Source organism: Lynx canadensis, chromosome E1, assembly GCF_007474595.2.
Source record: "Lynx canadensis isolate LIC74 chromosome E1, mLynCan4.pri.v2, whole genome shotgun sequence".
NCBI classification, from domain to species: Eukaryota; Metazoa; Chordata; class Mammalia; order Carnivora; family Felidae; genus Lynx; species Lynx canadensis.
Window position 1 is genome coordinate 2,464,323 of NC_044316.2, and position 106,419 is coordinate 2,570,741.

The 106,419-nt window shown below is 56.6% G+C and overlaps 1 protein-coding gene and 1 long non-coding RNA gene across 7 annotated transcripts; one reads left to right on the plus strand and one right to left on the minus strand.

The window, feature by feature from the left end:
- The first annotated feature begins 6,529 nt into the window (after positions 1-6,529).
- Positions 6,530-99,005, plus strand: DNAH2 (dynein axonemal heavy chain 2). Its single transcript, XM_032591092.1, is given in 98 exon segments — positions 6,530-6,599; positions 8,133-8,297; positions 13,515-13,573; positions 15,282-15,452; positions 23,354-23,582; positions 24,148-24,258; positions 24,427-24,665; positions 26,330-26,521; positions 26,982-27,139; positions 27,554-27,641; positions 27,977-28,182; positions 28,543-28,672; positions 28,934-29,116; positions 29,907-30,121; positions 40,491-40,637; positions 41,650-41,806; positions 42,094-42,333; positions 42,626-42,814; positions 43,022-43,169; positions 43,423-43,615; positions 44,558-44,758; positions 44,846-45,002; positions 45,362-45,536; positions 45,967-46,130; positions 46,506-46,667; positions 46,756-46,859; positions 48,582-48,738; positions 48,886-48,968; positions 49,099-49,279; positions 50,141-50,279; positions 52,585-52,802; positions 53,069-53,170; positions 53,496-53,621; positions 53,886-53,996; positions 54,235-54,423; positions 54,801-54,904; positions 55,004-55,193; positions 55,734-55,914; positions 56,593-56,720; positions 57,072-57,224; positions 57,518-57,643; positions 58,435-58,653; positions 58,886-59,003; positions 59,211-59,347; positions 59,832-59,969; positions 60,054-60,212; positions 63,128-63,280; positions 63,478-63,569; positions 63,852-64,050; positions 64,183-64,407; positions 65,379-65,483; positions 66,653-66,841; positions 66,950-67,035; positions 67,162-67,292; positions 67,427-67,576; positions 67,907-68,074; positions 68,276-68,436; positions 68,673-68,812; positions 70,386-70,518; positions 70,617-70,756; positions 72,536-72,746; positions 72,974-73,090; positions 73,259-73,400; positions 74,155-74,324; positions 74,437-74,553; positions 83,879-84,043; positions 84,593-84,718; positions 84,897-85,045; positions 85,117-85,183; positions 85,333-85,483; positions 85,714-85,862; positions 86,075-86,208; positions 86,327-86,414; positions 86,417-86,473; positions 86,889-87,088; positions 88,007-88,020; positions 88,023-88,150; positions 89,366-89,367; positions 89,705-89,847; positions 89,850-89,873; positions 89,969-90,117; positions 90,271-90,292; positions 90,295-90,330; positions 90,333-90,452; positions 90,666-90,792; positions 90,794-90,854; positions 95,914-96,105; positions 96,259-96,443; positions 96,715-96,827; positions 96,830-96,942; positions 97,030-97,184; positions 97,297-97,416; positions 97,885-97,976; positions 97,979-98,011; positions 98,014-98,066; positions 98,145-98,219; positions 98,375-98,516; positions 98,638-99,005. Coding segments are annotated over 97 exon segments (13,497 nt in total). The 5' UTR covers positions 6,530-6,599; positions 8,133-8,146; the 3' UTR covers positions 98,793-99,005.
- Positions 83,942-92,204, minus strand: LOC115500981. 6 transcript variants are annotated; one of them, XR_004342884.1, is made up of 5 exons: positions 86,895-86,974; positions 86,311-86,425; positions 85,369-86,188; positions 84,925-85,150; positions 83,942-84,024 (listed from the first exon to the last, which is right to left on the minus strand). It is a non-coding gene; the product is annotated as an uncharacterized LOC115500981 (long non-coding RNA). The 6 variants fall into 6 exon arrangements; XR_003964692.1 differs by lacking the exon at positions 83,942-84,024 and adding an exon at positions 91,632-92,204 and having other exon boundaries at positions 85,041-85,150; positions 86,895-87,771; XR_003964690.1 differs by lacking the exon at positions 83,942-84,024 and adding an exon at positions 91,011-91,406 and having other exon boundaries at positions 85,041-85,150; positions 86,895-87,771.
- Positions 99,006-106,419: the final 7,414 nt, after the last annotated feature.

Genomic DNA, 106,419 nt, shown 5'->3' on the forward strand with positions numbered 1-106,419 from the left:
GGGTGCTTGTTGGGAGGGGGTGGGGGGCAAGGGGGAGGCGGCTGGTTCTTACTCTGTGGGGGGGGGGGCGGGCAGGAAGAACTTCCTGTTTGAGGAGGAAGCTGGAACTCACGGACTGTGAGAAGGTAGGGTGGACTGAGAAGGATCTTGCTTCCCCGGATCTCCCTTCCCTGTTCTCTGCGCTGCTTTTGGGACAGCGAAAGCGACTGCCATCAGCTGTGGTGGGCCCAACTTGTCATGTTCTTCTTTCCTTTCCCTACCCCGGTATAATCTCTGTCCATCAACGGGACTGTCCCAAGAACCCACGTGTTGTCCCCAGTAACCCGGAGGGCTGTCTTGTTCAGCACACCCTCTTACTTTCTAGTCCTTTCCGACTCCACGCGGCTCCCTTCTTAGTGACCAAAATGGTGGCCTACTGACTGGTCTAGCTGACCGTGGTACCTAGCAACCGTTTCCGTAGTGACCAGCTTGTACCTCTTCCTGCCCTCTAGTGCACCATGGGCCTCAGTTTCCCCCCAGCTCAGTCTCATTAGACCAGAGCTGCCCCTGGGCACCAAGTCGGCCACCTTCATCACCAGCCAAGATGGTTACTTTGTCCACCAGAGGTCATGTCACCTCTCTGGTGCGGTAGTTCCCAGCTCCTTCCTGATTTTTCTGATCCGCTCCTTCCAGAGAACAGGAAGTTGATATTGCCATGGGGGAGGTGGCGGGGTATGGCCGTCACCTCAATAGTTTTACTGTAAAAGGGAAATTTGAACAACAAAAACCAAAAAAAGAAAAAAAAAGAATAAAAAAGAATAAAAAACTTCAAAAGTTGACAAGAAGGCTGGAGAGTGACTGGGGGTGAGTTGGAACAGAGAACTGGTAGCGGGCGGCGGCGGGGGGGGGGGCGCTTTCGAGCTGAGCTGGATCTCATGAAGCCAAGGGGAAGGGTAGGGAGACGGCTGGGTCGGAGGGGGGAGGTGGGCAGTACGTGGGGAAGGGGTAATGGGCTGGGTGAGAGGGCCGAGGCAGGGGAGGGAGAGATTGCCGATACATCCGATGGGATGCACGTGGACGCGCGTTCACGCGTGTCTGTTGCTAAACCAAAGCGCCGGAGACAAGGCAAGTGGCGGTCAGAGACAAAGTGCACCAAACACGTTCGCAGGTTCGGGTCTCCCCGCCTACCCTCCCTGCCCAAGGCACCTGTGACTTGGGGAGTTTTGCCGTTGGGGACCAGTGTGGGGAGAAGCGCCGTGTGAGTACCCGCAAGACGCAGGGACCCGGGCGTCACGCTGCCCGCCCCCCCCCCCCCGGCTCCCTGCGTACCCATCACCCGGGCTCTTCTCCCCCCAAAACCCCTGGTGCCCAGCCCCCTGGACTCAGCCCCATTCTCCGACCACAAAAGCAGCCTGTCAGGAGCATGGCTGGAGCCGGTCGGCAGGGGTCACAACCTCTGCCCCGCCCGCCCCTCCCCTGACTTTAGGTGCCCTCCCGCTGTCTCCCATCTGCCTGGAGGTCAAGGGGTCCTCCTGCCCGGCTCTGTCCAACGGGACCCCTGCCCCTCCTCCTGTTTGAGCAGGATGCCTGGGTCCCGAGAGGCGCAGGTGCTCTGGGAGGGGAGTCGAAAACTGAGGCCAGGTGCTGGACTGTCTGGAATTCACTCCTGTCTTCTGAGCCCCGCACTGGAGAAGCCCGAGGTGGGGAGGCTCGAGGGGGGTGGAAAGGCTGGTCCCTGCCCCTTAGTGGGGGTTGGTGGTCATGGCAACATCCCCTTCTCCACACAATGGGAAGCCCCCCTCAGCCTCCCGCGTGGATGGAGCCGACAGCCCCATCGCTGGCTATCAGCCTCAGGGACTTGGCAACCGTCACCATGGCAACCCAGAGCCCAGCAACAGGGCCCAGTGTGAAAGGGAGGGGTCCCAGACCGGGGCAGGGCTGTGTGTGTGAGGGGGGCAAGGGAGCCGAGGGAGGGCCCCCCCCGCACCACACACACACGCGCGCACGCACACACACACACACACACACACACACACACACACATCTAGAGACACAGGTGGAGGAAAGAGAAGTGGGGATAAATACTCTGTGACGAACACCTCGCCCAAGCAGCCAAGACATCATAACGTGCTGAGAGACAGGAAGACACCTGGGGACAGATGCACAGCTGGGGAGAGGAGCAGCACGTTCAGCACCACCCCCTGAAGTACACCCCCTCGCCACTCTGGCATCCGCGGACTCCCCCCTGCACGCACGCCCGTTAACAACACGAGACCTGCCGCCTGCCCCACGCGTGGCGGCTTGTGCATCTTCCGGGCGATTTGAAAGCACTGGTGACTTCCACACGGAACGACACATGCCGTCCTGTCCTCTTTCCGGGCACAAGTACGCAAACATGCTCCCCGGGCGATAACCACAATAAAGCCAGGAGAGGGGAGGGAAGACGTTCGTTTTCTGTTTCTTGGTTTTTTGTGGTTTTTTTTCATTCACTTATCCACTCAGCATCACGTAAAGTGTCTATTTGGTCCCAGGCACCGTCTCGGGCACTGAGACTATAGATTAAATAAAGTCCCTGCTTTCACAAAGTCCACATCCTGGTGGGAAACAACATAGTAACATCTCTGGGCAGTGACAAGCGGTGTAAACAGAACGGAGTAACAGCATGAAGAGGATAGAGATTCGCAGGGAAGATGCTTTAGGAGGTCAGGAAGGTCCCTCTGGAGAGGTGACCTTTGAGTCAGACCTTGAGTGAGGTGGGGGAAGGGCACGCCCCGGCGGAGGGAACAGCAAATGCAAAGGGTAGAGGTGAACTTGGGACATGTTTGGGAACATCCACAGCCTTGTGGATGTTCCAGATGTGTCCTGTCCTTCCCCAGCCTCAGCCTGGCGGGGAGCAAGTCACGTAGGGTCTAGAATCCACATGCGGGAAGCTGGTCTAATTCGGTATGCCCCCCCTTTTGTTTCTTGGGCGTGTGGTGTGTTTTCCTCCAGTAGAGTTTAAGCGCTGGGTGGGCAAGGACGATGCTCTGAGCTTTTGCGGGGGGCTGGGGAACCGCTGCTCGTAAAGGGTCTAGAGCAGGCAGGCAGGGAGGAACTAAAGGGACCGAGAGGCTGGAGACCATGGATTGTGAAGCTGCCCCCACCCCTGTCCCAAACAGCAGAGGCTGTCCTGGCTGGGGGCTCACACTCTGCAGTATGTAAATTAGGTTGAGGTGTGTGTGTGTGTGGTTTATGGTGGGGGTTTTCAGGAAAGAGCTGCGGTGGGAATTTCTGATGGGGAATGGTTGACATCGTAAGTGGGATTTCAGTTAGAAAGAAAAATGGAGTTTCCTAAGGGGCTATATGGGGAATCAGGAACATAGGGCGCACCACCCCCCCCGCCCCCCGGCCCCCGGGAAAGTTTCAAGATCGGGCTGGGAGAAATGTGGCGGGCTGGGATACGCTCAGAGAGTGGAGGGGGGGGAGTCTGAAGAGGAGCGAAAACCGGGCAGGAGGAGAGAGGTCAGAAAGGTGGCAGGGAAGGTGGGGTCCTGAAACGAGTTCTGAGGGCACCGGGTCTGAGGAACCCCCCGACTCCCGCGGTGGATTGAAGCATCTGGGGTCCTGGTTCCCCCTCTTCCCCCGGTTGCCCTCAGAGGCCCAGGCATCAGCTCCCTGCAGCCCCAGTGCTGGCGGTGAGACTGAGCAGCCTTGGGGGGCGGCAGCTGGTGAGTGGGGAGGAATCTGTGTGCTCAGCAAACAGCAACCTCCTTGGTGCCCTGGTGGCTGCCTCCTCCCTCATCAATCAGCCCCAGCCAAATGTCCTAGTATTCCCACCACCCCAAGGGGACTGGGGCTGGGCCAGGGTCCCCAGGGGAGTGAGATGGGGATGGGTGGGGGGAGGTGGGGGTGGCGCCTGGCTCCCCATCTCTTGGCCTCTGTTCTCTCCTCTTCTGGAAGCTCTCAGCCCTTCGTGTCCCGGAACGACTCTCTCCTGGCCCCTGCCATTGTGAGGGCATCAGCTACAAATCACCTGTGGGGGTCTGCTGGGGGACAAGGGGGGAAGAGGGATGAGTCAGGGCTGGAGAGAAATCTACTCTGGTTCTCACGGGACCGGCCCAGGGCACAGTCAGCAGGAGGCTGCTGGCACAGAGGCCCGGTCCCCCCACGCTGGCCTCTCCATCCCTGACACATGCTCCGGACAACAGGCCGGGACCCTGACTCCCTGAATGTCCTTGCTTCCCACCTTCTCCCAGCCCCCATTCCCTACTTCCCGCCAAGATCCAGAGGTCCGGCCCCCAGCTCACCCCAAATCTGCTGCTCCCCACTGGGGACTGAGGCCTCTAGACCTTAGCCTGTGGCTCTCTCCCCCTCCTCAGCCCTTGCTCCCCTCGGGGACCCAGGCGTCCTGCCCGCTCTTTTCACCATAACAACCATTCTTTTGGAGTTGCTTAAGACTTTAATATCATTTCATTAAGTCAGCTAGTTAGAGAAGGTTGGGGGCACAAAGAGACTGGGGTGGGCAAAGGACGGCCAAGGTAGGGGGGAAGCAAGGGAAGAGTCCCCCTCTCTCCGTGGAGATGGCTCTGAGACATCAAATATTGACAGTGAGAGAACAGAACTTATTAAATCTGGGACAGGGGTGTGTGTAGCTGTGGGAATGGCCGGATGCCTGGGTTCTGAGGGTAATGAAGGTCTGGGGGGAGGGGAAGGCCTGGCTGAGGCTGGGGGGTGCGGCAAGAGTAAGGGGCTTGTGGGCACAACCCTCCAGTCCCTCTCCTTTGGGAGGTATTGAGTCTCGGTACCCTGGCCGTGTGTCTCAGCTGTCCCCTTCATTCCCCCAGGGACAAGACCCCCCTCACAGCTGTGGTTGGCTCCCCTTCATCCCTCCCCCCCTACCTCCACCTCTGTTGATGAGCTTTTCGGCAGCGTTTAATCGGATTGAGCAGTAATTAGCAAAGCGAGATGTTTGATTACCTATTTAGCATAATGGAGGGGGCTGGGATCCCTAGGTACAGCCAAGGTTGGGGGGGGGGCAGGCAGAAAAGAAACGGGGTCTACACTGCATTCTTTTCCCCGGGGAGCCAGGAGCCCTGCCTAGAAGACTCCCCACCCAATGCCTCCCCTCAAATCTTCACTCCTTGGGGACTCTTCCCTGGGGGATCTGGCCAATCATGCCACCTCTCTCTGCCACCCGCTGCCTCTTTGGTTAGGGGATCTATCACCCACTTAGCCCCACTCGCTGCGCAGCTGGCTAGGGGTGTGGCAGGACCCCTCACTACTTCAATCCTGGCTTTCAGCCGGGACTCCGGCCCAGGCAGGGGGCCAGCAGAGCCCAGGAACCTACCTCCAGGATAGCAGGGGTGGGGAGTGCCCAGGCCAGGGGCTACCAATGCTGGAGATTAGGATAGGTGGGGTGCAGAGATTAGGATAGGTGTGGATTAACCCAAGGGCCCTTCAGGAGTCCCCGAGACGGCCTTGTAGCGGTGGACGGGCAGAACGAGATCTGTCAGGTGTGAACGGCAACCAGAAAAAGGGGGAACTGAGGTCCCAGCTTCTCCCCCCTCCGCATCCGGCAAAGAAAATGTCATCAATTTAGCTCCTCATGGAAATGTAATCAGTGGGCTCGCTGCTGGCTTTGTCTTAATTAGGCACTATTGATGGAAGCAGGGAGGGTGCCTACCCATTCCCCTGACTCAGCCTCCCCCCCTAGATCTCCGAGGCCTCCTTCCAGCTTCTGGCGCCGCAGGTACGGCCCGGGCTTGCAGGCGCCCCCTCCGCGGCCCCGGCCCGCAGCGCCCCCTAGCACCGGCTGAGGTCTGCCCCCCCATGGCAAACCCCTCTCCTCTGGCTTCCCCAGGACTCAGCCTTTGTTCTCACGGAAAGCCGAGCCCCTCCCCGGCCCGGTCACCTTCCCCAGGGAGTCCCCGCCTCCCGTTCCCCCCAAAACGGGCGACGCTTCCCAGAGCCGATCCTCAGGTTCCAAAGACTCCAGTTCCGTTCTTCCCTCCCCTCCCCCGCCCCGCGCCGCCAGGCGCTCCGAGACCCCAGTCCGAGCTCAGACGAGGGAAACCAGCGGGAGGGCAGGGGTGCTCCAGCCCCGGTTTTTCCCCCGGACCCAGCTGCAGCCGCGGCTGCCTCGAAATCCTGGAGCGCCTTCTAGAGCGTCCACGAGCCCCGCAGGCGGGACGCCGGGCGCCACCTGCTGGACGCGCTCGGGAGCGCGCCCGCAGACCGGGGCGCGGGGTCGGTGCGGGGGCTCCGCCGGCGCTTTCGCCGTCCCGCGGGAGGGGGGCTCGTGGCCTCAGCCTCGGCCCTTCCAGACTGTCCTCGGGCCGAACCCCGCCTCCTCCGGCCTGCCGGCCACGGTGGCTCTCGCCGGCTCGCCGGGCCCTCTGGCCCCCGCTCCCCGCGGGGCGCACGCGGGCCGGGGCGGGCTGCCGGGCGGCGGAGCGGAGCTGCCCTGCGCCTGCGCCGAGGACGCCGGGCTCGCGGGCACGCGCCCGGGCCGCTCACCCGTCCCTGCCCGTGGTTGCCTTGGCGACGCGTGCAGGCGCGGGCGGGAGCGGGCCTCTCGGGGCAACTTCCCAGACGGAGCGGCCGGTCCGTCGGCCTAGGGAGGACGGGGTCGGCGTAGTGAGGTGTGTGTCGGGGGCGAAGAGGAGGAGGGGAGACGGGGGAAGCTTCGGGGAGAAGGGGCAGCTGTGGGGGAGGGGAGGGCGGCCGTGTCCGGGGAGAAGGGGGCAGGGGAGGTGGAGAAAGGGCAGTTGTGGGGGAGGGGAGAAGAAGGGGCGGTTGGGGTTGAGACGGAGCAGCGTGGGGTGGGGGGGAGGCAGTTGTGACCGTGGGGTGAGGAAGCCCCTGCAAGGGCAGGTTTGTCGACGACAGGCAGCCACTTTGAGGACCTGGCCGCTGGTCCCCTGCGTCCTTCCTGAGTGACGGCGCGAGCCCTCAGGCTGCTGGAGCGGCCCCTCCTGGGGTCCGCCCTGGCGGATCTGGGGGTGAGCCCCTGGGGAGGGTGCTCCCGGCCTCGCCCGCGGACGCCCTCCCCTTCCCCCCCCCCCCCCCACCCCGGGAGACTCCAGCCGCAGGCCGCTTCTCTGGAGGCCCCTGGCTGGGCTGCGGTTGGTTTTATCGATGCGTTGGCCTAACAGAACGCTTCTCCTTGGAGCAAAGCACGCATCCTTCAAGTCTGGAACTCATAACCTGTGACAGGTGACTGTCGGGCTGGAGCCGGAAGGCCCGGCCAATCACACAGTGCCCCTGGGCCGCTGCAAGCCCGCCGCGGACGCCCCTGCTTCCGCCCCAGAGGCCTTCCTCCTGCCCCATTTTCTTCTCCCCCCCCCCCCCCACACAATTGGAAATTCCGTGTCGGGTGACTTTTCTCCTTCCTTCTGCCAGTCTGTTCTCGGCCTTAGGAGTCAAATGAGGTTGGGCTTCACTATGGCCTAGTTCAGGGTTCCTCAGTCAACTATGCGAAGAGATCTTTTCAGCACCCACAAAACGGAGTTCCTCCCCCCCCCCCCCAGCAATGAAAACCTAAAGAGATGTGTTGCAAATACTGTTTCTCTTTTTCTTTATATGTTTTGAGAGACAGCACGTGAGCAAGGGAGGGGCAGAGAGAGAGAGGGAGACGGAGAATCTCAAGCAGGCTCCTTGCTGTCAGCACGGAGCCCGACTCGGGGCTTGAACTCGCTCACGGGAGATCATGACCTGAGTTGGATGCTTAACCCACTGAACCACCCAGGCGACCCGCAAATACTGCGTTTCTTTGTTTAAGGGGGTGGCACATTTTAGCGTGGGTAGGAGGAGAATTTTCCACGTCCCCCCCCCCCCCCCCGCCTTGCTTGGGGTATCGCAGGAGGAAAGGAGGGTTGGAGGAGAATCATCTTGGTTTGCTTGGGTGACTTGATATCATGACAAGGGATGGGGGGACGGCCTTCCCCTCCCCGGGCCTTCTCTCCACCCATGGCCCTGAGGGGTAAAGTGGCTGAAGGTGTGTGTGACCACGCCCGGGTGGTTGATGGAGCAGGGTGAGGTATCCCCAGATATGAGTATGATATGGGGAGGGGGTTCTCAGTTTGTGAATTCAAAAGGGACCGCGTGTACGGAGGGGGGATGGGCTGGGAGGCGTGGATCCGGTTGCGGACCCCCAGCTGCCCGTGTGTCCGCAGGTGTTGCCCACGCCATGTCCAGCAAAGAGAAGCAGAGACTGAGTGGCCAGGGAAGCGCCAGCCGTGGTGCCCGCCAAAGAGCCTCCGAGGCCACCCTGGCCTCGAAGCCTGGGGACGCCGCCCTGCCTCCCCAGCCGGAGTCCGACTCCTTCAAGGAGGAGCTTGGTGGGTATACGCTGGGGAGGAGCTCGGAGGCAGAATGTGTGTCTTCAAAGAGGGTCTGAGGGTTGTGGGGGGGTTGAGTGGAGTGTCAGGCCTGATGCTGGGCTCCTGTCTCTGTGTTTTCCTCCTGGCCAGCCTTGTCCTGTTCTTTCCCTCCTCACAGTACCCCCCCCCCCACCCCCCAACCACCCAGTGACCCCGGAGCTCACTAGCCGGTCCTTTCTTTCTCCTAGCCTCTTCTTCCTCCTCACTTCCAGTGTTCCAGGTTGCTCCGACCACACCGACGAGGGTTTGATCTCTTCCTTTTTCCCATCTTCACCCTGGGTGGCAAAACAAATAATGTTTTTCTTCCATTAAGCCCATCACCATGGAGACTCAGCCTGCTTCGCCGCCCTTTGAATCCTCAGCCTGAGCGCTGCTTTCTCCCATCTGTTCAAGGCTCTTGCGTCTCTGCCTTCATTTTGGCGGAGCCTTGGTAGACTCAGGAGGGTCAGGTTCAGGGCCACACACACAAAAAGAAGCCCCATGTCTAGATTGAGGGAGCAGAGAGTTTAAAGAGGCTGCCTCCTGCGGCTTTGATCTCAGGGACGCCTCTCCTGTGGGTTGGAAGGTTTTTTTTGGTAGCAGTTGCTGTCGCTGGGCCGTGCCTTGGAGCTCTGGCCGGTGTAGATAGGACTGTGAACTAAGTATAGCCCCCACATTTTCCCGCTGCAAGCAGCCTCTCAAGAAGGACAGAAATAGAATCCTCTTTTCATATGAACGGTGGTTAAGCATGGGGGTGGGAGAGAGGTCCAGGGTCCACAGGATACCTAGGATCCAGAGGGTAGAGAGCAGCAAAGTGTTTTGCTCTGAGTTCTCCCAGAAGCATTAAAAATGGACCTAGCTCCTGGAGGCTGGGCGCCTGGACCAGGGATGCGGAGGGAGCGAGAGGCGCAGCGAGGTTCAACCTGGAGACTCCTCCAGTGTGAGAAGGGAAGGAGAGTCTCAGTGAAAGCCTTGACCATCCAATACAAAGAATCCATGACTCCCTTAGCTCCAAGCCTTTTTGTCGTTTGGTGGGGAGCTTCCCGGCTGACCCAGCAGAGGTTCAGAGGAGATGGGGACCTCCACAGCATCCCTGCCACCCATGGTGATCCCTGTACTCTTTGGAGCTGGGGAGGGGATTGAGGTCTGTCCCTGCTGGAGACAGAGGGGCCGGCCACGGTCTGAATGTTTTGTCCCCCTCCCTCCCCCAGTGCATACGTTGAAATCTTAACGCCCGATGTGATGATGTGATGTGATTAGCGGGTAGGGGCTTCGGGAGGTGCTCTGATCAGATCAGGAGGGTGGGACCATCATGGATGGGATAAGTGCCTCGGGAAGGTGGTTCCAGAGAGATCCCTCGCCTCAGTCCTCCATGTGAGGACACGGTGAGAAGTCTGTGACCCAGAGGAAGGGTCTCGGTGCCCATGGTGCATCCTGGTTTAGGACTTGCAGCCCTCAGAAATGGGAGAGAGAAGTTTCCGCTGTTTAGAAGCCACCCAGTCTGTGCTGTTTTTTTTTTTTTTTTTTAATGTTTATTTTTGACACAGAGACAGAGCATGAACGGGGGAGGGTCAGAGAGAGAGGGAGACACAGAATCTGAAACAGGCTCCAGGCTCTGAGCCGTCAGCACAGAGCTGGAGTGGGGCTCGAACTCACGGACCGCGAAATCATGACCTGAGCTGAAGTCGGATGCCTAACCGACTGAGCCACCCGAGCGCCCCCCGTGCTGTTTTGTTATGGCAGATGCAGGGATAAAGGGCCTAAAACACACATTGGTAAAGGTGGGTAAGTGGGCAAACACCTTTTGGAGGTCTCTGTTGACAACCTTTGCTTCCTTAGGCGTTCCTCAATTCCCATTAAGAAAAGGAGGACAGGTTTATAATCCCATATTTGTAGTTTTATTTGTTTGTTCATTTGTTTATTTTGAGAGAGCAGTTGTGCGTGTGTGTGCAACCAAGGAAGGGGCAGAGAGAGAGAGAGGGAGAGAGAATCCCAAGCAGGCTCCGAGCCGAGCAGGTACTCGACTGGGACTCCTCCGGACGCGGGACTCCATCCCGCGTCTGTGAGATCGAGATCCGAGCCGAAATCAAGAGTTGGGTGCTTAACCGACTGAGCCACCCAGCTGCCCCCATATTGTAATTTTAATTATGTATGTATGTGTGTGTTTAATTTTTTTACGTTAAGAAATTTTTTTAATGTTTCTTTTTATTTTTGAGAGAGACAGAGCATGAGCGGGGGAGTAGCGGAGAGATAGGGAGACACAGAATCCGACACAGAATCCGAAGCAGGCTCCAGGCTCTGAGCTGTCAGCACAGAGCCCGACGCGGGGCTCGAGCTCCCGGTCCGCAAGATCATGACCTGCATGGAAGTCAGCCACTTAACTGACCGAGCCACCCAGGCGCCCCCTCAAGCTTGCTAGTTACATTTTTACTGCACGTAGCCATGAACATCATATACCGGTATCATGTCTCATGACTTGGATTTTATATATATAAATTGTGTTGTAGGAGACAAAACCGATATACTCTTTAAGCAATGTTTTTTTTTTTCTTTTTTGAGTTTATTCCTCCACTTGGAGAGTGCATGCGTGCAATCATGAGCGGGTGAGGGGCAGAGAGAGAATCCCAAGCAGGCTCCCTGCTGTCAAAACAGAGCTCTATGTGGGGCTCAATCCTACAAACCCGCGAGATCACGACCTGAGCCGAAATCAAGAGCCAGATGCTTAACTGACTGAGCCACCAGGCGCCCCCCACCCCCCACTTACCCTTGAGGTTGCCTCAGTCTTCTTCCCCTTGGCCTTGGTTCCATCTGGCATCTTGAATGCCTTCAGTTTTCTCAAAGGGCATTAGATTTCTTGGTTACCCGTCTCACCACTGCCAAGCTCCTGGAACCGTCTGTCCCATCTTTTTCATGATTTTCTTTCTTGGCTTCTGTGCCTCAGTCTCCCCTCTTGGGATTCCTTTCTGAAGTCGGAGTGTCCTGTTCCCCAAAGTCTTTTGGCTCCGTCTCATTTGCTGCTTCTTCCTTTCGGCCCATGGCAGGTGGGAGACCCACCGGCTTTACCCGTCTCTTGTGTGAGCAGCAGATCAGGAGGTAGAAACACACCCTCCTGGGTATTCTCGGCGTCCAGAGTGGGTGCGGCAGAAACGAGTGTGCCGACTGAACGGGGCCGGTTTCCGTGGGCCCCAGCTTCTGCATGTGGGAAGAGCAATGGAAGGCCAGAAGCCGAAGGCCTAGAATAATCTTAGTACTGCTTGGCCTTCGTTCCCCTGCCTCCCTCCACTCCTCCACTCCTGCCCTTGTCAGCTTTTTCTTTATTAATTAAAAAAGATTTTTTTAACACTTATTTATTACTGAGAGACAGAGAGACACAGAGCATGAGCAAGGAGGGAAAGGGCAGAGAGAGAGGGAGACACAGAATTCAAAGCAGGCTCCAGGCTCCGAGCTGTCAGCACAGAGCCCGACGTGGGGCTCGAACTCACAAACTGCGAGATCGTGACCTGAGCCGAAGTCGGACGCTTAACCGACTGAGCCACCCAGGTGCCCCCTCGTCAGCTTTTTAAAAGAAAATTGGGACAGAATTCACTTACTATAAAATTCATCCCTTTAAATTTTTTTTCCTAAATGTTTATTTTTGAGAGAGAGAGAGAGACAGGGTGAGCGGGGGATGGGCGGGGAGAGAGGGAGAGAGAGAATCCCAAGCAGTCTCCGCAGTGTCAGTGTGGAACCCGATGCGGGGCTTGAACTCACAGACTGTGAGACCTGAGCCAAAACCAAGAGTCGGACACTTAACTACCTGTGCTACCCAGGCGCCCCCAGACCCTAGTCTTTTGGCAGCCGCTCCCCCTTCCCCTTGCCCCACGGATCCTGATAACCGCTAATCCACTTTCTGTCTGTATGGATTTGCCTGCTGTCCACATTTCACATAAATGGATCCATACAGTATATGGTCTTTTGTGACCGGCTTCTTACACCCAACATCATGTTTCTGAGCTTTGTCCCTGATGTAGCGTGGTACCTGACCTCCGTTCCCTTTCTTCTTTTAATGTTTATTTATTTATTTATTTATTTATTTTTTCAACGTTTATTTATTTTTGGGACAGAGAGAGACAGAGCATGAACGGGGGAGGGGCAGAGAGAGAGGGAGTCACAGAATCGGAAACAGGCTCCAGGCTCCGAGCCATCAGCCCAGAGCCTGACGCGGGGCTCGAACTCACGGACCGCGAGATCGTGACCTGGCTGAAGTCGGACGCTTAACCGACTGCGCCACCCAGGCGCCCCTGTTTATTTATTTTTGAGAGAGAGCGCGTGCGTGCACGCGTGTGCTCATGTGAGTGGGGGAAGGCAGAGAGGGAGAGAGAGAGAATCCCAAGCAGGCTCCATACTGTAAGTGCAGAGCCTGATGGGGGGCTCGATCTCATGAACCATGAGATCATGACCTGAGCCAAGAGCAAGAGTTGGACAGACGCTCAACAGACTGAGCTGCCCCGGCACCCCACCTCCAATTTTTAATGTTTGTTTATTTTTGAGAGAGAGAGAGAGACAGAGCGTGCATAGGGGAGGGGCAGAGAGAGAGGGAGACACAGAATCCGAAGCAGGTTCCGGGCTCTGAGCTGTCAGCGCAGAGCCCGACGCGGGGCTGGAACTCACGGACCATGAGATGGTGACCTGAGCTGAAGCCGGACGCTCAACCGACCGAGCCGCCCAGGCGCCCCACCTCCGATCCTTTTTTATGGCCGAACAATATTCCACCGCAATTTTGTTTATCTGGTCACTCGTTGATGGGCACTTGAGTTGTTTCCACCTTTTGGCTGTCGTGAGTAGTGTTGTTGTGACCGTGGGTGTGCAGGCATCTGTTCGAGTCCCCGCTTCGTTCTCTTGGGGATATACCCGGGGATGGAAGTGCTGGGCGGCGTGGTGACTGTGTTTAAGGAACGCCCTCATTTTTGAATTTTTTTTTTAACGTTTATTTTTGAGACAGAGAGAGACAGAGCACGAACGGGAGAGGGTCAGAGAGAGGGAGACACAGAATCCGAAACAGGCTCCAGGCTCTGAGCTGTCAGCCCAGAGCCTGACGCGGGGCTCGAACTCACGGACCGCGAGATCGTGACCTGAGCCGAAGTCGGCCGCTTAACCGACTGAGCCGCCCAGGCGCCCCATGGAACGCCCTCATTTTTGAATTTTTGTTCTTCCCAGAGCCAACATCGGAGGAGCCCGAGGCACAGAAAGAATTGCCGAAGCCTGAGGCGGATGTGGTAAGTTAGGGATTTCCCTGAGCCAACTCTTCCTCCCCGGGAGCCAGCCAGTCCGAGGGTTAGCTGTAAAATGGAGGACGAGGCGTTCTCTCCAGTCTGTCGCTGGCGTCTACTCCCTCTCCACTGGGAGCCTGCTTGCCACAGATCCAGCTCGCTGAGTCACGAGAAAGTTCTCCGTGCCCCGCACCCCTCCAGAGGGACGGGGCTTTGCGCGAGGGACAGGGCTCTTCACTTTCCCTTCCTTGTGTCCCCGCCTTTTTTTGTTTGTTGAGTTTTCAAATGTCTTTAATTTTTATTTTTCAGTGTTTGTTTATCAGAGAGAGAGGGACAGAGGGTGGGAGAGAGCGAGGGAGACACAGGTTCCGAAGCAGGCTTCAGGCTCCGAGCTGTCAGCACAGAGCCCGATGCGGGGCTTGAACTCGTGAACTATGAGATCGTGACCTGAGCTGACGTCAGATGCTCAACCGACTGAGCCACCCAGGCGCCCCGCCCCTTGTCTCCCCCGCCTTGAATCAAACCGGGACAGGCTCACCGCGTAAGGCCCAGCTGTGCTCGCTGTGGCTTCGTGCCAAGAACAAGAACTCTCCGGGCCCGGGTGTTAGCAGCCGAGCACTGTGTGCTATATCCGTGCTATTTTTATTTGTACTTCTTTGATTTCAAGTGACACTGAACGGTTTTTTCATATTTTCAGTTTCTCTTTTTGCGACACGACACGTCCGTTTGTGTCTGTTTATTTACTGGGGTGGTTGCGTTTTCCTCGTTGGTCCACCCTTGGCTCTACATGGGAGACATTTTAGAGCATGAAGTTTTCTCGACTTGGAAACTTCAGGTGAAGGAGATTCCTCCTCATCTTCCAGGAGCACTGGGAGAAGGACAGGGTGACTCCTTGCGTTTGTCCTCATGTCTTCCGGTTCCTTTATTTAGAGGAGTTCTCCAGACTTTTTTTTTTTTCTAGTCACCACTTACAATTTTTTTGCCGTCTAACTCGTGCGTTCTTCGGTGTTTCCCAGTCTTGTCTCTTCCCCTTCGTTCTCCCTCTCTGCTAATGCTAGTTTGCTTTTTTTTTTTTTTTAAGTTTATTTACTTTGAAAGAGAGAGAGACAGAGAATGCACTCACAGGAGGGGCAGAGAAAAAGGGAGAGACAGAGACAGGGTGGAGCCTGACTTGGGGCTCGAACCCACAAACCATAAGATGATGAACTGAGCCGAAATCAAGAGTCAGACACTTAACCGACTGAGCTGCCCAGGCGCCCCTGCCAGTTGGCTTTGCCTTGACGTCTCCCGTCCGGTGTCCCGGGCCGGCTGCACCCTTCTCCTTTTTCCAGCTCATCATCTTGGAGCCTGATTGCCTGCTTTAGGCTCATATCCTACAGGGTCCCTTGATTGAGTTTTACTCCGAGGTCGAGGATTGCTGGGCGAGGTGTCTTTGCAACCACAGGCATAAAGGAGATATCTTGGGAAGATCGTGTCCCCCATTTTCCTCTGTGGTCCGTTCTAGTTTCACTCGGCGAAGCGAGGGAATCTCACTGTCTGCTTTCTTCAGAAGCTTGAAACCTGTCATTCAGCTTATCTGCAACCTTCCCTTCACCATCCTGGACCCGTCAGGCTTCTCGCCTCATGTCCTATGTCGCCACGTGCGCTTGTGAATGGGGGAAAGGACGCCTCCTGACGGCTGTACCTGCTTCGACCCTCTGCTCCCCTCCCGTAGAATCCCCTTTTCCTGTCCCGAGCCGTGCTGACAGGACTGGCGGGTGCGGAATGGACAGCGGAGCACGATGCCGTCCTGGAACACTTTGCCCGGGACCCTTCGGAACCCATCCTCACCATCTTCATCGACCCCTGTGTGGGGCTGACGCTGGAGCTGGGCATGCCTGTACAGGTGGGTGCTCGGCTCTCCCGGACCCCGAGGTGGTCGGCCAGGGAGCTGAGGGTTTGCGTCCCTCCATCATCTGAGTCTTACCTCCTGTGCCCAAGGTGTGTTGAGCCTCGTGGTGGGTCCGCTTGACGGTGGAATACAGAGGCATGAGGCAGGGTTTTGCTTTCGGCGATCTCGTGGTCTGGTGGGGGAGACAGACGTATAGAAACTATTCACAATGTGTTAGGATGCACGGGCGGAGCTTAATAGGAACTTTATGGGGACAGTACGGCCAGTGGGATGCTGGCAAGGCCTGGCGACAGAGGTGACATTCGAGCTGGAAAAGAAAGGTAAGTCCGATTTCATCGCATCCGGGTGAGAGCTGTGTCGGCAGAGAACGCTTTATGGGCAAAGAAAAGAGCTGTGGGAGGCGATCCTGAAAAGGCGGGCTGGGGTCACTTCGCGGAGGGCCTTGTGTTTATGCTGGAGAATTTGGCCTCCCTCCCGGAGGGAACTAGCACAGCCTTTCGTGGATTAGAGAGAGAACGCTTTCAACCGTGTGGAAGACACACGGGCGAGGGGTAAGCCACGGGTAGGGAGACGGTTAAAAGACGGCTAGAGTAGAACGTTAGTGGTGGAATCTGGGCATTGCTGTAAACCTCTTGTAACTTTTCTATATGTTCGAAGCCTTTGAAATAAAGTGTTGGAAAAGAGAAAGGCCTTTGCTTTGCTTTTATTGGCAGCACGTACACAAAACGATAACGATAATGGAGGTGAACATGGCCGTGCGCCGTGACACAATTTGGGAAATGTTCCAGATCAAACAAAAGCAAAAATAGCTTGCGGCTTTTTCCTGTACGTTGGCGTCAGGCAGCTACAAAACATCATGGAAAAAAAAAAAAAAGATCTCATTCGTAAAAGGAAGAAGAGTTTGCCAAAAATGTGTAGGATTTATATGAAAGAAAGCAAGTTTGTTGCAGGCCATGAAACCATGAGAGAAGATTTGACTGGATAGCCATATCCTGTTTCTGGGTGGGAATCTTAATATTATAAAGATCCTTTATCTAAAAAGAAATGTACCATTTTAATGCAACTCCCATCACAGTGCCAAAGTCCCTAAACCCCTTACGTGAAGATTTAAAAATACATCCAGTCGGGACGCCTGGGTGGCTCAGTCGGTTGGGCATCCGACTTCAGCTCAGGTCATGCTCTCCTGGATCATGAGCTCGAGCCCCGCGTCGGGCTCTGTGCTGGCAGCTCGGAGCCTGGAGCCTGCTTGGGATTCTGTGTCTCCCTCTCTCTGCCCCTTCCCCCGCTCATGTTCTGTCTGTCTCTCAAAAATAAACATTAAAAAATATCTATCCAGAAATATGCATGAAGAAGGAAAGCAATGTAGGAGAGTTGCGAATACGAAAACCTCTTCTAATTAAACTGAGGTAATTACAACAGAGCTGTACTGGGACAGGAATATACGTTGATATGCAACATTAAAGACACCAAGTACAGACGCATATATGTAAGCATTTTCTCTAAAAATTGCATTTAAAATCTGTGGGGAAGAACAGATCCTTCGGTGAATAGAATTGGGAAATATAGAAAAGTTTTCCGTTAAAAATCTAATCAGCTGGGGAGAGCAGGGGGAAACAGGCAGATGTTGGTCAGAGGGCACAAGGAGATCAAAAGCAGAGGCCACAAAGCAAAAATACACACACGGGACTACATCAAATCCAAAAGCTTCTGCACAGCAAAGCTTCTTCCATCAACAAAATGAAAAGGCAAACCTAAGGATTGGGAGAAAATACGTGTAAATCGTCTATCTGATAAAAGGTTAATATCCAAAGTATATAAAGAACTCCTACAATCCAATAGCAAAAAGAACAGCCCGATCAAAAAATGAGCAGAGGGATCGAAGAGACATTTTTCCAAAGAAGACCTACAAATGGCCAACGGGTGTTTGAAAAGGTGCCTCCATATCATCAATGGGAGAAATGCAAGTGAAAATCGCAGCGAGGTATCAGATACCACCTGACACTTGTCAGAATGGCCATCGTCAAATAGACTCCCAGGAGACAACAAACGTTGGTGAAGATGTGCAGGAGAGGGAACCCTCGTGCCCTGTTAGTGGGAATGTAAGTTGGTGCAGTCGCTCTGGAGAATGGGATGGACGTTCCTCAGAAAATTAAAAACAGAACTGCCCGATGATCTGGCAATCCAGTTGTGGGTATCCATCCAAAGGAAATGAAATCGCTGTCTCAAAAAGATACCTGTACCCCACGTTCGTTGCAGCATTATTTATAATAGCCAAGCTATGGGAGCAGCCTAAGTGTCCACCGATGGATGGATGGATAAAGAAAGTTCCATGTACACACGATGGAACAGTATTCAGCAGTGAGAAAGAAAAGAAGCCCGGGGCGCCTGGGTGGCTCAGTTGGTTAAGCAGTGGGCTCTTGATTTAGGCTCAGGTCATGATCTTGTGGTTCATCAGGCTCCACACCGACAGTGCGTGGAGATGGTCTCTGATTCTCAGTTTTTTTCTCCTAAAAAAGTGAAAAACAGAAAGAAAGAAAAGAGAATCTTGCTACTTGCAATATCCTGGATGGAACTTGAGGGCATTATGCTGAAATAAGTCAGAGAAACATAAATACTGTATGATCTCACTCATGTGTGGAATCTAGGGGGGAAAAACCCCAAACTCACAGAAACAGAACAGATTGGCGGTTGCTAGAGTGAGGGGGTGGGCAGGTAGGGGAAATGGTTGAAGGTGGTCAAAAGATACAAACCTCCAGTTTTAAGAGAAATCAGTTCTGGTGATATAATGTACAACACGGTGACTATCGTTAGCAATAGCATGTATTTGAAAGTTGCTAAGGGAGTAGATCTTAAAAAGTTCTCAAGATGAGACGGAAAAAATTGTAAGTGCGTGAGGTGATGGATGTTAACTAAACTTACCGTGATCATCACTTTACATATATCAAATCACGTTGTACACATTAAACTAACAGTGTTATCGGTCAGTTATATCTCAATACAACTGGAGGGAAAGGGTACAGTTTCATTTATGCAAGGTGAATGGTTCTGGAGATCTATTAGCGTGGTAACCACAGTTACCATGTGTGTGCACCTGCAGTTTGCTAAGAGGGTACGTCTTCAGTGTTCTCACCGCACACACACATGCACACGAGAAGAAAAAGAAAAAAAACGGTACCTAATGAGATAGTGGATATATTCATTCGGTTGATTATGGTGATGATTTCACAGTGTATACATATATCAAAGCATCAGGTTGTATACCCTAAATCTATACATTTTTATTTGTCAATTATGCCTCAAGAAAGAGAAAATTTATTTGGTATGCTGAAATACATTCTAAACGAGATTACAGCCTTAGTTGTATGCTTCTGGGTCAAGATGGCCAATTGGACTTCCTTAAAGAATTATTACTCTTGGGGTGCCTGGGTGGCTCAGTTGCTTAAGCGTCCGACTTTGACTCAGGTCATGATCTCACAAGTGTGTGAGTTCAGGCCCCGCGTCGGGCTCTGTGCTGACAGCTCAGAGCCTGGAGCCTGGTTCAGATTCTGCGTCTCCCCCCTCTCATGCTCTGTCTCTCTCTTTCAAAAATAAATAAACATTAAAAAAATTTTTAAAAGAATTATTACTCTAGATAAAAGGAGCAAAAGGGAAAACCAGAAAAAAAATATAAACAACACCCAAGAGTAAAGAAGGAAAGAAGCATAATCCAATCTAAGAAACTTGATGAAGTGGGGACCAATGAAAGGTCTGTGCTCTGAGTGACAGAAATGTTCTTCCCAGGGGAATGGTGGACCCCCAGCAAGATGGGACCCTCAGGGCATGTAACAAAACCTGAAAAGGAAGAAAGCGCCCAGGTATTTCCTCAGAGATTTTACGTTCTTTTGAAATTAGCCTGAACCACCCGCCCATCCCCTCATGCTATCCTCTTAGGCTGGCGAAGAGGGACTAAAACATAAAATACGCGATCCTTCCACTTGGAGGGGGAAAAGAAACACGGTTCTCCCAGCAGGACATCAAGGAGTCACCCACAGTCTGTTAGAGCAGAAAAGACGGGGTCACAGAAACTGCTCACGCATGTGGAAGGTGGAGAGGAATTGCGTGGCAACCGCAGGCATGTCACATCCAGGGGACACAAATGGAACAAAGCAGACACAGGAGGAAAAGAGCCAAGCAGAAGGAAATTCCTCACAACAGAATTTGTGCTAGGAACAAACCTAACAAGAGCGTGAATTCAATTTTTAAAAAGCTGGGAGGTGAAATGATGCAACATGGGAAATACATAAAATGGAGATGGCAAATTTTAGGAAATGAACATAGCAGCATGTGACAAAACCCAGTAGGTTAGAAACAGCGAGGGACTGACGAGCGATCGCTGCAGACCCGAGTTGCCAGGGAAGAGAGGCTCGAGATCATCATAGTGCACGAGGAAGAGAAAGCCAATGACGACACGATTAAAGGAAAGTTAATAAGATAGGTGATCTAATATAGAGTGCCAACGAATGAGACAATAGAAATTTAAAGATAAAGCACAAAAGAATTTCCTTGCCCTGCAGAAGGAACTGAATCTGGGAATTGGCAGAGCATACTTTTCTTCCACAAAATTTGTTACACGATGTTTAATGTCAACACACATCTTAGGTAAGCTACTGAACTCCAAGGGAATTAATTCTTTGGGAACATCGCCTATGCGGTATTGCTGCCAAGAAGATTTAACCTACATCTAATACTGAGGAAACAATCAGATAAATCCAAGTTAAGGGACATTTTGGAAAACAACTGGCCTGGACTGTTAGAAAGATCAATGCCATGGAAGAAAGAAAAAGACAGGGGTGGTGGTGGGGGGGGGCTGGCGTCTGGGTGGCTCAGGTCGGCTCAGATCATGGTCTCACGGTTCGTGAGTTTGAGCCCCACGTTGGGCTCTGCGCTGGTGGCACTGAGCCTGCTTGGTATTCTCTCCCTCTCTCTCTCTCTCTGCCCCTTCCCCATCTGCACTCTCTCTCAAAATAAGTAAATAAACTAAAAAGAAAAAGAAAAAAAAGGAAAAGACTGGAGAACCATGTGGAATGCAAGGAAACTGAGGAGACACGGCTGTGTGTGATCCTGGATTGGATCCTGGGTGGCAAAGAACAGCCGTATGTGACGTTATTTGGACCACTGGGGAAAATTGAATATGGATTGTGTATTATATCAAGTATTGTATGAAGTTCAGTCTTCTGAGTGTGTGATAATTATGGTGTTGGATGTGTTGGGGAATATCCTTTTTTCAGAGCTATATGCCAAAGTATTTAAGGGCGCCCTATCACGATGTCTACTGCTAACTCTCAAATGGCTCAGCTGGGAGAGGGAGCGAGCAAGAGGGTTCCCTCAGGCACAGATGTTGACAATGATGAATCTAGATGGAGGGTGTGCTGTTCATTGGATTTTTCTTGCAATTTCTCTATGAGTTGGAATTATTTAAAACACAAAAATTTGGGAAAAAATGACTTAGCCCTCGCCAAAAAACAAATAGTCTGCCACAAGGAAACATTAGGCTGGTTGCCCACTTCTCTGATCACCAGGAAGAACACACTCAGAGTTCTCTCGGAAGGACAGTGTGCCCCAAGGGTATTATACCCAGCCGAGATGGTCAAATACAATGGCAACAAAGAAGTGGTCATTTTCAATCTTGAAAGAACCCTACTTAAAAAAATGTATATTTATCATCAGTGGAAATCTATTCCATTAAGAAATGAACCAAATAGGGGCTCCTGGCTGGCTCACTCAGTGGAGCGTGAGACTCTTGATCTGGGGTCATGAGTTTGAGCCCCACGTTGGGTGTAGAGATTACTCAAAAATAAAATCTTAAAAAAAAAAAGAAAAGAAATAAATGAACCAAATAAAGAACTCAGGAATAAAGAATCTAGGAACGTTCAATTCATTTAAATAAAAATTAATACTAGGGGTGCCTGGGTGGCTTAGTTGGTTAAGCATCCAACTCTTGACATTCAACTGACAGCCACCCAGGTGCCGAAAGATTTTATGTTTTTATTTATTTAATTTTTATTTATTTATTTTGGGGGGGGAGGGAGGGGCAGAGAGAGAGAGAGAGGGAGAGAGAGAGACTCCCAAGCAGGTTCAGCACTGTCAATGCAGAGCCCAACGCAGGGCTCGATCCCATGAACCTTGAGATCATCACCTGAACCAAAATCAAGAGCCAGACGCTTAACTGACCAAGCCACCCAGGTGCCTCAAAGATATTTTATTTTATTTTATTAAAAAAATTTTAATGTTTATTTGTGAGAGAGAGACAGTGTGAGCAGGGGAGGGGCAGAGAGAGAGAGAGAGACACAGAATCGGAAACAGGCTCCAGGCTCCAGGCTCCCAGCTGTCAGCACAGAGCCCGACGTGGGGCTCGAACTGACAAACTGCGAGATCATGACCCGAGCCGAAGTCGGACGCTCAACTGACTGAGCCACCCAGGCACCCCAAAGATATTTTTAAGTGATCTCTATGCCCCAGATGGAGCTCAAACTCACAACCCCAGGTCCAAGAGTCACATGCTCTATTGACTGAGCCAGCCAGGGGCTCCTCCCCCGCCTTTTAAAAAGTTTTTATTTTAATCGCTCTGTGCTCAGTATGGCAAGTGCTCTCCTTAATTCCTGTCACCTCTTACACCCATCTTCCCGCCCACCTCCCCTCTGGAAAGTATCAGTTTCTTCCCTATAGTTTAAAGTCTGTTTCTTTTCTCTCTCTTTTTTTTAAGTTTATTTATTTATTCTAGTACTCTCTACATCCAACGTGGGGCTCGAACTCACAACCCCAAGATCAAGAGTTGCATGCACTCTCACTCATACATACCACACTTACACCACACACACAGGCAAACCACACATATCCTAGAATCACGCCAATGCGCACCGCACACGTACTGCACAATATACCACACACACTCACTAATCTTAACACGTACACACCAGTAATACAGCACACAAAAGCCAGCTGAGCCAGCCAGTCACCCCGAGTCTGGTTCTTGGTTTGCTCCTGTTTCTCCTTTCCCCCTTTGCTCGTTTTATTTCTTGACTACTACACAGGAGGGAAATCATATGGTATTACATATATATATCATTTTAAGAAAAATAATAGTGTTAAGCTTTAAAAAAAAAAAAAAAGACCCAAAATGCCAAAATTTAATTCTGGGCAGTGGGAAGATGGATGGTTATTAATTTCTTCTTTGTGCTTCATTTTCAGTTTTTGGAATGAACTAAATTGTGAAGAGTAGTCAAATGCACGCCCACACGAAAGGCAGATCTGATCTTAGGGAGGAATGGCCTTTCTGAGCATGTAGAAAGTCAGGAACTTGAAAATTGTAAAGCTTTAACTACACGAAAGCTGTACATTTCTGGATGTGGGCAACGACAACAGCCACACAAACTCACCATTAACCAGGTTGAGGGGTAAATGGAAAATTGGGGGAGACGTTTATGCAACTGAAATGGAAACACCCAAGTCAATTGCCTGTTAATTCCATTCCTCTCCTTCCAGCTTTCCCTATACCTACAAGTGCTTCCCCCATTCTATCCCTTTCATTCTATCCATCTGTCCAACATTTATGGAGCATCTAATGTGTCCCAGTCAACTGTACTAGGTTCTGGGACCAAGTTGGACAGAATACACCGTCCCTCCCTCCCTTCAAGACATGCTCTCTGCATTTCCTCCCTGTGGTTCTGGGTGTGGACTCTGTTATGTCCCCTGAAAGACACAGGAAGCACACCGTGACACATTTGGAGACGAGCCAGGATACCCTAAGGGAACGTGGCCGAGACCTCAGCCAGGCCTTCGTGATCGGCGCCTCAGATCCTGTTGGGTACCATGCTGGGGTCTGGACGCTGATCTCTGACCTCCTGTCTTCCATGCAGACGCAGAACCAGATTGTCTACTTCATACGCCAAGTGCCGGTTCCCATCACTCCAGAGAACTTTGAGGCCACTGTGCAGTTTGGGACGGTGCGTGGTTCCTACATCCCGGCCCTGCTTCGGCTGCTCAGTGGCGTCTTTGCCCCTCAGATCTTTGCAAACGCAACCTGGCCCGAGAGTATTCGAAATCATTTTGCTTCTCATTTGCACAGATTCTTGGCCTGCCTGACAGGTGAGCAGAAAACCCCCCGTGCCTGGTTCCTGTCTGGTGCCCCACGGACGGGAGGGGCGAGTGAGGCGGGTGGGAGATTCCTCCCAAGTACCTGTGCGGCCCGGCGCGGAGTCGGTGCCTGTGTGTGTTTGCTGAACGCGTGGGTTGGGGTGCAGAATTTGCCTCCCGGTACAGGTACGGTTTTCTGCCGTCGACGGTTGACCAGATCCGCTCAAACGTAGAGTTGGGTATTTCATGAGTACACGTGGGGTCAGGGGAAACGCGGGCGGTATGGGGCTCCTGGGGGGAGCGCATGCATCGTAGAAGAGAATGTTGAAGACGCGGTCCAGATCTTTGACCTTATTTTATGATAATCTCTTATTTTACCTCAACGAGGTTTCCCTCTTGCCTTCTGTCATTTTCCCTCTTGAGGTCAAAAAATTAGGAGTCGTAGTTTCTTTTGCCCGTTCTCCTGAAATCCCCCATACTTCCTGGGCCCTGGAATACCAACCACTGTTGGAACTGGGGTAGCATAAACTCAGTCCCGTCTGTGAACTTCCACGGTCCTTTCCTTTCCTTTCCTTAGATACTCGCTACAAACTGGAGGGGCACACGGTTCTCTACATTCCCGCAGAGGCCATGAACATGCAGCCTGAGGTGGTAGTTAAGGACAAGGAGCTGGTGCAGCGGCTGGAGAGTGAGTGGCTGGCATTGCCAGTGTGTTGCGGGGCCGAGGGGACAGCGGAGGGGCAGCCCAGAGGCCGAGGAAGGAGCTGGGTTGGGAGGGCTGCGCGGGCGGCGGCGGGAAGGACACAAGGGGGAGCAGTTTAAAGACGCGCGAGAGGTTTTGTGCTCTCCCCCGCAGCCTCCATGATCCACTGGACCCGGCAGATAAAGGAGGTGCTCAGTGCCCAGGAGTCCGTGGAGATAGGAGAAAATTTAGGTCCTTTGGAGGAGGTTGAGTTCTGGCGCAATCGGTGCATGGACCTGTCTGGCATCAGTAAACAGCTGGTGAAGGAGGGAGTGAAGCACATCGAGTCCATCCTGCACCTTGCCAAGTCGTCCTACTTGGCACCCTTCATGAAACTGGCCCAGCAGATCCAGGTTGGTGAGCGGGCCAGGGGATGGAGGCTTAAGGGGCGCCCGGGGTGGGGGCTCAGTCGGTTGAGCGTCCGACTTCGGCTCCGGCCATGATCTCGCCATTCGTGAGTTCGAGCCCCGCGTCGGGCTCTGTGCTGACGGCTCGGAGCCCGGAGCCTGCTCCGGATTCTGTGTCTCCCTCTCTCTCCGCCCCGCCCCTGCTCACACTCTCGATCTCTCTCTCTCACTCTCTCAAAAATAAATATACGTTAAAAAAAAAAAAAAAAAGGATAGGGGCGCCTGGGTGGCGCAGTCGGTTAAGCGTCCGACTTCAGCCAGGTCACGATCTCGCGGTCCGTGAGTTCGAGCCCCGCGTCGGGCTCTGGGCTGATGGCTCAGAGCCTGGAGCCTGTTTCCGACTCTGTGTCTCCCTCTCTCTCTGCCCCTCCCCCGTTCATTCTCTGTCTCTCTCTGTCCCAAAAATAAATAAACGTTGAAAAAAAAAATTAAAAAAAAAAAAAAAAGGATAGAGGCTTAGCAGAAAGTGGACAGTGGATGGGACAGTATCAGGTGCTAAGGAGAAGGAGCCAGAGTAAGCACCAACAGCAAAGATAGATCCACCCAGTGTTTGGACTTGCACTTGGTGGGGGGGGAGTACACAAGGAGGAAAACACAAGGTCCCAAGGAGCTTATGGTTTAGTTAGGGAGACTGCAGTCAGTCAACAAATAAACACTGAGTACCTTCTATGAGCCCCACCCCTATAATCTGTCTCCATGAACCCCACCCCTACAGTCCAGCTCAGAAAATAAGGCTTCCACAAAACAGAATCACTAGATGGCATGGGGTCAAAGAGGAACCCATAGGGTTCAGCCAAGAGAATTGCAAGATAAACACTTAAAAAATAAATTTAAGGGGCGCCTGGGTGGCTCAGTCGGTTAAGCGTCCGACTTCAGCTCGGGTCACGATCTCGCGGTCCGTGAGTTCGAGCCCCGCGTCGGGCTCTGGGCTGATGGCTCGGAGCCTGGAGCCTGCTTCCGGTTCTGTGTCTCCCTCTCTCTCTGCCCCGTCCCCATTCATGCTCTGTCTGTCTCTGTCTCAAAAATAAATAAACGTTAAAAAAAATTAAAAAAAAATTTAATAAAGTATGACGAGATGATTCTGTTAGCTTTGGGGACACGCAGAAGGGCAGAGTGATCTGTGGAATACAGGCAGAGAAAGCGGAGGCCTTCTCTTCCCGGGCAGGATTTTGAGCTAGGTCTTAAGGGAACTGAGCCACAGCTACGTGGAAAAGTTTAGAACCCTGCTCGAGACCAGGGCGGTGAGGGATACTGGGCGAAACCGTGAGGGTGTTCGGTCAGTTGATCAACAGTTATTGAGTTGTGCGGGGTTCTGAATTCAGCCGGAGACGCTGGGGGAGTGGACACAAACCCTGAGCGTAGGGAATCCCAGGCTGGTGGGAGAGATGGGACTCCCCACGGGAAAAGACACCAAGGCCCCGCGGTGGGAAGTACGAACGAAAGCGGACAGGTATGAACTCCGCTCTTGAGGGCCCACGGAGACCTGAGGTGCCTGGCCGGGCTCTGAGAGGGGCAGGCCAGGGCGGGGTTCCAGATGGGCAAACGGTGCTGGCTCCGGGCCGCTTCTTCCCAACGGACGGGACTCACTCCTCGTTGGTCTTCCCTGCCAGGATGGCTTCCAGCAAGCCCAGTCAAACCTGACGTTTCTGTCGATCCTGAAGGAGCCCTACCAGGAGCTGGCCTACATGCAGCCTAAGGACATCCCCAGTAAGCTCCCCAAGTTGATCAGCCTCATCCGCATCATCTGGGTCAACTCTCCCCACTACAACACTCGGGAGAGGCTGACCTCCCTCTTCCGAAAGGTGCGTGTTCCGCAGGGGTGGGGCGGAGGGCTTTAGCAGAGGGGCCCGATTCGCTGAGGAAGGGGCATCCGCAGTTCCAGGCAGTGGGGAGCGGCCCGGGGGTGGGGGTGGGGGGTTCGGACAGAGACCCATGTCTTCTTTCAGCTCCCGCGGGCTCCGGGTGGGGGTGGGGGCCTGGGCTGGACAGCCTGCTTCCGTGGTGGGGGAGGCAGGCAGCGCAGACCCCCAGGCTGAGCTGGGCAGGAGGGGGAAGGCTTCTCATCTCCAAAGCCGGACACGGCAGTGGGCGAGAGGCAGGTTTGGGAAGGGACGCCGGCTTTTGAGGAGCGGGACCCACATGCCATCTGGGCTGACCGAGACAGGGCGCTGAGCCGGGAAGTGAGCTGGGCTGCAGCAGGGAGCAGCGGGGAAGGGGCGGGTGCCACTCGGGCCACCCATCCGCCCGTCCGCCCGTCCGCAGATGAGCAACGAGATCATCCGCCTGTGCTGTCACGCCATCTCCCTGGACCGTATCTTCGAGGGCTACGTCACTTCCAGCAAGGAGGACCTCCAGGGCTGCATCTCGTGCTGCCAGACCTGGAAAGACCACTACCTACAGGCCGTGCAGATGCATACCCAGTACGCCGTGCGTCCCCCACGGTCCCGTCTGTCACCCCTGCCACTCCCGCTGAGTGCAGATGTTTAAAGCCTACGGATTCCGGTTCCGAGACCCGGTCCCAGTTCTCTCCGGATGCAGATACTCTAGTGCCTAGCCCTGGCTCCTCCTCTCCCTCGTCCTGGGAAGCCTTCCTGGCTCACTCCTCCTTTCTTGGCTTTCTTGGCCCGAAAGTCTGAAGTTCTAAAACTTCTAGAACGGAGATGCTTTGCCTCCTCTCTGCTTCTCCTCATCTCGCGTCTCCTCCCTTCAGGGCTCAGGAAAACTGCCTCTTGGGGTCCCCTTTTCTAAGGCCCCCCAAACCCAGGACTCCCAGTTGGAGCTTCGCGCAGGCCGTTTCCTACATTTTCATCCGGTCCACCTTTCTCTGGATGTAGGTTCTCCAACCGGGGCTGGGTCCTGGACCAGACCAGCATATTCGCTCAGGTGGATGCCTTTGTGCAGCGCTGCAAGGACCTCATTGAGGTGGGCAGACTGTCAGGGAGGGAGGGGCGGGCACAGTGGACCCCAGACCCCGGCCAGGGGCCGAGGAGACAGGGCAGAGGCTGAGCCGGGAGCTTACTGCTTGGACTCTGCATAACTGTGTGCCCCACCTCTGTCCCGTCCTTTTAGAATCTTGCCTGTTATCACTGCCCGGGTGTCTTCTAGTTCATTCTGCAGCCCCAATTCATCCCAGTAGCTCCTTGTGTCTGGTGGGTCCTCCTTGGTGTTTAGACATCTTGAGCCAAACCGAAGAGCTCAGGGCCTACGAGGTCAGAAACAAGAGCAGGGAGGCCTGACGCTCGCTGACTTCGTTGTAGGTCTGTGACTGCCAGTATCATTTTGCCCGCTGGGAAGACGGCAAGCAGGGTCCCCTTCCCTGCTTCTTTGGGGCCCAGGGGCCCCAGATCACACGGAACTTGCTGGAGATCGAGGACATCTTTCATAAAAACCTCCATATGCTGCGGGCTGTCCGCGGGGGCATCCTGGACGTCAAGAACACGTCCTGGCACGAAGACTACAACAGGTGAGAGTGCCCCCCCCCCCCATCCCTCCCCTGCCCCGGGCTGGGGAGGAGGGGGGTGGGGCGGGGCATAGGGGGCGGGGCTGGAGGAGGGGCCGCAGTAGGTGATGCTAGGCACACCCCGTTAACCAGTGAGAGCCTGTTTCCTCCACTAAAACAGAGGGCCTAGTGGTAGAACCCAACCTCACTGTATCGCTTTGCGGAACGAACGGAGTCGGGCACGTGACGCCCTTTGCGCCTGGCACCGGGGAGGCCCTCGGTATCAGCCCGGGGGGAATCTCCCTCGGGGCGTGGCCTTGAGGCAGGTGAGGGCGCCTGCCAGTCACGGGTCATCACGCTCATCACGCTTCTCTAACGGCGCAGGTTTCGTTCTGGAGTCAAGGACCTGGAGGTGATGACTCAGAACCTGATCGCCTCCGCCTTCGAGTTAGTCCGAGATGTGGAGCAGGGAGTGTTACTGCTGGACACCTTCCACCGGCTGGCGTCGCGGGAGGTGCCGCCCCCCCTTCCCCGCCCCGCCCCGCCTGGCCTCTCCTCTGCCTCCTTCAGTTCTTCCTGATCCTTCCCGGCTCCGTGCCACCTCCAGTCGTGCCCTCCCACGTCCCCCCTGTCCTCCACCGCCAGAGCCTCTTCTTCCGTCTGCTCCCCGAGTTTCCAGATGGCCCCGGGAGAAGGTGTCCTCCAGCTTGAGTCCCTGGGGGGGACCCTGGATCCGCCGGGGCGCGGGTTCAGGCTGTCTCCCTTCTTCCCTTAGGCCATCAAGCGCACCTACGACAAGAAGGCGGTGGACCTGTACATGCTGTTCAATAGCGAGCTGGCCCTCGTGAACCGGGAGCTGAACAAGAAATGGCCGTACCTGGAGCCCTACGTGGCCCAGTTCTCTGGACAGGCGCACTGGATGCGGGTCCTGCGGCGGCGCATCGACAGAGTCATGAACGTGAGCGCCTGGCCTCTCCCCAGACTCGTTCTCGTGAGGCGGTGGAGGTTGGGGGCTGTGCCCCGTGCTGGCCGGGGACCCGACCCGGGAGTTTCCCCAGAGCGTCTCCACGGTGGGAGACTGGCAGGTGCGGGGCCTGGACAGGACGAGGCCGGAGCTTGGGATTCACAGCGACGGCGGGCGTGGTGGGTGGAACGTGAGTCCCGCTAGGATTTTCCTGTCAAGCTGGAGAGGAGGAGCCGGCCCAGCATCTGGGAAGCTGGGCCGTCAGAGGAGGAATACGACCTTGGGCAGCTGTGGCCCTTGAAGGGCCTGGTCTAGAACAGCAGGCATGAAGAACCAGAAAAAACCCAACAACCTCTAAAGGGCAGTTTTGGGCGCGTAGGTCTAACGCTCTTGAGGTATCTGCCATCATGTGATTGGTTCTGGTGAGAACCAGGCGGCCTGCGGACAGCAGAGGCCGCTTCACGGTCGCTGAGCTGGGACTTGGGGAGGAAGGGCCCGTACTGGTTTTCAACGTCGTACCTCTTCCGTCCTCACCTCCCGTGATTTACTTTTTTTGCCAACTTCTCCTGACCCGAGTTTCTGTGCTTCCCCTGCGCGCTGCTGACTCCCTGGCCGCCTCCTGTCACCTGTGCGCGTGGCCCCCCCCCCCCCCCCCCCCCCCGGGCGGTCGGGGCCGGCCTCCGCTGCAGGCCGCACCCCGTGTGGGCCCGCGGGCGGGGAGACGGTGCCTCGGAGGACGGTGGCCAGCGGGCTCCAGCCACCCGTTGTCCCCACCCCCCCTTAGTGTCTCTCCAGTGCCCACTTCCTACCCCACATCGGGACCGGAGAGGAGAGTGTGCACGCCTACCAGCAGATGGTCCAGGCCATCGATGAATTGGTTCGAAAGACTTTCCAAGACTGGACGTCAACGCTGGACAAGGACTGTATTCGGCGGCTGGACACACCGCTGTTACGGGTCAGCCAGGAGAAGGCGGGCATGCTGGATGTCAACTTTGACAAGTACGGGACCCAGTCCCACCCCTTTCCCTGTGCTCGGCCGTCTCCCGCGCCGCTCCCTGCGCCCCGCTCTCCCGAGGCCTTAAGGCCCTGCCCTGGGTTCCTCGCGCCATTCCCGCTTCGAAGTCTCTCTTATGCTGTGGTATGCGTGCTGTCACTTCCTAACTTCAGTTCTGCGCTTTATCTCCAAAGCGCAGCCCCCGGTAACCCCCTGGGCCGGCGATGTAGGCGTTCGGCCACTAGATGGCCACGACGGCTCAGTTAAGTCATCCGACCGCGAGCCGAGGTGCGGGCTTTCCTGGGAATCCGTCAGGCCCTCTCCTACGGCTTTTACAATGATGACGTTTTCGGGTTCCAGTGATTTAAAATGTAGTTAATTCATGTAATCGTCGCTCAGAAAGATACGCTCAGGGCCCTCTGTGTGCTGGGAGCCGAGTCAGGCACTGGGACCGTGTCAGATGGCGAAGCCCGTGCCCTCTGCCACTCTGGAAGGGAACTGGGGCCGTACTGCCTTCCGTTCCGTAGAAGATGCAGACGGGAAAAATAAAGAAGGAGCTATGCAAGACATCTGTCTGTAGAGATCGCAAGCCTTCTGGTGACAGTTTTTTCTTATTTGGAAGGAAATAACTTTCCACTTGATTGGTTTGGCTCCCTCTTGTCATCAGCCAGGCCCTGTGATAAGAGCTGCTTCCTGGGCTTCTAAGGCTGTTGCCACGGGCACTGGCTTTACCTCCCAGAATGTCCTTATTTGTTGGGCACGCGTGGCAGGGGCTCTGCTAGAGAAGACCTGCGTGGAGATGGAGTCCGGGGTGGGGGGTGGGGTCGGACGGAACTAACCAGGGGGAGAGGTCACGTCGTGGTCGAGGAAGGAAGGGGAGACCCAGGCAGTCGTTGAGAAGGGCAGAGACGCTCGAGGCCGGACATGAGTGTTGGGCTGGGGAGGGGCGTCAGACAACGGCTTTGCTCAGGCTCGTGAGGTTTGGAGGTGTAACCAAGCAGGATCCTAGAGAAATGGCTTCATACATCAACACCCCGCTTTGGACGAGACAGAGGGCGAGGCCGGGCTTACCCCGGCCGTGACATTTGCAGGCGCGTAACGGGGCTGGATCTGCAGGGCGCATTGTCCCGTCAGGCTGGGTGCTCCCGAAGGCGCCGTGTTGGGAGAGGCGCCCAGACGCACCTGGCCTTGCAATGACACGAATACTTAACCCGCACGGCCCGATGGTTGTCCTTTCCCCCGGAATTCAAGGCCTGCCTTCACGTGACGGAATGTTATAAAGTCCCAAGGATCCGTATGTACGTTTTGAGCGTGAGAGAGGCCGTAGGTAAGCATGGGCTGGTGGCTCTGCCTCCGCCCCATCCTCAGGGCCAGACACAGCAGGGTCTCACCGCGGGAGGCCACCGGTCTGCCGCGTGACCTCAGGCAGGCCGCCAAGCTCCTCTGGGCCTGCGGTTCCTTATCTACCCGAAAAATCCACTTGCGAGACTGTCATGAGGAGAGCTGGCTTGTGTAGCAGCCCTCCCAAAGAACAAGCAATAAACGTTGTTTTCCTTTCAGGAGAATTGCCCGTAAAACTCGGTGAACACAGTGTATTCGAAGCAAATTTAGCAAGGTGGTAGAATACGTAATTTTATTATTTTTTTAATAATAGTTTTGATTTTTAAAACAGTCAAACCATTTACAAGGGGTGATGTGAGGTACACGTTACAAAATCGACAAGTTGCACTAGGGTAGAGAATGGAGAATCTCGCTCCACAGCTGCCCCCCTCCCCCGGCTTGACTCAGTTTCTCTTTAAAGAGTCAGTGTTACCAGTTTCTTGTGTAACATTCCAGAGATAAGAGTCTATATGGACATAAATAGCTTTTTTAATGTAAATAGTAGCATGCTATCTACGCTGTTTTGTATATCCATAGTGTTTTCAAAATGATTTTTTTTTCCCATTATAAAATCATCAACAATTGTAGAAAGTTTGCAAAATGCAGGGAAGTAGAAGAGAGGAAAAACATTTCCCCAAAGACAACCCCTCTTAACAGTTCGGTATGTTTTTTTCCACTTTTTTTTTTTTTTAAACATTCATTTATTTTTTGAGAGACAGAGACAGAGTGTGAGCAGGGGAGGGGCAGAGAGAGAGACACACACAGAATCCGAAGCAGGCTCCAGGCTCTGAGCTGTCAGCACAGAGCCCGACGCAGGGCTCGAACCCACGAACTGAGAGATGGTGACCTGAGCCAAAGTCAGTCGCTCAACAGGCTGAGCCACCCACTCACCTTTTTCCACTCTTTTTTTTTTAACCCCCTACTTAATGTATTTGTGTGTGTGTGTGTGTGTGTGTGTGTTTTATTTTTAAAATCTTTAGTGGGTATTTTAGGGGCGCCTGGGTGGCGCAGTCGGTTGGGCGTCCAACTTCAGCCAGGTCACGATCTCGCGGTCCGTGAGTTCGAGCCCCGCGTCGGGCTCTGGGCTGATGGCTCAGAGCCTGGAGCCTGTTTCCGATTCTGTGTCTCCCTCTCTCTCTGCCCCTCCCTCGTTCATGCTCTGTCTCTCTCTGTCCCAAAAATAAATAAATGTTGAAAAAAAAAATTTTAAAAAATAAAATCTTTAGTGGGTATTTTAAAATTATAAAAATAGTGCATGCTCACTGTAAACAAAAAAAAACTTGACGTAGAGGTATATACAGGAAACTGAAAAATCCAGCCCCCAGCCCCCTGCTCCCTAGAAGTAATCCTGATTACCATGTAATTAAAAATAAACACCGCACACAAAATAGGATCACCCTGTAAACAGGATTTTTGTAACCTGCTGCTTTTTAAGGGTTAACAAGGTGCATGGGGGGTTTTCATTCTGTATGCGGAGAAGTATGTTTTTCCATGGTTTATAGCATCCCATAGTTTGGCTTATAAGTTGTTGTACAGCTTCTGTAAGGTTTGTGAATAGTTTGTACCAGAGGATTTCAAGCGGGCCTCCTGTACCTTATTGCCACCCCTCCACAGCGTGTGTTTGCCTGATGTCCGCGCATCCTGTCCGTCGGGGAGAAAACTTTCCTCTGTGCTGTGATCACCTCCCGTCAAGGAGCATGTTCGATACTCATCTAAACTGCCATTTGCATAATCTTTATAGCAGAGCTTCACAAGGCAGCTTCGGGCCAAATATTTATGGCCTAGGTTTAACTGAAACCCAAATAATGGCCAGACGCTTCTTCCAGAGAAAAGTGATTCCTCTGGAGTTGTTTTCCAGAGGGATCTGTTAGAAGCTGCTTTACATTTTTGTGGTTTTAAGATAAAACTGCCTCAGTAAATAACGTATGGGGCAAAAACAAAAACAAAAAGAACAAAAAAAAAAAAAAAAAACCCCAAAAACCAAACCCGTGATCGTAGAGAAGGACTTTGAAGAGTCTGGGCTCATCAAGCCAGCAGAGAAATCCAAGGTGGTTTCAGCTCTTCTGAAGCATTACTGCTCCCCGGACGGAGGTGCAGCTGACTGCGTATCAGGCTCACTCTGCTGTGCTCACGGTCTAGATAAGATCTCGAAATAAGCATGCTTCTCAGATGGCCTGACTGTTGCGCAGAATTTCCTGCCTCTGCCTTAGTTCTGGGAGCCTTCCAGTCCCTAATGGCACCTGTTTTATTTCACCGGGGGCTTTGTTACCCCACCTTATATCCCAAATATTTGAACTCCGGAGTCCGAATTGGCTTTGGCCGACGTTTTATGGCCGGACCAGCCTTGCAGACTGCACTTAACTCGAACATATCCCAGATGCCGCCTGTCCCCTGGCTGAAGAGAGCTGTGTTATCACAGTATACACAGCAGACGCCTCTGTGCAGCGCGGTGTCCCCAGAGCGGGACAGGGGCCACGGACGTCTGTCAGTGTTCCGGGTGTAGGGCTTTGACTTCCTCCCTTCCTCCCAGCCACGCGGGGCCTTCTCTCCGGGGTCAGTTCATTCTGGGCTGTCGGCACTAGCCTCGGCTGGCCTCACTTTCCTGCCTCTACTGTGTGACCGCTGCTCTGAGGATGAATTACGAAATATTTTACAGAAATAATTTCCCAGACTAGTTTTTTTTTTTTTTAAGAAATTTTCTTTGTCAGGGACTCCTGGGTGGTTCAGTTGGTTAAGCGTCTGACTCTTGATTTCAGTTCAGATTATGATCTCGTGGTGAGTGGCTTTGAGCCCCGAGTCGGGCTCTGTGCTGACAGCTCGGAGCCTGGAGCCTGTTTCAGATTCTGTGTCTCCCTCTCTCTCTGCCCACCCCCCTTTCTCTCTCTCAAAAATAAATACAGGTTAAAATTTTTTGAAAAAAATCTTGTCAAGATGAGGAAATGAAACATTTTGATGTGCTGGTGGGTGGTACGTGCTCAAGCGGGCTGGCTGTGATGTTTAGGGAGACAAATTCAGGGCCTCCAGCTTGAAAAACAGAGGAAGATATGCTTATGCAGCTCGAAATGTTCCCACATATGTTTGTAGCCCTCTATCCTAACCTCTAACCCATCTACAATTTTTTTAATGTTTATTCACTTTTGAGAGAGAGAGAGAGAGAAAGACAGAGACAGAGCGTGAGCAGGGGAGGGGCAGAGAGAGAGGGAGACACAGAGTCCGAAGCAGGCTCCAGGCTCCGAGCTGTCAGCACAGAGCTCGACACGGGGCTTGAGCCCACAAACCGCGAGATCATGATCTCGTCCTCCTGCTGTAGGACGACTCTTTGGTTTCGAAGGCCTGCTACGCAGGGGTCAGCCTGGAGCTTCCCCTCTCCCCCCCCCCCCCCCCACCCCCAGCCTCTTTTGTTGGATTTCCTATTTCCTTGTCTTCCTCTCTCTTGGTTTGTACCCTTGTTTTGGTGGAGCACACTCTTTAGTAGCTTTCTGAGAAATGGTGCGTGGGAAGCAAATGTTTTGAGTTCTTATGTGAGTGACCACCGTGGTTTCCTGCCCTCTACCTGTCGGGCGTTTGGCTGGACTTGGAGTGCCGGATTAAAAGTAATTTTCCTTTTGTTTTCACCTCCTTTACTTTGGAGGCTGTCCTTAGCTGCCTGGTAATCCACTGTTCATTCACATTTGAGACACTCTCCTTCGCTTGAAAATAATTTCCCTCGCCAGAAGTTTGCTCTCCCGTAGAGGTGAAAATATAATCCTTTGCAAAACTTCAAATGTGATATTATTTTCTTATACTGTCATTTCAGTGCTTGCCTGTAGAACAGACACAAAACATTCTGGAATTTTCACCTCAATATTCTTCCAAGTAACATTTCAGTAATATTCAGAACGTAGAGTTTTGTGAGAGCATCTTCAGATTGTGGGGCTTTTTGTTGTCTGTGATTAAAAAGTGCAATTTAGGGGCGCCTGGGTGGCTCAGTCGGTTAAGCGTCCGACTTCAGCTCAGGTCACGATCTCACGGTCCGTGAGTTCGAGCCCCGCGTCGGGCTCTGGGCTGATGATGGCCCAGAGCCTGGAGCCTGCTTCCGATTCTGTGTCTCCCTCTCTCTCTGACCCTCCCCCGTTCATGCTCTGCCTCTCTCTGTCTCAAAAATAAATAAACGTTAAAAAAAAAATTTAAAAAAAAAAGTGCAATTTAAAGGAGGGAAGGAAGGAAGGAAGGAAGGAAGGAAGGAAGGAAGGAGAAAGGAAGAAAGAGAGAAAAAGAAACCACACGGGTTTTAAAAATCAGGTCATTTTTATTCAAGGTTTTTTATTTTGAAAATATTCTATGTTTCCTTCTGGTATTTTGTCCTTTACACTTAGATGTTTGATCCATTTGAAATTTATTTTGATGGAGGCAGACAAGTTCAGGGGCAACTTGGGTGGTTGTTTTTTGTTCAGTCCCCAGGTGGCTGGCCAGGTGATCTGATCTCATTTACATCATAAAACAAATTCCCGAATAGAATTGTGTGTCTATTTTGGGATTCACCATTCTGTTCTGGTCTCTCTGTCTGTCTGTCTGTCCGTCCATAGGAAGGAACCAAACTGCTTACTTACTGACCTCATTGCTCTCCCTTTTCAGAATTTTCTGGGTTATTTTTAGTATTTATTTCCCGTAAGAACTTGAGAATCAATCTGTGTAATTCCACAAATAGTTCCGTGCCTATTTTTATAGGAACAAGGATTGGGTTGAATTTATAGGTTAATTTAAGAAGAATGAACATCTTTAAGATTTGAGTCTTTCTACCCAAGAATAGCATTTTTTCTTTCAATGTATTTGAATCCATATAAAATATCTATAAATCGTTTTTTTCCAAATAAATTAACCAGTTAACAAGAAACGTCATAATATATATAAAAATTTGTTTCCATACAAATGTTATATATAAATATTTCTTGTTAATTCGTTATTTTATTTATCTTATTTTATTTTATTTTATTTTATTTTTTTAACGTTTATTTTTGAGAGAGAGAGACACACACACACACACACACACACACACAGAGCGAGTGGGGGAGGGGCAGAGAGAGAGGGAGACACAGAATCCGAACCAGCCTCCAGGCTCTGAACTGTCAGCACAGAACCCTACGCAGGAGCTGGAACCCACAAGTGATGAGACCATGACCTGAGCCAAAGTCGGACGCTCAACCGACTGAGTCACCTGGGCGCCCTGTACTTTATTTTTCTTGCTTTAATTGTCCTGGGTCTCTTTTCCTCCACGATAATGTTCAACTGGTTACAGTTTTTCTATTGGAAGATTGCGATTTTAATAAGCTAATTTTGTACCCAGCCACTTTTACAAATAATCTCATGGTTTAAAATAGTTTTCCCCTCCAAATAGCATTTCTTGTTGTGAGGTGTATCATGCACACAGACAAGTACTTAAAGCTTATGCTACCACTTTAACAAACGGGCACGAAATAAATGCCCTGGCAGCGATGGCCCAGCTCACGGAGAGCACGTTGCTGGCAGTTCAGAAGCCTCCCATCTGTAATTATTTCTCAGTTGCATTAGTCGTCAGCGCTTAAAATGCAGGCGATTTGATATAAAAACTGGCTTTCTGGCCTCTCTTGAAGAGTCAGACCCTGCACTCAGGCTGGGCTGGGCCCCTCCTTCCCACCTGGCGGCCCGTGCCTGGAGCCTTGACTCTTTTAGATGACCTTGCGCTGTTGAACGCAACTTTAGGCCGATGTCAGCTGTCACCGAGCGTCGCACTTGGGGGACATGTGCCTTGGGGACAGCAGAAGTTCCGAACTTTGCTTTGACCGTAAAACCCGACCAAGTCGGTGGTTGGTTGGATGCTGGAAGGTGAGGCTCTGGTTCAGGCGGCAGGACGGCGCTGTTCCCCGAGACAGGGGCTCCCCCTCCCGACCCCAAGTGCAGAGCGCACAATGAGCTTGTTTCTGGACGTGTGCAAGGCACTTGGGGCAAGGTGGGGAGATATCTAGGAGGCCGTTGGGCGTACGAGCCTAGACTCACGTTAGCTCTATAGATCTGGGGGCCAGCAGCTTCTAGAAGGCAGCTGAAGCCTTGGGCGTGGACAGGATCATCCCAGGGAGAGCGCTGGATGTGCAGGACTTCCAGGAGCCTTCGCTCCTGAAGACAGTGTGGGGTGTCCAGTGCCTAGCTGAGTGGTATTTCCAGGGGACACTAGAAAGAGAAGGACACTTCTACAGCCAGGCGGGGCAGCCACAAGGACAGCTGTGGCCCAGGAGCGAGATAAGAGCGTGTCCAAGGACGGCAAGGCAGGGAGGAGTCCAGCATGAGGTTCAGGCCTGCAGAGAGAGGAGGCAGGGCCAGCCAGGCCTGAGGAGGCCGGCAGGGTTTGGTGACAAGACGTCTGGGGGAGACTTGATGCAGGCAGGTGTGGAGGTGAGGGGACCGAGGAGTTTGCGAGGACAGTTGTGTGTGGAAGGTGTGTGGTAAAGGGGCGGTAATGGGGTGCAGGGCGCGGTACCTGCGGGAGGAGGTGGAGTCCGGGCCAGGTGGGGAGAGGAGGGTGGGTGTGCGTGTGTTGGTTTTGTTTCAGTTTTTCCAAGATTGTAGGAACTTGGCCTTCCCTGACTGTTGATGGACGGAACTGGCAGGTCGAGGAAGCAGGAGGACCCCGGGTTAGGACGCGGAGCCCAGGAGGAGGGTCAGCCTTGGGTGGGAGGAAGGCTTCTTCTGTCAGAAACGGGAGGAACCCTGTGTGTGATGCGAGTACTCAGGCTCGTAGGTTTCGTAGCAGGAGGGACACCAAGTGCTCGCCTCATGGCTCCTGGATCTCTGTGCTGAAGGAGGTGAGGCTTTCCACAGAGACGGGGGCAGGGGGGTAGATCTGAGAGAGTGGGGAGGCTCTGGTGTGACAGCAGGAGGAAGGGCAGACCGGGGAGACCTCCAGGATGCAGGGTAGAGGGCCCTCGGTGCGCCCATCTGTGTGGTCCCGCCTCGCTCGGCCGCCGTCCGGGTGCGCAGCGGGGATGACAACAGATTTAGCCAGGGTGGGGGTTCCGCCAGGTGGCTTACACTGATGAGCCAGCCAAGCCGGTGAGGATGGCAGGAGGGCGGTGGAAGTGACAGATGGCAGGGTCTGTGGTGGAGGAGGCAGTGATGGGAGGGGACACATAGCTGGGAAGAGAGCCCAGAGTCAGTGGTCTGAAGGTGTCTGTGAGGTCAAAGAGCAGGTCCTTTGGGAGGGCTTGAGGGCGAGTCCCTGGACAGGCCTGTAGGGGGGGTGGGGCAGCTGGGCTCCGGCAGAGCCGAGTCTGAGTGGCTGATCCCTGAGGTGGAGGACACAGGACCTGGGAATGATGGCTGGCTGGAAGGGAAGGGGTTGAAGCTCACCGGGTAGGAGGGCCACAAATGCAGTTAAAATTTCTCTGGCATTTGGGGTTCCTGGGTGGCTCAGTCAGTTGAGCGGCGTCCAACTTCAGCTCAGGTCATAATTTCACGGTTTGTGGGATGGAGCCCCGCATCGGGCTCTGTGCCGACAGTTCGGAGCCTGGAGTCTGCTTCGGACTCTGTGTCTCCTCCTCTCTCTGCCCCTCCCATGCTCATGCTCTGTCTCTCTCTGTCTCTCAGTGACAAATAAACGTTAAAAAAAAATTGCTTTTTAGATTTCTCTGGCATTGCGTTTAACAAAGGAACAAGAAACAATTGAAATCAAAGTTTTAAAAAGTTTACTTGTTTATTTTGAGAGAGATAGAGCACAAGCTGGGGAGGGGCAGAGAGAGAGAGGGGAGAAAATCCTAACCTGGCTCCGCTCTGTTAGTGCAGAGCCTTTTGTGGGGCTCGAACTCACAAAACTGTGAGATCATGACCTGAGCCAAAACCAAGAGTTGGACACTTAACCAGCTGAGCCCCCCCAGGTGCCCCTGAAGTCAATTTTAATACTCAGGCCAATATTCCCCAAGTATTATCATTCCAGCGTGTAATATAAAACTTACTAATGGTGAGTTTTCTATGCTTTTTTTCCCCCCTTGCAAAGTCCTCTCTGTCTTCCATCTCTGTGTCTTTTTCTTTACTTTCCAAGAAATTTCTGTCAATTTTATTGTTAATGGGCTTGTTTTCGGCTATCATCTTTAACTTCCAAGAACCATTTAGGTGTTCCCTTCTAAAGCATCTTGGTTTTGTTTCACAGATATTCTTTTGTATCTTTTCTCTCTCTCAGGGTGTTAGCGACAGTTGCGTTTAGTTTTCTTACTTGGTGTGGACAGTCTTCTTTCTGTGGCCTCTGTCCCCTCTTGTTTCCTTCTCGTTGCCTTTTGTTTTTTCCTTCCTCTGTTTGTTTGTTTTGGTCCCTGCCTTTTGTGCCAGGAAGGACAGAGACTAATGTTTTGTGATCCTTGGTTGTCCATATTTAAGGACAGGGAGCTGGAAAGCAGATTGGATGCTCGGCTGAGCAGGTGAGCAGGTAGTGGGGCTAATCAACAGTGAGCCTCAGGTTTATCTGGTGGGCTGTTTTCAGGGGACTCCTGAGATCACTGTCCTTGGGACTTGCCCTCTCAGGCTGGCCAGAGGTCACAGAAAACAGTCTGAGTGGCTCAGTTGGTTGAGTGTCTGACTTTGGCTCAGGTCATGATCTCACTGTTTTGTGTGTTTGAGCCCCGCATCAGGCTCTGCATTGACAGCGTGGAGCCTGCTTTGTTCTCTCTGCCCCTCCCCCGCACATGTGCGAGTACCTGTTCTCTCTCTCTCTCAAAATAAATACATAAACATTAAAAAAAAACAAACAGGAAAAAAAAGAAAGAAAATAGTCTTTCAAACTTTGTTCTGGAAGGTGTGGATCCAGTGGCCTGAGAGCCGGTTGCTGGGTGGGGAAAAGAAAGCAGGGGGGGTCTTAACATTCATTGTGCATATGGGCCCTTAATGTCCCCTTCTGTCAGTATGTTACCCTCTCCTTCAGCTGGGCCTGGGGTCCCCAGTCTAGGTCAGGCACTTGAGCTGCTTCGCTTTACTTCCCCCCACCCTTGCCCCCAGGTCCCTGCTGATTCTCTTTGTGGAGATCGACTACTGGGAAAGGCTGCTCTTTGAGACCCCCCATTACGTGGTGAATGTCGCTGAGCGAGCAGAGGACCTGCGCATTCTTCGGGAAAACCTGCTCCTGGTGGCTCGAGACTACAATCGGTAAGGCGGCCTCCCGCATGCACTCTGTGCCCCCTCTGTGTCTTATCTGCCCCATGATGTCATCTAGTTCCTACACTATCTGCCCTTTACCTTTTACTGGCTCAAAAAAAAAGCAACAAGAAGCTTTCTCCTATTCTCTGGTATGGTCCCGTGATTGCTCCTGGCCCTTGCTTTTATCTTCTAGCTTCAGAGCAGAGGGCAACAACAACCGGGTCCCCTGCAACCCCACAGGGCACTTGGACCACGTATATCGCGGGCCTAGGTCACTTTTCCAGGAATGAAACTGGGGGCATTAGGATTATGAGCACAGTGTCATATCAGATGTGTTGAACCAAGGCCACGCTGGCACCCCTTTTCTTGATACCCTTGGTACTTGTCTCTGGAGTGAGGCTTCGTTCTGGGACGGGTACCTTTCTGGGCCCGGTTAAAGCCCAAGTGGGTGGAACCACAGTTCAAGTGTCTGTCTAGAACCGCGCTGTCCAGTATAGTGGCCACCAGTCGCACGTGGCTCTATTTTTTTTTTTAATAAAAATTTTTTTTTAATGTTTATTTATTTTTGGGAGAGAGAAAAAGACAGAGTGCAAGTAGGGGAGGGGCAGACACAGAATCGGAAGCAGGCTCCAGGCTCTGAGCCGATGGCACAGAGCCCGACGCGGGGCTCGAGCCCGCAAACCGTGAGATCATGACCTGAGCTGATGTTGGACGCTTAACCGACCGAGCCACCCAGGCGCCCCTCTTTCTATTTTAATTAATTAGTTGGAATCAAGTAAGAATTTTAAATTGAGCTCTTCACTCGCACAGGCCACATGTCAAGTGCCCCACCGCCACATGTTGTTAGTGGTGACCCTGCTGGACAGCACAAACTGTAGAAGGGTTTCCATTATCGCCAAGAGTTTTATTGGAAAACACAGCCCAGCTCGCGAACTTTCAGATTTCTCCACCGAGTGTCCTGGTGTGGGGGAGGGGTCTGCAGCGTGTGTCCGGCCGGCTGCCAGCCTTCCCTCGCACACAGGATCATCGCCGTGCTGTCCCCAGATGAGCAGGCCCTCTTCAAAGAACGTATCCGATTTCTGGATAAGAAGATCCGCCCTGGACTCAAGAAACTGCACTGGGCCTTGAAGGGGGCCAGCGCCTTCTTCATCACGGAGTGCCGTATCCACGCCAGCAAGGTGGGTCATGGTCCTGAGACTTGGAGGGTCTGTGAGGCTGACCCGGAGGCCGCTGCGTGAATCATCAGGGCCCGAGTCTCGGGTGGTGGCGGAGAGACAGAGAGAGGCGTGTGTGCTCAGAGGCAAAGCGTGCTTAGGGAGGGACTTGTCCTTTGTTCCTGTTTTTGTCTTTCAATTAAGCCACTCTAGCCAGAGGACAGGTGGGGGGGGGCTCGGGCTAAGCGGGGAGGGTCTCTCCCCACGCTGAAGCCGTGGGTCTCTCCCCCACGGGTGTGGCCTGCCCACAGCTGCAGACCATCGTGAATGACTTCAAGGCCTCCACTCTGACCATCGGCTGGCGAGCCCAAGAAATATCCGAGACGCTGCTGGTGCGCATCAGCGGCAAACGGGTGTACAGGGACCTGGAGTTCGAGGAGGACCAGAGGGAGCAGCGGGTGGCCGTGCAGCAGAAACTGATGGGCCTGTACCAGGACGTGGTGGCCATCATGACCAACTCCTACGAAGTCTTCAAGAACGACGGCCCTGAGGTGGGGGTCCTCTGGCCAGGGCTTTGTGGCTCAGCGAGCCCCCCCCCCCCCCGGGGCCACCGGACCTGTCTCGCGGTTTCTGCCTCCTACCCTTAGTGGGTGCTTCTCAGATGTCCCGTTCCAGTCTTGGTTCCGCCCAACCTTCCACCTTTCCAACCTTCTTCCTTCGGGACTCCGCAGCCTACGGGCTCGTTTCCTTCCCCACTGGCTGGTTCTCTCTCCCGGGACCTGCCCCGTGTGTCCTGAGGGTTTCCCTGTCCCCCCCCCGCCCCCACCCCACGCTCCCGGCCAGATCCAACAGCAGTGGATACTGTACACGATTCGCTTGGACCGCATGATGGAGGATGCCCTGCGCCTCAATGTGAAGTGGTCGCTGTTGGAACTGTCCAAGGCCATCAACGGGGATGGAAAGGCCATGCCGAACCCGCTCTTCCGAGTGCTGGTCATCCTCCAGAACGACCTACAAGGAGGTGTGGCGCAGGTGGGGACCGCTACCCCTACCGCTCCACAACTCCAAACTTTATTTTCCGTTTCCCTCAATCCTGAAACTTGGCCCTCGGCCTCGACTTTACCCTGAGGGCCTAGGGGGCCCGTGCTGAGGTGTTTTTCCACCTTGCCAGTCCTGGGGCTGGTCTCCTCCACGGCCTGTGCTGAGGCCGCCTCCGCTGTGCTCCCCCCCACCCTGCAGGTGGAATTCTCACCCTCTCTGCAGACCCTGGCGGGCGTGGTCAACGACATCGGCAGCCACCTCTTCTCCACCATCTCGGTCTTCCGCCACCTCCCTGAAATTCTCATCAGGCGCAAGTTTCAGCGCGACCCCATCCACGTCGTCGTGGGTGAGTGGGCGGTGGGGAGGGCGCCGGGCGCAGGGGCGTCAGGGGCTCGGAGGGCAGGGTTGCGCGGGGCCGGCAGGAGAGGCCAGGGCCGCTTCCGGACACGTGGGGCCGGGAAACCCCGGGTGGGGGTCAGACTGGGGAAGGTGGTGAGGGCGGAGGGCGGGCCACGGCAGGCGGAAGTTGGGGGACTAACGCCCGGGGGCTCCGGGACCGGGGCGGAGGTGAGTGCGGCGCGCTTTGCTGGCTCTTGAAGAGCGAGACGAGGACATCAGGAAGATCCAGGCCCAGATAAGCGGCGGCATGGCCAGCAACGCGAGCCTGCTGCAGACCTACCTCAAGACCTGGGACTTGTACCGGGAGATCTGGGAGATCAACAAGGACTCTTTCATCCGCCGCTACCAGCGCCTCAACCCCCCCGTGTCTTCCTTTGATGCCGACATCGCCCGGTGAGGAGCCGAGGTGTCCGGGAGGCGCAGAGCCCCGGGCACGGGGCTGGGCTGGGGAGTGCCGCCGAGGCGCGTGCCCTCCGCTCCGGGCGAAGACCGCCAACCGGCAGGCGGCCCGTGCCCCCTGGGCCCCCAGGGTCCTGGGAAGCAGGTGTGACCCTTTCCTACCTGCCAAGGTTGCGAGGTCATCGAGTATACGAGAAAGCGCCTCGCGGGCCCCGAAGCCCCGTGCGGAGGTGCTCATTACCCAGGCTTCAGGGGGTGAGGGCCGTGGCTCAGGCATACGGGGCGGCGCCGGGGCGGTGGGGTGGAAGGAGAGAGAGTCCAGCCGGGACGTCAGGAGAGGCTTCGCGAAGGGGGTGACGGGAGGCTGGGCTCGCCCGAGTGGGCAGGGTTTCCACAGGCAGACGTGGGCAGCGGGGAGGGCATTCCGGGCGGAGACAACGGCGCCCAAAAGGCATAAAGACGGGAACACGTGAGCGCGTTCAGCAGGGAGCGAGCCGTCTCGGACACAGGTACAGGAGCGGAGGTGTGCAGGGGGCTTTATACCGAGCAGACAGTGTCACCCTCCCAAGAGCAGTAGGGTTTCTGTTCACATCGCTGTGTGATCGACGGGAAATCGGGGATCAGGACAGTGTAAATAACCTGAGGTCACCGAGCCCGGGAGCAGCGGTGGGCACTCAACTCAGATTCGTGCGACTTTAAAGCCTTGAATGCCAGACTGAGGAGTCTGACTGGCGGCCCCTGGGGCAGCGGTTGGGAAAATGACGTGATCCCAGCCGTAAGGCTGGGCTGCACTGACGCGGGAGCAGGGGGATGCCTCAGAGCTGCCACACGGGTCTGGGGGGGCTGGTAAGAGACCGGAACCGGAACTGGCCGCGGGGCCGTGGGCTCGTCCGCCGCTGGCCCGGCCCGAACGAGCGGGAACGTGGGTCTTCGCAGCTACGCCGAGGTGGCTAACAACGTGCAGAAGGAGGAGACGGTCCTCAACATCCAGTTTGTGCTGCTGGACTGCTCACACCTCAAGTTCTCGCTGGTGCAGCACTGCAACGAGTGGCAGGGCAAGTTCACGGCCCTGCTCAAGGAGATGGCGGCCCGGCGCCTCCTGGAGCTTCACACCTACCTGAGGGAGAACACGGAGAAGTAGGCGCACAGGCCGGGGCGGCAGGGGTGCGGGGAGGGCGGGCTCGGCCCCTTCCACTCGCAGGCTCCCTCCCCGCCTGCCTCCAGAATCAGCCACCCTCCCCAGACGCTGGAGGAACTGGGGGTCAGTCTGCAACTCCTGGAGACCCTGCAGCACGACCTGCCCGGCATGGAGGCCCAGATCCCCCCCATCCACGAGCAGTTTGCCATCCTCGAGAAGTACGAGGTGCCCGTCCAGGACAGCGTGAGTTCCCGTGTGCGGTCCAGCCGGGGCGGGCCCGCACCAGCGGTGGGGCGTGCGGGACGTGGGCCCCCAGGGGCTGGGCCCCGTGCGGTCCCGGGGGACCGCTGAAGAGCCAGCCGGGCAGCAGGTGCGAGGTTCCAGGGCCCCTGAGAACCAAAGCCAACTCCTTGATAATCTGGGTCAGCTTCTGGATTTCTCTGAGGCCCGGCAGCTCGTGGCTTCATTTCTTTGGGCCTCGCGGCAAGTGGAACTTGGCCACAGACTCTGGTCCGGAGGATCAGAATGGAGGCCTTGAAAGCATTGGTGAGAGGGGCAGACCTCCTGCTCGTGGGCCATGGTCCCCTCGTCGACGTCCCCAGGTCCTGGAGATGCTGGACAGCCTCAACGGGGAGTGGGTCATCTTCCAACAAACGCTGCTGGACAGTGAGCAGATGCTAAAGAGACACAAGGAGAAGTTCAAAACGGGCCTCATCCACTCGGCTGATGATTTCAAGAAGAAAGCCCACAATCTTCTGGAAGACTTTGAATCCAAAGGTACCCCTTTCTCGACCCTTCTCCCCTTACCTCTGTTGTGACCCAGCCTTTCTAAGCCCAGGTCTCCAGGGAGGCAGGAACAAGGATGAGCAGAGGGAGGACGGTGCTGCGGAGGGGAAGGAGCCCTGGCACCTGCCTTTGGTGCCTCCCCTGCCGTGGGGGCCGCGCCTGCCATCGCCGACTGTTGGTTGGAGCGCACCCGAACTTCTGGTTTTCTCACGCCTTCCGTGGCCTGCCCGTTTCTGCTTCTCAAGCCACATCTGAGAGTTTTTGCTAAGATTGACCGTCTTGCTTTCCCTCTTGTTTTCCTTCCCCTCCTCGTGTGAGGAGAGGGAGATGTGCCCACAGAGAGGTAGGAGAGCCATGACGGGCCTTCCAGGGGACGACGGCCTCGAGCAGGGGATCTGAGCCTCATCCTGGTCTCCCACAGGCCCCTTCACCAGTAATGTGGGACACCAGTCCGCCCTAGAGCAGATTGCCCAAATGCGGGCCATGCTGAATGCCATGCGGGACGAAGAACAGAGTCTCCGCTCCAACCTGGGCATCTTCAAGATCGAACAGCCAGTCTCCAAGGACCTGCAGAACCTGGAGAAGGTGGTGTGCCGGGCCGGGCCCTTGTGGTAACCAAAGGATGGGTCAGGGGAAGGAGCTTGCGGCCTAAGGGCCGGACCAGTGCCCACCGGCAACGTAGTACGAGGCTTCCGTTTCTCCGCGGCCTCGCGGACACGTCGTCACCCCACGCCCTTTCTTGGGGCCAGCCGTCCTGCCGGGCCTGGACGTTGAGGATCTTTTCCCGGGCTTGTCACTTGACGAGCCCCTAAGGCAAGGCGGCGGAGAAAGGGATGTGACCCGATGAGGCAGCCCTATGACGCGGAGTGAACGAGGGGGGCAGAGGACCCGCGTGTCTGTCAGGGAGGAAGGGGGGGGGAGTCCTGCCACCTAATGCATCTTCTGCCCTTGGCCGTGAAGGAACTAGACGCCCTGCAGCAAGTCTGGGAGATCACGCGGGACTGGGAGGAGAACTGGAACCAGTGGAAGATGGGCCGGTTCCTGACCCTGAAGACAGAGGCCATGGAGACCATGGCCCACGGGCTGTTCCGCCGCCTCACCAGACTAGCCAAAGAGTACAAGGCGCGTGGAGGACGGAGTGAGGGCCGGGGGATGGGCCCGTGCGGGGAAGGCGGTCAGGGCTTCTGACGTCTTCCGTTGTTTCGCCCAGGACCGCAACTGGGAAGTGATCGAAACCACTCGCTGGAAAATAGAGCAGTTCAAGAGGACCATGCCGCTCATCTCGGACCTGCGAAACCCGGCCCTTAGAGAGAGGTGAGGCCGCTCCTTCGCTCCTGGGGGCCGCCCCTGGCCTGTGCCGTCACCTGGTCCTCTCAGTGTCCCCTCCCCGCGTGCGTGGCTCTCCCTGCCCCCGCACACAAGCACCCGTCTCGAAGCCTTTGCGAGAGCCTGCCGCGTCCTCTGTCTTTCCGCTATCGCTGTCCCTGCTCCTCTGGCCTTCCAGCTCCGTCTGTCTTTCCTTCCCGCTGTGTCTGCCCTCATTTCATGTTCTGTCACAGCTCAGTGACAGACACCTTGCTTGACACCTTCTGTCATGCAAACGGTTGTATTCTTTTTTTTTTAATTTTTAAAAAACGTTTATTTATTTTTGAGAGAGAGAGAGAGAGAGAGAGACAGAGCACGAGCAGGGGAGGGGCAGAGAGAGAGAGGGAGACAGACTCTGAAGCAGGCTCCAGGCTCTGAGCTGTCAGCACAGAGCCTGATGTGACCCTCAAACCCACGAACCGCGAGATCACGACCTGAGCTGAAGTCGGACGCTTAACTGACTGAGCCACCCAGGTGCCCCATTCTTTTTTTTTTTAAGTTTATTTATTTATTTTGAGAGAGAGAGAGCGGGCGGGCATGTGCAAGTGTGCACGCGAGCGGGGTAGGGGCAGAGAGAGAGAATCCCCAGCAGGCTCCACGCTGTCAGGGAGGCTGGAACTCACAAACGTCTAGATCACGACCTGAGCCGAAATCGACAGTCTGACGCTTAACCGACTGAGCCACCCAGGCGCCCCCAAAAGGTTTTATTCTGATGTAGTCCAAGGTATCACTTTCTTCCTTCATAGGTTTTGGGTTTGGACCTTGTTTAAGAAGACCTCCCTTTGGGGCGCTTGGGTGGCTCAGTCGGTTAAGTGTCAGACTCTTGGTTTCGGCTCAGGTCATGATCTCACAGTTTGTGAGTTTGAGCCCCGCATTGGGCTCTGTGCTGACAGCATGAAGCCTGCTTGAGATTCTCCCTCTCTCTCTGCCCCTCTCCAACTCGCACTCTCTGTGCCTCTCTCAAAATAAATAAATAAACTTAAAAAAAAAAAACAACACACCTCCCCTGCCTAGAGTTACACACGCATTTTCTCCATACTTTCTTCTAATACTTTATAATTTTATTTTGCAAGTTTTTACACTTTGTATGCATCCGGAACCCATTGCATGATATAGAAGAAGGCTTTGCAGCCGTTGAGGATGGAATAAATGGTTTTATAAGAGGCATTTTAACAATCATCTATTCCTCTAGAAGGAAGTAATCGTACTTCTTTTGCATTGTGTCCATTGCAGTGTTTCTGGGCCATGCTTCACTGTCCAGTATTCTGTGGTTAAGTACAACTTGACCGCTTCACTTGCTTAACGCCCCCTGGCCTCAGTTTCCTCACGTACAGATGGAAGAGCTAAAAGTCTGCGTGTATATGGGTCGAGAGCATTAAGTGAGCTGTTTCACGCAAAACGCCTAGCCCTGCCTGTTGTCGACGGTAAACCCGCCATTATCAGTCTCAACTGTCTCTCCAGAGAGTCACCAGCTCCGTCTCTGTATTTCCCCACCGTGCCTAAGATTGCGTTTAGGGCCCGTTTAGTAAATATCTGTTGAATCGCAAATCAATTCATGTACAGAATCGTACTGTCCCAGTGGGAGCAAGGAAGCCTGTGGGCTGATGCTGACGCTTTTCAGTAGGCCCTCGCGGCCGGCCTCATGGTCTGACCTCCTGTCCCTGGCTGCAGGCACTGGGACCAGGTCAGGGAAGAGGTCCAGAGGGAGTTCGATCAGGAATCTGAGAGCTTCACCCTGGAGCAGATTGTGGAGCTCGGGATGGACCAGCACGTGGAGAAAATTGGGGAGATCTCCGCCTCAGCGACCAAAGAGCTGGCTATAGAGTCGGTATGACAGAGCCCCCTCCCATACCCCCCTGCTCCCGGGACACCCTCCACCGTGCCAAGCTTTCCACGATCTAATGGCCCCTCCGCGTTCCTGTTCCCTTTGGGGACTGACTACCAGATCGCTCTGTCCCCCAATTTCTTTCCGCAGGCCTTAGAGAACATCGCCAAGACCTGGGATGGGATTCAGCTAGACATAGCTCCCTACAAGGACAAGGGTCATCACCGGCTCAGGTAGACAGGGCCTCGGCGCGCTGGGCGAGGGCAGGGCCGTGTGGCCTGGGCTGCAGACCGGGCCCGAGGGCTGGCAGGTGGGAGAGGACTACGATTTGGATGCCTCCCCGCTGCCCCCTCCGACCCACAGAGGCACGGAGGAGGTGTTCCAGGCACTGGAGGACAACCAGGTGGCCCTGTCCAGCATGAAGGCTTCCCGTTTCGTCAAGGCCTTTGAGAGGGAAGTGGACCACTGGGAGCGCTGCCTCTCCCTCATTTTGGAGGCCGTCGAGATGGTGCTCATGGTGCAGCGGCAGTGGATGTACCTGGAGGTCAGGACTCACTGCCCGAGCGACCCCCGCAAACCCTTTCCTCTTCTCTCTCTCTCTGCAGGTCTGATACATTTGCCCTGTTACCAGCCTCATTTCCTCACTCTGAAGTCATTCCTTTTTTTTTTTTTTTTAATTTATTTTGAGAGAGAGAAACAGCACACACAAGCAGGAGAGGGGCAGAGATAGAGAGAGAGAGAGAGAGAGAGGGAGAGAGAGAGAGGGAAAGAATTCCAAGAAGACTCTGTACTGTCAGCTCGATCCCACAAGCCCACAAGATCATGACTTGAGCCGAAATCAAGAGCTGGACACAGGGCGCCTGGGTGGCTCAGTCGGTTAAGTGTCCGACGTCAGCTCAGGTCGTGATCTCGCGGTTGGTGAGTGTGAGCCCCGCGTCGGGCTCTGTGCTGACGGCTCAGAGCCTGGAGCCTGCTTCCGATTCTGTGTCTCTCCCTCTGTCTGCCCCTCCCCTGCTTGTGCTCTGTCTCTCTGTTTCAAAAATAGACAAAACTATTTAAAAAATTTTTTAAAAAAAGAGTTGGACACTTACCCGACTTAGACACCCAGGTGCCATATCTTTTTTTAAAAGTTTATTTATTTATTCTAAAGTCATTCTTCCGTCTCGGCCCTGAGCATCTGACACTCGGTGATTGCCTTTTGCCTTCAGTTCCCTCCTTGAAAAGCCTTTGCTCTCTTTTCGTTTTTCTTCTTGGACCAAGTATCTGGCCTCCCAACCCCAACTTGCCTTCCACAACTTAGGGCATCTTGCCCTTTGGCTCCTTCTCTTCCTCCCACTGTCACTCCTGGTCTGGGAGCAGGGAGTGTGGGAGACACAGCCTCTCACCGCAGTCCTTGGCCCCTCAGAATATCTTCCTGGGAGAGGACATCCGTAAGCAGCTGCCCAGTGAATCAGCCCTGTTTGACCAGATCAACAGCACCTGGAAATCCGTCATGGACCGCATGAACAAGGACAGCAATGCTCTCCGGGCCACCCACCACCCAGGTCTGTCGAGCTCCACGGCCTCTGGTCTTGACCGAGCCCGGGCGGGGGCCCGCTGTGCGTGGAAGCCGGGGCCACATGCTTCAGCGGTCAGAGGACTGACAGTCGTACCTGGCCTCCGTCCCGTGACCATCGCCTCTTCCAAGCTTTAGAATAACAGTTCAGCAAAACAAACTAACTCATCTCATATTTGGGTGGAGTGTACTATATGCTTATAGAGAGCGGGATACAGAGTCAGAGTTGAGTTCAAAATCGGCGTCCTGCCTTCCAGCCAGTGTGGTTTCGGGGGGCTTCCTCCACGCCACGGTCTCCTCCCTGCAGCAGGGGCGGGGGCTCGCGGCAGCTCTTAGCCTTCCTGCGAGGCTCGTGGAGGCGTATGTAATACTCAGTACGGGGTCTGGCGTGTGCTCAGTTACTAGCACTGTGCCTCAGGAACCTTCGCTGAGCTGGTTCACTCAACGGGACGATGCAGGTAAATGAGGTAACGCAAATCGAGCGCTTACCACATCAGAGGCGCAGGGTAAGCCCTTGGTGACTATTAGCTGTTGTCATCGTTACCTTGACTTTAATTGGTTTATCAGGTTAACTGGTCTTGATTGTAGATCCTTTGGTAAGCGTGGGGATGGGGTGAGGGGGTGGGGGAGAGACGCACACACAGAAGGGCCTGGTTGATTGTGGTAGGCTGGGGTAAAGAATCAGCGAGTGAGGTTTGGCGATGGGCACCGAGAACGGGTATCCTGGGAAGAGTTGTGTCAGGGGCTGTGGAGAACTTCTTTATTTTGCTTTGGGCCAATTTCACAAAATTTTTAAAAAATGTTTATTCCTTTTTGGGATTCAGAGAGACAGAGCATGAGTGGGGCAGGGGCAGAGAGAGAGAGGGAGACAGAGTCCGAAGCAGGCTCCAGGCTCTGAGCCATCAGCACAGAGCCCGACGTGGGGCTCGAACCCACGAGCTCTGAAATCGTGAGCCAAAGTTGGATGCTTAACTGACTGAGCCACTCAGGTGCCCCAACAATTTTTCATTTTCCCAAGAACCTTGAGTGTACGTATTGAAAAAACCATAGTTTTAATTATTCTGGTAAAACACAAGTATTAGGCTGTGCAAAGTTGAACAACACCATGCATTCGTTAGAGATAGTATTCGAGGTCATTGGCAAAATTACATTTTGGAACAATTTGTAAACAAAGCCATAGAAACAAGTATCCCTGGGCTGAAGACGAAAACCACACTCCTCTCGGCCATGGCCACGGAGTCTCCTGTGGTCTCTGCGGGCCACTTGGACGCCCAGCAGCCCACAGACTCTATTCTTGGAGGTGTGAGGATCCCCTCAGGGTTCAGATTCCAGGGCACTCATACTTTCTTCAGAATGCTAGAAATTGGGCAAACAAGGAGACCTAAGGTTAGGAGGAAGCTAGGATTGCTGAGAACCTGCCAACGTGAATCCTTTTTTTTTAAGTTTATTTATTTTGAGGGCGGGGGGGAGAGAGAGAGAGAGAGAGAGATTGAGAATCCCAATAGGCTCCACACTGTCCGCGCAGAGCCCGACATGGGGCTCGGACTCATGAACCGTAAGATAATGACCTGAGCCGAAATCAAGAGTCTGACTCTCAACCCACCGAGCCACCCGGGTGCCCCCTTGAATCCATTTTCTTTAGTGCCTTGAATTGTTCTTTGAGGTGGGTGTTGTGAGTGTTTTATGGACAAAGAGGTGAAAGCTCAGTGAGGTGAACCGACAGGCTAATTAGTGGAAGAAAAGCCGTTTGAATGGCCACCGTCTGTCCCTCGGTCTAGCGCCCCTGTCGCTACGCCTCTAGGGACACTGGCATCCCGGTGGTCGCAGACCTCTGTCACTGCGTGCGTCTGATCTACCTTTACCTCTCACGATTTAACATGCTGGACTGTGTGCACGCAGAATAGTCTCTTATTTTCCGAAGCTTTTGGGGTGACCTCAGAGCCCCGAATTCCTTGCAGGAACCGGACCATTGTTCTAAGACCGTAGGGAGATGGGATGTCGTGATGTTCACAGAATCACGTACACCGTGTAACTAATGCTCGGCGTATGAACGCATCATAGTGTGTAATAAACACCGGTAATGAATTAACGAAGAGCACGGGATAAGTGTGATAGAGTGATTCGGAGACACTTCTCGGCTTCCAGAAACCGAAAGTCCCCCGACGTTCGAGGGCTATGTGGCAATATGTCCCCCAACGTTCGAGCGATGGCAAAGTGCATACGGGGGGACGCCCCAACTCTACTCCAGGCGATGGCGAAGGGCCAGCAAACGTCACTCACTGCTCTTCCCCCAGGCCTCCTGGACACGCTGATCAAAATGAACACGATTCTGGAAGACATTCAGAAGTCTCTGGATATGTATCTGGAGACCAAGCGCCATATTTTCCCCCGCTTCTACTTCCTGTCCAACGATGACCTCCTGGAGATTCTGGGCCAGTCCCGCAACCCGGAGGCCGTGCAGCCGCACCTCAAAAAATGCTTTGACAACGTCAAATTGCTGAGAATGCAGAAGGTCGGGGGAGCTGGCCGGGATGGGGCGGAGGGCAGGGGACAGATGCCGATGTCACCGTAGTCAAGGCCTTGGAGGGGACCGTGCCCTCCACACAGGAGGGGGATAGTCATGATTCTGGATCATCTGGGATGATCCAGTACTTGTCAGAACTGGTAATTTTGGGGGGTGGGGAGAGGAGCAGAGACCACCCCCAAAGGGCCCACGTACCTTCCAGGGGGATGTCAGGAGTGGGCAGGCCAGACCGTTAGCGCTTCCTGTTTTCGCAGGTTGGGGGCCCCAGCAGCAGATGGGAGGCTGTGGGGATGTTCTCGGGTGACGGCGAGTATGTGGACTTCCTGCACTCAGTACTCTTAGAAGGGCCCGTGGAGGTGAGTTGTGGTGAGGGTCGAAGCGTCAGGCCGATTCCTTTTCCCCTCGGAGAGTTCGCTCGGCTCCGTGAGGAGGGAACGTCCCTGGGAAGGGACATCAGTCACTCTCCGCCTCCTGAAAGCTCTAACCTCTGCCCTGAACCTGAAAAACACACAGGCCGCCCCCCTCGCCTCTGCTTCCCTCAGGGGCCCGGCCAGCGGCTGCCTGATCCTGCTTGCCCCCCGGGCCCAGAGTCCCAGAGTCCTGTTTCCCGAGCCCCTGCCCTCTGGGGACGCCTGTCCCCAGCCCCGAGGCGCAGCCACTCTGCCCTCTTGCCTCCCCCAGTCCTGGCTTGGCGACGTGGAGCGGACCGTGAGGGTGACCCTGCGGGACCTTCTCCGGAACTGCCGTGTGGCCCTCAAGAAGTTTCTCAACAAGAGGGACAAGTGGGTGAAGGAGTGGGCTGGCCAGGTGAGCTGGGCCAGGGCAGGTGGGGGGACGAGAAAGACGGAGCCGCATGGGAGCAGCAGATAGAAAAGGGCAGAACCTTGTGTCTCGTTCCCCCCACCCCGTTCTGGGCTCGGGCCTGGCTTCCCTGCGCGCCGGCCCCTTAGCTCCTGCCCTTGGACGCGTGCCCGTCCCTCGGGGCAGATATTGAGACAGGAGTAGCGCCGGGTCCTGGAAGGGGCCGGGGGCGGGGGGCAGAGGTGTGGACACCGCCTCTGCGCACCCCAGATGGTGATCACTGCCAGTCAGATCCAGTGGACGGCTGACGTCACCAAGTGCTTGCTGACGGCCAAGGAGCGGGGAGACAAGAAGATCCTCAAGGTCATGAAGAAGAAGCAGGTGGGGGGCCTACAAGTATGGGGTGGGCCTGCTGGGGGTTGGAGGGGTTAACGCCGGAGTCAGAGGTCAAGGTCAGAACGAGGGTGCTTGGTGGCGGAAGTCCAGCCAAGAAGGTCTGGCGGACGCTGGGGATCAGGCGTTCCGGGAGCTGAAAGTCGTATGAGGCTGGGATGAGGCGTGTTGGGGTTTGGTTGGGTTGCCCCCCCCCCCCCCACTCTGCCCCCTAACCCCCCGACAGGTGTCAGTGCTGAATAAGTATTCAGAGGCCATCCGGGGGAACTTGACCAAAATCACGCGGCTTAAGATCGTGGCCCTGGTGACGATAGAAATTCATGCCCGGGATGTGCTGGAGAAGCTTTATAAGAGCGGCCTCACGGACGTCAGCTCCTTCGACTGGCTCGGCCAGCTGCGCTTCTACTGGGAGAAGGTGCGGGGGGCCCGGTGCTTCCGCTCAGTCCACGGTCCCCGCCGCGCCGGCACCCCAACGCTCCGTCCCGCCTCAGTTCCCTCAGCCGGCTCAACTCTGTTGCCTCCCGAATCAGGACTGACCATCGCTACAGTCGGTGCTCAGTGGGGCCCTCGCTTGACCGGGATCCCGAGAGGCTGCGGCCGGCCGTTGCCGTGGGTCGGGGCGTTCGTGCGGCGTGAAGCCCCCACCCCTGTTTTCCACCTGGGCCGTAAACCCTTCCCTCCAAACTGTGAACCGAACCCCTAATCTCCTAACCGCCGCCTCCCCGCCTCCTCGGTCGTTGTCTCTGTCCGGCTCCAAGCCCACCTCTCTCTTCCTCTGCCCCGTTTCCCCAGGACCTCGACGACTGTGTGATCCGCCAGACCAACACGCAATTCCAGTATGGCTACGAGTACTTGGGGAACTCCGGCCGGCTTGTCATCACCCCCCTGACAGACAGGTCGGCTGTGCGCGGCGGCCACCAGGGGGCTGGGGCGGGGGCAGCACCTGCTGAGGGCGGGCTCCCGGGAGTCAGATAGGCCCTGTCCTCCATCCTCAGGTGTTACATGACGCTGACCACGGCACTGCACCTGCATCGGGGGGGCTCCCCCAAAGGTCCGGCGGGCACGGGGAAAACCGAGACTGTCAAGGATCTGGGCAAGGCCCTCGGCACATACGTCATTGTGGTCAACTGCTCCGAGGGCCTGGACTATAAGTCCATGGGCAGGATGTACTCGGGCCTGGCCCAGGTCAGTGCCCTGCCGCCCTGCCCCAGAGGCCCCGGGTTCTCGTTTAGCCCCGGAGAGTGAACTGAAAGCCGGTCTGGTTCACTACTTTGTGGCTGACGACACCGTATCGCCTCTCGCCTCGGGTGGCTCTTCCAGTCGGGGGATGTCCCTGCACCTCCCTCAGCTTCCCTCGGGGCTGAGTCTTGCTTATTTGAAAAATGGAAAGATCCTGTAAGTGTTAGGTGAGGTGATGTACGTCAACTGGGGCGTGGCTAGGCACTCGGTGCTCACAAGATCCCCTGCCCCAGTCCCTTTGCAACCCACACCTTTTCTGGCTCTCCCCGACACTGTCCCGTCTGCTGGAATGTTCTGGAATGTGGCCAGAAACCACAACAGGGCCACGCTGCCCCCAGCCCACCCCAATAGCACACACGTTTTGGAGGCCGCCCCACCTATCAGAGCGTTCCGGGCAGGGCGTGCTAGTTTCTAGCGTCTCCCCGTGTGCGGAGGGGGGGTACGTCTCTCGCTCCCAGCGACTCTGCCCCCACCCCCCGCCCACAGACCGGCGCCTGGGGCTGCTTTGATGAGTTTAACCGAATCAACGTGGAGGTGCTGTCGGTGGTGGCCCAGCAGATCCTGTCCATCCTGTCGGCCCTGGCCGCCAGCCTCCTCCGCTTCTACTTTGAAGGCTTTGAAATAAACCTGGTGTGGTCCTGTGGGATCTTCATCACCATGAATCCCGGTATGGGGTGTGGGCCACGGAGCCGCTGAGGCTCTGGGGGCGAGCACTGAGTGTCTGCCCCCACCCCCTCCCAGGCCGGTGTGTTTCGCCAAGGGAGATGTGGCTAAAGACAACACAGTGTGAGACAAGGGTAAACACACGACTTTCTGGGAGAATGGGAGGCAATGTTACGTCCTCCCTAAATGGGTTGACGGCCGCTTGCGTGTGTATGTATGTCCCTGGTCCTCTGAGATGCTTCTCTGTCTTCTCCCAGTGGGCGAGCTCCCCGAGTTCTGGCCTTCCTGCCATCCCTTTCCCAGAAATAGGGAATCTCTCCCCACATGCAGACCCTCGTTCCCTGGGAACAGCTCCGGGGGAAGGGTCCGCGGGGAAAACAGGGAAGGGTTTAGGTACCGAAAGAGTCTTGAGAAACAGCGGTGATTTTCCATCAGGACTGTCGTGAGTCACACACGGAGCTTGGACAGATGGGAAATTGTCAGCTCGTGATTGGAGTTTGAAACAGGGCCACGCGGAAAGGAGGGAAGGGGCCAGAGTTAGGAGAGCAGGGCCAGGGCCGAGGTGGGGGGCGGGGAGAGCATGTGGTCGGAGCTGGGGAGACTGTGGGGCATGCCAGGGTTGGGGAGGGTGGGGCTGAGTGGGGAGTAGTTTGGGCTCTTAAGAAATGGCGCTGTTTTCCAGGCTACGCCGGGCGCACAGAACTGCCTGATAACCTTAAATCCATGTTCCGCCCGATCGCCATGGTGGTGCCGGACTCTACTCTCATCGCGGAGATCATTCTCTTCGGGGAGGGCTTCGGCAACTGCAAGGTAGGCCGATGACGTCCTTTCGGAATTCTCTTACTTCCCTTCTCGGGCTATTATTCCCTGGACGGAGGAGCGCCCCAGCCTCCCAGTCAGCTTATCCTACGAGGAACGGAGGCCGTCGTCGGTAGGACGTGGGGGCGGGAGAGCTCGGAGGAGGGAGGTCTCCCCTCCGTGAAGCCCCTAACCCACGTTGGGACCGGTCCCGAGATCGTCCCGCTAGAATTGTCCACAGAGCGCATCCCGGCCGCCTCAGGTGCCAGAGCCGGGCTTCCTGTATCTGTAACCGTCCCGTGTGAAGGAGAAAGGTTTCTGGGGTGCTCGATGCTCCCCCCCCACCCCGTTTCGGCTCCCCAGATCCTGGCCAAGAAGGTATACACGCTGTACTCGCTGGCCGTGCAGCAGCTGTCCAGACAGGACCATTACGACTTCGGCCTGCGCGCGCTCACCTCCCTCCTGCGCTATGCCGGCAAGAAGCGCCGTCTGCAGCCCGACCTGTCTGATGAGGAGGTGGGTCAGGGACACGGCCCCTGGGACTCAAGCTCCGCCGTCACGGGGCCCGTGCGCCCTCACCGAAGCTTTCCAGGTCCTGTCCCCGGTTGGGATCCCCGCCCCCCGCCCCCCCCCCCCGACTTCTGCTGTCCCCCGTGTGACCTGTCGTACTGCTGAACATGCGTTGTTCCTGCCCCTGAGCTTCGCCCCTGCGCCTCGCCCCCTGCGCCTCGCCCCTTTGGAGAGGAAGGGCCCGGTGAGAACCCAGGCCCTGGCCGCTCAGGCCCGAGGCTCCGTCTTTTCCCGCCCAGGTTTTGCTGCTCTCCATGCGAGACATGAACATTGCCAAGCTGACCTCGGCCGACGCGCCGCTCTTCAACGCCATCGTGCAAGATCTGTTCCCCAGCACGGAGCTGCCCGTCATCGACTACGGCGAGGTATCTGTCCCCCGGTCCTCCCCCACCCTCCCGTGTGAAGCGAATGTCTTTGTTCTGCCCTCCACTGGCCGTGACCTCCTGTGGGACGGTTGACCTGTCCGGGCTTCCTCATCTCCGGGACCGGTCAGACACTCGGCTCTCTTGCTTCAGCCCCCCGCCCTCCTGACTCGCTTCACGGAGCCCTCTGAGCCTTTCTATTTGCTCTGTGCCCAGCAGCGCCCCCTGCCTCGACTTCTCTCCTCACGGGGAGGTGGGGGGGCAGGGTGCTGAGAGGCGGCCAGGAGCTGCTGATGCGTGGAGCCATAGAATGGAAGGGGTGGGCCGGAGGGTTCTAGAAAGTACAGAGATCTCCTTCTCCTGGAACGATAGTTTAGATCCCCTGAGTGCCCCTTTCTACTGCAACCACGACCATGCTGGATAGAAATACGTCTTTGTCGACGCATTGCTAAGCTGGCAAGAAAGACCATTTCCGGGACGAGCAGGGGGGTAAAAGTAGGGAGATAGTAAAACAACCTTACAAGGAAAGCGTCCTCGTTATTCCCGTTTAACAGGTGAGGAAACTGAGGCTCAGAGGGGCAACTTTCTCGGGTTCACGTAGCTGAAGCTGGGGCCCCAGGCAGGCTGGCCCGGAGCCCGGTCCCTCCACTCCACACTGGGTCCGTCCACGGCCGGAGTGCAGGGGGCCCCGGTGCCATATCTGCTGGGCTGAACGTGAGCCTCCAGGCACTGGGGACCCTGTGAGAGTCCCTTATAGGCCTCATCCTTTCTCCCTGCGTTTTGGCTTCCCTCAGCTGCGGGAGACCATCGAGCAGGAGACCCGCGATATGGGCCTGCAGGCCACGCCGTTCACGCTCACCAAGGTGATCCAGCTGTACGAGACCAAGAACTCCCGCCACTCGGCCATGATCGTGGGCGGCACGGGCAGCGGCAAGACGGCCTCGTGGCGGATCCTACAGTCCTCCCTGTCCTCCCTGTGCCGCGCCGGGGACCCCAACTTCAATATCGTTCGGGTGCGGAGTTGGGACAGCAAAGCCCCCGGTGGACGGCCAGGGAGGGTGGGGGCAGGAATGCACAGGGTCGGTCGGGGGGGGGCGGTGTGGACCAGGAGGGCAGGGCTGGGGGAGATGAGAGAGAGCAGGGCGGGCACAGAGCCCTGGATATAAAGGGGGCGGGTGGAAATAAGACGATGTCTTGGGGTGGTGCCTGCCGGCACCTCGATACCTCCTCCTGTGTCGGTTCCAGGAGTTCCCCCTGAACCCTAAGGCCTTGTCCTTGGGGGAGCTGTATGGGGAGTACGACCTCAACACTAATGAGTGGACAGACGGCATCTTGTCCAGTGTCATGCGGGCGGCGTGTGCAGGTGCCCAGAGGGTCACGGGGTGGGGACGGCAGGTGCCGGAGTCGCCCGAGGGGTTGGGCGGGGGGACCGGAAGGCTCACGTTTGGGAGACGACCGCGTGGGGCATGCTGAGTACAAGGGGGCTCGTGCCTGCCTCTCCGGGGACACGAGTGGGAAGGGAGATCTGGGGAGAAAGTCCTGGCTTCCTGACCGTCCTCCTCCTACCAAGACGAGAAGCCCGATGAGAAGTGGATCCTTTTCGACGGCCCCGTGGACACGCTGTGGATCGAGAGCATGAACTCTGTCATGGACGATAACAAAGTCCTGACCCTCATCAACGGGGAGCGTATCGCGATGCCCGAACAGGTGCCGGCCCTGCGGAGCTGGGGACCCGGGGCAGGAGGCAGGGCTCGGTGGGGGGGGAAGGGGCAGCTCTGAGGGACCAGGAAGGGGGAGGATGCCTGGGTTCAGGGAGACCCGTCTCCCACGGATGGTGGGAACAGCTGATGGGAAAGAAGTCCGTGTCGCCTTCGCCGACTGCCCGGGGTTATGTGTTCACCGGCTGTGAAGCCCACCCTTCTCCACCCACCCACCCACACAATGCAAGCGAGCCAGCGAGAGAGACAGAGACAGAGACAGAGACAGAGACAGAGAGGTTTTCCATAAGCTTAACCTTGAACAAGCTCTAAATTCTTTTAAAACGCAAGTCATTTGTAAGCCATAGGCCATCAATCACCCTGCCCCGCTCGGCGCTCGGACAGAGACACTTGGGGGCATCGAGTCCCGAGTGATTTCTCCTGATGGGAGTGGGGTGGCCGAAGGATGAAGCTCTGACCCAGCGTGTCCTCAGGTGTCGCTGCTGTTCGAGGTGGAGAACTTGGCCGTGGCCTCTCCCGCCACCGTGTCTCGCTGCGGGATGGTCTACACTGACTACGCTGACCTGGGCTGGAAGCCGTATGTTCAGTCCTGGCTGGAGAGGAGACCGAAGGTGTCCAGGGTGGGGTGAGGAGAGGGCGGGTGACCGGTGCGGCCTGCGGGACGTAGAGCGAGAGCCCTCTCTCGCGGACTCCAGGCTGAGGCCGAGCCCCTTCAGCGCATGTTCGAGAAGTTCATCGACAAGATGCTGACCTTCAAGAAGGATTATTGCAACGAGCTGGTGCCCCTCCCGGAATACAGTGGGATCATCTCCCTCTGTAAGCTGTACTCGGCCCTGGCCACGCCAGAGAATGGGGTGAGTGGGGGCGGCGGAGCGGGGCCCCGGCCGGGGGGCTCGTGACCTTGCGGGGCCGACCCCGGGGAACGGGGTGTCTGAGACGCGGTTTGTACACAGACCTGAGTGGAGCGGGGACCCCAGGGGGAGGCCTCGCTGACCTCGCGCACGTGCGTGGCTGTGTGTGCCTGTGCACACGTGGTCGAATGCCAGACTCAGGCCTCTGACGGCTGATGGTACACAGTGAGGCGTCACTAGAATTTCCTACCCGTATTGGGGAGCCGAGGAGAGTTCGTTTTGTTCCTCATTTCTCCGTCCTTTCAAAAAATAGATATTAAGTTTTGGTCTACGGGAGGCCCTGGGCTGCTGTTCCTGCGGGAAGGAGCTCCCAGCCTAATCTGATGAGGGGGCTTTGGAAATTTTCACATTAATTGACGTTTAAGAGCAACGTCGTCCAGTTCAGAATTCTGGAGTAAGGACCAAAGTGGGATATCTGTCTGTTGAGCTTAAATCACTGCCTAGAAGTGGTTTGTATCGTTTTTGAAGACATCACCACACAAGCAAACCCTTGACACGAGGTCGTAGAACAGTGAGGACCTCTGGCAGGGTATGTCATTCCTGGCACAGCTGACACAAACGGAACCTGTGTGGAGGGACTGGCAAGGTGATGGATGGACGAAGGACGATTATACGGTGTCAGCCGTGCGGGCGCCGAGGAGGGCTGGCCAGGTGGCGGGGCCCGGCGTCGCGTGCAGAGGCCTGGAGGGCGGGATGGTGGGACGCGTCGTGAGCTGGGATGAGCTGCACGGATAGGCCAAGGAGTCTGGACTGACTGTGATGGACGGCAGAGCTTCGGCATGGCTCCCCACCCACATCTTGGGACTGAGGAGTGTTCGGTATTCCGGACGGGGTAGCATCTTCTGTGTCCCCTTATCTGTCATTCTCGGAGTCTTCATTCAGAACCTTTCTCAAGAGCTTTTCACGCACGGCCTGAGGCTGTTTCCACGGAGCCCGTTAGAGACCGGGCGAACCGTGCCGAGTTAGCCCCGTGTGCGCCCCACGCCCGGCTGCAGCAACAGTACCTGCCACGAGCCCCCAGGGGTCTAAACGTGCTGTCTCTCGGGGCGCCTGATTGACTCAGCCGGTGGAGCATGTGACCCTTGATCTTGGAGTCATGAACTCGGGGCCCACACTGGGCCTAGAACTTCCTTAAACAAAGCAAAACAAAACAAAACAAAAAACAAAACAAAACAAAACATAAGGGGCGCCTGGGTGGCTCAGTCGGTTAAGCGTCCGACTTTGGCTCAGGCCATGATCTCGTGTTTCTTGGGTTCAAGCCACACGTCGGGCTCTGTGCTGACAGCTTGGAGCCTGGAGCCTGCTTTGGATTCTGTGTCTCCCTCTGTCTCTGCCCCTCCCCTGCTCATGCTCTCTCTCTCTCTCTCTCTCTCACTCTCTCTCAAAAATAAACATTAAAAAAACCTTTTTTTAAAAACACACAAAAAAAACATGCTGTTTCTGCTATGAACTTGGTACATTTAAAATTTTGATTTTTAAATTTTTTTTTTTTAACGTTTATTTATTTTTGAGACAGAGAGAGACAGAGCACGAGCAGGGGAGGGGCAGAGAGAGAGGGAGACACAGAATCCGAAGCAGACTCCAGGCTCTGAGCTGTCAGCACAGAGCCCGGCACGGGGCTTGAGCTCACAAACTGTGAGATCATGACCTGAGCTGAAGTCGGACGCTTAACCGACTGAGCCACCCAGGTGCCCCTTAAAAATAAAAAATAAAAAATAAAAATTGGGACGCCTGGGTGGCTCAGTTGGTTGAGCGTCCAGCTTCAGCTCAGGTCGTGATCTCACAGCTCGTGAGTTTGAGCCCCGCATCAGGCTCTGAGCTGAGCCTGTTTCCGATTCTGTGTCTCCCTCTCCCTCTGCCCCTCCCCCGGCTCATACTCTATCTCTCTCAAAAATAAATAAACATTAAAAAATTTTTTTAAATAAATAAAAATAAATAAAAATAAAAATTTTCATATTAAGCCAGAGACCTTTTTGATCATCTCTGTCCTCGCAGTCCTGGTCTGCAACCCCCTCTAGATGAGTAACTACTGTGGAATGTGTGCACATATCATTTCAGACCTTTCCAATACATATTGACATACAGGCCTGTAGGCAGTCGTAGAAAATGTGATATTTAAAAAACACATCAGGGGCACCTGGGTGGCTCATTCGGTTAAGCATCTGACTTCAGCTCAGGTCATGATCTCACGGTTCGTGGGTTCGAGCCCCGCGTCGGGCTCTGGGCTGACCGCTCGGAGCCTGGAGCCCGCTTCCGATTCTGTGTCTCCCTGTCTCTCTCTGCCCCTCCCCCAGTTGTGCTCTGTCTCTCAAAAATAAATAAATGTAAAAAAAAATTTTTTTTTAATAAAAAATAAAAACCATATCACGTTATACACCTCATGTACACATACAGCAATATGGGTTTGAGTTCTGTATCGGTATCCGTAGATTGATTTTATTGCTTTTAACCCTTGCACGCTGTTCCACTGTAGAACATGGCATTTTCTTTTTTCATCCCTCTACTGGTGGACATTTAGGTCATCTCGTTTTTTGCAGTTTACAGACAAGTTGCCACGACGCCCCGGGCCCCGGGTCCTAGGGCACCTGTGGCAACTTCTTCAGGGCAGACGTGGTGTGGCCACGCCACTGCTGTGCCTTTATGACACAGCAACAAAGAGCGTCAGGGCAGCTGCCGACTTACCAGAACTTTCAGGTCCATCTGAACGCTTTAGGTTTAGGTATACCTACAACCACACGGTGTCTCCAAATAAAACCAGGAAGGGAGGAAAACTCTAAGCTTTTGCTGCGATTTGCCACAATAGATCCCCCTCCTTTTCTTACGGATGGAGACCGAGTCCCTTCTCCTGTTCCATCCAGGTGAACCCAGCCGACGGCGAAAACTACGTGACCATGGTAGAGCTGACCTTCGTGTTCAGCATGATCTGGTCCGTGTGCGCCTCCGTGGACGAGGAGGGACGCGAGAAGATCGACAGCTACCTCCGAGAGATTGAGGGCTCCTTTCCCAATAAGGCGAGGACGCTCAGACCCAGCCGTCCGACGTTTCCTGTTTTTCTAGCACCCACGAGGTTCCCTACGCCAGGCTCTGCTTGAGTTTCAGCCGTGCCAGCCCGGCCCTCTTTCTTTCACCCAGCGGGCTGTGCAAACTCCCGGACGGCCGGGGACAGCTGGAGAAGGCTTTGGTGGCCTCACACGTGTTCCCTCCTTAGGACACGGTGTACGAGTACTTTGTGGACCCCAAGATGCGAAGCTGGACGTCGTTTGAGGAAAAGCTCCCTAAGACTTGGCGTTACCCCCCAAAGTGAGAGCGGGGCCTGTGGGGGGGGTCGGGCTTGGGGCTGTGGTTGGTGGGAGATGTGGGCAGAGAGCCGGGGCCTCGAGGCAGATGTGCGCTGCAGAGGAGGGGGGCTGGCTCCCAGAGGAGGCGGCTCTGGAACGCCGGAAGCAGGACGCCCGGCCTCCGGGCCCCTCAGGAGGCAGGGTTGGTGACGTCTGAGGGAGATAAACGTCAGGAGGCGGGAGGAAGCGGACGTTTGAAAGGAGGTGGCCAGGCCCCTCGGACAGGGTTCGCTTTCCTCCCTAGTTCCCCCTTCTACAAGATCATGGTGCCCACGGTCGACACTGTTCGCTACAACTACCTGGTGAGCGCCTTGGTGGCCAACCAGAATCCCACCCTGCTGGTGGGTCCCGTGGGGACCGGAAAGACGTCCATCGCCCAGAGCGTCCTGCAGTCCTTGCCTTCCAGCCAGTGGTCTGTGCTCACCGTCAACATGTCTGCACAGGTGCGTCGTGGGGCCCAGGCCCTCCCTGCCTTCCGCGCCCTCCCTCGGGATCCAGGTGCCTGACCACACTCCTCCCGAACCCCGAGTTTCTCCCGGGAGACCCAAGCATTCACCCCGTACCCCTTCCACCAGACCACGTCCAACAACGTGCAGAGCATCATCGAGAGCAGGGTGGAGAAGCGAACCAAGGGGGTCTATGTGCCGCTTGGGGGCAAAAGCATGGTCACCTTTATGGACGACCTCAACATGCCGGCGAAGGACGTGTTTGGGTCCCAGCCCCCCCTGGAGCTGATCCGTCTCTGGCTTGACTACGGCTTCTGGTACGATCGCACGAAGCAGACCATCAAGTACATCCGAGTAAGCATCCGGGAGATGGGGAGGCTCCTGTGATCCTATATTCCTCTCCACACGGGTGGGGCCGGCCGCCTCCGGCCCCAGACTCCCGGCTCCTCAATGATCAGTCCGTGTTGCGAACTCTCCTCGGTGACTCTGCCCTGTGCTTTGTGGCCAAAGGGTCCCGTCCTCCACCTCCACGCCTTCCCCACGCTCACGTGACTCCCCTGCTGCCGTCCAGGGTGTCCCTGACTCGGGTCCCGCCTCCCCACGTCCCCCTACGGGGCACCCCCAGGCAGTCTGCACCCACAGGATTCTGTGCATCTTGTTTCTTTTTTCCAAATCCACGGGCAGCAGCCCTTCCATCCCTCCCGCCGGGGGGGGGGGGGTCCGTCTGTCTGGCACTCAGGGTCAGAAGCTCTCCTGACGGCTAGTGTATTCTTGTGTTTCTGGGAAAGAACACGCATGCACACACACATACACGCTGAAAAAAGAGGGGGAAAAAAAACCCAAAGTCTAGAAAACATAGTCAAACTTTGTAAAAAATCTTTTTTAATGTTTATTTTTGAGACAGAGAGAGACAGAACGTGAGCAGGGGAGGGGCAGAGAGAGAGGGAGACCCAGAATCCGAACCAGGCTCCGGGCTCTGAGCTGTCAGCACAGAGCCCGACGTGGGGCTCGAACCCACGAACCGTGAGATCGTGACCCGAGCCGAAGTCAGACGCTTAACTGACTAAGCCACTCAGGTGCCCCGTAGTCAAACGTTTTTTGAGTTACTTCCATTTTCTGTTTTTGGTACATGGATTATAATGAAATTAAAACAAATATGTCACTTTAATAATTCCAAACAAACTGTCCCTAATCCCTTCCTTCCCTTCGCCTTCCCTTGTCCTGGCCCCTCTCCTCTCCTCTTACTGCCCTCATCCGGCTCCTCTGACATCCTCCATATTCCTGTGCCCCGTGTCGCCCCTTTCCTGCCGGTCTCTGCTCTCCAGGACATGTTCCTGATGGCTGCCATGGGCCCTCCCGGGGGCGGACGGACCATCATCTCCCCCAGACTGCAAAGCCGCTTCAACGTCATCAACATGACCTTCCCCACAGTGAGGGCGCGATGGGGGCCCGGGGAGGGGGGGCCGTAAGAGGCAAGCCATCCGTGTCCCAGAGAACCAGGAGGCAGATCCAGGAGGGGTGGGGGGACCTCCGAGCGGAGGCGTGCACAGGGAGCAGTAACACGGTGGGGGGCTGCTGTTTGTGGGAGCCCTTGCTTCTCCTGAGCCAGAAGAGTGTGGCTGGCCATCTCTGGCCTGTGCAGCCTTGTGGTCCCGGGGGAGGCGGACTCAGGGGCCCCAAAGACGCTAAGGAACGCCAGGGTTCGGGGAGGTGAGTGAGGCCTCCGGGGCACCCCAGAAGCCTCAGTCGTCAAGATGCATAACATTCGAATGCAACATTCAAATAGTCAAAGCCAAAAATTCGTGGTGAACAAACACCACAATGTTAAATAAATCCGAGACCGGTGGTTGCTGAGGGATCTCAGAGCCTGAGGCAAAAGGAAACTGCAACAATCCTGACCCCATCTTTATTTAAAACGTGCGTATGTGTTCACCATGGATATTTTGCATTAATTTCAATTTTTCTTCCTTAATTTTTATTTTTTATTTTTATTTATTTTAAAAAAAAAATTTTTTTTTTCAACGTTTATTTATTTTTGGGACAGAGAGAGACAGAGCATGAACGGGGGAGGGGCAGAGAGAGAGGGAGACACAGAATCGGAAACAGGCTCCAGGCTCCGAGCCGTCAGCCCAGAGCCTGACGCGGGGCTCGAACTCACGCACCGTGAGATCGTGACCTGGCCGAAGTCGGACGCTTAACCGACTGCGCCACCCAGGCGCCCCTCTTCCTTAATTTTTAAATGTTTGTTTACTTTTGAGAGAGACGGGGAGAGGGGGAGAAGAGAGAGGGAGAGGGAGACTCCCAAGCAGGCTGTGTGCCGACAGCACGGAGCCCGACGCCGGCCTCGATCCCACAAACCAGGAGATCGTGACCTGAGGCGAAACCGAGAGTCGGATGCTTAACCGACTGAGCCACCCGGGGGGCCCCTGAATTTGACTTTTAAGTACTGCGTTAAGATGTTATTTCTCTTGATTTTGTGGGTTTTGCGCCCCTTGATGTTCGGCCCCCCGGGATGAGTACTTAACTCCCCTCGCCGGGGTCCGGGCCCTGGCGGCCAGGCCGGCAGCCTGCGGGAGTGAGCGTGAGGGCCTGTTCCCAGGAGTCCCAGATCATCCGGATATTCGGCACCATGATCAATCAGAAGCTTCAGGACTTCGAGGAAGAGGTGAAGCCCATCGGCAACGTGCTGACCGAGGCCACGCTGGACATGTACAACACGGTGGTACAGCGCTTCCTGCCCACGCCCGCCAAGATCCACTACCTCTTCAACCTGCGGGACATCTCCAAGGTGAAGCTCCCTCGCCGGGAACGGCTTTCTCGGCTCTCCTCTCGACGCTTGGGACTTGGGACGGGGTCTCTTCCCTCCCGCCATCCCACCGCCCCGCCTCTTCCCCAGGTGTTCCAGGGCGTGCTTCGAGCCAACAAGGACTTTCACGACACCAAGTCCAGCATCACACGACTCTGGATCCATGAGTGTTTCAGGTGCGACGCCCGTGCCACCACCGGCCCAGGGGGCCCTTCCTCCTCCGTATGCCCCGCCCCCACCCCACCCGCCCAGGGGGCCCCCTCCCCCGTATGCCCCAGCCTCACCCCACTCCCTCCCGACAGAGTCTTCTCTGACCGGCTGGTGGATGCTGCAGACCTGGAGGCCTTCGTGGGCATCATCAGCGACAAACTTGGCTCCTTCTTTGACCTCACGTTGCATAATCTTTGTCCCAACAAACGTCCTCCCGTCTTTGGTGAGCTGGCGCCCCCCGCCTCGGGCTGCGGGGTGTTGGGAGGCCCCCCGGGGGGAGGGCTGGGCCATGGGGTCCCTGGGGGAGCCTGGCCACGACCGGGCCATGGAGATCTGAGCCCGCTTCCCGCGGCCCAGGGGACTTCATGCGGGAGCCCAAGGTGTACGAGGACCTCACAGACCTGGCTGCGCTGAAGGCGGCCATGGAGACGGCCCTCAGGGAGTACAACCTGTCCCCCGCCGTCGTCCCCATGCAGCTGGTACTCTTCCGGGAGGCTATCGAACACAGTGAGCACTTCCTCCACCCGGCCCGGCCGCGCCCCAGCTCCCGGCGTGGGCTCTTCCCGAGCGAGTCCCGGGAGCTGCTTTCCTTTCTGGCCCCAGGTGGCCAGTGGCGACGGTGGGGCTCTTCCTCCACGACGAGGATGTGGTGTCGGGCAGACAGGGCTGCGCTCGCGGTGGACTCGCTGCCTCGGCCTCAGGCACCGGCCGCTCCCCCCGCTTCGCGGTCCCTGTACTTCAGTTTCGGGCACCCCGGTCCCTAGGTCTCTAGCGTAGGGCCCGGTGGTCCCCCGGGGTGTCCCAGAGGCCTCACCGCCCTCGTCTCCCGCCCCCCAGTCACACGGATCGTGCGGGTCATCGGACAGCCTCGGGGCAACATGCTGTTGGTGGGCATTGGGGGCAGCGGGCGCCAGAGTCTGGCCCGCTTGGCCTCTTGCATCTGTGAGTACGCCACCTTCCAGATCGAGGTCAGCAAACATTACCGAAGGCAGGAGTTCCGAGAAGGTAGGCGTGAAAGATCCCCTGGTGACCGGGGAGCGGAGAGGCGGAAGCCGGTAGCCAGCCGTGCCAGGCGCGCGGGGGGCGTGCTGGGCTCGGGTCGCAGGCTGGGGCCGGGTTCCCACCTCTCAGAGGGGGGGACAAGGGACGGGATGGTGAGTCTGAAGTCCGTCTGTCCCCCCTCCCTCCTGCCCTCTTCTGGCCCAGATATCAAGCTTCTATACCGCCAGGCGGGGGTAGAGCTCAAGCCCACGTCCTTCCTCTTCGTGGACACCCAGATTGCGGATGAGTCGTTCCTGGAGGACATCAACAACATCCTGAGCTCGGGCGAGGTCCCCAATCTCTACAAGACTGATGAATTTGAAGAGGTTCGAACCCTTCCCTACCCTCCACCAGCTTGAAGAAGCGCAGATCCCAGAATGTGCTCCCTCGGGGCCCTCTGTCCGTCCCTCCCCCGCGTCGGGGGCGAGAGCCGCTCCTCCTCCGTCACCCCCAAGTGGCTTTAAAAGCCGCACCCCGTCCCGTCCGCCCAGCCTCGGCCCCCACCCCTCCGACTCTGCCTCGGGAACCGTGGCTCCCCCAAGCGCGCCTGGCTTCCATGCAGATCCAGACGCTCATCTCGGAGCAGGCCAAGGCCGAGCAGGTGCCCCAGTCCTCCGACAGCCTCTTCGCCTACCTCATTGAGCGCGTGCGCGACAACCTGCACATCGTTCTCTGCCTCAGCCCCGTGGGCAACTCCTTCAGGTGAGTCCGGGGACAGCCTCTCCCTGCCTGTCTGTCCTGCCCCCCCCCCCCCCCCCGCCTTCCCCCGCACCCTCTGGGGTCCTGAATAGCCCGCTCTCCCCCCCTGCCCGCCCTAGACCTCAGCTCCTTTCAGGTTATTCCTGCTGCTACATGGGAGTTGTCTGCTCCCTTGTGCTGTGACTGCATTGTTTCGTTGTCACTTTGTTTTGTTTTGTTTTAACATTAAAGAAAAAAAAATTTAATGTTTGTTTATTTTTGAGAGAGACAAAGGGCATGAGCGGGGGAGGGACAGAGAGCGAGGGAGACACAGAATCCAAAGCAGGCTCCAGGCTCTGAGCCGTCAGCACAGAGCCAGACGCAGGGCTTGAACCCACCAACCATTGAGATCATAACCTGAGCCAAAGTTGGACGCTCAACCAACTGAACCACCCAGGCGCCCCTGTTTTAAATTTTTTAATCATGATTTTAAAAATGCAAAATTACATACAATTTACCATCATCACTGGTTTTCAGGTGTAGGGCACAGTGTCCTTAAGCATATTCACATCAGTGTGTGACAGATTTCTAGAACTTTCTCATCTTGCAAAATTGAAATTCTACACCTGTTGAATAATCCCCCATTTCTCCACACACCACCCCCGCCCACTCCCCGCCCCGGCCTCTGACAACCACTGACCCCTTTCTGTTTCTGTGAGTGACTACTCTAGATACCTCCCGTAAGTGGAGTCATACAGTTTTTGTCTTTGTCTGTCTCGCTTGTTTCGCTCAGCTCAGAGGTCTCAAGCTTCATCCATTCCTTCACCCAAGGAAGTCAGAACTTCCTTACTGTTTAAGGCTGAGTAATAGTCCGTTATGTGTATATGCCATGGTTTGCTTACCCATTCTTGGCGTGACCGGGTTTTAAGGGCATCAGAGAGGAGGAGGGAGACAGAATTGTACGGAGAGGCCATTTGGGCCACCCTTTTGTTTGGTTTTATATTAATGGTATTATTGTGCCAGGCACTGCGCTAAGCATTTTACACGTATTGCCTCCCTGAGTCAGCTAACAGCCCTGGTTGGTATTCCTGTTGTTCCCATTTTATTTATTTAAAAAAAAAAATTTTAACGTTTATTTATTTCTGAGACAGGGAGAGACAGAGCATGAACAGGGGAGGGGCAGAGAGAGGGAGACACAGAATCTGAAACAGGCTCCAGGCTCTGAGCTGTCAGCACAGAGCCCCGACGCGGGGCTAGAACTCACGGACCGCGAGATCATGACCTGAGCCGAAGTCGGCCGCCCAACCGACTGAGCCACCCAGGCGCCCCGTTGTTCCCATTTTAGAGATGAGCAAAGTGATGTTCCCTTGCTCAAGGTCCACAGCTGGGTGTGAACCAGGCCGTCTGTCCCTAAATGCTACACTGAGCCAGCTCTGAGGGGAGCCGGACCTGGACGGGTGGGGGGGGGGGGGGGGTACACAGGAGCATGAGGAGGGGACACGTGGGTTTCTGGAAAGCGGCCGGACCCGTGAGGGAGCCAGGAGCTGGAGGCTGCCTCTCTGGAGGGGACTGACCTCTTCTCGAAACCCGTCACCAGGAACTGGATCCGCCAGTACCCGGCCCTGGTGAACTGCACCACCATCGACTGGTTCTCCGAGTGGCCCCACGAGGCCCTGCTGGAGGTGGCCGAGAAGTACCTCCAAGGAGTGGACCTGGGCACAGAGGAGAATGTGAGGCCCTCCCCACACGCCCAGCCCCGCCCTCCCTCCCGTGTCCCTTCTCTATGTGCCTTCACTGTCCGTCTTGCATCCTTTTCCGTGGGCCTCAGATCCACAGGAAGGTGGCCAAGATCTTTGTCACCATGCACTGGTCCGTGGGGCGGTACTCCCAGAAGATGTTGCTGGAGCTGCGGAGATACAACTATGTCACACCCACCAACTACCTGGAGCTCGTGTCGGGATATAAGAAGTATGGAGAAGGGTGGGGGAGGGCGGGGAGGGCCAGGGAGCTTGGTAGCTTTTGAGGGCGATGGGCCGAATGATGTAATGGGAAAGATCCAGGAGCCAGCACCCCCCCCCCCCCCCCCCCCCCGGGGCCGGCTCCACGACCCAGGTGCTGACCCTGGAAGGCAGGGATGTGGGGTGGGGGTCTCCTCCTGTGCAGGGAGTTAACAAAAGAGAGACGGGGTTCCCTGGGTGCAGGGCCATTTCCAGAGCCCTCTGGCCTCGGCTCCTCCCTACACCCTCTCTGTCCTTATTTCTGGAACGATGTGTCTTTTTCCAACCTCAGTACAATGGGGACATCGCCGTATATACCAATGATATGTGTGTCAGCCCTGAATGTTTTCTAGACTTTCTACCCCCCTCAAGAATTATATATTCATTTATTAAGTCATATTGAGTATCTTTTTATGTACCCAACGCAGTAATAGTTTGCTTTGAAAGATGTAAAAGAAATGTGAAAACAAGGCTCCCCTTATTTATTAGATTCAGTGTGTTGATCAAGGTGAAGGACAAGCCATTTGTGAAAAGAATGGTCATCCTCATTCATTCATTCATTCATTCGTTCATTCCTTCAACACGTATTTTTTTTTTTAATGTTTATTTTTGAGACAGAGAGAGACAGAGTGCGAGTGGGGGAGGGGCAGAGAGAGAGGGAGACACAGAATCCGAAACAGGCTCCAGGCTCTGAGCTGTCAGCACAGAGCCCGACGCGGGGCTTGAACCCACGGACCGCGAGATCATGACCTGAGCCGAAGTCGGACGCTCAACCGACTGAGACCCCCAGGCGCCCCTCAACACGTATTTTTGAGCATCTGCCACATGGCACTCACTGTTCTAGGCACTTGCAGCGGTTGGCAAAGTCAAGTCCTGGCCTTCCCTTGGCGCCCAGGCTTCCAGCCTGTTTACTGTTTGCCCAGACATTATGCTAAGCCTTTGATGCACATTTCCTTGCTCGGTCCAGAAAATAATCCTGCACAGATGCTATTTTTTTTTTTTTTTTTTTTTTGGTCTGTATAACGTTCAAAACTTTTTGAGTAAGCTGTTAACATTTAAAATGGGAGGCTTAGAAAAATCCGGATTTCCAGGTTTTCTTTAAAAATGAGACATTTCAGGGCACCTGGGTGGTTCTGTTGGTTGAGGGTGCGACTCTTGATTTCGGCTCAAGTCACGATCTCATGGTTCAAGAGATTGAGCCCTGAGTCGGGCTCTGTGCTGACAGCATGGAGCCTGCTTGGGATTTTCTCTCTCTCTCTCTCTCTCTCTCTCTCTCTCTTTCTCTCTCTCTCCCCCCGTCCCCTGCTGGTACACGCGTGCTGTCTCTCTCTCTCAAAATAAATTAAAAAAGAAAATCACGCACTGTGGCAATACGGAGCCCACATTCCTTCCCACGTGGGGAAACCAGGGTGGAGATGGGTGAGAGGTGGTCACCCCCTCGGGACAGGCTTGTGTCGTCTGGTTCACCGCAGCCCCCTGCTTGCTGCGCACGGCGTTGGGGGGGGGGCAGTGGGAGAGCCTCAAGTAGGGACACGGCGATGACAACAGTGTCTGACAAGCTGCTTTGACAGTGGTGCGTGGAATAAATCAGAGGGATGAGGGTCTGGAAGCAGGAAAGCCAGCTGGGAAGCTGTTAGCAGGGATTCAGGCAGGAAATGCTAAAAACCTGACTGTGGTGGCAGTGGTAACAGGCGGGAAGGGGGGGGGGTGCCCAGCCTCCCCAGGCACCTTACCCTACTCTGCGCCCCAGGTTGCTGGGAGAGAAGCGGCAGGAGCTGCTGGGCCAGGCCAACAAGCTGCGGACGGGATTGTTTAAGATCGATGAGACCAGGGAGAAGGTGGAGGTGATGTCCCTGGAGCTGGAGGAGGCCAAGAAGAAGGTGGCTGAGTTCCAGAAGCAGTGTGAGGAGTACCTGGTCATCATTGTGCAGCAGAAGCGGGAAGCAGATGAGCAGCAGAAGGTGGGGGGTGGGGGGTGTCCCTGTGCCCTGGTTCTGCCCCCCACGCACCCCACCACTAGTGACCGGGGGGCAGGGGCTGCCCCGGGCACCGTCAGCGACCGTGTCAGGGGACGCGGTGCCCCTCGCATCTTCTTTAAGCTTATCTCTGATCGCCATCGCTCCCCTGACACTGGCCCCCTACTCTCGCCCAGGGCGAAGACAAAACCCTGCCCCCTGTGCCTCCCTAGGCCGTGACAGCCAATAGTGAGAAGATCGCAATCGAGGAAGTCAAGTGCCAGGCACTGGCCGACAATGCCCAGAAGGATCTAGAAGAGGCGTTGCCAGCCCTGGAAGAAGCCATGCGGGTACGAAGGCCCAGGGAAGGGAATGGGACCAGCCTTCTGTGTCCTTGAAGTCCCTGGGGACGTGGGAGGAAGAGGGCGTCTCGGTGGGGTCTCGTCTCCCCCCGTCAAGCGCCTGTCCCGCCCCCTGAGTTGCACGGCCCTGCTCCCTGAGCGAGTCCCTTTGCCCAGGCTCTGGAGTCTCTGAACAAGAAGGACATAGGAGAGATCAAGTCTTACGGACGGCCCCCCGCCCAAGTGGAGATGGTCATGCAGGCAGTCATGATTCTTCGAGGCAACGAGCCCACCTGGGCAGAGGCCAAGAGGCAGCTAGGTAAGCTAGAGACCCAAGGCGCACTCAGCGCCAGTTCGCCCCGTGCCTCTTAATCGTCTGCCGTGCGCCAGGAGCTCGGAGAGGCGGAGACGAACGAGGCATCGTACCGACGCTCCAGGGCAGGTGGAGCCTCGTACGGAAGAGGAGACGTAAAGATCAGTCAAGATTCTTTGGCTGTAAGGAACAGAAAACAGCTCCCCTTCATTTAAGCAAAAAAAAAAATAAAATAAAATAAATAAAATAAAATTGAAGATATGGGACCATATCCCAGAATCCAAAGAAAGGCAGGAATACCTCTGGGGCCCTCAAAAGCATGAGAGTCAGAAAATGCGAAACAAGGGTCTTTGTGTTTCGTTCTCGTGGTTTTCGCGGCTTTGCGCTCCCTTGGCGGAATAAAGTCTGCCGGCCCTCGTTCAGCGACCCCTGCCCTGACGAGAATGTGCAAAGACTGGGGAAGTAATGATGTGTGTGTGTTGGGGCAGGGACTTTGGCCCAGGGCGTCCGAGGTAGGTGGCTGGTGGGAGATGGGGCTGGGAAGACTGTAGGGCGTCCTGGGGGCTTGGAGGTTCTGGGGAGGGAGGTGAGGGCCGCGGGAGGAAGTGGGGATGCGGTCAGTGTTCTGGGCTGGGGAGCCAAGCCCTGGGATGGGGGTGGGGTGGGGGCGGGGGCAGGAACCTCGCCCAAGCAGTGGAGGCGAGGCCTGGAGAAGGAGGGTCAGGCCCTCTGGCTGAGGCCCCCGGTTTCCATCCCACAGGGGAGCAGAACTTCATCAAGTCACTGATCCACTTTGATAAAGACAATATCTCAGACAAGGTTCTGAAGAAGATCGGGGCCTACTGCGCCCAGCCCGACTTCCAGCCCGACATCATCGGCCGGGTCTCGCTGGCGGCCAAGTCCCTGTGCATGTGGGTGCGGGCCATGGAGGTGAGCGGGGGCGCGGGCGGGAAGCGGGGCGGGAGCCCCGGGCTGGGGTGGGGGGGAAGCCCTGGGCGGAGGAGGGGGCAGCGGCCGCTGCAGCCGGACTGTCTCCCCGCAGCTGTACGGGCGGCTGTACCGCGTGGTGGAGCCCAAGCGGGTCAGGATGAACGTGGCCTTGGCCCAGCTTCAGGAGAAGCAAGCCGCGCTGGCTGAGGCCCAGGAGAAGCTGCGGGAGGTGAGCCGAGCCTCGCGCCCGTCTTTTCCGTGGCGGTCCCTCTCCCCGGTTCCCGGGATGCTCTGTTGCCATCGATTTCTCCCCTCCTTCCCTCTGCCTTCCAGTCCCGTCCGCCTCCCGCTCTGCGCCCTTCCAGACGGGCTGCCTCTGGCTCAGAAGCTGAGCACCCCCACCCCCCCCCCGTGGAAGGTTACGAAGGCACGGCTGGAGCCCTTCCCTTCCCAACTCGACTCGGAGCTGGCGGGCTCTCTCGTGGGCTTTGGGGCCGGGCCCGGAGATGGGTTAAGTGACGAAATCCGGGTGGCAAATCGGTGTCTGCCAGGGCAGGGGGACAGGGCAAGAGTGTGACGCGCGGGGGGGGGGGGGGTGCTGCAGGCCGGGAAGACTGTGCTTGGCTGGGGGTGGGGCCGCGCTGGAGGGAGAGGGAGTTCCTCACTGGGAGCGGGCTGGACACCCGCAAGGTGACTTCCTCCAAGACATGGGGACAAGTGGGGCGCCCGGGGGACTCAGTCGGTTGAGCATCTGACTCTTGAGCTCGGCTCAGCTGTCCGTCAGCGGGCCCTGAGTTCAAGCCCCACGTCGAGCTCCACGCTGGGCGTAAACCCTACTTAAGAAGGACGTGTGGGTGAACGGCTCCCGCAGGCAGGGTGCAGAGTGCTATTATCAGGAGTCCGAGAGTCTCCTCGCGTCTCCGGTACGTTTTCCACCCCTGCTTCGATAGGATTTCATATCCACGCGGGGCGAAACTCAGAGGAAGACGCCTCCCTCTCACCCCCTGCTGCCCTTCCTTGGAAACAGCCTCTCTCACAACTTCTCGTGTGTCCGCCCCGGGGCGTCCACGCTCAGATAAGGAAGTGATTTTCATTTCTGTACCCGAGCTCGTTCCATTCTGGTACCTCGTGAGCTCGTGCTGCCCTTGGACCCTGCGCGGGGTTCCGGCGGGCGGTGCGCCCTGGCTTGCGTGGCCCTTCCCCTTTCTGACGGGCAGATGCATCGTTTCCAAGCTCCAGATCTGATGCGACCTTTGGCCGTATGGAGGCCTTTGAGTTTTCATACAGCCGAAGCCGGTCACACCGTTTCCGGACGTTTCACCCGCCACCACGTATGGACAGCACGCAGGTCTAATGTCCTCAGATCAGATGAGGACCCTGAGGTTTAGCGAGATGAAGGGACTTCCGAGGTGCCGGCGGAGCTGGGCTGGAGCCCACGCTGCCTGACCCCAAGCCCCGCTCGCCCCCGTCTTTACTGCCGAGTGCAGTGGCCCTCGGGGCCTCTTCCGACCCCTTCTGTGCAGAAGCAGCCAGGCCGGGCGAGGGGGCTTCTGTCCTCACGCCCTCCTTCCCTGCCCCGTCCCTGCGGCCGCCGTTACCCCCCCCCCAGCCTCTCTCGGGCCGGTCACCCTTTCACCGTCTCTTTCGAGAGTGAACAATCCAGGGCTGGCGATTGGTTTGGGAAGGTTTCTCACCCCTGGATGGTTCCTATCCTGGGACAAATAATTACGTGTGACAAGTGGGGCCGTGGGGTCGGCTGCCGACAGCATCATTCACCGGAGAGTGGTTGTAGGGCACCCCACGTTAGGTCTCTTGAGAGCCCCTAGCCGGTAAGAGGAAGCAGACGGGCACCCCAGCTTTGCCCTCTGCCTCTGAAAAGGCTGTGGAGTGTCAGAGGGAAACGTACCTTTCGACAGGGCAGGCCTGCCTCCCCGCCCATTTGCAGGTGGCCCCGAGCCGATGCGGGGCTCCCCCACAGACCGGCCGGTACACATCTCTGGCAGAGCCTGAGCATTTTGAAGGCATCTGGAAAACTTCCAAGTCAGAGCCAGCCGGGGGTGGGAGAGCCTGTACTCAGTGCCAGGGCCCAGCGGTTTGGAAAGAGGCCCCGAGCTCAACTACATCGCTTATCAACTCAAATCTGGAGTAAATAGTTACTCGCTTGCTGGGGACCCTGAAAATATATTTTCCCGATTCTGACAGGCAGCAAGGGTTACAAACCACTGGCTTAGAAATTGTCTCGGGCACCTGGGTGGCTCAGTCGGTGAAGCATCTGACTCTTGACTTCAGCTCAGGCCACGGTCTCCTCGTTCCTGAGATTGAGCCACGCGTCGGGCTCTGTGCTGACAACGCAGAGCCTGCTTGCGATTCTGTTCTCTCTCTGCCTCTCTCTCTGTCCTTCCCCTGTACATGCCTGCTCTCTCTCTCTCTCTCCATCTCCCCCTCCCCCTCCCCCACTCGTGCTCTCTTTCTGTCTCTAAATAAATAAACTTAAAAAAAAAAAAAAAAAAAGGAATTGCCCCAGAAGGCCCTGAAATGGGCCAGAACAGAAGCCTAATCTACTGAACATTCACCTTCTTTCTCTCTCGCGTCCCAGTCCTGGTCGTCACATCATCCCGTATAGCGTATCGCAGGCCGTGTGCCGAGACCGTGGGATGGCAGCCAAATGCTACAGAGTAATGACACACACAGATTCCACACATTTGACTACGACCCTGAGGGAGGGTGTTAAATTTCAAAGGTTAAGTCCCTGAGTAAACTGAAGTCCAAGTAAATTAAAATCTGAAAGCAAATCATCCTGCTTTTTCAGAGTTAAAAGTCAAGAAGCCAACATTCTCGAGTCAAAGTCCCCAAACCATCCAGTCTCTTATTCTGCTCGGTCTCAGCTGTGCCCTCAGTATCTGGGGAGAATCTGTTTCCTCAAGCTGCGGCCGGGACGGGCCGTCAGTCCCTGGAAACGGATGTCATTCCTGTGGGACCTCAGAGCCTGCGGCGGCTCCAAATCCTGTCTCTTGTGAGCATCATTTGAAATTCTAAAAAGATTCAAGGGGCGCCTGCGTGGCTTAGTAGGTTAAGCATCCGACTCGATTTCAGCTCAGGTCATGATCTCAGGGTCTGTGAGTTCGAGCCCCGCGTCGGGCTCTGTGTGCTGACAGTGCAGAGCCTGCTGGGGATTCTCTCTTTCCCTCTCTCTCTCTCTGCCCCTCCCCTGCTTGCACTCTTGTGCTCTTTGTCAAATAAACTTAAAAAAGAAAAAAAAAAAAAAGGCCCAGGAGTTAACATACAGGATTTACAGACAAAAGTACGCTCCCAGGAACCGACAATTCTTGTTGCTCCAGAGACCACGGTGAACACTCAGTGGTGTTTGCGGGAATGAGGACACGTGGAGAAAAGCTTGGTTTTTAGCTTCACCAGAATGGCGGGTATCTGGAAATCGTGACCTGTGAGTTTACGTCAAACTGCGGAGACACCCTCCCACGGTAGATGAATATGAGATACGATCCAACCAGAAAGCATTTACCCTGCCGGGGGCAGGTTGGAAGCTCACACGTGTGTATGTATTTCTTGGAGAGGGGCAGTTATTGTGGCTAAAATACACGTAAGTTTTGCCACTGTAAACCCACCGTCGCCCATCGTGAAGTGTGGGATTAGGGAGCATTAAGATGTCCCCCATGTTGTGAAGCCACATGGAAACCCCAAACAGAAATCCCGGCTGTGTCCTTTGAAGTATCTGACCCTCCCCCCCACCCCCACCCCCGCCGTGAACACCACGTCCCCCGCTCTGTGTCGTGACCAGGCGCGGTCACCCCACACCGCGGTGGCTCATGGTGCTGGCTGTCTTTGTGGAATTGCCGAGGCCCTACAAGAACCGCCTCATGGGCAAGGTTTTCACCTCGCCCCGTGCTTTTCCTAACTGGAAAGTCACCTCCAGCACATTCCTGAACCGAAGCTGCCGTTGCTGCTGCTGAAGCTTGTGCCCCGGGGGACCTGGCCAGGCACAAGTCCTCTGCCGTCCGTGTCTCAAGTCGCAGCTTTTCCCTCCGGAACCCCCAAGTTGTTCCGGCACGCTCCCTTAAGGCACAGATAATACTTGCACGCCACCTGCCCTAACTGTGTCACCGGGAATCTCAGAACGGAACCCCTCCCTTGTCCCAAGGCTGTGGATGAGCCACGATTGCCTCCTTAGCCCTGAATTTAAATTTAAATAAAATGAGACAGCTGCTCCAGTGCCACGTAGGCTTGGCCAAAGCCATTGAAAGCTAGAACCCATAGTACACGCAGAATGTACAGTCTTGCCGTTGAAAACCAGCAAATGTCATCGTCCAGCCGTCAGTGCCCGGAAACTCCCCGACTTCAAGCTGGTCGGCGTGTTGGCCGCTTCTGTGCCGAGGCCACGGCGGACCTCGTCCTGCGGCCACCCTCCGGCCCAAGCCCAGTGTCCACGAGGCTGCTCTGTTTCAAGCAGTCCTGCCTCTGCAGAAACGGCCACTCACCTGTGGACGAAGCCACGGTCATCTGTCAAGGTCAGAATATCACAGCGTCGGCTTAAAGCCTTTCACCCAGGCGACAGCCAGACCACCGTAAAAACTCAGTGTGCCCAGTGGGAGCCTGTGCAAACCCTCCAAGTCAAAGCACGCGTCCATACCCCAAAGTCTGCCCTTGAGACCCCCAAGGCCCGCCCAAAGTTTCTCAGTGGGTTTCCCGGTCTGCAAATACACTCTGAAGGGATCTGCGAACTAGCAGCCTTCTGTGCCTGGGGGTTCTAAACACACTGAGACGTGAAACCAAAGGGGTTTGGCCAAAACATCACCTTCGGAGACCAGGTGGGAGGACGCGGCTGACATTGTGGGCAGGTGGGCCCACGAGGAGTGACCCCGTCGTCAGACGGACGGGCTCAGTCTTGGGCGTCGCTGGGGGGGCAGAGTGGAAACGGCCTGAGCTCGGTGGAGCATTCCAGCTTATTCTTTGCTGATTTCACCAGTCAGATGAGCCACGCACCTCCCTCCGGAGAAGGAGTATGCAAAGGCGTGGTGAAAGTCTTCCCACACGCCAGGGAATGGCCAAAATAAAAAAAAAAAAAAAAAAAAAATCATAACAAAACATGGCGCCAGAAGACACAATAAACCCGGGGATGATTCATCCTACCGAGAAGCACTTACAAAGCAGATCTAATGGAAAAATTGGTGTCACCAGAGGGTAAATAAGGAAGAGATGACACCCGGAGAGCAGAAAGAGGACGGTAAGAGAAAAATCGCAGAGAACCGGGAAGAATTGTGGGAAAACGAAAAATGATCAAAGGATGGGCTGTTTGGTAGACGGTAGAGTCAAGGAATATACACAGCCACGCCAACAAGAAACCCGAACAACATACAAGAGAGATTGGAGACACGACCCAACCGATCAGAATTTCTGCAAGACAGAAGCACAGAATCCGGGGTGATAGGAAGCTATTTCGCAACCGGCTCAGTGTGCGCAGCGGCCCGTCGGCCGGCCCCCAGGCGCGCACGGCACCAGCCCGGTCGTGGTCACGGAGGTGCGGTGCGCGCTGTTGCACTGTTCGTGGCCTTTAGCTGTTACCGTCAACCTAGAGACGGAGCGCAGAAGGCTGTGTCTTCTGAGCGGGAACGTTGTTGTCAGCCTTGACAACATAAAAATGAAAGTACAGGGGCGCCTGGGTGGCTCAGTCGGTTAAGCGTCTGACCTCAGCTCAGGTCACCATCTCACAGTTGGTGATTTCTTTTTTTTTTTTTTTTTAATTTTTTTTTTTCCAACGTTTATTTATTTTGGGGACAGAGAGAGACAGAGCATGAACGGGGGAGGGGCAGAGAGAGAGGGAGACACAGAATCGGAAACAGGCTCCAGGCTCCGAGCCATCAGCCCAGAGCCCGACGCGGGGCTCGAACTCCCGGACCGCGAGATCGTGACCTGGCTGAAGTCGGCCGCTTAACCGACTGCGCCACCCAGGCGCCCCTCACAGTTGGTGATTTCGAGCCCCGCATCGGGCTCTGTGCCGACGGCTCGGAGCCTGGAGCCTGCTTCGGATTCTGTGTCTCCCTCTCTCTCTGCCCCTCCCCCACTCGTGCTCTGTCTCTCTCTGTCTCTGTCTCTGTCTCCCTCAAAAATAAATGTTAAAAAAATTTTTTTAAATCTTAAAAGTACAGCTAAAAAAAAAAAAGTGGGAGCTGGGTGTCGGTGGGGGTGGGGTAAAGATTGGGCGATGCTTTTGTAGGAGATAAAGCAGGGTTTTAAGACGGTGTTCGGCGATATGAAGGTAAGGAGTTGAAGCATTCTCATGGGCAGGAACAGGGAGGAAGAAGTGTAGTCTGGAGGGGAGAGGGTCACCCCTGCGTCCGTTGTAGCATAGAGGCCATAGAAATAGTTTCAAACGGACAAACCAGAAAACGGCAGTATGGAATATACCTGAGCGTGTGCAAAACGCCTCTTGCGGAATATTCAAGAAGCAGGTCGCGTTGGCTACCTCGAGGAGGGAGCAGGGTGGATGGGGGGGGCGGGGCAGAGAGACTTTTCATGCCCATAATTATCCCTTTTGAATTTTTAAGTCACTTATTCACAAAGCAAACAAAATAAAAAAGAGGCAGCAGTGTACAAGGACGTTCGTTCCAGCATTGTTAATAATAGAACATGCTGGAAAGACACACATGTCTATCAGAAGGAGACTTGTTATATAAATTACGGTTCAGTCATTCACAAGATTATTTTGCAGCTGTTAAAGAGAATGAGGCGGCTTGACGAGAACCGATTTGGAGACAAGAAAAAAAATAAAGTACAGTAGTATGTTAGCATTTATCTTTATGAAAAAACTTCATCCAAAGAGATACTTCCCGAGCGCCGGGCACTCTTCTAAGTGCAGGAATTTGGTGGCGAGCAAGGGCCTGCCTTCACCGTGCATGTATTTATTACAGGTGGACCCTACGCACGGACTGTGTCTGGAAAGCTATAGGAGAAACGGGCTGGGGCAGGGGCTGCGGCAGGAGTGGGAGGAAGCCAGATCCTTCACCATGTGTTTTTTTCCCTTCTGATGTGGATTCACTCTTTACAAAAAGACATAAAAGAGGAAAATTATGCTTTAAAAAAAGACAAAGTGGCGGTGAGGTGTGATAACGGTGTTACGATCGTGGGGGAGATGTCCTTGTTTTGTTCTAGATCTGCACCGGGACGTCTCGAGGCTTGACGCTTCAGGAGTCTGTAACTTCCTCTAAGACACTTTGGCAAAGAACCGTGGGTGAAATAAGACTGGCGGAATGTTAACAACTGTTGAATGTATGTGGCGGGCGTAGAGGTATTCGCTATGTGATTCTTTGTCCTAGGTTTGCAACTTTCCATAATTTTTGAGTTAAAAAGATAAAAACCGCAACCAGATTAATGTATGTATAAATATGCACGTATGTATTTTAAAAATAGTAGCCTAAGCATAATATTCAGAGATAGGGAGGCAGCTGCCAGAAGAAATAAAAAGAGAAATAGTTCAAAATAATTCGCTACTGAAGAACGGGACCAGGAGTGGAAGAGGTTCTGTCATAACTCCTTTTTATCGTATTATTTAGGTCTTTAACCTTGTGCATACGTTTCTTGTGTAAAAAATAGAAGCAGTGAAGACAACACCACGTGCAAAATAAGTAATGAAATCCAGAACGATCGTGGGCTGGCTGCTTCCCCACAGACACAGCTCCGCGGGAAGCCCAATTATAATCAGTGTTGCTGACGAGCCTGGACTGCGCGGGCGGGGGGGGGGGGGGGGGGAGGCAGTCACGTGAACCCGGCGACAGGTGGCACGCAGGGAAGACCGCCGGACAGCATGGCCTCCGGCGGGTTTAAGCCCACCTGTGCCAGCGCAAGGGCGCCCCTCTCTTTCCAGACCCCCAGCCGGTGGTTCGTCCCTGAGTGGCCCGGCTGACTCACCCCTTCGGAGTGACCCCTTCTTTCCCTGGATGTTAATGCCTTCTAACGTCACTACCCAGGCTTGACCTGGAAGGCGTGCTGTCACCCGAAGGTGACATTTGGGACCTCCACTTTGCCTTTTTTTTCTTTTTTTTTAACGTTTATTTATTGTTGTTTTTTTTAAAATTTTTTTTTTCAACGTTCATTTATTTTTGGGACAGAGAGAGACAGAGCATGAACGGGGGAGGCGCAGAGAGAGAGGGAGACACAGAATCGGAAGCAGGCTCCAGGCTCCGAGCCATCAGCCCAGAGCCCGACGCGGGGCTCGAACTCACGGACCGCGAGATCGTGACCTGGCTGAAGTCGGACGCTTAACCGACTGCGCCACCCAGGCGCCCCACGTTTATTTATTGTTAAGAAAGAGGGGCGCCTGGGTGGCGCAGTCGGTTAAGCGTCCGACTTCAGCCAGGTCACGATCTCGCGGTCCGTGAGTTCGAGCCCCGCGTCGGGCTCTGGGCTGACGGCTCGGAGCCTGGAGCCTGTTTCAGATTCTGTGTCTCTCTCTCTCTGACCCTCCCCCGTTCATGCTCTGTCTCTCTGTCTCAAAAATAAATAAACGTCGGGGCGCCTGGGTGGCGCAGTCGGTTAAGCGTCCGACTTCAGCCAGGTCACGATCTCGCGGTCCGTGAGTTCGAGCCCCGCGTCAGGCTCTGGGCTGATGGCTCGGAGCCTGGAGCCTGCTTCCGATTCTGTGTCTCCCTCTCTCTCTGCCCCTCCCCCGTTCATGCTCTGTCTCTCTCTGTCCCAAAAAATAAATAAACGTTGAAAAAAAAAATTTATTCTTAAGAAAGAGACAGAGTGTGAGCAGGGGAGGGGCAGAGAGCAAGGGAGACACAGAATCCGAAGCAGGTTCCAGGCTCTGAGCCATCAGCACAGAGCCTGATGCAGGGCTTGAACCCCTGAACCGTGAGCTCATGACCTGAGCCGAACCCGGATGCTTAACCGACTGAGCCACGCAGCTGCCCTGGGTGCTTTTGCTTTAAAGACAGCTTCTTGGGGAGTTAGTCTGTTGCGTTTCCAGGGTCTTTTGGAGGTCAACCTCAGTAGTTGGGCCCGTGTCCTGCGCCCTGTGCCCTCCTTCCCGCAGCCCAGATGAGGCCCGGTCAGGGGCACCAGGCCGGCACGTGAACTTCCCTGCACCTGGGCCTTTGCCCCGAATGGAGTCCCTCTTCCTCTCTCCAACAGTTTCTAGACTTTTCCTTCTCTCTCGAGGTCCTGCCTTCGGGCCGTGCCACACTGGCATGGGGGTGGCAGTCGTTTCTGTGCCCTCTGAGCCTCTCTCGCCAGTGGGACTCATGCGGCTGATTGTGCTCCAAGGGGACTGTCTTCCTACCCGGCCTTGAGTTTCACGACAAGAAGTTTCCTGGCCCAAGAAAAGAGCGGCGGAGGGGAAGGGAAAGAAGACCTCACGTCACCACACATATTTTGTCTTGTTTTCTGTCCGCGACGGCCCTACGGGGTAGGGGTTAGCATCGTCACACGGCACACCGGGCCACGGGGGCCCCAAGGCCTCGAAACGGCAGATGGGCCACCGGAACCCCGAGCAGCGCGGCCACAAGAGTGGCGTTTGAGCCGTTCGCTCTGGTCCCTCCCAGGTGGCCGAGAAGCTAGAGATGCTGAAGAAGCAGTACGACGAGAAGCTGGCCCAGAAGGAGGAGCTCCGCAAGAAGTCCGAGGACATGGAAACGAAGCTGGAGCGAGCGGGCTTGCTGGTGTCAGGGCTGGCCAGCGAGAAGGCGCGCTGGGAGGAGACGGTCAAGGTGAGCTCTGGGGGCCCCGCCCGGCTCTCCCCCCTGCCCGCCAGGTCCCAGAGCTCCACCCCCTGTCGGCTGAGGGACCCTCGGGGGACATGGGGACCCCCGGGTGCAGGGACATCCAGGAACGGGGGACGGGAGTTCTCCCCCCTCCTATACGGTGAGAGCAGCGGAAAGCGAGTCTGTGCCATTGGGAGGTGGCTCCTGTATTTGCACAGGCCTGGGGGGCGAGCATCAGGGCCTTTGCTGCAACCCACGGACTTGATGACTTTACAGGAACAGTCCCCCCCCCACCCCCCCACCGCATCCTGTCTCCGCCTTTATGGAGCCCCTGGCTTCAGGAAAGGGTTAGGCCTTATCACCAGAATGTAAACAGGATCACTGTGAAAGACAGCGACTCCGAAGGGATTAGAACCAGGTTGCACTCCTCAGGGCCAAAGGTTTAGGACAAAGCCCCTCTTTGATGGAGCCAGTGTGGGGGGGGGGGAGAGCCAGCGCTCCCCAGTGCCCGGGGCCCTCCTTACACCCCCTGCCCGCCCCCCGCCCCCCACCCAGGGCCTGGAGGAGGATCTGGGCTACCTGGTGGGTGACTGTCTCCTGGCCGCCGCCTTCCTGTCCTACATGGGCCCCTTCCTGACCAACTACCGGGATGAGATCGTCACCCAGATATGGATCAGGAAGGTGAGGCAGGGCTCAGGTCCTCGTGAGCTCTTGGGCTCCGAGACCAGGGCTGCGGGGAGGACGAGGAGACACCCGGCAGGGGCCGGGGACGGGGGGCAGGGGCCCCGGGGCGGGGAGCGGGGAGCGGGGAGCGGGGCTCGGGCCTCCAGGCTGACGTCCGGGGCTCTTCCCCGCCCAGATCTGGGAGCTGGAGGTGCCGTGCTCACCGCGCTTCACCTTCGATAACTTCCTGTCCAATCCTACCAAAGTTCGAGACTGGAACATCCAAGGGTTGCCCTCGGATGCCTTTTCCACAGAGAATGGCATCATCGTCACCCGAGGCAACAGGTAAGGAGGCTGCCGGGAGCGGGGGCGGGGCAAGGGCGGAGCCTGTCTTCTGACTGACCGCCCTCCTTCAGGTGGGCACTGATGATTGACCCTCAGGCCCAGGCCCTGAAGTGGATCAAGAACATGGAAGGAAACCAGGTAAAGGCTGGCGGGAGGGGCAGGGCGGGGGCTGCTCTTGGGCCCCTGGCGTCTCTTCCCAAGCCTGCCTCTTCCTGAGGCCCGACCCGGAGTCAGATTTTACTTTGGGCCGCTCAGCGTGTCTCCCGTCTCTTTCCCTTGCTCTCTAGGGCCTCCAGATTATCGACCTGCAGATGAGCAATTACCTTCAAATTCTAGAAAAGGCCATCCAGTTTGGATATCCAGTGCTGCTCCAGAACGTTCAGGAGTATCTGGACCCCACGCTTAACCCTGTGCTCAACAAATCTGTAGCTCGAATCGGTGAGGGTCCAGGCTTCCTATGGGGTTGGGCTGGGGGACAAATCCTGGAGACCAGCCAGCTGGGCCACGAGGTGAGGGGTTGGGGGGGAGGGCCGGCCCTCAGACCGTGGCCCTCCGCTCACACAGCCCCGGGCTGGGCCCATTAGGGCAGCTGGATGTGGGCTGGGGGCTGGGCCAGCCCGCACCTGGTCACCAGGGCTCCTTTGCCCTTGACCCTGGCCCGGCTGCAGGCGGCCGGCTGCTGATGCGCATTGCAGACAAGGAGGTGGAGTACAACAGCAATTTCCGTTTCTACATCACCACCAAGCTCTCCAACCCCCACTACAGCCCTGAGACCTCGGCCAAGACCACCATCGTCAACTTTGCTGTCAAGGAACAGGTGGGGGCGGGGGCTGCAGCCTGGACCCAGCTAGCGAGGAGCAGGAAGCACCCGGAGAGTCGAGGGCGGGGTGGAGACAAAGGCCCCCTGCGCTGGGCGGCAGGGGATGAGGCGGGGGGGGGGGGGGGGGGGGGGGGGGGGAGGCGTGACCGGGTGCCAGGGCTGTGCCGTCACCAGAGCGCGAGTCCCACCGCGCGTCCCCGTGCTCCCAGGGCCTGGCGGCTCAGCTGCTGGGCATCGTGGTCCGGAAGGAGCGGCCGGAGCTGGAGGAACAGAAGGACTCACTGGTCATCAACATCGCTGCCGGCAAGAAGAAGCTCAAGGAGCTGGAGGACGAGATCCTTCGGTGAGAGTGCACCCGCCGCTGCCACCCAACGCCCGGTCCAGCCAGAATCCCGGGTGTGGGCGGGCTGGGGCGGGAGGACTCCCCACCTCCCCACCCGCCTACCTGCGCTTCCCTTCAGGCTGCTGAATGAGGCCACGGGCTCCCTGCTCGACGACGTGCAGCTGGTGAACACCCTTCGTACCTCCAAGATGACCGCCACCGAGGGTGATCCGAGCAGCTGGAGACCAGCGAGACCACAGAGATCAACATCGACTTGGCCCGCGAGGTGAGCCTCGCCCCTCGCTCCACGCCCAGCCCCGTGGCCACCGCCCCCCCCCACAATTCCACTCCCGCCAGCACCATGGCCGCTTCCCCCCCCACCCCTGCCCTGACTCTGTTCCCCACCCAGCACCGTGGCCGCTCCCCACCACCCCTGCCCTGACCCTGTCCCGCCACCCACCCCCCCAGCCCCGTGGCCGCTCCCCCAGCAGCCCTGCCCTGACCCTGTCCCGCACCAACCCACCCCAGCCCTGTGGCCGCTTCCACCCCTACCCCTGCCCTGACCCTGTCCCCCGCCCACCCCCCCAGCCCCGTGGCCGCCTCCCCGCCCAGCCCCTGACCTGACCCTGCCCCCGCCCACCCCCCAGCCTGTGGTCGCTCCGCCGCCACCCTGCCCTGACTCTGCCCCTGCCCCTCCATAGGCTTACCGCCCGTGTGCCCAGAGGGCGTCGGTTCTGTTCTTCGTGCTCAACGACATGGGCCGCATCGACCCCATGTACCAGTTCTCGCTGGACGCCTACATCGACCTCTTCGTCCTCAGCATCGACAAGAGCCACCGCAGCAACAAGCTGGAGGACCGCATCGACTACCTGAACGAGTACCACACCTACGCCGTGTACAGGTGTGCGCCCCGCGCCTCCGGAGCCCCCCACCGCCCCCGCATCTGCCAGGACGCTCCCGCGCCAGTGCTGCCCGGCGCCACGGCCACCGGCCTGTCCCCTGCTCCCCGTGGGGACAGAGCGCGAGCTCCTTGAGCCGTGCTCGTATCTGCTAGGGTCCACGCTGCCGGCGCATCTCCAGTGGCCACGTGCCCCGCGAGCCCTGGGAATCTCGGTGAAATCCACATCCACATCCAGCAGGCTGGGGCGGGGCCTGGTCCCGGTAGGGGGCGGGGTGGGGGACCACACTCTTTGTCCTCCTGCTTCCTTCAGGGTCCTCGCCCCTGACCAGCACCCACAGCCCCCTCCCGGCCACCCAGGCCTTGAGCCCCGCGGGTTCACTTGCGAATCTTTCTGCAGACCGTCCCTGCTCGGCTCCCCACGGCTGCTCCAAGGCCCGTTAGCTTATGCTCCGGCTCTCCGGGAGTCCTCCCTGCTCCTCCTCTTCCACGCCTGCACGGGCGGCTCCTCTCAGAAACTGTCCAGTGGGGGCCCCCTGCCCTGCCATCCCTCGGAGGCCCGGCCACCCCGTACAGGGCCCATCACATCACCGCTTAATCGATGGGCTCTCTGTCTGTCCTCCCTCTTTCAGCTGACTTCCTCCAGGACAGAGGCTGGGGCTCAGAGATGACTCTGCCTTTAGGACCTGCACAGAGTAGGGGTCAAACTCGATGCTGCGTGTTGTTTTAATGGAAATGAATGACTGGTTTCACCAGTGAGCTCTCTAGGTCCCTGGGGGTTTGGGCCGTTGACAAAAGGTTTGGGCTAGATGCCGATTGAGGCCTGCTTGTGCGTGAGGCTCCGCGATTGTAGGGCCCGCCTCAGTAACCATTCACGTTGTGCTTCCTGTCCCCTCCGCCCTCCGGGTGCCCGTCTCTCAGGTACACCTGCCGCACCCTTTTGAGCGCCACAAGCTACTATTCAGTTTCCAGATGTGTGCCAAAATCCTGGAGACCTCTGGCAAGCTCAACATGGACGAGTACAACTTCTTTCTCCGCGGGGGTGTGGTGAGGTCGGTCAGAGGCGTCGAGGTTGGGGACGGGGACACGTATGACCAGGACTTCCGGGCCGGACCGTCAGGCCCAAGGCTCCAGCGAGCGAGCCAAGGAAAAGTGCCAGGAGCAGGTGTGTCTGGCTCCCTGGGGAATGCGGGGCGGGGGGGGGCTCTCACATTACAGGTGAGGACTTGGGGCCCCTCTTACCTGTGACCCACTGACAGGTGTGGTCTCTTGCCTCTTTCACTGCTGCTCAAGCCCCTCCTTTCCCGGCCTGGGTTCCCTGGTCACCATTACATGCTCCCCCCCGCAGGCACCCTCAGCGCCCCGTCCCGTATTGCTTTTGCTTGGCGAAACCACCACTCTGGCTGAATCTTACTCTCCTGTTCCTGTGTGGCCCAGAGCCTGGGCCTAGCTGGAGAAAAACACTCCCACACCGAATGGACTCCCTTTAAATCCATTAGGCCCTTAAAAACTGCCAGACGGGGGTGCCTGGGTGGCTCAGTCAGTTAAGCGTCCGACTTCGGTTCAGGTCATGATCTCACGGTCCGTGGGTTCGAGCCTCGCATCGGGCTCTGTGCTGACAGCTTGGAGCCTGGAGCCTGCTCGGATTCTGGGTCTCCCTCTCTCTCTGCCCCTCCTCTGCTCATCTCTCTCTCTCTCTCCTCTCTCTCAAAATGAATAAACTTTAAAAAACAAATTTAAAAACACCTGCCAGACGGTGACACCACGTTTCCTGGGCTGGCCTCGTCTCCACCCTCCTGGACAATGCCCGGGCACTTCTCCTCTCATCCGGGTTACCAATAACTAAGAGCCTCCCAATGCTCCCCACCCCCAGTCTGTCAGCATGCCCACCTCCCTGGTGTCCCCTCCCATGGCCTGCCCCGCCCCCCCCCCCCCCCACCCAGGGCTCCTGCATTCACTGTCCCTTCTGCCACAGGTGCACCCGCAGCTCCCACTCACCAACTTGTAACGCTGGCTCAGATTGCGCCTCCCCGAGACCTCCTTGACTTTCCTAGTTAATACTTCAAACTACCCCCAGAACTCCCAATCTTTTGTATGCTGTTCAGCTCATTTACTCTGGCGCACCTTGCCATCTTTGCCTAGCACTGGATAACTTAATTGTTTATGTCTTTGGCTCATTGTCTGCCCTCCCATGTTGGAAAATAAGCCCCTCAGGGGCAGAGATATGTGCCCTTTATATTCAGCGCCGCATCCCAGTGCTCAGAACACACAGTGGGTGAGCAGTGAGTATTGCTGAAGAGGGTGAAGAGGGAAGGGGCCTTTCGCATGGGCGAGGTCATTAGGGCGAGAGACAGTGTCACCAGGAAGCCAGCAGAGGGCGCCAGCTCCCCAAATTTGCACCGAGAGGTGTCCGCTAGGTGCCGGGAGACCCTGCCCCGCCCCCCCCACCCCCCCTCCAACTGACTTCCCCAGTCCAGGCAGAGCCCAGTGCCTCTGGGACTCCCATAGTCCTTTCCTCGTGGTGCCCGATGCAGGGTCTCGGCTGCCTCATCATAAATGCTTTGGAGGGGTTCCGTCAGTCCCCTTCCTCCTCTCTCCTTGCCCGGCCTGGATCGCGAGGCCAGATGGATAACCGTGTACGAGCTGGCTCGCCGACGCCTACTGGGACAACATCACAGAGCTGGACAAACTGACCAACTTCCACGGGCTCATGAACTCCTTCGAGCAATACCCTCGTGACTGGCACCTGTGGTATACCAGCGCACCCCGGAGAAGGCCATGCTGCCAGGTGCCCCCTCCCCGCCGGGCCCTTCCCCTCGTTCCCTGTCCCTGTCCCGTCCCCTCCCCTCCGAGCGTCTGCTTCCCGGCCCTCTCCGTCCCCAGGCGAGTGGGAAAACGCCTGCAATGAGATGCAGCGAATGCTGATCGTGCGCTCCCTGCGCCAGGACCGGGTGGCCTTCTGTGTCGCCTCGTTCATCGTCTCCAACCTCGGCTCCCGCTTCGTGGAGCCGCCCGTGCTCAACATGAAGCTGGTCGGTGGCTTGGTTTCCTCCTTGCCCCCCCACCCCGGTCCTTCCTGCCTCGCTCTGCGGTGCCCCCAACCTCTGCTCTTGGGCAGTCCCGCTCCCCCGACCCCCCCCCCCCCCCGCCTCACGTGGCCTTCTCACACCCCGTGCTTCTGGCAGGTTCTGGAGGATTCCACCCCACGCACCCGCTGGTGTTCATCCTGTCTCCCGGTGTGGACCCCCGGCGCGCCTGCTCCAGCTGGCGGAGCACATGGGCATGGCCCAGCGTTTCCACGCCCTGTCCCTGGGCCAGGGCCAGGCCCCCATTGCCGCCCGGCTCCTGCGAGAGGGGGTCCTTCAGGGTCAGTGTCCCGTCCTGCTCCCCCACCCCCGTCCCTGGTGCGCGTCTTACTCCCCGGAAGCCCCGGCCTCCGTCACGCTACCGTGACCGCAGCCCCCACTTCTCCACAGGGCCCCGGGCCCCCTTCCCCCGACACGCGCGGAATCGGGGGCGACGCGCGGGGACACGCGGGGCTCGGGGAAGGGCTCCCACTGAATCCAGTGCCCCCTTGCAGGACACTGGGTGTTCCTAGCTAACTGCCACCTGTCGCTGTCTTGGATGCCCAGCCTGGACAAGCTGGTAGAGCGGCTGCAGGTGGAAGAACCTCACCCTTCCTTCCGCCTCTGGCTCAGCTGCAGCCCCACCCGGGCTTCCCATCTCCGTCCTGCAGGCCGGCATCAAGATGACCACGGAAGCGCCAAAGGTACGGCTCTCTTGCGGCCGGCGCCAGCGGGAGGCCCAGCCTTGACAGCCGCCTGGCAGTCGGGCTCTGCTCCCCTCTCGAGAGCCCCTCGCCTCTTCCCTCCGAGCGCCAGGCTCTTAGCACAGAGCGCCAGTCTCTAACACCGCTAGCGCTTACCCGTGCCCGGCATCGTCCCTTTGCCAATTCGTTTAGAACACACACACCCTGTCAGGTAGGTACCGTCGCCCCATTGACAGAGAGGAAACTGAGGCACAGAAGAGTAAACAGCTAGTCCACAGGACCTTCCTGCCTCCCGGCATTTCATTCCACCTCTCCCCAGTGGCCCCGGCTTCCGGCCCTATCCCTCCAGCTCTGCTGAAATGTTTTTCTCCGGCCCGGAGGTCACCACTGAATGCAGCCACACCGATCACGTTCCTGTGTCCCCCCCCCGTTCGCCTCTGCTTACGCCGACATCGAGTAGCTTTTCGGTGCTTTTAGGTCAAGACGGAAACCCTTGCTGACCCGGCCTGTGAGCCCCCCCTCCCCCACCCTGTGCCTCTGGGCCCACTACCCCTTCTCCCTTCCCTCTCTTCGCTCCACCCTCAATTCTTAAAATATCTTGTTTCCTCTTCCTCCAGACTCTGCACCCGTCCTGCCCCAAGGCTTCCGCGCAAGCTGCCGGGCACCCCCACCCCCACCCCGCCGCCCCCTCCTTCGCCCCTTCGGGCCTCGGCCCTCCTCGTTGAGCTCAGCATCCAGTGAAACACTCTCATAGAACCTTCCTGCTGGTCCTTTTACCGTGTGAGTTGGTTCTGACGAGTGCCTGCTGTCTTCTCTAGACTGGAAACTCCGCGAGGCCAGAGGACACATGTTTTCTCTCTCTCTCTCTCTCTCTCTCTCTCTGTCTCTCTCTGTCTTGCTCACCTTGTGACTAGCACCTGTACGTAATAGGTACTCAACCAGTAAGTCTGGACACACGTCTTTCATCATGTAAATCCTCCTCGCCTGCCTTGGGGCAGTTGACACAGTGAACTGTCCCCCCACCCTTTCCCTGACACGCGCTTGGGGTTCTCCCTCTGTCCTCACCGCCACATCACTTATCACGCCTGTGTTTCCTTTCCTCTTGGCCTCTGATCGTATCTCCAGGCTTGGCCCTTGACCTCCAACTTGGCTCATTCTCCGTTTCCCCCTTTCACAAACTCGATGGAGAAATTGTCCTCTTCCTGATCCTGCCCGGTCCTTGTCTCTTGGCCCCGGGAAGCAAACGCACTCCGGGTCTGAATTCCATCTGGCAACGAGGCGTTTCCTCCTGGCACGCCAGAACCATAAATCCCGTACTCTCGGAGCAAGTGGCCAGCCCGCCACCGCAGATGATCTCCTCGGCCCAGTTCTGTTAGCGGCGCCTCCGTTTTTCGAAGAACCTCTTTTGCTTCCAAGAAAGGTGTATGCCTTGGTGGCTAGAGGCCCTCTGTTGGCCGAGCGCCCCGCGAGGGGCACAGGTGTGTCAGAGCGGAGGCAGGTGCCACTCTGGCCGCATAAGAAGGTGGAGGCCACCTGGAATCTGGGGGCGGCCTGGGAGGAGGGGGGATGGTCTGCGGGGGTGGGGGGTGGGGGGTGGGGAGGGGGGGAGGGGAGGCTCGCCCTGGCTCCACCCAGGGGAGATTTGTCCTCACCACCCGGGGGTCTGCAGAACCTCTGGGCGTGAGCCAGACCTTCAGGGAAGGCCGAACATTCACGGCATACTTGTTTGCAACAGGATTTCTCTCGGTGGCGAAGAGGGCACTATTTTTAAATGTTTTACTTGGAAATCATTGGAAACGTACGCAAGAGTTGTAAGACAAGATTACTCTAGGGTTCCTGGCTGGCTCCGTTGGCAGAGAGTGGGGACCCTTGATCTCAGGGTGTTGAGTTCAAGCCCCACATTGGGCCTGGAGCCTACTTCAAACAAACAAACAAACAACAAACAACAAACAAAAACAGAAGAAGAAGAACACAAACACTATGTCCTCACAGCCTCACAACCCGTGACTCGTTACCCAGACTCTTCCATTGTTAACATTTGGCCTCACCGGCCTTATCATTTGATCTCTCTCCGCGTCTCCACGCACACATGCTTTCTCCGAACGCCGAGAGTAAACTGGGAAAGACATCATGGTCTTTTCCCACTAATACTTGTGTATTTTGGCATAAAGGGCTCAATCCGAGAAGGATTTTTATTTTTTTTTCAATACACACTACAGCACAGCTGCCCAACCTCAATAACGGGTAGAGCGTTTGAACCCCATCTATTATATATTCCAATTGTGGTAAAGGACCCGGTCATGTCCTTTTTAAAATTCTCCCCCAGCACAGGATCTGTTCTAGGTCAGGTATTGCAATTTTGTTGTCCTGTGAAAGAGGCCAGTGTTTGCATCGGGATACACGAAAGCAGCCCCAATAGTCAAGGGGACCGGTGGCTCATTCGAGTCTTACAAGTAGAAGGTCCCCATGACCACAGCCCCAGTCGCCGGTTCGGGTGCGATTCTGGGAGTGGTATTCTGGTTGGATCACTGCCTGCCTTCTAGTCCTTTCCTTTTCATTAAATATTAAGCAGATACAAAAGAATATAAATACAAGAGGGGTGCCTGGGTGGCTCGGTGCGTTGAGCGTCCGACTCTAGATTTCAGCTCCGATCACGATCCCAGAGTCAAGGGATCAAGCCCCGCATCAGGCTCCGCGCTGAGTGTAGGGCCTGCTTGGGATTCTCTCTCTCCCTCCCTCCGCCCCTCTCCCCTACACCTGTTTGCACCCTCTCTCTCAAAAAAAAAAAAAAAAATTCTAAAATATATGCAAAGATATAAAGGATCCCGTTCAATTTTAAAAACATTTGAAACATCTTTATTTAGTTTTGAGAGACAGAGCGTGAGCGGGGGAGGGGCAGAGAGAAGAGAGAGAGGGAGACACAGGATCTGAAAGCAGGCTCCGAGCTGTCAGCACAGAGCCCGACAGAGCCCCACGTGGGGCTTGAACCCAGCAACTATGAGATCCTGACCTGAGCCGAAGTCGGATGCTCAACCGACTGAGCCACCCAGGCGCCCCCATGGGTCCCAATTCAGTACACACCTGTGTGCCCATCTTCCTGTGTAAGAAAGACGATTCCCATTCCCACCGCCCTCCCCACTCGGCTGCAGCCACTTTCTCAAGGTGCGTCTGGCTAACGCACACATTCATCTGCGCCTTGCTTCTTCCATTCAGCGCTGGGTACTTGACATTGATTCACGCTGCCTATGTTTCACGGTTCCTCATATGCTCCACAACCTAATCCTTCGTCCGCTTTGTGTTTTGCGGGTTGTCTTTTGTCCCCCCCTCTTGTTAACTATTATTATTGGTGAATAGAGATCCTTAATTTGTATGAGAATGGAATTTAGCTCTTCTCTTCTTTATGGCTTGTGCTCCTAGGTCTCGTTCAAGAAATCTTTGCTCACTGCGAGGTTGTAAAGGCACTCCCTTGTCTTCAAAACCGTTTTATAGGGGCACCTGGGCGGCTCCGTCGGTGAAGCGTCCGACCTCGGCTCAGGTCGTGACCTCACGGTTTGTGAGTTCGGGGCCCCACATCGGGCTCTGTGCCGAGAGCTCAGAGCCTGGAGCCTGCTTCGGATTCTGTGTCTCCCTCTCTCTCTGTCCTTCCCCTGCTCGCTCACTCTCTCTTCCTCTCAAAAATAAACAAACATAAAGAGTTTTATACCCTGACTTTCACATTCATGTGTCTTAACCACTTGAGACGGATCCTTGTGAGTGTGGGAATGAGGCAGAAGTCTAATTTTGTTGCCCCCCAGCCCCCCACGTAGATAACCCATTCTCCCAGTACCATCATCAAATAGCCCACCATCACCCTTGCGATGTTCGATGCCTGCCAGGCCTTAACTCCCCTTTACACACACCTAGGTTTCTGAGCCCTTTATCTCTGTTCACTGGTCAGGTGGTTTATATTCAGGTCAGTATGTACCGTCTCAGTTCCTGTTTGGCTCCATAATAATGCTTGATAGCTGGTAAGGCAAGTCTCTCTACCTCATTCTTCTTCAGGCTATGCCATGGCCTTTGATTCTCCAGCAGAAATGTTGGAATTAGCTTGTCAAGTTCCACAAACAAACCCTGTGGATCACTTTGCAGGAAATCAACGTCTTGAGTAGATCGAGTCTCCCAATCCATGATTATAGTACGTCTCTCTCCACGTAATCTTTATTTCAATAAAGTTTTGTCATCTCTCTGTGAAGATTTGTACATTTTTACTGGACTTATTCCTAGACACGTTACATATTTTGATGTTATAAATGACAGTATTCTTGCTTACATATTTTCCCGACTCCATTCTGTCCCTCACAGACGGGGCTTCTTAAAGCACCGTTTCAACCTGTTGCGGGAGTACTCGAGACAGAAAGTGGCCCCGTGACTCCTGTGAACCACGGCCCTTCTGACCCCACCTGAGTCCTCGAGCTTGACTTCAGTTAGACCCATCTCCTTACTTATTCTCCCCTTTGTGCCCTTATTCCCTCAATTCTTTCCATCTCCAGGAGACCCATGCCCTCCTCTCGCCTGGTGACCTCCTTCCCGTTTGTGAGACTTAGTCCAAATCCCGACCTGTTCTCGAAGCCTGATAAATCTATCACGTGGCATGCCCCTCCTCGATGATACACTACGGCTCCTCTAATCTACACTGAACCTCTGTACCTAATGGTGTACGTTTTTGTCCGTTAATAGTTGCACGGATAGGTCCTCATGTTTTCTGGTATTCCCAAATCGAGCCGGCCTGCCCGCCGTCGAGAACATCATGGCTGAGAGGATCAAAAGTGGGGGGACAAGGAGGCAGAGCTCTCAGTAGCCCACACAGTGCCCGCGTGCAAGTTAGAGAAAGGCACCCACCCAGTCCGTGAATCAGTGCACATCCTGGCGCGCGGGTCAAGGGCTGCCCTGCAGCCCTCACTGACCTCTTCGGCCAGTGCCCTTGTGCAGTAAGCAGCCTCCACAACTGTGGCGGTGCTACCAGGCAGGGCTTGGCACGATGCACGTCACCCCACCTTCCGCGCTTGCACACTGTCCCCAGGGCCTAAAGGCCAACATGACGCGCCTCTACCAGCTGATGACGGAATCGCAGTTTTCCCGCTGCTCCAAACCTGCCAAGTATAAGAAGCTTCTGTTTGCCCTCTGCTTCTTCCATTCCGTGTTGCTGGAGCGCAAAAAGTTCCTGCAGCTCGGCTGGAACATCGTCTACGGCTTCAATGACTCTGACTTTGAGGTTTGTGCTAGCAGGGGGCCGGCATCCCAGCGCCCCCTCTCCTTACACTTCCCGCCTTGCGGCTCCTCCCCCCCCCCCCCCCCCCCCGCCCCGCCACCGAGGGAAGTTCCTCCCCTAACTGTGTGTGGGGGTGGGGGCTGGGACCACGCACAGGTGTCGGAGAACTTGCTGAGTCTCTACCTGGAGGAGTACGAGGAGACACCCTGGGATGCCCTCAAGTACCTCATCGCCGGCGTCAACTACGGCGGGCACGTCACCGATGACTGGGACCGGCGGCTGCTCACCACCTACATCAACGACTATTTCTGTGACCAGACTCTCTCAACTCCCTTCTACCGGTGAGGGGGAGGTGGCGCCGAACAGGGGGCCAGAGGACACCCGGCAGACCAGGTGGCAGGACTGGGGTTGCGGGGAGCGTTGGAGGGGAGGCCAGGAGGCGGGGGGGGGGGGGGGGGGGGGGGGGGGGTTTGTGGGGCCGGGAGGGGAGCAGGTGCAGGTTGCTGGACGCAGGGGGCACACGCGCCTGCAGAGGGGCCAGGGTCTTGGCCTGGCGCGGAAGCCCCAGAGTGTGGCCCACAGCGCGGTGAGAATTATGCTATGGGTCGCCAGGTTGTCAGCACTGGAGACTTACTTCATCCCCAAAGATGGGAGTCTGGCCTCTTACAAGGAGTACATCAGCATGTTGCCCACCACGGACCCCCCTGAGGCCTTTGGCCAGCACCCAACGCGGACGTGGCCTCCCAGATCACTGAGGCGCGGACTCTCTTTGAGACTCTGCTGTCCCTGCAACCCCAGATTACACCCACCAGGGCGGGAGGCCAGAGCCGAGAAGAGAAGGTAGGCAGGGTGGATGCCGGGTTCGGGGCGGGGGGAGGGGGGTGCAGGGAGGAGAGAGGCCCCCACTCAGAGCCCCTGCCGGGTCAGGTCCTCGAGCTGGCAGATGTGAAACAGAAAATCCCTGCAATGATCGACTATGAGGGGACCGGAACCCGGAAACTGCTGGCCATGGACCCCTCCCCCCTCAACGTGGTCCTTCTGCAGGAAATCCAGAGATACAACAAGCTTATGGAGACCATCCTGTAAGATGGAGAGGGGCTCGGTGGGGAGGGGGCGGGAGGAAAGGCGCCCCCCAGCCCCCGCCTGAGATGGCTCTGCCAGGCCCTTCTCTAAGCTCCCACCTCACCCTGCCAGGTTTTCCCTGACAGATCTAGAAAAAGGCATCCAGGGCCTCATCGTCATGTCTACGAGCCTGGAGGAGATTTTCAACTGCATCTTCGACGCCCATGTCCCGCCACTCTGGGGGAAGGCAAGATGACCTAGCTGTCGATCCTCCTGCAACAACGAGCTGACCTCTGGCCCCGGTGCCCCAGCCTCCCTTGCAGGAGCAAAACAGGGAGCCTGGGTTTTGGAGCCAGACAGATTCAAATCTGAGAGCTGGCTCTGCCGTTCACAGACTGGCTTTGCGGTCATTAACTCAGGGACTTAGGGCGAGTCACTAACCTCTCCGGAGACGCGTCAGGGATTCCTAGTGCTGCGTGCGACTCTCAGTAGGTGCTTCGTGAACGGTAACTGGACAGCACTGTTGCTGGCGTGGTTAACTAGCGCTCGCTCTATGCTTCTTTCCGGGAGGGGGCTTTTGGAGACAGCTTTGCCAGCCGTGACGGGGGACCCGGCCGACACCACGTCTCCTCCTATCTGCCCCGACGCACCACGTGAAGATTTGCACGCGTGAACGAATGAACGCGTACACACGCACCGCCTCCCCTCCCGCAGGCGTACCCCACAAAAGCCACTGGCCTCGTGGACACGGGACTTGGCCACGCGAGTGGAGCAGTTTGAGCTGTGGGCCAGCCGGGCCCGGCCTCCCGCGATCTCTGGCTGTCCGGCTTCACCTTCCCCACGGGCTTCCTACCGCCGTGCTGCAGGCCTCAGCTCGCAAAATAACGTGAGCCACGTGCTAAGTGTGACGGGGGGGGGGGGGGGTGGCCACCTGCGATCGCTCCTCTCTGGGGGCCTCCCTTATTCGCTTCCATCCCCAGGTTTCGGTGGACAGCCTCTCCTGGGAGTTTATTGTTTCCACCGTGGATGACAGCAACCTCGTGTACCCACCCAAGGTGGGAGCCAGATGTGCTCCGACTGGGAGCAAAGGCGGGTCTGGTGGGAGGGCGCTGGGAGCAAAGGGGGGAAAGCTGGTTGGCAAGGGAGAAGGGAGGCAGAGGCCAGGGGTGCCGGCAGCCTCGGGGCCAGACTTCTCCCCGTGTCTTCCCAGGACGGCGTGTGGGTCCGGGGCCTGTACCTGGAGGGCGCCGGCTGGGACTGAAGACTCCTGGTGGAGGCGGACCCCATGCAGCTCGTCTGCCTCATGCCCACCATCCACTTAGGCCGGCAGAAAGCCGCAAGAAGCGCCAAGGGTGGGATGGCGCCCGAGTTTGGTCCCCAACCCCTCCTCTGCCCCGCCCCTCCCCCCACACCTGTGCCTGCTCTCCCAGAGGCCCCGGCGCTCTGACTCCCCATCCCCTTCCTTTCCCTCAGGCATGTACTCCTGTCCCTGCTATTACTATCCCAACCGGGCAGGCAGCTCAGACCGAGCCTCCTTCGTCATTGGCATCGACCTCCGGTCCGGGACCATGACATCTGATCACTGGATCAAGAGGGGCACCGCTCTACTCATGAGCCTGGACAACTGAGGAGGCCTCCTCTTCCTCCCCGCTTGAGGGAGGGTCGGGGACTCTAGGGGCCAAGACTGAAATGCACCTCGGACCAGGGCTGGACTTAAAACTCTGGCCTTGGCCGTGGTTGAATGCGCCGCGGGATGGGGCCCTGGAGATGGCTAGCCTTTAATAAAGGTGGAAGGATTGTCTTGGAGCTCAGAGCAGGAAAACACCCGCAACCACAAGCCTTAAGCCTCTCAATGGGGTGGTGGGGGTTTGGGGAGGGAGGAAGCCCGGATCTCACAGAGGAAGCGAACCCCTGCGAGCTACTGCTTTTGGACTGGGAAAGGAGCTTGGGAAGCGGGAGGTGTGGCCTTAAACGAGGGGGCAGGGCTGTGGGGCCTAAACGGGTGTGGCTAAATCTCGGGCTGGACTTGAGCGGGCGGGGCGGGGCTTATTTTGGGAAACGCGCGTGATCCGAATGGAATGGGGTTCGTCCGGCAGGGATCGGGGCCGGACCCAGTAGGTTGCACCCAGCACCGGCACCGGGTATCCTGTTCGGCACGTGCGCTGAGGCGAGCGGCGCAGGAGGAGGGGCGGGGGCCGAGAGGGGGGGGACTTCGGCGCGAGGGGAGGCGGGACCAAGGGAAGGGGGCGGGGCTGGGGCGCAGGGGGGGCGGTGTTTGTGTTGGAAAATCCAACTGCGCCACGGGGCGGAGCGGCCCCCCCAGCCCGGCCTGGGAGAGGGGGGGCCGCTCGACCCCCTGGGAGACTTGGGGAGCCTGAGCACCTGGGACACCCAGAACCAGGTAACGGGGGGCCGCGGGGGCGTCTGGAAAGAGGGAAACCATCTCCGCGCAGGGGGGGGGACGCCTGTCTCAGACTTGTAGAGCTGGGGGTGGACGTTTCGGTCCCTGCAAAGGCACTGCAAAGAAGATCGGGGCGCAGGACGCCAGGGTTCCCCAGAATGCAGGGCGGTGTGGGGGAAGAGCGGGCGGGCAGAAGCCTTGGGTTCGGATGTCAAGAGGGGCCTGAAAGGACTCGCAGTTCCCTGGGGCCGGGATTTCCCCTCCGCAACACTAGGTCGGGGCGGGGCGCGACGGTGCTAACAGAAGGGCAGGACTGAAGGTCAGAGTCTGCAGATAGGCCAGGGTGATGGCCCTCTGAGGTCGGGTGTGGTCGGGCAGGGGTGCGTCTCCGGTCCGGGGCCACTTCGGGTCTCCCTCCAGTCCCTCCCACGGTGAGGTGTGTCGCCTCAGCTTTAGCCCTCGCGCCAGGAGCGCCGGGAGCCAGCCTCCTCGCGGGAGTCTTCGTGTCCACGCACCCCGCCGCCCCTCCATCCGTGGTCCTGCTACCCCACTCTGATGCTCCTCGCCCTCGCCGGCTCGGGCCCTGCTCCGTGCGGACCTTCCCAGCGCAGCCACGAGATGGCGAGGGCGAGACGCGCAGCCCGAGCCGCGGGAGCAAGGGGGGGGGGGGCGGGAGATGTGGCGGCGGAGGGGCTGAAGCCCCCCGCCGGCCAGAGAGAAAGGTGGGCCGAGGTGGGCGTCTGACTTCCTGTCATCTCGGCCCTCACAGGAAATTGTGGGCGGGAGGCGAAGGGCAGAGGCTGGGGAGGGGGCTGGACTCCGCTCCGCCTCCCTGCGCTGGAGTAAATAGTGGGGAGGGGGCACGCGGCTTGGTTACCAAGCAACGCAGATTCGCTTCCTGTCTGCTGTGGCTTGTGGCTGTGACCTGGGGGCGGGGCGACTGCGGGGAAGGTCGGGGGCAGGACGCCTCGTTCTCGGGACGGTACGAGCCCGGGAAGGACGGAGGGGAGGCCGCGAGCTGCGCTGCCGCCGAAGGGGGCTCGGCGGGCGTCCGGAGGGAGGCGGGACCCGGGCGCCACAAGGAGCGCCGCTCCGCCGACCTCCCGGGGGTTGCTTGCCCCGTTGCCGGAGTAACCGGAGAGCCAGACTCGGGAGCCGGATTCCCGAACTCTCGTGTCGGGCCAATCGGCTCCGGGAGGCCCCTGACGTCAGGGCCCTGGCAGCCAATGTGGAGGAGGCTTTATAGAGCGACAGGAAAAGGGAGAGGGGAGGGGGAGAGGTGGAGGAAGGGAGGGGGAAGCTGCTCGGGACCCGCACGTGCACTCCCACACGCTCGCGCCCACCCCCCTCCCTCCTCGCACGCGCCTAGTAGCCCCTGCGCCTGCGCGGCGAGTCGCAGCTTGCAGCACTACCGCCGCACCCCCCCCCCCCCCGCCTCCCCGCATTTGAATGTTGTTTGCAAACTAGTCCTGGGCTGCGCTCCTCACCCTCGGGATCCAGGCGTCTGGATCCGCCTGTCCCTCTTGGGTCTCCAACCACCACTGCCCAGCCTTGCGTGGGAGGGGTCGGCTACCTGTTTCCCACCGACCCCCAGCTGGCGCCCCACTCTCCCAGGTGGGCTGGGCGGAGCTGCGGTTTCCGGCCCCTTCTGCTCCGCCGGCGCCTTCCCGGGCTCTGGCTTAGGTTGCTCCCCAGGGGGAACGGAACGGGTATCAGCGCCCCTTTGCGAGGCTTCAGTCGCTTGGGCTCAGCTGCTGTTGGCAGCGCGGAGGGCGCTGCGGGGAAGTCCCGGCCGGCCCAGGTGACTCCCGCGGGCCACCACGCCCCTTTTTCGCGTGGATGCCTCTTTGATGCACCCCCCCTTCCCATCCCTAGCGTGTCTTCCCCACTCCTCCTCGTGCTCATGCACTTCCCCGGGCTCCTCTCGGGCTGTCTGTCCCGGGCTCCACTCGTCCTTCTCGGCTTCTCCCGGTTATATAACTCTTCCTCTCGCCGTGTCCTGGTTTCAACTCCACAGACTCCGCCCTGGAACGGCGCGGGGAGGGCAGGAGAGTTGGGGACCCAGACAGGTTCCGGCTGGCGGCCGGCTGGGCCACGGGGGATCCCGCAGATGGGAGACGGAGCCCCGCGGGACCCGGTGCCCCCGCCCCCCACCTGCTGCCCCCCACCGAGATCTCGCCCGGGAGAGAGAAGGCACAGTATCTGCGAGAGGGTGTCGGGACTCCGTCAGAAATGTGGGTTGGGAGGTCAGGGCTGGAGGCGGGGAGGAGGAGCCGAGAAGCCCGAGTCCCTGGGGCTGGAGTGGTACTGGGAGTAAAAGAGATAAAGGCAAGCCGCCTGGGTTCCTTCTTCTTCTCCTTTTTGGGTTCCCAGAATTCCTAAGGCTATTTCCCAGGAAGCTTAGCCGAAGGCCCTTTCCGCCCCTAGGGGTCAAAGGTCTGTGTTAGAGGTGGCCTGGGATGATGTCACCAGTGCACGTGCCCTGGGACGGTTGCCAGGCCGGAGGCCTCCTCCCCTTTCCATTCCGCCTCCCCCCCCCCCCCCACCTCTGCCCCGAGTCCGATTCCAACCCCGTGCCATCTTTTCCCCCTCTCCCTTCCCTTGGCCGTAGCAGCCTGCAGGTGGGAAACCCTGGCCTGGAGTTTTGTGAGGGGGAGGGGCACGGGTGTGGTGTGGCCCCAAAGACTTTGCCCCTTTGCTGGGCTACGGGAACCCGGGGTCACTTTTCCCCAGGTGGGTATGAGAACTTTCCTTCCCAGCCCCCTCCGCCCCGTGAAGGAGCCTCCCAGCAGTCCTTGCCGCTTTCCCACCTGCTGCATTGCTAAGTGTCCTATTGCCCCCTCCCCCATTTTGAGTTGAAGTGGGAGTGGTCGCAAGATAGCTACTCCCAGGAGAAGAGCTGTGTGTGGTTTGTGGCGTTCTGTAGACAGCAGCTCATCTCTGATCGTAATTAGTGACACCCCAACAGTGACGAAAAGGGTCAGGAAGCAGTGTTAGACTGAAGAGTACAGGTCTTTATTCTGTGTAGGTGGGTGGGTCACTTTCCTGAGGGAGGGGGACTGGGTTGATAGTTATGACCGTCCTTCCCTATGGAGTTAAGTTCCCGGGTTTGGTTATGATCTTAGAAAAAATTGGTTTTTCTTTTAAAGTGTTCCGGAGCTTGGGCTGTCAGGTCCGACCCGGATTCTGTTCCCAGCTCTGCCACTTAGTGGCCATAGGGACTTGGAAAGGTCACCACCTCCCAGAGCCTCACATTCTTCATCTGGAAAATTTAAATATCAATACATACCTTCTTGGCTGTTGGGGGAGGTGGGGGGGGGGGATGAGATAATTTATGCAAAGCACTTCGCAAGGTGGCGGGTGCAGAATAAATACTGAATGAAGGCTTGTTTATAAATGCTTATTATTGTGGTTAAATCATGATAGTTATGATTTTTGTGACTGTAGGTGTTAGGCCTGGTTCCAGCCGGCCAGGACCTTAGGAGTTGGTTCTGGAGGAGTGGAGAGTCGGTCTTAATTTGGCGGGTGGGAGGGAGGGGGCTGGGGATAGCTCCCGCTGCTTTGTGCACTTTATTTGAGAGGGCTTTAGGTCAGATTTGTATTGCTTTCTTAGGATTATTTTTCCCCCCCTCTTGGAGAAGAACAGCTAAGACTATTCCTCTGGCGTGAAAATAAATAATTGTATTGTGGTTCTTTGATTTTTAAGCAAGACCCCAGTCCCCTCCCTGTTCTCTGGAGCCTTTCAATTTTGCAAAGGGGACTCTACAGCGGGGACGGGGCTTGGCTGAGGGGTGTGTAAAAAGGTTGGGGTGGGTGGTGGAGAGAGACTAGTGCTGGGGGCTTGGGGGGGGCGGGTAGTTAAAGGAAGAGACGGAAGGTAGGAGGAGGGAGCCTGCTGGTGGGGAGGGAGGGAGGGGAGGAGGAGGTGGAGGAGGAGGAGGAGGAGGAGGAGGAGGAGGAGGAGGAGGAGGGAGGGGTTGGGGAGAGCCTGCTACAGTTCTTTGTTGGACTCCGGGACTCAGGGACGGGGAGGAGGAGGGAGGGAGGCAGAGGCTGCGAGCGCCGGGGCAGGCCCAGGAGGCAGAGGAGGGACCGTCTCCCCCGCCCCCCAGCCCCACTCCCCCCCCTGCTGCTCCCCCCCTCCCTACCCGGACTCCGGGGCACCGCCGGGGGGACAGACACCCAGCAGGTAACCCCGGCCTGGCTCGCCCCCCTCCTCGGATTGTCCTGCCACACCCTCCCGGATGACCCCTTTCCCGATTCTGTCTCCCGTTTTCCTCCGGCCCTTGCCTCCTTTTCACCTGGCCCTCCCTGTTCCATCTCCCCCAACTTGGGATTGTCGCCCGCTGGCCGCGCCGCCGTCTCGTGCAGCCCGACTCCCTTCCCCTCGCCCGACAGCCTGTGCGCCCCAGGTCTGCCCGCGGCACCTTGCCGGCTCTGTCTCGCCGCTTCTCCTGGCATTTGCTTTCCTTCCGACCTTCCCACCTGGGGCTCTGAGTAAGGAGGCAGCCCCCTGTCTTTTCCTCGCTCCCCCAGCTCCCCGCCCCCCCCCAACTCTGGCCCCCTTTCTCCTAGCAGTCTCTAGGGGTGGGGAGAGAACCGGAATTTGGGGGGCCCTCCAGAGGGGCAAGGGGCTGTGTGTCGCTGGGGAAAGGGGCTGTGAGTGTGTGTGTGGGGGTGGGGGTGGGGGCGGCTAGAGACCTGGCTGTCTCTCCGTTGTCCCTTTAAATGGCCCTCACATTTCTGGGACTCATGGGGGGGAGGTTGGCAAGCCGCCTGCCTGGGGGCAGGGCCCTCGGTTTGTCCACACAATCAGGGGTGGTAATGATTTAAAGGGACAGCCTCGGTGTGGCCGCTGCCACCCTGCGCCAGCGGAGGGGGAGCCGGCAGGCCGTGTCTGGGGAGGCTTGCTGGTGAGCAGGGCATTTGAGGCTGAATCTGTCGAGGGGCCTGCCAGGTCTGGGACGGTGCTGCGGCTGGGACCTGCGAGGAGGGGTGACAGCTCGCGGGGGCAGGGTTGGGGCACTCAGCCTGGGCCTTCTCCCAGGCCCCACCTTTGGGTTCTCGGGACTCCTCGGCCAAGAGTCCCTTGAGTCCATACTACGGAGTCTGTTGGCCATCAGGTGGAGACCACCGGCCGGTGTGCAGGTCAGCTGCCCGGCTTGGGCACATTGGAGCTGGCCCTTCGGCTTCCCTTTTGTTGTTTGGCTCTGTGCACAAGAAAGCCCCAGCCCCTCCCCCCGCTCCCCCTTCCCGTCCACATGCCCCCCCCCCCCCAACACACACACACCCACCCCAGCTGTTGGACAGATGAATTACAGCCTCCGGCTTGGGGCCAGGGCTGGTGAGGGATTTAAAGCTCTGGGCTGGCCCTTTAAATGGCTGTGGGCCCCTCCCCCACTCTGGTGTCCAGGACCCCCATACACACCCTGGTGACCCCCCTTGGCTGCCCCTCACTCCTTCTTTGGTCTGTCCTGAGGCCTGCCACTCCCCTCTCTCTAGGCTAGACCCTTCCCAGCACATCCCCTTCCCCTACAACACAGCCACATACACAAACACTACAGACTGCACGGTGTGCCCGCACGCACACGCGCACACACACACACACACACGCACACACACACACACAGAGGCAAGCACACGCACACCCTCTGGTCCCACGTTCTCAACATCCCTGTCCTGGAAGGTTCCAGCCTCAAGCTTCCTTTCTGTAGCACAAGAACTTTGCCTGCCGGCCTCCCTGGCCTGCAGCTGGCCACTACCTGGCCTATGGGGGGCGGGGGGGGGGGGCCCTGCCTGGGTCAGGAGTGGCTCCTCCCTGGGGGCAGTGTCATCAGCAGCCCAGGCAGCTTGCAGCACATTGCGTCATGGAGGCTGGGGGCTGGAGGCCTGAGTCTCTGGGGCAGGGGGAAGGATGCGGGCTGGCCGGCCGGGGAATGGGGGGGACTAGACTGGGAACCCCAATGTCTGGGACCTCAAGGGCAGGCAACTGTGACTAAGGAAGCAGAAACCATAGGTCTCTGAGGAGTGAGTCTGAGATAAGGGCCAGACTTAGGTCTGACCCTAGATGGGACACCTGATTCTTGACCCTGGACTTAGAAGACCTAGCTTTTTGTTTCGGAGGGGAGGGAAGGGACTGGGCCTCTGTCACCTTCTTGGGCCACAGAGAGGAAGGAGGTGATGGGGAAACAGGATATGGCCTTGAGGGGTGGGATGCAAGGGAGGCTTGCGGCAGAGGCCACTTTCAGACCCAGGCCCAGAGGTCAGTCGTTGTGGAGGAAGGCTCCTCCCTGCCGGGCCCGTTCATCTAGTCTGGCCACCTGTGCTGCTCGCCAAGACCTGCCTGCACCCGCCTGGGGGAAGAGGAGGGGGCAGAGTCCAGAGGGTGGGGTTGACTGGTGTCTTGATAAGGTAGGGGTAGGGAGGAGGCTGAGCTGAAGGCAGAAGATTGCAGGCCTGGGGCCAGGATTGAGGCCGACTTGGGTGCCGACGGTCAGGGGCAATCGGGGCTACTCTGGGCCCAGGGACTGTCAGCAGGAGAGTTCGGTCCGAAGGGGACTCGTGGATTGGGTGTGTCCGCTGTGGACGTTCACAGATGCCGTAGCACGCTCCCCTTACCCTCTGGTCCAAGGCTGCTTCCTAAAGGGGAAGGCTGGAGGACCACCTTGGGGTGGCTTTTTCTGGTTGCCATGGAAACGGGTTCTCTCATCCCATCTGACACCAGCACCAGGCTTCTCCTCAATAGAAGACAGGGAGCACAGGGAATTCTCCAGCCTGGGAGACCCACTTCTAACTGGCTTTTTTCTTTCAGGTCCCAGGCACCTGCCAGCCGTAGTACGCCCCCCCCACCCACC